Raw genomic sequence first — 144179 nt, 5'->3', positions numbered from 1 at the left:
TAAATATAATGTCAAATATAATGTCAAAGACTGATTAACCATAATATTAATAAGGGCTGAATCTGCTGAGTATTTAACATAGGAAACTGAAAGGAGGGAGGTAATTCCCACTCTTGGTACAAGTCAGCACCATCTTTGCAACTTATAGTCATTGACTCAATATTTACGTCAAGACATGACCTTTCCTCCCTGTAATACTTCTAATAAAATTCAGAAAACTGAATTTTTCGTTTTATTGAATCATCTGTTCTATAGAAGAGTCAAAATATAATTACATTAAATATCATGTGAGTAAGCATCCAACTAAAGTTTTTCCTGTGGGATTTTAGTGCACTCTTTCAGGTCCTCTTAGAACACATATAGTAGAATAGAAGGATAAAATTAACCAAATTATGTGGTAAGAAGAGAAGACCACTCTCTCTAGAGACTGATATGGTGTAAGAGAGAGTATATCCCTGAGATGTTGAGGAAAATATTTATGCTTTTTTTTTTAAGATTTTTTCAAGGCAATGGGTTTAAGTGGCTTGCCCAAGGCTATAAGGCTAGGTAATTATTAAGTGTCTGTTGTCAGATTTGAATCCAGGTACTCCTGACTCTAAGGCCAGTGCTCTATTCATTGTGCCACCTAGCCACCCCCTATTTACGCTTTTTTAAAGCTACTCTATAACTCTTTGTAAAATCCATTTGATGCTAAGTGGAACTGGGGGACTAGACACTGGTAGCTGACCATTGGAGGAAATCTAGCCTTTGGACTTGAAGCAATACCATTAAACAAGAAATACTCCAAAAGATGAATTATAAGGAGGATTATTAAGTTGACATATCCCCAAAATAAGATGCTTCATTATGGGTTGCTCCAACCAAGCAAAAAATGTGTCTGAAAACATAAGATTCACAACTGAAGAAGAGTGTTGATTAAAAATCCAGGAATATTTTTAAAAGTAGTATTTAATTCTACATGTATGTAAATTCAGATTTTGCTTTTTCAGCTTTTGAAAAGTGAATTACCTTTAATAGACCAAACATATCTTTTGATGAATCACCTTTTCTTTTAGGGAATATGTGTGTGTGTGTGGGGGGGGGGGTGTCATACATTTGTTTTGGTTTAAAATGGGCTGAAAAGTTCAAAACATTAACCCTGTTGTTATTACTAAACCATTTTAGTGTCCTCATAATATCTCCTATGAAGATTCATATCATCTCTTTTAAAAAATCCTGCCTGTAGGGCTTTTAAGTGCATTTGAGAATTCAAAAACATGTCACAGTATGAAATAGCAATGTTACTCAACCTTTTGACTAGTCTTCCCTAGAACTGACCATTTTTCAGTCTTGGGAGGGACAACCACTAAGCTACATGCAAAGACTCTCACCATGCCTGAATGTCTTTGTATTTTGCTTTAAAGACACATTTTTAATACTCTGGAGTTAGATAGGAGTTTGCCATCTTTTTATTTTTGTGACAACAATCAATGAAGGGAAAGGTAGTTTCTGACTTGCCTACTAGAATAAATCCCAAAGTGGGACCACATTCTTCCTTGCTATAAGGTTTTGTTCCAAAATTTTCTGGTACATTGCCCTGGGAATGTGGGATTCTTTTTCATGTATACAGTGTGGGTTGATGAAGGAAACCAGGATACTTATATTTCTTGGGAATTGAGGAGGACAATTGCATGGGAATGGACCAAGGATGTTTGAGATTAATAAGACATGATAATATTTTCAACATTTCTACCATAATGTTGGAATTAAACACACTGGTCAAATAAAGTTGAATTTTTAATTAAAAAATACATTAAACCTTCCAGGGTATCACTAGAATTCTGAGAAAACAATCTTGAAGAGTGAAACCTTCAAATATTCATTATATTTTTCTTTTAAAAAAGTAAATAATAAATTACTCATATTACTTTAAAAAAAACCCTTATCTATTCTTCCTTCTGAAATTCTGTGCATTTAAAAAAAGTTACAATGAATCTCATTTTTTTATATCATCATTTCTAACCTACTTTGATCATTAACCAACTTTTTCACTAAAAACCATGAGGGGGAAAATTATGTAACAAATAAGTGACATCCAATTGAATTGAAACAGGGGTAATTTCCAAAAATTACATCTTTTTTTGTATTTTGTGCCCATTACCTCTCTGTCAGGAAATGGTTAACATACTTCATCATAATTACTGTAGAGATATGTTCATTCATTGCATTGATGTATAAGATTTTCAGAGTTGCTTTTCTTCACAAAGTTGTTCTTTGTTTTGTTTTGTTTTAGGTTTTTGCAAGGCAAGTGGGGTTAAGTGGCTTGCCCAAGGCCACAGAGCTAGGTAATTATTAAGTGTCTGAGACTGGATTTGAACCCAGGTACTCCTGACTCCAGGGCCGGTGCTTTATCCACTGCGCCACCTAGCCGCCCTACAAAGTTGTTCTTGTAAAAAATCATCCTTTTGTCATATTGAACTGATAACCATTTTTTCCACTACTTTCATGTTTGAATATTTTCCTCATTTTTTACCAACTATGAGAAGTTGCAAGAGCACTTCCCCATTCCTCCTTTCCACACAAATGTTTCTTTTATTTAATTTAATCTTTCTTTTTCTTATTAATTACTTTGACCTTTGAGTACATTTAAGATTCTGAAGGGACAATTATTTCTTATCTTCATTAGAGTATAAAAACTACAGCATTGTATAACTCCTACTAATGGTGCAATTAAATTTATTTTTCTAGGTTTCTCTGAACTCATGTATTTGAATTTCTAAGTTAATACTCATCTCTGATCTTTTCATCAGAAATACTTATCTTTTATTTCATTAAAGCTATTTTTCCACATAAAATTTAATTGTTTTTCAGGTAAGCTATTTAAGTCCATTTCTTTTGTATTCTGGAATACTATATTCCATTATCTCCCCTCATTTTGAGTACAAGCTGCCAGGTCTTGTATGATCTTATCTTTCCCTGATACTTGGATTGCATCTTTCTAAATTATTTTTTTATTGCTTTCTTAATATGAGAACTATGATCTTTGTTTATTCTTGACACTTTTGTTTTGGAGGTTCTTTTCAAGAGGTCCTTGGTGGATATTCCACCTTAATTTATTCCACTTGTTTTAACATATCTGAGCAATTTTCATTATGATTTCTTGTGATGATACCCAGGTTTCATTTTTAATCATGCTTTTCAAGAAATCCAATGATTTTTAAATTGTCTCTTCTTGACCTGCTTTCCATTCAGTTGTATTATGTATTTAATGATATTTCTAAAACTTGAAGTTTTTTGCCAGAGTCAGATTCTGCCTCCCCTACTGTGCTTTTAGATTATTTTTATGAGTGGTAGGTAATCTTTCTTGACCTCACTCTAGATCTCTTTGATTATTGTTCTGATTTCCACTTCCTGGAGTTATCTGCCTCCACAGTTCTTTAATTGAGGCACAAAATGTTGGATATTTTGAGTCTTATCTATTATAACAGGACACTTTGTTAGGGACTATGAAGCTTGGGTCTGGACTGTCCCATTCTGAATTCCATGGTGCCACTGTTTAACTCTACTTGGTGCTCTTCACAGTCTGCTGCAACTTCTTGCAATTTCTAATGTGCTCCCCCCCCCCCCCAGGAACTTTCTGAGAAGATAATTCTGTTCTTTCTGACTCTGGACAAAACCTTGTTGCCTATAGATGTTATTTCTCTGGTTGAGCCAATTCTAATTTACAGAAGGGATTCCTTTTTCTTTCACGATTTCAATTGCCTTTGGGGTTCTGGCTTAATTGCTGTTCAGGTGTAGTCATCCTACTAGCATTCTATTTTGATGACATTTCTTTTTTAGAATCCAGTTCTCAGATTCTTTTTGGTAGCCTATCTGGTATCACCTTGCCAAAATGTGAAAACTAAAATTTGGGACTTCTTACTGAGAATAGTAATGTAACCATTCTAATTTAGAGTTAACATTATGTCTCAAAATGAAACAAATACATGTTCACATGTACTATATATATGTATATATACACACATATATGTGCATGTATATATACATGTATGTATGCATGTATTTATTTTCCACCCTTTTTACATAGTGCTAAATTTTAATATAAAATTATATAACATGTAATATTAGAGAGAGAGAAAAACTATGCTGCCTGTCCTAGACAAAACAATTAGAGAAATGGAATTTTATCTATAGGGATAACTATATTTATTTATAGGGCTGTTATATGGTGCCTAAGCACTGATCTTTGAATCAGGAAGACCTGAGCTCAGATTCAGTTTCACATGCTTACTAACTGTGTGAAGCTTGATAAGTCACTTAACTCTATATGCCTTTGTTTCCTCATCTCTAAAATGAGCTGGAAAGGAAAATGGCAAACTCTTCCCAGTATCATTTCCAAGAAAACCCGAAATGGTATCACAAAGAGTCAGAAATGATTGAAATAAATGAACAATACATTAGTTGTGCTACATATTAGATATATAGAGATAGATGATGATATAGCTATAGAAATTGATATAGATCTAGATATATAAATTTAGATATAAAGAGAAAAGAAAGGAGGGAGATACAGAGAAAAGGAGGAAGGCAGAGAGACAGAACTAGAAACAACAGAAGTTTAATGAAAGAGAATTCTATGACTTAAAACTGTAAGATCACTGCCTTGTCATGGCATGGGGACTTCTGTAGTTCATTGATAATATTAGCTAGGCTGTGAAGGATTACTTAAGATAGATAGGTCATAATAGAGAGTTCTGAAAAAAAGGTGATCCACTGGAGAAGGAAATTTCCTTCCTCCAGTTTCTTTGATAAGAAATCCCCATAGACAATATTAGAAAGGATTAAAGAGATGACAGAAAAATGAGTCCCTTGGGTCCAAAGACCTCTAAAATGCCACTGAACAAGACTGGAGAATAATTATAGGTAGCTCTAGCACTAATGAAGCATCTGGGGCAAAGTTAAAAAGAAATTTAGTTGTAGATGCATCTAGTGATGAAAGGAAAGGTTGATGCTGTAAAAATCAATGCTGCATAAGAACCTATAATTTAAAATCTATGAACAAAGGCAAAGTGAATATGGTTTTAAGAAAGGAGATGAAAAGATCAAACATTGATATTTTGGACAGCAGTAAGCTTAAGTGGATAGGAGTGAGCGAATTTAATTCAGGTATTTGTTACATATAGTACTGAGGCAAGAATCCCTTAGAAGAAATGGAATAGTACTCATAGACAATAAAAAAAGTGAGAAAAGCAATATAATTTCAAAAGATGACAAAATGATATCACTTCACACCCAAGACAAACTATTCAATGTCACAGTAATACAGATTTATGATACAATCACGGATGCCAAAGAGGTCAAAGTTGATCTATTAAAAACTACACCATCTTCAGAAATAACATTTAAAAAAAAGAAAAGAAAGAAAGAAAAGATGTCATATTCATCACAGGGGACTAGAATGCTAAAATAGAAATCAAAAGATAATTATAATTGGAAGAAGCAAATTTGACCTTGGAGTACAAAACAAAACAGTGGAGAGACTACTTGAGTTTCCAAGATAACTCACAGGTCATAGCAAACATTTTTTTCAACAATCCAAAATGCAAGCTGTATACAGGAACATCAAATAGAATTCAGATTATATATTTTACAGCCAAATATGGAGAAGCTCTATACAGTCAGTCAAAACAAGACCTGGAGCTGACTGTGGCTCAAGTTATAAGCTTCTAATTGCAAAATTCAGACTTGAACACCCTATCCTAGAACAAGAAGATAAAATAGTCCTTGAAAGAATCCATTGGTCTCCCCCCGCCCCTGAAGAGATTCCCAAAATAAACACTTAGTTAAAGAATTTTCAAATAAAGGAGAAAATACTTCAAGTTACCAGAATGAAATAATTTAAATCCCAGGGAGCCACAGGCTTATCATGACTTATCATTAAAGGAACAAGGGGCAGCTAAGTGGTACAATAATTGATATGCAATAATATGCAATAATAATAGTGGTGCAATAATTGGTACTGGAGTCAGGAGTTGCTGAGTTCAAATCCAACCCCAGATATGATCTAGCTGTGTGACCTTGGGCAAGTCACTTAACCCCATTGCCTGGCAAAAACAAAAAGCTCAAAGGATTGGAAAACAGCTCTGAATGATGCCTCTAAACAGATTCTAAAGCAAGAGAACCCACCCAAAGAGCAGTTAATTTTTCACTTCAGGTAATGATATATCACATTGTCAAAAGGGAACTATAGCCTCCAGCAAAAGAGCAGGAAAACAGAGAGAGGCTTTTAGCCACAAGGTAGCCAAGATCCCTACAGAACCCTGCCAGTAGTGAGGGTCACGACTCTAGACTGGAGGGCAAAGTTGCCAACTTAGGTTCCTATAGTCAAAGCTATGGTTTTTCCAGTAGCAATGTTTGACTGTAAGCATTGGACTATAAGGAAAGCTGAGTCTTGCATAATAGTTTTGAATTGTGGTGCTAGAAAATTCTCTTGAGAGTCTTTTGGACGGTAAGATCAAATAAGTTAAATAAATTCAGGACATTTTGGGGCAGAATCAGGATGGTGGTGTGCAGCTAGGAAGCTCTGGGAACTTTTCATAAAACAACTATAAATGAAGCCTCTAAACACTCTAAAGTTACAGAACTCATAAAAAACAAGTTCTTGGGGGGAAGAAGCCGCGGGGGAAATGGTGGACAGGAAAGCGGGAGAGGAGAAGCCGGAGAAGCCGGAGAAGCCGCAGGGAGCAGGAAACGCCGGAGGACCTGAAGAAGAGGCAGAAAAACCTGTGAAAACTAAAACTGTTTCTTCCAGTAATGGAGGGGAAAATTCGAGTCGCAGCGCAGAGAAGCGATCAGCTGAAGAAGAAGCCGAAGACTTTTCATCCAAGCCTGTGCCCGCAAAGATAGCCAAGTTTGCGTTTGCCATAGGCAGTCAGACGGCAAAGAAAGCACCAGTCACATCCATCAAACTTGGAGCAAATAAACCTAAAGAAACTGTTCCAACTCTTGCCCCTAAAACCGTTTCAGTAGCAGCAGTTTTCAATGAAGATGATGATAGTGAACCAGAGGAAATGCCTCCAGAAGCAAAGACGCGGATGAAGAATATTGGAAGGGATACACCAACATCAGCTGGACCAAATTCCTTCAATAAAGGAAAGCATGGATTTTCTGATAACCAGAAGCTGTGGGAACGAAATATAAAATCTCACCTTGGAAATGTCCATGACCAAGATGATGACTAAATGATGTGTTTCAAGATTGGGGTATGGGGTGGGTGTGATGTTAAAAGAACAGTTTCCTTTTTCTATTTTCTTTTGTTAAAGAAAAAAAGAGTGGTATAAGACTATCTTTGGAGCCACTTTAAAAAAAATTGAGTGGTATACTAATAAATGAAAGTTTGAAATTAGAAGTAATTTGTTTTATATACAGATTTCAAGACATTTGCTAATTTTGTAGTTTCATGTGATTAGTTTCAAAAGGTTCAGATAATAAAGAGGTCAGAAATGGTACCTTTTTAAGAATTGCTTATTTTTTTAGTCACAACTATTAGCACATTAAGGAGGAAGCAAAAGGTTTCTGTCTCTTTGACTGTTCAAATTAAGAACAACTACTTAACTCCATCTTTACCTAAACTATCTGGCTCCCAAGAACAGCCTTATAGAGAAGAAATGTTGTACTTGGAGGGAAGTATTACTGGAACATTGATTTGAAAATAATTTAGACAAAATAGAAATATGACAGCTTTTTTTCTGATGGATTTTTTTTAGTCATGAACTAGGCATTGATAACAGCAGCTACAGAAGCTAACAAGAAAAACCCATAATTACTCTTTTGAAATTTTATGTGAAGTGTTTAATATATGATGTGGCCTGATTCATACCTTAACAGGATTTGTCCTAACTTCATTGGTTTTCAAAGGACAAGCAATTCACTGTGAAAGTATTTTAAATGTGTTTCTCTGAGTTAACGTTATTATGCTCCTGTAAGCATTTCCACCAGAACTTGAGGTAAATATAAGGAAGCTGTTTCTTTTAAAAAGTAAGACACCACCAAAAAATGTGATTAAAATATGTACATTGTTCAAATACATTTGGCTTTTTTTAATTTTAAAAGAAATGACACACTAAAAATTCATTAACATTGTATAAAGATGGTAAAGAAGCAATTTTTGTATTTGTCAGAACATTTAAATTACTGATTTAGTGAAAAATTAATCTGAATTTAAGCAACATTAATTTTCTCATTATTAGACTAGTATATAAAATACACTCATTTATGAGCCAATTTCTTTATAGATCACTGGCCCATTTCAGGTACTGAAAATATAAGAGTGCATCTTTAAAATTATTTTATGAAAGATTTGACCACTTATACTTTGAGTCTGTAAGTTCTAAGAGGTTTCTTTTGTATTTTTGTATTGTATATGTAATCTTAAATTTCTTTGAAATATGATGCTGTTGGAACACCTGTTCTAGTATCTTTAAAAGCTTTGTCATAAACAAATGTATAATATTTTCTTGAAAATTCCTTCAATGTTGAATTTGAAGGCAGCTTTAGACTATTCTATTGGTGGTAACTGCCAGTTAAACTCTTAGAATAGGTAATCGTTCCAGAGGAGCTGCCTTTTTCTGTATATTCCTAATACTTTTGTCCAGTTGCATTTATATTTAGAATAAGCCCCACATAAAACAAGGAAAATGTACATAGAATTATTAGTTCTTTCTTATTCGACTTAACTGTATCAAAATTCGTAAATTTATCTTTAGATACTCTAGACAGACTTTCCATTTTTTCCATTTTATTGTTATGTTTAAAGTAAGAATTCTTCCTCTTCTGAATGTTTTCTTGACCTAAATGAAATGATCGCCTAAGGTCAAGTCGGGAGAGAGAGCAATGACTGAGATGAATGTCTTTACTAAAATACCAATAAATTTGCGAAACTCAAAAAAAAAAAAACCAAGTTCTTAAGTCAAGAAATCATGGAGGAACTTCAGTAAAGGACTGTCTCACATGCATAAAAGGAGAGTATGGCCCATAATAGGGCGGGGGGGAGAGTTTGACAGTCAGTGGAAGGTTCTTAGCAGTAGCACAGCTCAGATCTGGCCTCAGCAAGGCAGTGGTGCACTGGACCAGCAGTGAGGGTCTCTCAATCCTAGCTCAGGAGACAAAGATTGAGCCCCAAGAATGCTGGTATAAGAGACAGGACTGACTTGAGCTACCCAATGCAAGGAAAAACCCACTAACACAGGTAACACCATAATTAATGCCATAGGCAGGCAATAAGTCAGGGATCCAACCCTCAGTCCCAGCACACAAAAAGCTTGGACTATGTCCCTTTTGCCTCAAGAGGAGAGCTCATCTATCAAAATGAACCAAAAAACCCCAAGAGAAGTGAAGAGGGACACCAAAATGAGAGGGACACTATAAACCTATCCCAGAAGAGGAAAGCAGTGACGTGAAGCCTCACAGGGGTTTTTGCGTTGGTCCCAAATCCAAGAAGACCATTTGGAAGAACTCAGAAAGGATTTAAAAAAACAAACTCAAAAAGAGAAGAAGAAGAAAAATGGAGAAAAGAAATGAGTCATGAAAGAGAATTAAGAAAAATTGATTAAAGATAACAATACCTTTAAAAGTAAAATTGGCCACATGGAAAAAGAATGTAACTCCTTTAAAAATAAAAAAAAAAACTATTGGAAAAGGAATGTCAACCAAAAAGTAAAACTGACCAACTGGAAAAGGAAAAAAAGTAGAAACTAATGACTTTATGAGACCCCCAAGATTCTATCAAACAGAACCAAAAGACTGAAAAAGTAGAAGAAAGTGTAAAGTACCTCTTGGGAAAAGTGACCAACCTGGAAAATACAGAGATAAATTACAAATTATTGGTCTACCTGAAAGTCATGATAAAAAAAAGAGCCTGAACTATATCATCCAGGAAATTATCATGGAAAACTGTTCTAATATTCTAGAACAAGAAGATATAAAATAGTCCTTGAAAGAATCCATCAATCACCCCCCCCATAGAGATCTCAAAATAAAATTCCAAGCAATATTCCTAGCAAAGTTTCAGCATTCTTATCTAAAAGGGAAAGTGCTGAAAGCTACCAAAAAAGAAGAAATTTAAATTCCAGGGAGCCACAGTCAGAAGATTACACAGGACTTACTAGCTTCAACATTAAAGGATCAGGAAACAACTTTGAATGATGCCCCTAAAAAGATATTAAAACAACAGAACTCAAGAAAGTAACAGTGATGCAACTTTTTAGCAAAATAATTTTATGGAACTTCAGGAAAAGATTTGTCATGTGAGTAAAAGAGGAGTATAGCCTAGGGGAGGCAGAAAAACTGAAATACCAGTAAAAGGACTTTAGCCACAGCACAACTAATGTCCCAGTGCAGATCCATCAACAGTGAAGGTCCCAACCCTGACTAGGAAAGTCAGGTTTTGAGCCCTGGGAAGCTGGTGTGGTATTAAGGTTACCTAGTATAGGGAGCAAACTGGGAACACCAGAAACACCACAGCAGAAATCTGGGGATCAGAAACCTGGCCCCCCGCAAAAAATCTTGGGACTATACATTCAGTACCACAGGAAAAGCATTTAATTGATGACACAATGACAAAAAAAGTGCCAACCAATGACAACTACTATTCTGATAGGGTTCATAAAAACCACCATCTCAGAAGAGAAAAAACAGTGACAAAATGCATATATATATAATGCCTCTAAGGATATCAATTTCAAAAAGACCTCTTAGAAGAGCTCAAAAAGAATTTTAAAAAACAAAGAATGGAAGAAGAAAACTGGAGGGGGGGGAAACAAGTCTTATAGGAGAATTATGAAGAAAAATAATAATTTTAAAAGTAAAATTGACCAACTGGAAAATAAAATTAATCAATTGGAAAAGGAAACAAAAACAACAAAAACAACTTTGAACATTAAAGGATTGGAGGGCCTGAAATATGATATTATGTAAGGAAAATGACCTTGGATTACAGCCAAGAATCAACTACCTTGCAAAACTTGAACATATTCTTTCAGGAGAAAAGATGAATTTTCAATGAAATAGGAGACTTTTTAACTTACCTGATTAAAAAATCAGAACTGAACAGAAAATTTGATGTTCCAATATAAGACTCAAGAGATGCATAAAAGGATAAGGGGAAAGAAAAAAGTTTATCCATAAGACTAAGGAAAAATGTTATTAAGACTTTATTAAATGGAAGATATTGTACAATTGAAAGGAACATAATTAGAAGAAGGGTGTGGATTTGTCCACTGAGACAACTGGAAGGAGGATACTTAGAATATGTGGGTGTAAACTGTTATAAATTGTGGATGTAAATTGATCAAGATTTGGCTTATAAGGCTTATAATTCTATTGGGTCAAATGGAGGGAGTATAATAGGAAAGAGAGTGTGGGTATAAATTGATTATGATATGATCATTTTTATGGCTCTTGAGAATTGTAGTTCTCTCAGGAGAGTTGAAAGGACTCTACTTTGACTAAGGATATAGGTACAAGGCAGGTATAAAATATTTAGGAAATTGGGAAAAAAGATTATGCTGGGAAAAGAGGAGAGAGATATTAGAGGATAATTACCATGTGAAGAGATGAAAAAGATCTAATAGAGGGGAGTAGGAAGAGTGTAAACACTAAGTAAATCTTACTCTCAACAGATTCAATTGAAAGAGGGAATGATAATCATTTCCAATTAGGTTTAGAAATTTATCCTACCAATAGGAAAGTATGAGGGAATGGGGGGAAGGGTAGTATGAGGCAGGTAGCTGTTGAAAACAAACCATTGGTGAGGAGAGATAAGGGGAAAGGAGAAAGAAATATAGGGGAAGATAGGAAGAAGGGAAAGAAAAAAGTTTTTGCATATATAAAAAACATTGCAACAAAGATTAGAAGGAATGTAGGAAAATGGGAAGCAGTTTTCACAGCTAGTATTCCTGGAAAAAAATAATCAGCAGGCAGATTTTGAAAAAGACTGTAAAGACTTGCATGAACTGATGCTGAGTGACGTGAGTAGAACCAGGAGAACATTGTACACATTAGCAGCAACATTATGCAATGATCAACTGTGATGGATGCAGCTCCTCCCAGCAAGTTCAATGATCAAGGAAAATTCTGACTGACTTTTTTTGGTAAATGACATCTATATCTAGAGAAAAAATGAAGTCTGAATGCAGAGCAAAGCACATTATGTTCACTTTTAAAAACTTTTTTATGTTGCTTCTTTCTCTTTCATGATCTCTCCCCCCCTTATAATTCTTCTTTCACTACATGCCTAATATGGAAATATGTTATACACAGCATGTACAACTTATATCAACTACCATGGGGAGAGAAGAGAGAGTGATAAATAATGTGGAACTCAAAAGTATGCAAAAGGATGAATGTTGAAAATCATCTTTTATATCTATTTGGGGAAAAAATAAAGAAGGGAGGGGAAAAGAAATTATTAAGTTTATTAAAATACCAGAGCTGAAACTTAAATACTTTAGCCACATAATAAGAACATGGAACTCAGTGGCAAAGACTTTGATGGTGGAAAGGATCAAAGGGAAAGGGATAGCAGAACAACAGATGGACAATATCATGAAAAGAACAAAGATGTAGTCACAAAGAGTCTGACGTGACTGAGCAACATCAGAAAAAGGTTAGTTAGTTGATTAAAAGTTAAATTGTGACCAGAAAAATTGATCTCTTAGACATGAGCAGACATGGGTTGTTCTGATTTTTGCTTTTCCCCCCATAACATTATAAGGGAGGCAAAAGAATAGATACTGAAATAATAGTTCTTAACACTATAGCAATTTAATGCTTTTATCACAAACTCTCTATTAGACTTTCATACTTAGAGATTATCAATTCAATAAACAGAATTTCTCAGAGGTTTTTAAGAATGTTTGAGGAGATAGCAGGGATAGATGAATACTTTCTATAATGCTAAAGTGCTTTGTATTAAGTTAAATTAATAGCTATATTTAAAGCATATATTTTCTTGTAAAGGCTTTTTTTAAAATTAAAGTAAATATCTCCCATTTAGTGATGAATAGTTAAGAAGTCAAAACCTAAGGACTTTGTTAGATAAACTGAAGTTTGAAGTTAATCCTGTAATCATTTGTAAGACAAGTTAAGAATTGCAAGATGAATATAGATGAAATGACATTTTTGACATTCTTGGGGGTGGGGTGAGAAGATAGATATTTATTTTGATCTATTACCAAAATCCCACTTTCTCTCCTTTTTACCTTTTGTTTACATGGTCAAATAAAACAAACTCCTTTAAAAGTCACTTCCAAAAACATATTTAATCCGTACTCTGAATTTATTGCTTCTCTATCAGGTAACAGATAGCTCATATCACCATGACTCCTGTGGAATGAATCATGATTGATCATTGCATTGATTAGAGTTCTTCAGTCTTTGAAGAACTGCTTTTCTTTAGTGTTGCTATTATATAAGATCTTCTCCTGTTACTATTCACTTCACTTTATATCAGTTCCTACAAATTTTCCCAAGTTTCTTTGAAACTATTCCCTTTGTCATTTTCAGCACAATAATATTCTACCACATTCATATAATATGATCTAGTTAAACATTTTCCAACTGATAGACCTTTCCTTGGTTTCCAGTTTTTTTTGCTACCATAAAAAAGAGATCTATTTTTATGGGTCCTCCCCCACCTTCTTTTGTCTCTCTGGAATATAACACTAGAAACAATACGTGCTTTAGTGACAAATTGCTTTCCAGAATGACTGAATCAGTCCACAGATCTCACAGTAGGGTACATTTGAGTATTTTTCTAAGTTCTGGAAAATATCCCTGATAATTTGATAGTATAGCATTAACAAATCCAGTTTGGTTGTACTGTCATTTTTATTATTTTGGCATGGATTGGCAATGAGCACTGGATATTCCTCCATCTATTTAAGTTTTTCTTTATTTCTATAAGAAAAAAGATATAATTAAATTTGGTTATAATGAATGATTTTGCACAATGTTCTTCTGGTTCTGTTCATTTCACTCAACATCTGTTCTTGCAAGACTTTCCAGGCTTTTCTCAAGTCAGGTCAATCATGGTATCTTACAGAGCAATAGGACCCTATGATATTTAAAAACCAAAATTTGTTCAGTTATTCCTCAATTGATTGTAAGTCATTATAAGGAGTATTTCACAAAATTTCACAAATGCATCTATTAATTATCTTAAAATTTACTAAGGATATCTTTCTCCTTCCTTATTTCTTTTATTTAGATCTATTTTTTATTTTGCTTTGTCTAGGAGCAGAATTGCTACTCCTGTGGGGTTTATATGCCTGTATTTTTGCAAGGCAATGGGCTTAAGTGATTTGCCCAAGGTCATCCAGCTAGGTAATTTTTAAGTGTCTGAGGCTGGATTTGAACTCAGGTACTCCTGACTCCAAGTCCAGTGCTCAATCCACTGTGCCACCTAGCTGCCCACAACCCCTGCTTTTTTTTTAAATTTTTTTTGCTTCAACAGAAGTGTATTATATTTTGCCTCATCTTTAGCTCTTTTTTTCAAAGATGTTTCTTGTAAACAACTTATTGTAAGATTCTGTTTTTTTAATTCACTTTGCTCTCTACTTCTGTTTTATGGAAGCATTCATTTCATTCACATTCACATTTAAGATTACTAATTCCATATTTCCCTTCATCCTATCTTCTCCCTCTGTTAGGGACTGTTGTGTATGGGAGTGCTGTGAACCTTCATTACCTGCTGTCCTTGATCACCAGAGTCTTATTTTACTAAGTGCCATGGGAGTGGGAGTGGATTAGAGACTGGGGGAATATTTAAACACTGGTATTTGGTTCAATTAACAGAGACCTTGGAGACCTTTGAGATCTTGAAGACCATGGTATATATTGTCTTCCTTGTCTCCTGCCCCTCCAAAGCTTACCTGGGGAAAGACTGAGGGAGTCCAGAAAGGGACTCAGCATATGATGTCTGAACTAGGACTCAACATAGGGCACTCGAACAGGAACATGGAAGGCAGAATTATCTGAGTGAAGTTTGGAATAAGTAAACAGCAGATACAAGCAAGACAACCAGTCAACAACCCAGAGAAGAGGACTCTGAAGAAAGTAACAGGTTGATTTGTTACTAGGGGGCTGATTTTAAAGAAAGAGGTGTAAAGCCAAAGTGAGAAGACAAATAAGCATTCAGAATTAAGGAACCAGTGAAAGTGAGAAAACAATTAAGTATTTAACATTGAGGAGTCAGCAGAAAGTGGAGTCTGGAAGGCAATGCCGTAGGGGACAGAGCTTCTTCCTCATCAGGAGTCTGTACTGGTGCCATAAATGGGATGTGGAGGACCTGCTTACTGCTCTTTTTGACTGTGACTGCAGACCTGAATGCACTTTGTGCATTAAGCACAATCCAAACCCCTAAACCTATGGGCAATTTTAGAGACTCCTCCTCATTGCTGAAGACCCTGAGGCAGGCCCTGATGCTGAGATTGAATTTCACTCCAGAAGGCACAAGTTTCACTTCCCGCCTACAGCCAGGAACAACTCAGTGGTTGCTCCAGCAGCAGAGGGCTGTGAATTGAACCCTGATTGTACTACCTGTGTTGAAACTGAAGGTGTCATATGCTATTGAACAGTTTGTTATACTATTGACTACTGTTCACAAAATGCAACAACTCCAGATTGTACTGTTAACAACTCAAGTAATTGCAAATGCTCTCCTTTATTCTCTGCCATTTCTACCTTCTGCAGAGGGAGGGGGGAGGGAGAAGGGAAAGCTTTCTTTTTTGGAACTTTGAAACTCAAACCCATATCTCAAAAAACTTATTCTAGAACTAAAGGGACCCCCATGCCTTCTTCCTGGTTTGAGGAGGGGGGAGTTGGGCAATGACTATGTTTTTCTTAGGCTTTGATTGGGAAGCTTCATGGTTCAGTTAGTTTAGAAAAAAGGGGAAGAAGACTTTATTCTGGGATTTGGAAATGTAGATTTTGATGCCTGTGCCTATGGCTTGTATTTCTGTTGACTGGTCTTAATTGGTGTGTCATATGTATATGTGTATTTAATCATCAATAGGACGTTTTTACATCTCTCCAAAGGAGTGCTATGAACCTTCATCACCTTTGTCCTTGAGCACCAGAGTGTTATTTTACTAAGTGCCATGGGAGTGGGAGTGTATTAGAGACTGGGGGATATTTAAGCACTGGTATTTGATTCAACAAATGGAGACCTTGGAGACATTGGAGACCTTGGTGTATATGTAGAAACTTGTCTTTCCTGCCTCCTGCCCCTCCAGTGCTCACCTGTGGAAAGATTGAGGGAGTCCGGAAATGGACTTAACATATAACATCCAAACTGGGACTCAACATCCCTCTTTGTACTTTTCTCTCTCCTTACTCTTTATTCTTTCTCACTAATACTTTGCTTTAATCTGCTCCATCTTTCATTCTGCCCTCCCTTCTACTTGGCCTCTTCCCTGTTCTCCATTTCCTCATTTGCTTTACTTTTTTTTTAATTTAACTTTACCTCTACTTTCCCCTTTCCTTTTATCAACCTCACCTTCTCCTCCTTCCCCCCCCCCCCCCACTTCTCTGTAGGGTAGGATAATCCTATTTGAGAATGCACATTATTTTTCTTTGAGCCAAATCTGTTGAGAATAAGATTTACCCAGTGCTCACAACCTCCCTAATGTGCTTCTTCATCTAGGATTATTTATCCTATAATGTATTCTTCTGGTATAGTCCTCTTTTTCATGTCTTAATTATTTCACACCTGATTTATACCCACCCCCTCTGTCAAAACATACTCCTATTATATGTCCTGAAAGAAGTATAGCTCTCAAGGGTTGAGTAATTGTTTGCTTGAATGATATATAAAATTACATCATAAGCACTTCATACTGACACCCTCTGTACAAGTACCTTCCCTTCAACTATCCCTTTAGAAATACAATTCTCCTCTAATGCTTCTACCTTCTTATTCCAGCATAATCCTTTTCTTTTCTGATGTCCTAATTGTTTTAGAGTTTCTTGTAACCACTCCCTCTATCAAAGTAATTGCCCTGATAGAAGTAGAGTTCTTTTTTTTCTTTTTGCAAGGCAATGGGATTACGTGGCTTGCCCAAGGCCGCACAGCTAGGCAATTATTAAGTGTTTTAGGTGGTATTTGAACTCAAGTTCTCTTGACTCCAGGGTGGGTGCTCTGGAAAAATGTGCCACCTAGCTGCCCTAGAAGTAGAATTATTAAAGAGCCATAAGCATTTTAGCATCATAATCAATTTAAACACACCTTCTTTTCAAGAACAATCTCTCCAACTGCTCCAATATAAATTTAATTCTCAAAAATTAATAGTTTGATCATATTATAGTCAATTTACATACACACATCTTATTTTCAAGTACCCTCCCTTCCAATGACCAAATTAGAATACAGCCCTGAAGTGGTAAGTTTGATCACATTACAGTCAATTTATACCCATACTCTGTCCATTCAACTGTCCTAAGAGAAATAGAGTTGATAAGAGTTACAAGTATTGTCCTCCCATGTAGGGGAAACTAACTTTTGCTCCCCACCCCTTCCTTTTACTTTTTTATGCTTCTCTTTAGTCTGTTATTTGAAGATCAAATTTTTCTATTCAGGTCTTATCTTTTTATCAGATAAGTTTGAAAGTTCTCTGTTTTGTTGAAAATCCATCTTTTTGGGGGGCAATTAGGTTGCTCAGTGGATAGAGAACCAGTCCTGGAGTCAAGAGGACCTGAGTTCAAATGTGACCTCAGGCACTTAGCTGTGTGTCCTTGAGCAAATCACTTAACCATATTGCCTTGCAAAAACTAAGACAAAAAGAAAGTCCATCTTTTTCCTGGTAAAAAATATGCAAAAATTTGAAGGCTTGTTGACTCTTGATTGTAATCCAAGATCATTTATCCTCTGAAATATCATATTCTAGGTCCTCCAATCCTTTAATGTTGAAGATGGTAAGTAATCCTGTGTAATCTTGACTGGTTCCCTTGGTATTTAAATTGCTTCATTTTTGCCTGCTTGCAGTATTTTCTCCTTTAACTGAGAATCCTGAAATTTTCTGGATTTGGGGGGAGGAAGGATCTCTTTCTTGGGATGATTGGGGGTAGATTCTATCAAGGACTATTTTATCTTGTTTTATGATATCAGAACATTTTTTCATCATAATCTCCTGCATGATATTGTCCAGACTCTTTTTCTGGCATTCAGGTAGATAATGTGGAAATTATCTCTTCTGTATCTATTTTCCAGGTTGTTAATTTTTCCTGAGGCACTTAACATTTTATTCTATGGAATCTTGATGTCTCCCAGAGTAATTCATTTCCACTTGTCCAATTCCCATTTTTAAGGTTTTATTTTATTCAGTTATCTTTTTTTTCCTTTTCCAGTTGATTAACTTTGGTTAACTTTATTTTTCAACTGATCATTTTTTCTTTTAAAATTACTGTTTGCTTCAGTTAATTTTTAATAGTTCTTCTGCATGACTCATTTCTTTTCTTCATTTTTTCTTCTTCCTCTCTTCTTTCATTTTTAAAATCATTTTTAAAATCTCTTTCAAGAGGTCTTTTTGGAATTATGACCAACCCTTTAGAGGCTTCACATGTAGACTTTTTGTCATTGCTTTCCTCTTCTGAGATTGTATTTTTATCATCCCTATCAGAATAGTAGTTATCAGTGGTTGGTACTTTTTTTGTTTTTCTGTTTGTTTTGGATCATTTTGTTATTTGAGCTCTATTTCTGTGGTCTAGGGTATATAGTCCCAAGGTTTCTTTGCTGGGGGCTGGGGTTCTGGTCCCTGACTGGGATTACCAGCGTTCTCAACACTAGGGTAGCCCAATGTAGTACCAGCTTTCCAGGGCTTGAAATCTTGCTTTGCAAGTTGGGTTTGGGATACTCTCTACTGGTGGAGCTACTCAGGGACCTTAGCTGCATTGTGACTAAAAACCTTTCACTGACTTCCCAGTTCTTCTGCTAACACTGGGTTGTGTGCTCCCCTTTAACCCATGTAACAGACCTTTTCCTGAAGTTCCTCCAAGATATCTTGCTAAAAAGTTGTTTCACTGGCTTTTCAGTGGTTTTGTCATTTTAAAATCTGTTTAAAGTCATCAGTAAAAGTTATTTCAGGAAGAGTTTCCCATGTTGTAAAATTCTGTAAGAAAAATCAGTCCAAAATTTTGGAGAAGATATCAAGAAAATAATCATGAAGAAGCAAGCAGAAACAATTTTATTAATAAAGAAAATGAAGAGTCACAGCTTACCTCTATCCAAGCATGCTTTCTAGACCTGTTAAACATCTGTTTGCTTTTGAATTCTATAGTTGATGAACTGAATGATTATCTAAAGAAGATTATTAGGATGCATGGTACCACTGAATTTGTAATTAGGAGATACGTGAATTTGAATTCCACTTCTCTTATGAAAGTAAATGTATTCCCCCACCTGCAAAAAAAGGAATCTCAAGAAAAATTAAGTTTAAAAAAAGGATGCTTCAATCTGTATTCAGACACCATCAGCTCTATCTTTGGGGATGGATCATATTCTTTATCATAAATCCTTCCAGAAATGTCTTAGGTCACAGCATTGCTGAGAATAGTAAATCATTCCACAGCTGATCCTATTGCAATAACAGTGTTATTTTGTACATAGTACATTTCCCATTGCATATGTTCATGTAAGTCTTTCTTATTAAGAGTTTCTTGTTCATCATTTTCTAAACAGAAGAATATTCCAACACAATCACACAATACAATTTGTTCAGTCATTCCCCACTTGATGGAAGTCCCCTCAATTTCCATTTATTACTACCAGAAAAGAGCTGCTATAAATATTCACATATGAAATACCTGTTTTTATCTTTTCTGCAATATAGACCTGACAGTTGCATTGCTAGGTCAAAGGGCAGGAATGTCTTTAAAGCCCTTTAGTTTTAAATTTCTCCTCAACATTGTTGAATCATTTCACACCTCCTTCAACAGAGCATTAACATCTCATTTTACCTCCATCCCCTCTGACATTTGTCATTTTCTCTTTCTGTTCTATTAGTCAATACAATAGGTAAATAAAGTAGCACCTCAGAATTGTTCTAATTTGCATTTCTCCAATCAATAGTGAATTAGGACATTAAAAAATATGACCATAGATAACATAGATAAATCTCATCTGCAAACTTCTCATCTTTTGATCATTTATCAATTGGAGAGTAGCTCTTATTTTTTTTAATTGACTCTATGTTTTAGCAGAGAAACTTGTTTCAATATTTTTCCCTACAGTTATTATTGTTAACTTTATATCCCTCCATTCTATTCCCCCTACTCCCATTCTATATTCTCTCTTCTTGTATCCTATCCCTCCTCAAGTATTTTCTTTCTGATTAACCACTTCCCACAATCTTCCCTCTCTTCTATCACCTACCCCCCATTTCTTCTATCCCATTCCCTTCCTACTTTCCTCTAGGGAAATAAAGATTTCTATACCCGATTAAGTGTGCACATATTTCCTCTCTGAATGAATTTCAGTGAGAGTAAGTCTTACTCGCTTCCCTTCAACTTAATTCGCTCCCACTCCACAGCAAAAGTTTTTTCTTAGATCTTTTATGTGAAATAATTTGACCCACTCTACCTCCCCCTTTTCCTTTCCTCTAAGTACATTCATCTCTCACCCCTCAATTCTTTTTAATATTATCCTTTCATATTCCACTCCTACCTATGCCTTGTCTATATATACTCCTAACTGCTCTAATAAATGAGAAAATTCATATGAATTATGAGTATCATTTTCCCATGCAGGAATATAAGTAGTGCAACACCATTAAGTCCCTTATTATTTCCCTTTCATTTACCTTTTTATGCTTCACTTGAGTCTTACATTTAAAGATCAATTTTTTTTTTACTCAATTCTGATCTTTTCAACAGGAAAATTTGAAACTTCTGCATTGAATGTCCATCTCTTCTCTTTTACTCTACTGGATAGCTGAGTCTTGGTTGTAATCCAAGATCTTTTGCCTTCCAGAATATCATTATTACAAGCTTTACAATCCCTTAACATAAAAGATGCTAAGTCTTGTATTATCCTGACTGTGATTCCATAATAATTGAATTGTTTCTTTCTGGCTGCTTGCAATATTTTCTCCTTGACCTGAGAAATTTGGCTATAATATTCTTGAAACTTTTCATTTTAGGATCCCTGAAAGGTGATGATTGGTGGATTGTTTTTTTTTAGGTTTTGCAAGGCAAATGGGGTTAAGTGGCTTGCCCAAGGCCACACAGCTAGGTAATTATTAAGTGTCTGAGGCTGGATTTGAACCCAGGTACTCCTGACTCCAAAGCAGGTGCTTTATCCACTATTCCACCTAGCCACCCAATTGGTGGATTTTTTTCAATTTCTATTATATTCTCTGATTTTAGGATATCAGGCAGTTTTACTTGATAATTTCTTGAAAGATGACATTGAGGCTCTTTTTTTTTTTGATCATGTATTTCAGAGAGTCCTTATCTCTCCTGGATCTGTTTTCTGGGTCAGCTATTTTTTTCAATGAGATTATTTCACATTTCTTCCAAATTTTTATTCTTTTGGTTTTGTTTTATTGTTTTTTGATTTCTCATAAAGTCATCAATTTCCCTTTGCTTAATTCAATGTTTTAAGAAATTACTTCTTCAGTGAGCTTTTCTGTCTCCTTTTCCATTTGGTCAATTCTGCTTTTTAAAATATTTTTTCTCCTCATTGGGTTTTGGATTTTTAAGTTGTTATTTTCTTCAGTATTTTTTTGTGATTTTCAAAATCATTTTTGAACTCTTACATGGCCTGAGACCAATTCATATTTTTCTTGGAAGCTTTGGATGGAGAAATTTTTACTTTGTTATCTTCTTCTGAGTGTGTATTTTGATCTTCTTTATCTTTATATTTACTATCTATGATTATTTTTTTATTCTATTGTTTGCTCATTTCCCCAGCCTATGACTTGATTCCATTTCTTTGTTAAAATAGGATTCACTTCCAGGTGGAGGATGTACTGTCCCAAGTAATTTAAAGGTATTTGGAGTGGTTTTGGGGAGAGCTTGAGTGAGTTCATACTCTACCATCTTGGCTCCTTCCCTAGCTGTATAACTATTAACAAATAATTTGGGCGGGGGTTGTAACTGTTTTCAGAGACACTTCTAGGGATTCTCAAGTTTTCATTTCTTCTAAGGTCTTATGACCTAAGGAGAGATTTGCATCACTCATCTGGATTGCACTCTGGTATGCAATTGACCACAAGCACTCCTTTCTGCCCTGGAACTGTGAGGAGGGTTCCTTCTCCACTGTGGTGGTAAGCTCTGTTATGCTTTTGCTCCTCTTTCTGGGAATGGGACTCAAGACTGTGACTCAGATATGATTATGGACAAAGCAACAGATTCCTGTCAGTAATAGCAAAGATATCCCTGTAATCTCCTCACCCCCTTACTATTTTGAGGTTGAGAGCTCTGGCAGCTGTAGTTGCTGATTCAGTGGCTCTCAGGGGCTACTCCTGGCCTGTTGGGGTAGGGTCTGTACTGCTGCTAGCTCTATTCCACTCTGACACTGATGGGGCAAACTTTTCCTGTTGACCTTCCAAATTTTCCTTGGCAATCTCTGGCCTGAGAAGTCCGGAAACCACCACCACTGCCACTGATCTCACAAACTTTTGTCTCTCTCTGTGAGTCTGGTACCCTGCTCTCCTCTTTTACTTCAATGCCGCAGACTCTTCCCATGGATATTCCAAGTTGTCTTGGGCTGGAAAATTGTTTCATTTAATCGTTTTGTAGGTTCTGTCACTCTAGATTTTTTTAAAAATCATAATTTAAGCGTATTTGGAGAGGTTTGAGGAAGAGCTTGAGTGAGTCCCCACTCCACCATCTTGTCTCCTCCCCCAGCCATATCTATTGACACATCAATTAACCTTTCTGAGATTATTGTCAAAAAGAACTAGAAACAAGGAGGTTGTCTGTGTTATCTGGCTACTCAATAAGCTGTAGTGGCTCTCTTTTACCTGCAGGATCATATATGGAAAATGCTTATTTGATATACAAAGTCCTTCAAAACCTGAGTCCTATTTTTTCAGGTTGTTGTTATTGTTTTAATTTATTCTCTTTCACACATTCTTAAATCTAACTACACTCAGATATTTACTATCCCTTGCAAAACACTCCATCATCTAATCCCTCTGTTTAACGGATTGTCCTCTATACCTGAAATGGTTTTCTTCCTCATCCTTGTATCCTAGTTTCCCAAATTTCCTTTAAGACATAATGATAATTTTGCCTTTTGCAGCAGTGCCTTCTCTCTATTATTACCTTTCATTGACTAAAAGGCAAATAGCATAGTGAATAGAACTGTATCTGGAATCAGAAAGGCTTCAGTTCAAATCTGACCTCAGAAACTCACTATCTCTGTGTGATCCAGGTCACAACTTCTGTTTGCTGCCTCACTTTCTTCAGTGGTAAAATGAGGGGGAATGATATCATGTAATTGCTTCCTTTCTTTTTTTCCTTTATCGGTGATAAAGGGTAGATGCCTAAAAAGCAGGAAAATCTAAATTCAAATCCAGTTTCAAATATTTACTAGTCATGTGACCCTGGAAAAGTCACTTAACTTCAGTTGCCTCAGTTTTTTCCATCACTATGATTAATAATAGTACCATCCATATCCCAAGGTTATCATGCCTATCATATAATAGGCACCATATCAATGTTAGGTTTTATTATTGTTATTAATACTCTAAATATATATCATACTGTATGTGTATGTGTGTATATTGCTTGCATACAGTGTATATTATACTGTGTATATGTGTATATATATATATATATATATATTTAAAGTATAATATGCACATAGTTGTTTGATTCTTGCATCTCCCATTAGAATGAGAGACAGGATCATTTATTTTGTCTTTCTTTTTATCTTTAGCACTTAAGACAATGTATGGATGCCTTGAAAGTCATTGTTAATTCTTATGAACTTTCTTATTCACTCACTGACCATAATAAATAAAAATTAAGTAATTTAATATCAGATTGTTTCACTTTCATCTTCTATTCATGTTTATTTTTAGACCTACGTGAATTTACTCTATTTCCACATCTGTATCTTTAGAAAATTCCTTTTTCTTCATTAGATTTTTTCTGTAACTTTAGAATTTCATTTTTGAAAATTTTCCCCATTTTTTGAACTGACTCATTATGAATTATTTTAGGTGATGGAATCTTGCTCCTATTTTCTCTGAACCCTATATACTCAAGTGTGCTTGGAACATAAGTGTTTAATAATTTGTTTCTTGATTAACTGGCAGTCAAACTTATTAATAATCTGACATTGAGTAAATATCCCAAAGTTAAGAAGTGCCAGTTCATGCTTTTTTTTGGTTCACATATAGTTATATTAACCTTAAAATTTTTTAGTATAATTATATAAATCATCTCAGAGATCTAAAGAATTATAGAAGTTAATAACTAAAAGGAATCTAATATTTGGCTAATGAATCAGTAAGTATACCTTTGTCCAGATGAAGAAACTGAAATATGAGGTAAAAATGATTTCCTCAGGTCATACAATCAGTAAACAGCAAGGTCAAGATTCGAATGCTTACCCTTTGAATCCAAATCCAGCATTCTTTTCACCATTTCAAACTGATTAGAGGACTTCCTTTCCAAAAGTTTAATTGCTTTTAGTCAAAGACAAAACTTGACTTCTTTTAAGATTCACAGGTAGCTAGAACAAGAAGTGTCTGTTAAATCAGGAAGTATGGTCTTCTGACCTTTTCTTCAAAGCTAAATACAGCAAGTCACAACAGGAACCTAGAGTACTGTAATTCAAATGATAAATGACTTTAGAATAAAGTGAACAGCATCTGGAAAAACAGTTTTAAACTTTGCTAAATGACCACTCCTTATGACTTTGTAGATATAGTTTACACTCGAGTGACTCCAAAATCCTTAAAGCTTTGTTATTGCCAAAGAAAACCATAGAATCAAAAAGATAATTTTTGAAGGTTTCTACAGTAATACTGTGCAATAAATATTAGTCACTGAGTGAGTCTTCATATATGCAATAGCTTTAGTTGTTTGTCAGACATCACCACCACCATCAACAACACACACACACACACACACACACACACACACACACACACACACACCAGATCTAATAAGTAGTAGTTCTCATTTTCAGTTGATTTGATAGCTAGTAAGTCCAAAGATTGAAAGTTTTCTTAAAATTTCAAATTATCCCCAGAAACAGCAATTTGTAAGGTTACTAAAAGAATCATGTCCTTAAAAAAAACCTTTAAGGAAAGAAAGGTAAACTAATATACTCTTGAATTATGAATTAAAGTGAACATCATGCTCATAACAAAAGTAAAGATGATTCCAGGAGATAAAAACCTCTCAACTTCTCACAAGGGACAGCGTCTTTATATCCCATTTAGATTTCTTGTTTTAGAACAAATGGATATACCAGGCATCAAATATGTTGACAATATCTATAGTCACATGAAAAATTGCTCTAAATCTCTACTGCTTAGAGAAATGCATATTAAAGCATCTCTGAGGTACCATCTCACACTTCTCAGATTGGCCAATGTACAATGATCAATGTTGAAAGGGATAGGGGAAATCTGGAGCCATGAACCCAACCTTTCTGGAGAGTAATCTGGAATTATGCCCAAAGGGCAATAAAAAAGTGTAAACTCTTTGATCCAGCAATACCACTACTGGGTCCATATCTTGAAGAGATCATGAAAAAGGGTAAAAACATCTCTTGTACAACAATATTCATAGCAGGTCTGTTTGTAGTGGTAAAGAAGTGGAAATTGATGGGATGTCCATCAATTGAGGAATGGCTAAACAAATTGAAGTATATGTATGTTATGGAACACTATTGTTCTATTAGAAATCAGGAGTGGTAGAATTTCAGGGAACCCTAGAAAAACTTGCATGAACTGATATTGAGTGAGATGAGCAGAACCAGAAGAACATGGTACACCCTAACAGCAATATGGGATGATGATCAACCTTATTGGTCTTGCTCACTCCATCAGTGTAATAACCAGGGACAATTTTAGGGTGTCTGCGATGGAGAATACCAGCTGTATCCAAAAAAGAACTGTGGAGTTTAAACAAAGACCAAAGATTATTATCTTCAATTTTTTTAAAAAGTTGTGTTATGTACTAAATAATTTTGCTATCTCTAATATTTTATTTCTTCCTCAAAGATATGTTTTTCTCAATTTTGATCAATACATATCACGGAAACAATATAAAGCTGATCAAATCACCTTCTGTTGGGGGGAGGAGGAGAGAAGGGAGGGAGGGAGAATAATTGTAAAATTCAAAACCTTACAAAAATGATTGGTAGAAACTACTATTGTATATATTTGAAAAACAAATAAAATATTTATATAATAAAAAAGAAATACCAAAAATGTTGCTAAGATAGTAAACTTGAGGATTACAAATTATGAGAATAATTCATTTTTCCTTTGCAGGTAGCTCAAACTATTTTACATAATTATTTTGCCTCGGTTCTCAAAGAGTGCTGTGGTGGTTACGAATGATGTTGACTTCATTCTCTCTTCCTTTGAACTTGATATCCTCCTTCCATTCTGACTCAGGCTTAATGGATCAAGCCATTGTTTTTATTTGTCCTTTGTTCCCAAAGGGGACCATGACATCAGTGAGGTGTTGCCATGACATGAAAGTAGTTGTGCAAAGTAACAAAACCCCAAACGGAAGATCTGGAATAAATGGAAACAGCTAGAATAACCTGTGAATGCATAAGTGTATCCATAAACAATCAGGAATTTTTCCAGCCGCTTCAAAAGTGCCTGGCATCTACTTATCCAAGAACTATGCATTTATACGTCTCAGAAAAAACTTGTTTCAGTGTATATCTTGAACATTCGATTCACTCCCAAATGGACCTTATATATGATTTGTCATGTCCAGTATAGGATAAAGGGGTATTTAAATAGTTTTATTACAGCCTTGGATGTGTTCTTGAAATATCCTTTGCTTTCACAACAACAATTTGTTAGAAGGTAAGTTCACTGATAGCATGAAAAGAGTACCTTGACTGTATGGGAAAGAGTCAATGCAGTCTTTAAAAGTTGATTCTTTATGGATACTGAGGTTGTCTATATTTGCCGGCTTATAGTCAGCATTGTACTCATTGTATAAAGTGCTACAACTTTGCAACCTCCTGAAAAAATGAGTCTGTTCTAACCAGCCTCACAAGAACAGAGAAGTGGATGCATAATGTCTATTTTTCAGATTATAATAAACAGAGAGAAATCAAATCTATCAATATATACAAATAATCAATATCCTATATGCATATGCACACATCTTTATTCTTTATCATGTACCTAATCTTTTAAAACTCTCTGAAACTAACTTATTGTCCATTATAAATGTTTGTCTCAGAGACTGGACATACATGATAAATATTTCCCTCAGGGAAAGGTATTATAAATGGACAATGAGTTAGATCCAAAATTAGACAAGAGGAAGAATAGGAAATTGTGAAGATCCTTTAATGAATACCAAATACTTAAGATTTTTGTTAGATGTTTCTGAAGAACCAAAAATTAATAGAAGTAGAAAACAATAAGAAATAGAAAAGAATAGAGAAAATTAGGGAAAAGAATAGAAAATAATAGAGAAACCCATGGTGAGTATGATTAGATCTCACATAATGTGTGAAGGGTGAACTTATGATATATGTGACATTTTAAATTTGAGCAAACCTGGGCTTCTTTTAGAACCCACATATCTTTAAAGTTTGGTTTATATGTAATTGATGTTCCATTTTCTCTCTAGTTCCTATCATCCCATCATGGCAACATGGCAATAGGTATCATTCTTTTTTGCTCTCAGGATCTCTACATTTTTTAAAAAAGATCTATTAAGGACCCCTTAAAGAATTTTTGTTAATGTGGTTCATACCTATCATTATTCAGTGTATTGGAATTTAAATGTCTTAATATTGTAGCAAAAATTGTTTTGACCTTACAGTGCCAGCCCCTCCCTAAAATGGACTCATGGTTGCTTAGGGGTCCCCAGATCACACTTTGAAAAACTAGTATGTTAGAAAGAGCACTGATTTTTAGTTAGATTCTTTGTTTTTAAATTCTTCCTAGACTACATGCTACTTTTAACTTTCTTTTATAGATGAGGAAACTGAAACCCAGGTTGATTTGCTTATGATAACATAGCTATTAAGAAGTAGGAAACAAAAAGCAGAGCTTGAACTCAGATCCTCTGATTTCAGACATTTAACTCTTTTGGGTCAGTTCTTTATCCACAAATGAGAGGGATGTATTAATTTCTTTTTTATTTTTTTGCAAAGCAATGGGGTTAAGTGGCTTGTCCGAGGCCACACAGCTAGGTAATTATTAAGTGTCTGAGGCTGAATTTGAACTCAGGTACTCCTGACTGCAAGGCCGGTGCTCTATCCACTGTGCCACCTAGCCACCCCAATGTATTAATTTCTGAAAGCTCTTCCAGTTCTAAATCTTTGAGTAGAGACCTCTCCTGATATAAGCATACATAATTCCCTCCTGTATGTCCATTCTCTGTGTTGTTCATTCTCATTATGGTATCATTGGGAGGCAAGAGCATAGTATATGATTTAGTACATGTTTCAACAGGATTATTCTTTTATCAATCTTATAACAGTTATTGCTTTTGAATTTTTGGTGATTTGGCTTGCTCTCTAATGAACTCATTTCAGCTGATTCTTTATTCTTTTGATGTTCTTGTGCCAATCTCTTCCCTCTTTATGTCTCCTGAAGATTTGTCATCCTGAAGGACAGAAAATTCCTTCTTTCTCTACTTTGTCCCATATCCCTTGATTGCTTGAGATAGCATGCTGACAATAATTTTTTCTTAAAATAAACTGAAAAGGTTAATGCTGATACTATTGAGAATCCCATTTTTAAAACCAGAGACCCTGCATCTGCTCTTGCCTAGACTTTCACCAGTTCCAGACTCATGTATTCTCAATTCTTATCTGGCTTAATCTTTAGCTACTAAATGGTTCAGCTAGCATAATGTAATATATTAATTTACTCTTATTCAAACACAATTCTAGCAGCTTTGAAAAAAGTCATTTTTCATTCTGTATCCCTACTGCTTAGCATAATCCTTGGTACATATTTGTGGATGAATGACTGAGTGAATGAATGAATAAACCAATAGTAAACATATATATATATATATATATATATGCATTTATTTATACAAAATAAGCATTTTCTTTCTTTCTCACCTTTCTGCTTTCTGCATTTTTGTTTTTATTGAAAACAATCCAAATTCATTCACAATTTATAGCTTTTTCTTCTTCTTCTTCTTCCTCCTCCTCCTCCTCCTCCTCCTCCTTCTCCTCTTTCTATTTCTCCTTTTTCTCTTCTTCCTCCTCTTCCCTACTATTGAATACAGGCAAATACAATTCTCTGTTTTCTTTAATGTGCTTCAGAATTGGTTCAGATAAATTTCATTCCTGAATCCTCTTTCAGCACAACCATTACCTCATGAGCACCAACTAATTTTATAAAGTGTCTGTAGTTGAGTGATCTGGCATTTGTTATTTTATTTTTGAAAAGATATTTCCAGTAAATGCAGTCTTCAGTTTACACTTACGAAGTCAAAATACCAAGATGACTCAAAAATCATGTTAAATTACAAGTGAACTTTACAGATTTGATTTGGCAAAGATAGAATATATTCAATGCAATTGTATCCACAATATGCCTGAGTAAGCAATCAGAAATCATTTAGCAAGAAAATGTCAAGGGATAGAATGAGAGTCACTTACGTTAATATCTGAGGTTGCAGCAAACCTATTAGATGATTTTTTTTCTGACGTGGAAAAAGAATTCATCAAGTCACGTGAAAAATACTACTAATATATATCCTCTAAAAAGTATCTCTATAAGGAGGGATCAATGAAAAATCTTGTGATTTTAAAACCAAAGTCAAATCATTCCCATACTCAGAGAACAAAATGATAGATTTGGATCTAGAAGGAACCCCACCATTCCTCCAATTTAATCCAATTTTCCTTGTGAAAAAAAAAAGTGTGGCCTAGCAAGATTAAATGATTTGCCCAAGGCTGCATAAGTACCAAGTGATAGGTAAAGTATTTTTGACTTAATTTTATCAAATCTAAATCCAAATTCTCTTCCTTCTATGATATAATACCTACCAAATTTGGGGGAGAAACGTTCTATGAGATTTTTGCCTGTGATTTATATAAAACTAGGATCAATATATTAAGTTATACTTTATAAACATATTAATTGAAACATACTCTCCCAATGTATGGAGTTTTTTTGCTTTTTTGTTTTTTTGTTTTGGTATTTGAAAGTTCCATTCCATCAACAGTTATGTAGACATTCTCTTTTTTTTAAATTTTATTTATTTAAGGCAACGGGGTTAAGTGATTTACCAAGTTCACACAGCTAGGCAATTATTAAATGTCTGAGGCTGGATTTGAACTCAGGTTATCCCTGACTCCAGAGCTGGTGCTCTATCTACTGCCCCACCTAACTGCTCCAAGACAGCCTCTTAATAAATGTTGATTAATGGGCAGCTAGGTGACACAGTGGATAGAGCACCAACCCTGGAGTCAGAAGGACCTGAGTTCAAATTTGGTATCAGACATATAATAATTGCCTAGCTGTGTGACCTTAGGCAAGTCACTTAACCCATTGCCTTAAATAAAATTAAATTTTTTTAAATAAATGGTGATTAATACAGGTCCTTCAAGTATACCAATTATTGAGGGGAAGTAGCATATACAAAGAGAAAACAAATACAAAATAAACACAAATAGAACTCTAAAAATAGAACTTCTGAGGAAAGAACACTTGGGGAGAAAGGAGAAGACCAAAATAGATTTCTGGATTGAGCTGTAAGAAACTAGAGATCCTACAAACTAGAGATGAGAAGAAAGTATATACTTTTTGTAGGTGGGAAGTTCAAATCCAGTCTCAGATACTTGATAGTCATTACCTGTGTGACCTTGGGCAAGTCACTTAACCCTGTCTCCCATTTAAGGGCCATCTCCATTTGTCCTGATTCATAACTGATCACTGGAACCAGATGACTCCAGAGGGGAAAGTGAGGTTAGTATATTTAGCCCAGAACCCCCTCACTCAAATCCAATTCATGTGTTTGTCATGGCTTCACCTCCCCGATGTCATAGTCTTCTTCAAGAATGAAGGTCAAACATCAGGTGGGAAATGGAATTTCACATAAAGGATAAAGCAAATCGACTAATTTGGCTGCAGCATTCAGTGTGTGAAGGAACATGCACAAGTCAGAAAAAAGTAAGCCAGAGTCAAAGTTAATGTATTTCACATTCCAAATACAATTGTTTTTATTTTATTCCAAAGACAAGGGAGAGCACTTTCTAAAGCAGATGTATGACATAGTCAAAGATTTGATCTAGGACTATTGGTTTAGCAGTTAATGATACCTTAGCAACATTTTAAATGGTTAAGTCTACTCATAAAGGAAAGATTTATGAAGTGCCCACAGGTAAGGTACTGGATTCATGTTACTAACTGGTAAAATAGGAAGATCCCTAAATTCTAGGATCATGCCATCTGAAAAATTAATCAGTGCAAGCTCAATTTTATAAGACCATATATAATCTGTAAATATAGAGAAGGAATGAACTGAGAAATGATAAGAATCAAGCAATTAAATGATGAAGTTAGAATACATATATCTTATGTTTGTTATTAACCCACCTGTCAAAATTTCTTTATCTTAAAAATTAATTTATGCTCAAATGAATTTTCATTAATGAAGTAAGAAAAAAATCCAAGGGGGAAAATTGGCATTTTCTCATGTATAAGAAAATTAAAGTGCTATCATAAAATTTATTTCCTAATTCAAATAGTTTATAGGATTTGATCGTGGTTAAGGCATGTTCTTACTGGATTTTTCTCAAGTGGTCGTAACTAGACTCACTGCATCAAAGGTAGATTTCAGGCCAATATAACAATTAGAATTAATCCAAAAATAAACTCTCTTTTAAAATAGTGAGTTCATTGCTACTGGAGATTTCCAAAAATAAAAAAAAAAAACTAGATAAGGACCACTTGCTGATAATGTGATAAAGAGGAATGAAATTGGACTTGATGACTTCCAGGGTCCCTATCAGCTCTATGATCTGAATTCATCAAAATTGTATTTCTAATTCATGTCATGATTATTTTAAATAACAAATCTTGAAAGATTTCTCCTGTTAACTCATGTAGTTTTAAGGGTTTATATATTTCTATGAGAGAGTTGGGAGGATTATGTCCAACTAACATGTTGTGAGCATATAAATCACCATAAGCTTCTAGGATACGATAGTCTCTTCACTTGTTCAATCTATATGAACTTCAACATGTGCAAATAGATGAATTAGGTTCAGTAATACTAGACAAAATCTAATTGCAAGGAAAAGTTAGTTTGCCAACCAGAATTAATTTGTGAATTCATAATCAACAGATTGTTCTTAAATTTTTTCCTCAATAATTTTCTCCAACAGAAGTTGTGAACAATATGAAATGAAAGACATTGAATTGAACTGAGCTGTTGACATCAAATAATGCTGGTCATGGCAGTCCAAATTTTCACCTTGTGTAGGAATTCTCTCTAACATACAAATGAGAGATGGTCTCCTCTGACAGTTCTGTTGTCTTTCATCAAGCAAGTTACCCTGAAACTCCCTTTACAATTCAAATGTCATAATAAACCCTGACTAAAAATCTATCTAAACTGTCAAGGTAACATTTAGGGGTTTGAAAGATGGTGTAATTAGTCAGTCAATGAACATTTATTAAGCACCTACTATTCAAATATTTATTAAACACTACTATAAGTTCAGCAAAAAACTAGCTTTTATTCAATTGAAACTTTTCTCTCCAAAGTTACAAACTATCTCTTAATTGTCTAGATTTTTTTTCTAGATCTTCATGATAGTCACCCATTAACAATGAAGGTCCAACAGGTCTCTGTCCTGGTCTCTTTTTTCTTCTCCCTCTATATTATTTCACTTGTTCATAAACTCTCATTGGTTCAATAGTTATCTCTATGCTCATGATTCTCAAATATACTTAGCCAATCATAACCTCTCAGTAGACGTCCTTTCTTGCATCTCCAACTGCCTAGTGAATATCTTAAACTGGATATCCTATAGCTATCTTAAATCAACACGTCCAAAACTGTACTCACGATCTTCCTTCCTAAATCTCTCTCCTACCAAATTTTACTATTTCTCTCAAGAGAAGACTACTAGTCTACCAATCTAGGTGTTACCCTTAATTCCTTGCTACCCCTCACTCCTCATAACCAATATGTTGCTAAGGTCTATTGATTTCATCTTTGCAAGATCTCTCAAACATATTTTTTTCTCTCCTTTCCTGTGAATAATACTCTGGTGCAGGCCTTTATCTCCTCCAGAGTGTTGCAATAGCCTGATGATTGGTCTTCCTGCCACAAATCTCTCCCTGCTCCAATTCATTCTCCATTCATCCACCAGAGATTTTCTTAAAGCATAGATCTGACCATATCACTCTACCCCACCTTCTTAATAAACTTCAGTGGCTTCCTATTACCTCCAGGATTGAATACAAAATCTCTTTGAAAGGCAAACCCTTCAAACCCTACTCCTTCTCAATGTTTCCACTCTTCTTACACCTTACAGCAAGCACACACACACACACACACACACACACACACACACAAATACTGTTCAAGCCAGACACATTGGTCTCCTTGCTGAGAGACTCCGTCTTTTAACTCAACATGTTCACTGACTGTCCCTCATGACTATAGAGAATTCTTTCCCTTATTTCCCCTGCCTCCTGATTTCCCTAATTTTCAAGAGTCACTTCAAATCCATTTTGTACAGGATACCTTTCCCATCCTTTTAATTCTAGTACCTTCCCTCTGGATTGCTATTTTTCCTGAATATAGTTTGTACAGTTTGCATTTGGTCTCCCCATCAGACTGTGAGTTCCTTGAATGTAGGCACTTAAATATTGACATACCAATTCAGTAACTTTTCAATAGAAGGAAATAAAAGTAGTTTTGAAATGACTTGTCCTTTCTTTGAAATGAATTTTTACTTTATTTTCAAATTTGCATTCCTTCCTCCCTCTCCACACCACAAGTTAAAAAATTAGCAAAACTCACATTGCAAACATGTAGAGATAGAAAAAAAAAACATTGGTTCTCATTCTGTACTTTAAGTCCATCATATCTCTATCAGGAAATGGGTAAGGTCGGATGTCTTGACCTGTTCTTGAAGCAATATAAGTTCCACATGTTATTTCTTTCTTATCTAGATGTTCTTTTAGCATTTCTTACTATTCATCTCACACCAAGACAGCTTGGTTAGTACCATACAGTGCATCATATCTCCTACCTTTATATTTATATTCAAATCCTTATGTCATCTAAATTATTGCAATTTTTTATCATCTTACTTGTCCTTTTCAAATGATATTCCTTTTGATATTGTAGGTATATTTCTATTCTTCATCTACAATTTTTATTGGTTTGAGATGACTCTTCTTTAACCCTTTTTATTTTCTTATACTTATCCTCAAATTAGCAGCAAGAGATCTAGCCTCATTATTATTAAATCATTAATCATTAAATCATTAAAAGATATTTTTATTGGAGCATCTAAGTCAATCTACAAGTGTTTAAATAACTAGTATATGCCAAGCACCTGGCAAGATACTAAGTCTGTAACAAGATCAAGATGAAACAGTTCTTATTCTTTAGGAGCTTATATTCTATTGCAAGATATAATAAATATATCTATAAGTATATACAAAACTTATACAAACAGTATAAGGAGGCACTAATAACTGAGATCTGAGCTAGATTGAAGAACACCACATGTTCTAAGAGGGCAGACTGGATAGATTACTATAAATTCAGCAAGAAACTTGCTTTTATTCCATTGAAACTTTTCTCTCCAAAGTTCTAGGCCTGGAGGCAGAAAAGCTCATATCTTTTGAGTTCAAATCTGGTCTCAGATGTTTATTTTCTGGGTAAATCACCTAATCTTTTTTGACTCATTTTCCTCATCTCTAAATTGAACTATGGATGGAAATAGCAAACCATTCAAATATCTCTGCCAAGAGAACTCCAAATAGAGTGATAAAGAGTTAGATATGCCTGAAATGACTGAACAACAGCAAAAATGTGTTCTAAGAGGCAGAAGAGAGGAGTTAGTAAGTTCCTTTTTAATTTTTTAACACAATGGGGTTAAGTGACTTGCCCAAAGTCACACAACTAGGCAGTTATCAAGTGTCTAAGACTGGATTTGAGTTCAGGTCCTCTTGACTCCAGGGCTGGTGCTCTATCCACTGTGCCACCTAGCTGCTCCTGAGTTAGTACATTTCAAGCAAAAGAGATAGGCTGCTAAGAGGCACAAAAATAGGAGATATAATGAATATGTCTGAGGCCACTATGTTTAGATTCCTTACTATTTAAAGGTGAAAAATGTTTTATAAACCTAGAGGAACTTGGTCAAAACTGTTTTAGAATATTCTCTGGCATATCTGTGGAAAATGAATTGGAAAAAAGATTTAAGTCACAGAGATCTATTAGGAGACTTGTGCAATAGTCTTGGTGAGGTCTAATTAAGACTTAAAATAGGTTAGTGACATGTAAGTAGAGAGAAAGGAATGAATTTGAAAGATATCCAGGAGGTATAATTGACAAGACCCAACAATAAGTATATGTATGAGTTGATCCAGACTAACAAATTGAAGATGACTCTTAGGTTGAAAACCAGGGTGACTGGAAAAATGGTTTGTGCATCTAACAGATAAAGGAAAATTATGACTAGGAGAAAGCTTTAAAAAAGAAATAAGTTCATGCTTGGACCTGTGGAGTTTATAACTTGTGGGACATCTAGATGAAGCTGTCCAGCAGTTTGAGATTATACTAGTGAAATTCAGGTGATCTTCTGTATAGAGATAGCAGTTAAATCCCTGAGAGCAAATGAGAACCTTGACATCAAAAGTGTAGAGCAGAGGACACAGGATGGAGCTTGGTCACAGAAGAGGGTTTGGGAACTTAGACTGATGAATGATGAAACAGAAGACTCACGTGAAAGCAGTGGCACAAAAATCCAAGGAGGCAAGGATCTCTAGAAAGAGTGGTGAGTGACAATGTCAAATGTTGTAGAGTGGGTTCAAAAGTGAGGAGAACTGAGAGAAAGGTATTCAATTTAATAGTAAAGAGACCATTTGTGACCTTGGAAAGCACATCTAGATTGGTAGGCAGCAACCCAATCTACCAAAGTGTTCTGTTCTTTGTTCTCTCCTGTGTGTGTGTGCGTGTCTCTGTGTGTGTGTGTGTGTGTGTGTGTGTGGTATGTGTGAAATGCTAAAGAAAAAACTACTTGCTTAGCAACTAAATAAAATTCCATTTTCCTCTAAAAAGATTCCCAAATTATGTCAGGTTAATTACAATAATTTTATTAAAGAATGTGTCAGATTTTATGCTAAGCTAGATTTTTGATTCTTTTACAGTGCTGTCTCTAATCACTATTGTCTCTGTACTTTTTAGTATACATAAAACCTTCTATTTCCTTGTTCCTAAGAAGGATTATAGTATAGGTTTCTTTCTGGAGCATTTTTGGTTTTCACCTACTCCTCCCATTAAGGTTTATGCTAAAATGAAACAAATTTAATAATTTTCCCTTCCCCACTTTCCACTGCCTTTGAAGACATTACCAGCATATTGAATGATATACCATATTGTTCCAGGGAAACTGATTAGCATGAACTATAGGAGTATTTCCTAATGATAACACTTTTTTTCCCCAGGGCGTTTATATTTTTTGTACCTGTGTATATTCCCCATTCCAGTCAAACTGGCCAATTTAATCTTATGTGCATATACTATGCTACCTATCATCTCCATGCCTTTGTACAGATCAGCCTTCATACTTGTACTCCTCAACTCCATTACTTCCTTTCCAAAATTTAATTCAAGTACTTCTTCTTCCATGAGTCCTTTCCTGATCTTCCTTTTTTCTCTGTTTTTACCCCTTGAAATTATTTTGTATGTACTTTTTTTTTACTTATCTGCATGCATGTTATATCTTTACACTTGAATTCAAGCTCCACAAGGGCAAGGATTTTTTTCATTTTTGCTTTTGTGCTCCTAGTTCCTAGGACAGTGCTTTGCTAGGACAATTTACACTTACATGTGGTGACTTTTTTTTTCAAATTTTCTCATTTGGTTAATGTTCATTCATTTGGTATACAATTTACCTGCAAAATAGCAAAGCAAGCAGTTCAAATTAAATTAATTGTTTTTTAATCAGAAAAAAGTCATTTGGAATCATAAAAACAGACTAATCAATTGAGGGTTTAAATTATTTTCATTTTTCAAACACATATGTAACTAAAATAGCTATAAAAGATATAATTATCTATATTTATCACTCTCAGTACTATCTTTAGATTGAAATGTCTAGACTGCATATAGGGCAATCAGATGGTGCTGTGTATGGAGTCAGGAACTCTCCCTGAGTTCAAATCCAGTCTCAAACATCCACTAGCCTTGTGATTTTGGGCAAGTCAATTAATTTAATTATATCAATAATTATGTCAATTATGCCTGCCTTCTGATTTTTTAAAAATGGAAATTTCAATATAGCTGTTACTTAATAATTTCTAAAAAGTAGTATAACAATTACATTTGTTATGAACTAAAGCTGAAATTAATTTTAGTCAAATATTTATCCAAGAATAAAAGCTTATAAAAAACCAAAGTTTTTTTTGAGAATACTTTTTTTGAGTGTATTGAGAAGTATTGGTGGAAGGAAGAGTCATTAGTTGACTATCAGTTTCCACAGGTAATCTCAAATTTTTGTCTCCCAACACACACAAATACACAAACACACACACACACATTCTGTAGTTTCTATTACCTTTACAAAATACTTATTTAATGACTGCTATGATCATTTTTTAAGCATTCTGTCTGACAAGTTGTTAAAGGCATAAGAAGATTTTAGTTTTTATTTTCTTAATAGTCTTTTATTTCCAGTGTAAATTTCAGATTAAGAAAAGTATTTCTCATACAAGAAAAAAATAAACTTTTTACAAATGTAAAGCTTTCTTAAAAAGCAGGCTTATGTTGAAAATAAAAGCTCTGTCTTTTAAAAAATCCTCATTCAAAAGTAATTGTATCAATTCAATTATCACAGGGTTTTCTAAAAGAATATAGCACTCAATGGTATGTATCTGAAAGGTAGCATAGCATAAATAACTCTAAGGAATAGAAAAGCAAAAAAGAAATTTAATTAAAACTATCAAGAAGATCATAAGTAGAATTTCAGAATGAATTTTAAAAATTAAACTTTAGCCCTATATTTAACTATGCCATTGGTACCACTCACTGACTTTTAGAAATAAAATGAAGATCATTCCTCAACAAAATGTGCAAAATTTTATTCAGAAAATAAGCTGCACTTTCAATATAACTGATCCTAACAATGGTTTTCATTTATATTAATTGAACCCATTGCCTGACAAAGGTCACAGCATCAGCATAAAATTGGATCAATTATTATTTTCTAGCATCTGGAGGGGTGTTCTTTAAGAGAATGACAGCCCATAAAAACAGGTCCTTAAATTGCAAAGATCCATGTACCTTACTTGTCATTCAATATAATTTATCATTAAGTAAAAAAAAATCATAGGAAATTTTTCAACAGCCATTAATATTGATAAATTAGGAATTGGTTTCTTTGGAACAAAACCTTATCTTTATTTTTATAAAGGATAGGATTCTTCTCTAATTATTATACTTCAATTGAAAAAGAAAACGATGATTGAAATATATATATATATATTTTTTCCTGAAATACAAATTAGCTTTAAACCATAGAATAGGAAAAAAAACCTTGTCCTTTAATGCCATATAGTTTTATTGTAAAATTCTTTACTTAGTTTTTTTTCAGAGATAATAATTGCTAAGAAAAAAATGGAAGATAGTGATAACAATTCAAGTTCTAACATCCTAACAATAAATCAAGGACAGCTGGTAAAATAGTGGAGAGAGAGACTTTGCCTGGAATCAGAAATATCTAAGTATAAATTTGGTCTCACAAATTTACTAGCTGTGTGATCCTGGGCAAGTCACTTATTCTCAATTTCCTTATTTATAAAGTGGGGATAATAATAGCACCTACCTCTAAGGGTTGTTGCGAGGATCAAATGTTATAATATTTGTAAAATGTGCCTATCCCAGTGCTGGTAAAATAGTAGCACAATATCAAAGCTAGTGCCCATCCATCTGTGTATGAAATCTCCACGGTGATTTTATTGACATGAATAATCTTGAATGAGGAAAAACCTATAATAAAGTATCTCTGGAAACGAAAAAGTCCTATACTCTTTCTGATAATTGTTTCCCTAAGGTATCTTTTACAGGTCAGTGCAAATCAGTATCTTTTTGTTACGATTTATAGACCACCAAATGATTTTAAAGTGTTTTAAGAGATCATTTGATATCAAAATAGAGGTTTTTCAAAAACTCAAGTTTTCATCATATACTGCATAGGGATTTAAATTAAGTTAAATACCCATGAAGCATGGGTATTTAAACAGTTTTTCCATAATTAACATAAGAAAAAGCAGGATATGAAAATACAGATTCATCAGTTATGTTTAAAAAAACACACTAAAGGAGGTATACAATATTTCACCATCCCTCTATTCAAAAAGCCTTATAATATAAGAATACAAAATAACAAAGCAAATAGTATAACATAAAGTTTTGGGGCACATAGACTTTTTGGGTACAAACTAAATGTAGTGTATCTATTTCCAACATTGCCAGCATAATACAGTCCTAGGGATTCTCTAGTCATCTTATATACTTATCCCCTCCTCAAAATTTATTTAATTTATTTATGAAAAAGAGCACAGATAATCTTCTGTTCAAGAATCTGGAAATGCCTTTATAATAGACTCGTAAGCTGGGGGAGGAGTTTGGGTTGAAAGTCCAATACGAAGACTATTATTAGACCAATGAAAGTCAGGACGGCCTAAACTGTGTGTGGTATTGATGAGTGGAGAAGTATTGGTGGAAGGAAGAGTCATTAGTTGACTATCAGTTTCCACAGGTAATGGAGGACATTGTAAGAAAGGGTGGAAAGTAGAGGCTCGGAAACTTGATTTTCTAGGAAAAGAGTTGCCTTGCTCCAGGGAAGCTTGCCGTTGGAAGGTGAGGCTGGCTAAGCTGAGGTTGCTGCGACGTTCACAGCCACTGTGTCGGTAAAATCCAGTCCTGTTGTGGGAATAAGGTCTGGAACGACGATTTGAACTCCATCGGGAGATGGGGGCACTGGCTCTTCGTCTGGACAGACAAACAAGCACTGCCCAGATGATCCCTCCAATGACAAGCCCAATAGCCATGGATACAGTGAAGGACATTATAAGATCATCTAAAAGAAAGAAAGCAAAATTTCAGCTAAAGAAAACAACAAAATACAAGACTGCATATTATTCAAATGAATTTGAGAATTCATTATTCAATATTAAATTAGAGAACTGGGAAAATTTAGTAAATAATGAACAAAGAAGTTCCAAGTATTAAAAGAAGATAATGCATAATATAGTTTTTAATAGACCTCAATATATTATTGCTTGAATTATTTTGGTGATCTGAAAGAACTTAAAAGTAGACATTTCTCACAAGAATACAATAAATTTTAGAGGCTTTTCAAAGGATTTAGTTGCAAGAGTCAAAGGATTTTCTTTGTAAAATAATCCCCAAATAGACCAAATTGGAGGAGGTATATGGGGGATGTAGAAATGATTTATTCAGGAATACTTTCTTGCACTAGATACCAGAAGTATACAACTTCTAGTTGAAGAGGGTATTTCCACAGTAATAAATTTACAAAGATTGTCATTAAAATCTTGCCTGAAATACTTCAGTTCAGTGGGATTTTTTTCTTTGCTTGTTTTTTACCTCACTGGGATTATGTATTCTTGACATGTCTCAATTAATTGTGTGACTATAAAAATATCTTCTGTTATTGAAAATGATCTACCTAAGACTTTCTCTTCCTTTTTTTATCATCTTAGCTAGGATACCCTGAGATGTATATATTCCATTCTCATAAATATTTTTAAGAGATTACCAAAATGAATTGGTAATTGCTAATGTCTTACTGGTCACTTTTTAATGGTAACTGTATCTATCACCTGGGATTTTTCCCCATTATTTTGGAAACTACACATTTTTTAGACAGCTTGAAAAGTGAGATAAAAATGCCTTTAAAGACTTCTTTGAGGTGAGTTCCAGGTGTATTTTCAAGCTCATCTTAAGTGCATAGCAGATTCTCAGGTGGTAGAAGACAACTAATTTTGATCCATTAAGGAAGAGAATAAATCATCCATACAATCATTCATCTGTTTGTTCATTAATTGTTTTGGTTATTTGTTCATTTCTTCTGGATTTGTAATTTCATTGGTATTGGTAGTAGATATATAGAAATAGTCCCCATGGCCTAGAGTCAGGAAGACTTAAGTTCAAATTTGGTCTGAGATACTTACTATGTGACCCTGGGGGAAGTCACTTATCCCTGTTTACCTCAGTTTCCTCATATATAAAGAAAACCCCAAATGGGGTCACAGAGAGTTGGAAATGACTAAACAACAACAGCAACAAATATAGAAAACTCCTACTTATACAGATATGCAGAACAGAAACTCTTCTATAACTTATGTCCTTAGAAAGTTGTCTGTAGCACTAAGAAGCTGTGTACCTTGCCTTTGGCTGCACACCCATTAAGTATCAGAGGCAAGATATGAAGGCAGGTTTTCTTTATAACAGTTAATCAGTTTTTAAGCAGAACTCAGCATGGATCTTCTAGAGATTTATTCTTGTATTATTTAGGTCTTTCTTTTTCATATATATATATGATAAATATAAATTTATCAATATAATGTATATAAATATATCAAATATAAATATACGTTTCATATATAAAATATATTTATATATGACCTATGATTTAATTGATTTAGGAAATTCACAGAAATTAAATTCCTTTCTACCAAAATAATGTCTTAAGAAATATTAGTCTTAAGAAAGTTGCTTGAGGCACTGAAAGATATAATGATTTGGGTCACAGTCATACAAATTTTGAATCATAAATAGGACTTGGAATCAAGTCTTTGTAACTCTGAAGTGGATTCTGATTTACTATAGGATGCTACCTCAGTGGTTTGCTAGTCAAAGAAAAAAATTCTAATGAATTACAACCAATGGCTATTTAATGAGCACCTTCAAATTACAAGAGACTATGCTAATTTTTGTGAAAGTCAAGAAGTTATTTTTATATATCTAAAAGCATACACTTGTTCATATTACAGGATTGTCAGAAAGGATGAAGTAAATTGAATCATTAAAAATATATATATTTTTAAATCCATGTGCTGCAAATTGCATGTGTTTTAGTTTTTTTCAATGTATTGATCAGTATGTTTATTTTATCCTCTTTTTTGTCTTTATTATGAGATGATTTGGGAGGGGAAGGGTGGTGATTCTGGGAATAGCTATGATAGTGTAAAAACAGAAGATATCAATAAAAACTCATTTAAATTTTTTAAAAAATTGTAATGTTTTAAATAACCCGCCTCTCCCTCCATCACCCATAGAAAAAAAGGCTAACCTTTGATCTTTCAGTCAAACATTGAAAATTCCTTCATAAAAGAATAAAGAAAAGGGAATAAAAAATATTTAAACATTAGAAAAAATTGATTCTAAGAATAATCTAAAAATTTCATTATTGTTTATTAAAAATGAAATTTAGTTAAAAATAGTCTAATGTATTATTTAATAGAAAATAGCCTACATATGATACAGAATCAATGTCACATAGAAAAATTGCTCTAGGTTTGAGTTTCAACAGGTGCACTTGTTAAGAGTTAGTAACTAACTAATATTTTTGAATATTATCCCTTTATAATACCTCCCAATGAAATTGTTAAAAATATAGAACTTACTAAGCAAAAAGAAGAATTTTTAAATTGTGCTTTTATTGTTATCTTAAAGACAAGAAAATCTAAAATACAAACATGTCTGGATATATTTGATTTCAGATGCTTTGCAAAGAATTATGACATGGTTTCAGGAATAAAAATTGGGAGACATCTCCCTCTAGTGGACAAAAGATATTTGCTATCTATATTCAAAAATGGCTAATTTTGAGGATTTTTAAATATTAAGTTTTTCTTTTTACTTAGTTTAAATTTCCCCTCTTCTAGAATTTACCAGGAAAACTAATAGTTAGGGGATCAACTGAAGAGAGTACTGGAACTGAAATCAAAGAAATTAAACTTGAGTTATAATCTGGCCTCCAACTGAGCAAGTCACTTTATCCTGTTCTCCTCAGTTCTGTATCTGTAAAATGAGCTGAAGAAGGAAACAGAAAGCCTCTCCAAGTCTTGCAGCAGAGAAAATCCAAATGAATACATGAAGAATTGGACCTAACAGGACAGATGCCAACAAAATAATAATTCTCAATATTCAGAAAACTCATCGATTTACAGTGCTTTCTAAATCATCAAAGATTATATTCAGCATTGTTTTATTGTTCTGTAATATGTTACCAGCCTTTGAATAAATGGAATAAACCTCATAGTCAATAAAATGGGCAAGAAAAGCACCTCTGTAGTTTAATCTAAAAAATGACAGAATGATATCTGTTTGAATCCAAGGCAATTTATCAATATCACAGTTACACAATTCTATGCTCTAACCACTGACTGAAGAGGCCCAAGATAAATAGTTCTATAAAGACCTACAATATCTTCTAGAAACAACACCCCTCCCCCAAAATAGATGCCACATTCTTCATAGTGCAGTGGAATGCTAAAATAGAAAATTAAAAGATAATCAGAATAACAGAAAAGTTTGACTTGGGAATATAAAATTAAGCAGGGCAGAGCTCATAGAGTTTTTGTCAAGATAACTCGCTAGACATAGCACTCTTTTTTTTAACAACTCAATAGATAATGCCTTTGGGGCATCAATAGATGGTCAATATAGAAATCAGACTGATTTTATATTTTGCTATCAAAGGTGGAAAAGTTCTTTAAAGTCAATTAAAACAAGAACTGGAATTGGCTGTGGCTCAGATTATGAACTTCTAATTGCAAGATTCAGACTTAAATTGTAGAAAGTAGAGAAAACCATCAGAATATATAGGTATAGGAGTGGCTAGGTGGCACAGTGCATAAAGCACCGGCCCTGGAGTCAGGAGTACCTGAGTTCAAATTCGATCTCAGACACTTAATAATTACCTAGCTGTGTGGCCTTGGGCAAGCCACTTAACCCTATTTGCCTTGAAAAAAAACCCTAAAAAAAACAAACAAAAAGAATATATAGGTATAACCTAAATAATACTCCTTATGAATATGATATTGAAGTGACTAATTGGTTTAAGAGATTGGATTTGATAATCTGAAGAACTATGGAAACAGATTTATAATACTGGACAAGAATGAGCAACAAAAAATAACCCAAAGAAAAAGAAGAGCAAGAAAGTAAAAAAGTTTGATAAGGCTTTACAAAGAGCTGAGGAAAGAAGGAAAGCAAAAGAGAAAGAGAAAGCTATAGCCAATCGAATGTAGGATTCCAGAGAATAGTGAAGAGAGATAAGATTTTCTTAAATGAGCAATGTGATTAAGTAGAAGAAAGTAATAGCATGGGAAATACAAGAGATCTTGTCAAGAAAATTAGAGTTAGCAAGGATTGATTTCTTGAAAAAATGGGCATGATAAAAGATAAAAATGACAGGGACCTAATAAACATAGAAGAGATTAAGAAAACGTGACCAAAAAAAAAAAAGAACCATACAAGAAAGATCTTAACATCATCAATAAGTGTACACAATTGTGTGATTAGTGACCCAGTCAGACATCTTGGAAAATGACTGTCAAGTGGTCCTAAGGAAGCATAGTTAATAGTAAAGCTAGTAGAGGTAATGAAATTCCAGCTGAACTATTAAAAACTATTAAAAATGATTATATTTCTTAAGTGCTGCACTTAATATTTCAGATAATTTGGAACAGTCAGTATAGATCACTGGACTAAAAAAGATAAGTTTGTATCCCAATCCCCCCCAAAAAAGGAAAATGCCAAGGAATGTTCAAATTACTGAACAATGGTGCTCTTTTCACACACCAACAAGATTATATTTAAGATTCTGTAAGCTAAGTCCAGCAATATGTGTAGTGAGAATTATCAGAGGAGTAGGTTGGTTTTCAGAGATGTAAAGGAACTAGAAAAGCAATTGCCAACACTCACTGGATTAGGGAGAAAGTAAGGGAGTTCCAGAAAAATCACTACTTCGGCCTTATTAACTATACTAAAACCTTTGACTGCATGGATCAGAAGAAAATATGACATGTCCTTAAAGATATAGGAGTAGTAGATCATCTTACTTGTCTTCTAAGGAACCATTATTTAAGTCAAGGAATGTCATTTAGAGCCAAACATGGAGCAATTCATTAATTTAAGATTGGAAAGGGGGTATGCTGGAACTGAATATTATTGCCTTATTTATTTAACTTAGATGCAGAGCACATCATATGAAATGCCAGATTGGATGAATCAAATACCAGAATAAAAATTTCCAGGAGAAAAAACAACAATTTCAGATACGCAGAAGATAACTCTCTGATGTGGTGAAATGAAGAGAATTAAGAAGTCTCTTGATGAGGATGAAAGAGGAGAGTGTGGAAGTGGACTTGAAACTTAATAAAAAGATCTAAGATCTTGGTAAATGATCCCATCATTTCTTGGCAAATTGAGAGAGAAGAAATGGAAACAGAGTCAGATTTTACATTCTTAGGCTCAAAGATCACTGCAGAACATGACTGCAGTCATGAAATTTAAACAAAATTCGTACTCCTTGGAAGGAAAGCTGTGGCACAACTGGACAATATACTAAAAAACAGAGATATCACTTTGCTGACAAAGGACTTTATAGTCAAAACAATTATTTTCTAGTAGCAATATTTGGCTGTGAGAGTTGGACTATCAAGAAAGCTTAGTGCCATAGTGTCAATGCTTTTGAATGCAGTGCTAAAAACTTTTGAGAGTTCCTTGAACAGCTTCCTAGCCGCCCCATTTTTAATACAAGTAGGTAACTATGAGTTTGAAACATTTCAAATAATCACTTTCTCATTTATTAACAGATTTTCCTGAATTGTTCTTTCTTTTTAATCTTTTTTTTAAATAAGGACTCTATGAGTGAGAAAATGAGAAGAAATGCAGTGGGAAGTATAGGTAATATAATCATAGAAGAAATCCAAAACAACTTAATATTTAAAGAAAATAGTGAATGCCCAATAAACATTTATTGAATCTAATTTTGTTATGATTTCTTAAAACACACATGTAATTTTTTTGATGAATCTATGACTTCACGGATATAGAAAAGCCTTTTAAAAGAACTCCTTTTACCTTTTATACATCTACTCTGTAATTTATAATTTTAAAGTGTTATCTGGGGCTCTGAAGGGCCAAGGACCATGAAGACAGTTTGCATTCAAAGATGAGAGTTTAACCCAAATCATCTTAATTCTTAGTCTACTGAGTCTCTCAACTATATACCTGCCATCAAGAATAACACTCTGGGGCGGCTAGGTGGCACAGTGGATAAAGCACCGGCCCTGGAGTCTGGAGTACCTGGGTTCAAATCTCAGACACTTAATAATTACCTAGCTGTGTGGCCCTGGGCAAGCCACTTAACCTCGTTTGCCTTGTAAAAAAAAAAAAAAAAAAAAGAACAACACTCTATATGGTAGTTTGTATAATCTAAAAAGAATGAATGTAGTGGACTGTATAAATTTCCAACATTTGATTAGAGAACCTTGTGTTATTATAGCTCTTTATTTCTCAAAGGGAAATTCTGTTCTGACATCATTCAAATTGGTATTGGGATTTAAGTTTAATGGAGCATTTGTTTCTGTAAATTGTTGACTCATCAACAATGGTCTTGATTCATCAAGACCTTAAGGATTGATGGGTGACTCAGCAACTTTAATCATGGAAAAGCTTCAGGTATTTTTAGTTACATTGGAATATAGCATCCTCAGAGAAAAACTACAGAAATGTTGAATATAAATACAAGCATTTCAAATGAACTGATCATATCTGACAAATCATTTTACTTCCAATGGTAGTCAATGAAAACAATATTCTGGTATGCTGAGCATGTTATTTCCTTGTTTATTCCTGCCCTATGGAAGGAATTCTGGCTCATATCCTCCTAGGATATGATTAGCTAACTGTCCATGCCAGAGAAACATAAAGAAATTGAGATAAGATAGAAATAAAAAAAAGTGACTTTTGGGAAAAAAATGTATTATACTGGAGAGGAAATGTGCAGATGGTACTTTTTCTCAGGAAAGCTTGTAATTATTAAATAAGACAATGTAGTCAGGCCAACATTATTATGAATTTGAGTTAATATTTTTCCTCAAGTAAACTAATCTTAGAGGTCCTGGATAAAATATTTGACTATGAATTCATGAAATTTCTTTTTCATTCATTCATAGAGACTTTTGTACTTATTAGGTGCTTAAATATTTATTGGATGGAATTCACCATACACACACATAAATCTATCAGTTTATCTATTTAGAGATATATATCCATATTTGACTAAGATTAACTAAGAGATGAACAATTTCCTAAAGACAGAATGGAAATACTGCAGCTATCATTTTTCCCTCTAAAATTATTTCTAGCTTATACTCTTTTTTTTTACATAGAAAATCTGCAAGGGCTTTGTTTTGGCTTTCTTTTTATCCTTTGAACTAGTACAGTGTCTGGTACTGAACAGACACTTTATAAATGCTTGTCAATACCACTTAAATAATTTAATAGCATAAACCACAAAATATTGTAACAGCATAATGAATAGGAGGTAAGACTATAAAATGACTATTTTTAAACAAGCCTATCAAAATGTATATTAGCAATGGCAGAGTGAAGAGAGCATATAGTCAGTGATCTTAAAAAAATGGGAGAAGTGTAGAGATTGGTTAATGTACTGCTTTTCCAAAAAAGGGAATTAGTTAGGTTCTCAAACTATATTCTAATGATCTAGAAAATCTTTTGTAGTTCAGTTGTTTTAGTAATATCTGAATCTTCGTGGCACCATTTGTGGTTTTCTTGACAAAAGCTAATGGAATGGTTTGCTGTTTTCTTCTCCAGCTCATTTTACAGATGATGAACTGACACAAATAAGGTTAAGTGATTTGCCCAGGGTCAGAGAATTTAGTAAGTGTCTGAGGTCAGATTTGAACTCAGGAAAATGAGTCTTCCTGATTTCAGACCAGACACTCTATCCACAGTGCCCCTTATCCCTGGAAAAAACAAAAAAACAAAAACTTTAGAATGCACTCTTAAAAATGGATGATCTATTGATACTTGGAAAAGGAAATGGTTATTGCAATGAGCTAATAAGTGCTTATCAGGAAAAAAATCATGTCATGCTAGCCTCACTTCCTTTTTTTGATAGGATTACTAAATGAGTAGTTCAGAAAAATATGGTAATTCTGGATTCCAGTTGAGTATCAACAAAGTTTTTTTTAATGATGTTTCTATAAGTAAGAAAGAGAGATGAGGACAAAATAATATAAATAGCTAAATTTAGAAACTGGCTAACAATCAGAGTATTGATTACTTGATAGATTTTAATCACTGAATAAGGTCTCAAGCAAAATAAACACTGCAGAGTTTTGCTCTTGCTCTTGTATTGTACAGCATTTATATCAGTGATTTACATGAAAACATTACTTGGAATAATAAATATGAAGATGATACAAATATGAGGTAGAGAATTACTAGGTGATTGAATGATTCAATTATGTCCAAAAACATAAAGATAGTCTGGTTCAAAAATGAAATTTGACTAAAGATGGTAAGATGAATTTCTTGTTTTATAAAAATAACTTCATAAATAACTTGCACAGTCGTAAAAGTGTTAGGAAAATTACTTAAGTCTGATGATGGATACATTGAGGCTTCAGGTATCAAAAAAATTTTATTCAGTATTTCACAGTATGAAATCATTCTCATTAATAGAGAAAACAGAAGCAAAATACAAATTCAGAAGTTCTGATGTCTTTACCTGATTATTTTATATCTTCCTTTCTTTTTTTTAAGCTTTTAGAGGAAATTGGAGTTTAGTGTCTTGCCCAGCATCACATATCTAACAAATGTCTGAGGCCAAATTTAAACTCTAGTCTTGTTTTTTTTTTATTCACTGCACCACCCAGTTTCCCCCAGTGGTTATGTTTCTATTGTTTCTTCAAACCTACAAAGATAACTATTTTGAAAAGCAACAAAATGTGCAAATATATATATATATATGTATGTATATATATGTATATTATATATATTGTATATATATATATATATATACATATATATATATATATATATCCCATGTTGCTTTAAAGAATTCTCAGTATTTTATAATCACAATTCAGGTATCAAGCACTTATTAATGTTACAGAATGTCAGTTGAAGGAAGCTCAGATGTTTTCTAGTTCAACCTAAACTTAAACATGAATATTTTCTATAACCCAAAAAGTGGCTATTATTCTTTTACTTGAAAGTCTTGATGTTGGGAAACTTTCCAAGGCAGCCAACTGCCTTTCAATATTTTTCATTGTGGGGAAGTTCATTTCCTTAAAAAAGTCAAAATTGACCACTTTGTAACTTTTGCTCATTTCTCCTAATTCTTCCCTTTAGTGTTTACCTGAACAATTCAATAATATTTTTTTTCCAAATGATAATCCTTCAAATATTTGAAGATAGTTATATTTCATTCCCCATCTCCATCTTCTTCATTTTCTTCTGAACCTAATGTTATATAAGTGACCTCACCAGGGAAAAGAGCAGGAGAACTACTATATACCTCATTTTTGAATATTTTTGGGATGACAATGAGGTTAGGTGACTTGCCCAAGGTCACACAACTAGGTAATTATTAAATGTCTGAGGATGGATTTGAGCTCAAGTCTTACTAAGGTTGACACAGTTTATAAGTGTTAAAAATTGCATTTAGGCTATTGGTGATTCCCTGTTGTAACTAATTTGCAGAGACCATCCTAAAATAATTGCAACTAATATATAACAATTGAGGATGAACTAGTAAAAAAAAATTATGAGGAGTTTGTAAATAACCTCAGAATCAGTATTTATGCTGATAGCTGGTGACTTCACTGCAAATGTAGAAAATGTGAGAATAAGTATGGCACATGTAGAAAGAATGTGAGAAGCCAACAACCTAAGTATTTCACAGAAATCTCATACCTATACAGTTTGAACACTGATTTTTTTTTAAAAAAAAGGTAGACAATAGACATGTAAGCTCCAAATAATACCAATAAAAATGTCATAGATTATATTTTAGCAGGCAGAAAAAAACATCTTATTATGGATGTAGGAGTTAAATCTGAGTCAGATGTGTGTGCGTCAGACCATTGACTCATCAGAGTTAAGAGTAAAATTAGTTTAAATTTTTTTAAAAGGTGGAAATATGAGAAAAAGATATGACATAGAAGTGAAATGACAGATCTAAATCATTTAAACAGGTAATTAATTACTCAAAGTCACTTTACTGCTAGGCATACGCCCCAAGGTTATTGACAAAAAGAAAGGGCTCATATTCTCCAAAATATTTAAAGCTGTACTTTTTGGTGATGATAAACTGGAACAAAGAAGATGCTTATCAACTGGAAAATAGCCTAAAAATTGTTATATTTGAATGCAATGGAATACTCTAGTATTATAAGAAACAAGCAAGAGAAACAAGGAAACACATAAATGGACATGAAATGAAACAAACAGAACTAGGGAGACAATATACACAATGCCTGCAATAGCATTAAAGGATAGAACAACAGAAAACAATCAAAGTGAATGTTATAGAATTAGAAAGGAAAAACTTGACCTCAGAGAAAGTATGAGAAGACATCTCTCTCCAATTCATTATAAAGGCTAAAGTTCATGAGCATATATTTGTAGTTTTTCTGAAGTCTGTACAGATTCTGAAATCTATAGATTTTTCACTTTTGATTTGTTTTATTTTTTCTTATTTCTTATTTTTCTTCCTTTGAAAAAATTCTTTGTAATAAGAATTTATACTTTGGAAAGGAAGAATAGGAGAGATATGTGGATAGGACTAGCCCTTTGAAGAGCAAATTTACAGATGGCATATTATTAAGGTTTTTTTTAATTATACAGATTTTATTTTGACACAATTTTTCCCCTAATCTTACTTCCCACCCCCCGACCCCCCAACTGAAGGCAATTGGCCAGTATACATTGATCCAAATCTTATTTATAAGGAAGAAACATAAAATATAAGAGATAGCAAGATCAGACAATAAGATATCAGTTTTTTTTTTCCTAAATTAAAGGTAATAGTCCTTGGTCTTTGTTCAAACTCCACAGTTTTTTCTCTGTATACAGATGGTACTCTCCAATGCAGACAGCCCCAAATTGTCCCTGACTGCTGCATTGATGGAATGAGGAAGTCCATCAAGGTTGATCATCGCCTCCATGTTGCTGTTATGGTGTGCAATGCATTTCTGGTTCTGCTCATCTCACTCAATATCAGTTCATGCAAATCCCTCCAGGCTTCCCTGAAATCCCATCCCACCTGGTTTCTAATAGAACAATAGTATTCCATGACATACATATGCTACAGTTTGCTAAGTCATTCCCCAACTGAAGGACATTTACTTGATTTCCAATTCTTTGCCACCACAAACAGGGCTGCTATGAATATTTTTGTACAAGTGATGTTTTTATCCTTTTTCATCATCTCTTTAGAATATAGACCCAGTAGTGGTATTGCTGGATCAAAGGGTATGTACAATTTTGTTGTCCTTTGGGCAAAGTTCCAAATTGCTCTCCAGAAAGTTTGGATGAGTTCACAGCTCCATCGACAATGCATTAGTGTCCCAGATTTCCCAAAACCATTCCAACAATGACCATTATCCTTTCTGGTCATACTGGAAAATCTGAGAGGTGTGAGGTGGTACCTCAGAGAAGCTTTAATTTGCATTTCTCTAGTAATTAATGATTTAGAGCATTTTTTCATATGGCTATGGATTGCCTTGATCTCCTCATCTGTAAATTGCCTTTGCATATCCTTTGACCATTTGTCAATTGGGGAATGGCATTTTTAAAAAAAAATTGACTCAGTTCTCTGTATATTTTAGAAATGAGTCCTTTGTCAGAAACATTAGTTGTAAAGATTGTTTTCCAGTTTACTACATTTCTTTTGATCTTGGTTACAGTGGTTTTGTCTGTGCAAAAGCTTTTTAAATTTAATGTAATCAAAATCATCTACTTTATTTTTTAGTAATGTTCTCCAACTCTTCCTTAGTAATAAACTGCTTCCCTTTCCATAGATCTTACAGGTAAACTAGTCCTTGATCTTCTAGTTTGCTTATAATATTATTATTTTTTATGTCTAAATCCTGTATCTATTTTGATCTTATCTTGGTATAAGGTGTGAGAAGTTGATCTAATCTAAGTTTCTTCCATACTAACTTCCAATTTTCCCAACAGTTTTTTATCAAAGAGAGAGTAGCTGGACTCTTTGGGTTTATCTAACAAATTACTATAATCATTTCCTGCTATTGCACCTAGTCTATTCCACTGATCCACCAGTCTATTTCTTAGCCAATACCAGACAGTTTTGATCACTGATGCTTTATAATATAATTTTAGATGATGTAGGGCTAAGCCACCTTCTTTTGCACCCTTTTTTAATCGAACCCTTGGATATTCTTGACATTTTATTTGTCCATATGAATTTACTTATAACTTTTTCTAGATCATTAAAGTAATTTTTTTTGGAAATTTGATTGGTAGGGCACTAAATAGGTAGTTTCCTTTTGGTAGAATTGTCATTTTTATTATATTAGCTTGGTCTATCCATGACAGTTGATGTTTGTACAGTTATTTAAATCTGATTTTATTTGTATGAGAAGTGTTTTGTGATTGTTTTGAAAAAGTTTCTGAGTCTGCCTTGGCAAATAGACTCCCAAGTATTTTATGGTCTCTGAGGTTACTTTGAATGGGATTTCTCTTTTTTAGCTCTTCCTGCTCTATCTTGCTGGTCATATATGGAAAAATTGAGGATCTATGAGGGTTTATTTTATATCCTGCACCTTTGCTAAAGTTGCTAATTGTTTCCAGTAGTTTTTTGAATGATTTCTTGGGATTCTCTAAGGTATACCATCATGTCATCTGCAAAGACTGAGGGTTTTGTCTCTTCCTTCCCAATTCTAATTCCTTCAATTTCTTTTTTTCTCTAATTGCTGAAGCTAACATTTCTTATACGATATTGAATAGTAATGGTGATAATGGGCATCCTTGTTTCACCCCGATCTTATTGGGGATGCCTCTAGCCTCTCCCTATTGAATATAATGCTTGTTGATGGTTTCAGATAGATACTGCTTATTATTCTAAGGAATAGTTCATTTATTCCTACACTCTCTAGTGTTTTTAGTAGGAATGGGCACTGTATTTTGTAAAAATATTTTTCAGTATCTATTGACATAATCATATAATTTCTGATAGGTCCATTTTCCTAATATTGAACCAACACTGAATCCATGGGATAACTCATACTTGGTAAAAATGTATTATCCTAGTGATAACTTGTTGTAATCATTTTACTAAGATTTTATTTGAGATTTTTGCATCCATATTCATTAGAGAAATAGGTCTTGCGAATGCATTCTTTCATCAGGCCCTGCAGACTTTTCCTTAGGGAGTTCAATGATGGCTTGTTGAATTTCTTTTTCTGAGATAGGGTTGTTTAGGTATTTAATTTCCTCTTCATTTAACCTGGGCAACTTATATTTCTATAACTATTTGTCCATTTCACTTAGATTGTCAAATTTATTGGTATAGAGTTGGGCAAAATTATTCTGAATTATTATTTTACTTTCCTCCTCATTGGTGGTGAGTTCACCCTTTTCATTTGTGATACTAGCAATTTGGTTTTCTTCTTTCTTTTTGTTTTAATCAAATTGACCAGAGATTTATCAATTTTTTTGGTTTTTTCATAAAACCAACTCTTGGTTTTATTTATTAATTCAAGAAGTCTTTTTATGCTTTTGCTTTTAATTTCCCTTTAATTTTTAGAATTTATAATTTGGTATTTAATTGGGGGCTTTTAATTTGTTCTTTCTCTATTTTTTTGTTACATATTTAGTTAATTGATTTCCTCTTTCTCTAATTTATTCATGTAAATGTTTAAAAATATAATATATCCCCTGAGAGCTGCTTTGAGTGAATTCCATAGGTTTTGGTATGTTGTTTCATTATTATCATTATCTGGGATAAAATGGTTAATTCTTTCTATAATTTGTTTTTTGGTACACTCATTCTTTAAAATGAGGTTATTCAGTTTCCAATTGGTTCTGGTTCTATATATCCTTGACCCAATATTACATATGAATTTTATTGCATTGTGAACTGAGAAAGATATATTCACTATTTCTGCCTTTCTGCAGTTAATCATTAGGTTTTTATGTACATGGTCAATTTTTGTATAAGTGCCATGTACTGCAGAGAAAAAGGTATATTCCCTTCTATCCCCATTCAATTTCCTCCATAAGTCTATTATATCTAGGTTTTCTAACAATCTATTTACCTCCTTAACTTCTTTCTTGATTATTTTATGATTTGATTTATCTAAATCAGAGAGCAGGAGGTTGAGGTCTGCCACTAGTAGAGTTTTGCTCTCTATGTCTTTCTGTGGTTCTTTCAGCTTCTCCTCTAAGAATTTGGATGTTATCCCATTGAGTGCATACATTCAGTATTGAAATCACTTTATTATCTATGGTACCTTTTAGGAGGATATAGTTTCCTTCCTTATCTCTTTTAATGCTATCTGTTTTTGCAATTGCTTTTTCTGAGATAAGGATTGATACCCCTGCTTTTTTTTTTTACTTCAACTGAAGCAAAATATATTTTGCTCCAACCTTTTACCTTTACTCTATATGTATCTTGCTTCAAATGAGTTTCTTGTAAGTAGCATATTGTAGGATTCTGGCTTTTAATCCACTCTGCTATTTGCTTATGTTTAAAGGGAGAGTTCATCCCATTCACATTCAATGTTATAATTACTAACTGATTATTGCCCTCCATGCTATCTTCCCTCTATTTGTATTTCCCCCTTTTCCCCCTTTACCCCTTTATCTGTATCACCCAGTATTTTCTTTCTGATTACTAACCCCTTCCAGTGTGTTTGCCCTCCTAGATCCACCTTCTCCCCTTTCTTTCCTCTTTCCCTTTTCCCTTCCCTTCCTTCTGTTAGTTCCCCTTTTTTATTCCTTCCCTGTCTCCATTCCCCCCTCCCCTTTTCCCCTTTAAATATTTGAAAGGTAATTTTTTTTTACTGAGTGTCTGTGTGTATAAGTTAACTTTAAACCAAGTCTGATTAGAGAAAGATTCAGGTGTTTCTCATCTCCTCCCTTCTTTCCCTCTATTACCATGGGTCTTTTGAACCTCTTAATGTAATGAGATTTACCCCATTTAATCCCCTCCCTCCTCCCATATCCTTTCTGTCCCCCTTTGTAAAGAGGAAATGTTTTTAATTCATTCTATCTGAGTCATAGAAAATTCTGAGTATCCATCACTTCTGGCTAAGTATACTCTCTCTAATAGAATTACAATTCTTGAGAGTTATTAGAGTCTTTCTCCCAAGTAGGGATATAACTAGTTTCATCCCATTGTGTAGCATTCTCATTGATAAGTCATGAATGTCCATCATCTGACAGAGTTACAATTCTCAATAGTTCTGAGACTCTTTATTCCCATGCTGGGATATAGCCAGTTTCATCTTATTGGATAGAAGTTTTTTTCCTTTACACCCCCCCCCTTTTTTACTTTTTGTTGTCTCTTGAACCTCCTGTTTGATGTCTAAATTTTCTATTTAGCTTTGTTTTTTTTATCAGGAATTGTTGGACATCTTCCATTTTGTTAAATGTCCATCTTTTTCCCTGAAAGAGAAGGCTCAGTTTTGTGGGATAGTGGATTCTTGGCTGAATTCCAAGCTCCCTTGCTCTTCAGAGTATCTCCTTCCAGGTCCTTTGATCCCTTAACGTTGATGCAGCATAATCCATACTGTGGCTCCTTGGTATTAAAATTGTTTCTTTCTGGAGGCTTGCAGAATTTTCTCTTGTATCTGATAGCTTTGGAATTTGACCACAACATTCCTTGGTGTTTTCATTTTAGGATCTCTTTCCGGAGGGGAGCAATGCATTCTTTCAATAACTATTTTGTCCTCTGGTTTCATGATATCAGGGCAGTCTTCCATCACTAAATCTTGTAATATTGTCTAGGCTTTTTTTTCTCTTCAATGTTTTCAGGGAGACCTATAATTCTCAGGTTGTCCCTTCTGAATCTAATCTCAAGATCAGTGATTTTGCTGATGAGGTATTTCACATTTTTTCCTATTTTTTCAATTTTTTGGTTTTGATTAACAGGCTCTTGCTCACTCATGAAGTCATTAGTTTCCACAGACTCCATTCTTTTTTTTAGAGAAGAGTTTTCTTCATTTACCTTTTGCAACTCCTTTCCCAATTGGTAAATTCTATCTTTGAAAGAGCTTTCCATCTGACCAATTGAGGTTTTAAGAGAATTATTTTCTTTTTGCATTTCCCCAAATGAGGATCTGAATTATCCTCATTTTGTATTTCTCCATTTGAAGATCTGAGAGAATTGTTCTCATTTTGTATTTGTCCAATTGTATTTTCCAATGATTTGTTTTCTTGTTGCAAGGTGTTAATCTTCTCTTAGATTTCTTTCCCCAAATTTTCCAATTGATTTTCAATCTCCTTCCTTATTTATTCAAGGAAGTCTTTCTGTGCTGGAGACCAGATCATAGTCTCCTTAGAGGTTCTAGGTCTCTCTGAGTTAGGGTCTTTTCCAAGAATTTTTCTATGGACCCTCCTTCTCACTGGCCTTTCTTCATTTTACTAAGACCTTGAGTTGGGGAGGGTCGGGTTCATGGAGGTTTGGTATTGGGATCCCTAGAGACTTTACTCACTGAGTGTAATATCTCCAGCTGGCCAGTAGAGGGTGCTAGAGGATTTGCTCACTGTGTGTGTAATATCTCCGGCTGGCCAGTAGGGGATGCTGATGGCTTTCTCTGGAGTGTCTTTGACCTTGATTGAGGCCCTCTCCCTGGGCCTGGAGGGAGTGATTGAAGCTATTAAATACTTTTGTCTTTGACCAATAGTGGGCTATACCCTGGGGTGAGGTGATCACTCTCCTTTTTGTCAGCTGAGGTGGTTCTGCTGCTCACACACCTGCGCCTGGGTCAGAGGTAGTCTATAATTATTTTTGTTCTAGGAAGAGGCTTCAGCTGCAATGGAGGCCTGGACTCTTGAGTTCCTCCTGACGAGATTTGCCCAGGAATGATGTCTGCATCTCTCCTGCACCAGAATTCTCCTTCTAGCCCTGACGGCAAGCTCCTGAAGGTCAGTGCCAACACCAATGCCTCTGCTCCCTAGTTGACCCAAGCCCCTGGTAGACCAGGTTCTAGCCCACCTGCTGATCAAGCTGGTCCAGTTCTCGGGCCCTCAGGCTCCTGCACTCAACCCTGCCCCTAATTCATGGTTAATCCAGGCTCCCAGGCTCTCCCCACTTCTGTGCTCCAGGCAGAGTCTGCCCTCTGCGCTCAGACTCACCGGCAATTGCAGAAGACACATCCTGAAGTAGATGTTCTTTCTCCTGGTTTTTCTTTCTGGGTTTTGTCGATTGGATTTCTGTTAAGAGGTTTTTTTTTTTTCCATATCATATATGGGGAAAGATCAGGAGATTTTAGAACTGTGCCTGTCTTTTCTCTGCCATCTTGGTGGGAAATTCATACTATTAAGTTTTTTTTTTTTTTTAGATTTTTCAAGGCAATGGGGTTAAGTGGCTTGTTTAAGGCCACATGGCTAGGTAATTATTAAGTGTCTGAGGTCAGATTTGAACCCAGGTACTCCTGACTCCAAGGCCGGTGCTGTATCCACTGCGCCACCTAGCTGCCCCCTTACTATTAAGTTTTAACTGCATTAATATTTTCCTTCAATCATCAAGCCCTGATTTGTAACATATGCCAATTTCGAGATGGAGCTACACTGAAAATTTAATAATCAACTCTTGTGACTCTAGCACAGATAATTCAAACAGAAGAGAAATGTTATGAGTGTCATGATGAAGGATAATTATAAAAAATTTTAATCTGGAGAAAAGCCTTGTTGATGTGGTATGAAAAAAGTCTTTTCTCAGATTTCAAACTTTATTTGCTATTAGACAATACACATTGAAAAGAAAACAATAATAGCTAGGTTTTAAATAACAATTCAGGTTTGAAAAGTGTTTTCATAGGTTAACTCATTTGATCTTTTTTAACCTTATTAATCAATGTATGTGAGAAAATCTTTGGTGGGAATTCAAACCTTATTAATATCAATAAATTCACAAAGTAGAAAAATCACATCAGTGAGATTTATGATTAATTTTGAACTTTCTAAATGTCAAGTAATTATTGAGGAAAGCTAATCAATGTAACAGATCCAGTCTATTAATTGATCATCATTGCTTTTAAGATATTAGAGAAGTGAAATTGGAAAGCAAAGAGAAAAGGTAGCAATTTGAATTAAAACTAAGATTCTGTCAAAAACATTTACCCTTTAAAGTTCCTAATATAATTTCCAATTAAGTTCAGTAATGAAAGGGAGCAGTTGTGTAATTTATATACAAAATCTGGATGATTCCAACTTCATAATGTGATCTCTATTCAAAAATTCTTAGACTCATTTTGACTCCCATCAAAGCCTGACTTTATATTTCCAATTTAATTTGTATCTATTCCCATCCCCAGTAGAATTTAAGTTCTTTAAAGTTATTGTGTTTTTGTCTTCTTTTATCTCCCTTGCTCAATTTAAACTCAGCTCAATGAAGTTGTTTTGCTTTGATCTTTGTGACACCAGTGCAGAGTACAATTTGTTATACAAAATAAGTACTTAATAAATGTGTTTTTAATTTAATTGCATTCACTTCTGAGCATCACCTTTTTAAAGCGTACTGGCAAACTATCCAGATGTGCCAGAACAGTGAAGACACTCAAGATTAAGCCATATAAGGATGTAAGGATTGTCTTACTGCTAGACTGGCTAACTATCCCCTAGCCAACAAAAGTGACTCATTATTTGATCACTGATTGACCCACCTATGTACCAAAAAGTTCCTCTAAATTAGGTCACTCCTAAGTACTTAATAGTAATTTGTCTACTATATTTAAGCAATAAACATAAGGCTTTACTGACCATAATCATTTTAGCAAACTTCATATAATTAAGGCATACAAATTTAGCAAACCATTCTATTTAAAATACCTTTCTTATTAATAAGAGTGAGAGTTCACAGTTCAGACCACCTATTACTACATGCACAAAATGAGCTCCCCCTTCCACACATTCCTTGTGAATAATCTGAACGACAACAGTCAAATGCAAGGGAAGAAATCCAGGGGTCTGGTCTATCAGACAGGATGCATCCTACTATATTTCTGAACCACCAGCTATGATCCCTGTGGAACTGTAGATATGGGAAGCAACATGCTTATGAGAAATGAACTCTTCAAGAAGGATCATCAGAAAACACCAGGGGAGAGGGATATTTAACCTATAGAAGAGAAAATTTAAAGGGATCATAATAGACTCTTAGGTATTTGAAGCATCTACCTGAGGAAAAGGGATTAATGGTGTTATATTCTGCCTTTCCCTAATAAACAGAAAGTTTTAGGGAGATACATTACTCCCAACATCATGAAAAGCTTCTTACTAGAACTACCACCAAATTATATAATGGACTTCCCCTAAAGGTCTTCAAGGAAAGGGAATCTTGGTCAGGTAATGGGTTAGGCTAAATGCCCTCTGCTATACTTTCAAACTCTGATATTCCAAATAGAATCCTCCAGGTAAAAGTGAGTAATTTCATTCCACCAAAATATAATTAATGAAGAAGAAATTCAATGGATACCATTCTCCTTTAACAATAATAGAGCTGATTGTGGAATCACATTTCTTTTCTTTAATTGTTTGTTAAAAGTTGGTGAAGATAGGAAGTACATTTGGAAGAAGCCTGCTAAATTATATCCAATGTTCAAAACATTGATTTCTATACTAGCATCTAAAACTAGTAGTTTTAATTAGTATTCTCAACTAATTGTATTTGTAATTCTTCTTTGTACCCCCAAAATGACAGGATAACATACTTTATTGAATAGAGTTCTGTATCAGTGGAATAGACTAGCTGCAATAGCAGGAAATGATTATAGTAATCTGCTGTTTGATAAACCCAGAGTCCAGCTATTAGGATTAAAAACTCCCTCTTTGATAAAAACTGTTGGGAAAATTGGAAGTTGGTATGGAACAAACTTAGATCAGACCAACACCTCATACTTTATACCAAGATAAGATCAAAATGGATACAGGATCTAGACATAAAAAACAATATTATAAGCAAACTAGAAGATAAAGGAATAATTTACCTGTCAGATCCATGGAAAGGGAAGCAATTTATTACCAGGGAAGAGATGGGGAACATCATTAAAAACAAACTAGATAATTTTGATTACATTAAACTAAAAGGCTTTTGCACAGAAAAAACCATTGTAACCAAGATCAAAAGAAATGTAGTAAATTGGGAAACAATTTTTATGACTATTGTTTCTGACAAAGGACTCATTTCTAAAATATACAGAGAACTGAGTCAATTTTTTTTTTTTAAAAAAGACAAGCCATTCCCCAAATGACAAATGGTCAAAGGATATGCAAAGGCAATTTACAGATGAGAAATCAAAACAATCCATAGTCATGAAAATTTGCTCTAAATCACTAATTATTAGAGAAATGCAAATTACAACATCTCTGAGGTACCACTTCACACCTCTCCCTCTCGGACTGGCCAATATGAATAGAAAGGACAATGATCAATGTTGGAAGGGATGTGGGAAATCTGGGACACTAATGCATTGCTGGTGGAGCTGTGAACTCATCCAACCTTTCTGGAGAGCAATTTGGAATTATGCCCAAAAGAAAACAAAAATGTACATACCCTTTGATCCAGCAATACCACCACTGGGTCTATACCCAGAAGAGATTATGAAAAAGGATAAAAAATCACCTGTATGAAAATGTTCATAGCAGCTCTCTTTGTGGTAGCAAATTAATGGAAACTGATGGAATGCCCATCAATTGGGGAATGGTTTAACAAAATGTGGTATATGTATGTGAAGGAACACTATTGTTCTATTCAAAACCAGGAGGGATGAGAATTCAGGGAAGCCTGGGAGGATTTGCATGAACTGATGCTGAGTGAGATGAGCAGAACCAGAAGAACATTGTACACCCTAACAGCGACATAGGAGTGATAATCAACCTTAATGGACTTGTTCATATCAACAGGGCAACAATCAGGCACAATTTTGGGATATCTGCAATGGAGAATGTCATCTGTATCCTGAGAAAGAATTGTGGCATTTGAACAAAGACCAAAGACTTTCTATGTACCTTTAGTTTCATTTTAAAAAATTTTCTTATATATTCTGCTGTATCTCATACTATATATTTCTTCCTTAAGGATATGATTTCTCTCTCATCACATTCAACTTAGATCAATGCATACCATGGGTATGATGTAAAGATTATCAAACTGCCTTCTGTGGGGGGTGGGGGGAGGGAAGCAAGATTGCAGCAAATGTAAAAGAAAATAAAACCTATCTAAAATTAAAAAAGGAAGGATAAGACAACATAGTTTAAAATTAAAGGGAATTGAATTTGTCTTATTAATTCAAAAGTCATTTATTTTATTTCAATGTATTCCCTATTGAAAGGAATACTTGAAAATGAAGCAGTAGCATTTCACACACATACACACACATGCATACTGAGTATCTATTTTACTTCTCTATAGATAAGATGACATAGGTAAAGTACCTTGTAAATAATAAAGCATTACACGAGTGCTAGCAATTTATTATTATTGTGTGGCCTATTTCTCTATGTTATTTTACATTCAGAATAGAAACATGAAAATAAAAGATTAATAAATCTAAACAGTTTTTATTTTTAGATTACAAAACACTTTTGTGGTAATTGATCCCACATTGTCCATGGCTGATAATGCTTCTATACCCTATGTAGGACTATCTAACTATAATTTATTGCTGAGGAAGTTCTATTTGGTGCTATAGGGATCCCCTTCTGAAGTGGATTCCATCCTTAGTCCTATCTAAGTATGAGGTCAGAGTAATCATTAAATAGATATAAACGTAAATGTATTTAATGAATTTTCTATATTATAGAACTCTAATAGGACTTTTGAGGGACAAAAGAGAGAAGAAAGAATGGGAAGGAGGTGATTAGGATGCACATTGCAATAAAGTAGGCATGGCTGCAATGATATGTGTAATCTAAAAAACTTTGATTGCTAAATATTTTCTAAATATGAGAAAATGAGTTATTAGTATCTAGTAACATTTATGGAAGAAAATTCCTCAGTAAAATTTCCATTATAAATTTTTAAAACTAAAATATATCTATATAATCTTAGAGGTAAGAGGGAGTTGCTGTAATCTACTGAGGGAGTTGCTGTAATCTACTGAGCAAAGGAAGAGGGGTAATGACAAGATAGGATTTATGCTTTAGGAAAATCTCTTTGGCATGTGGAAGATGGATTGAGGTGGAAAATGCTTGAGGTAGGGAGACCAATTAAAGACAATCATAACAGTGCTGGTAAGAGATTGAATTAAGGTAGCATCCATGAGAGAAGATGGAAAAGTACAGAAGCAAGAGATGTTATAGAAGTAGATATGATAAAATTTGATGACTGATTAGAGATCAAATAATGGTTAGTAGTAGTAACAGTTGACTGGAATAAGAATAATCAAAGGGGGGGTGAATATCAGAAAGCAGGAAAATTAGGTTGGAAACAGACTGTGGCAGATCTTGAATATCAGAATAAAGAAATTATATCTCCACCTGTAAATCTGTAAAGGATTTGAACAGGAGTATGATCAAAACAGACTGCTGCATTAAGAAGATTTTTTCCTGGAAGCAATGTATGCATTATTTCAATTGGTATTTCTATTTTTGTGTCCAGAAGTTCTAGGCAGTTTTCTAGTATTTCTTCTTGCATTTTGTGTTAGCTTTTTTTAAGTTTCATGTTCTTCTGGATCTATAATTCTTAGATTGTCTCTATATAACCTGTTTTCAAAATCAGAATTTATTGATTGGATAGAAAATGTCTTTTATTATTTTTTTTGCTTCTCTTCTAGATTTTTCTTCCCTCCTGCAAATTTTCATTACCAATCAATTGTTTTCTCTTTTCTCTTTTGCTAAATTAGTGAAAATTGAAATCACAGATTCATGTTTTTCAATTCTGCCACTATTTTTGCTGTAAAGATCACAATTTTCCCTATAATTTTATCTCTTTAAAATCACTCTATAAACTATTTGTTGTCATTCTATATCCTCCTCAAATTCCACAGTTTTCTTTCTTATCAACTGTTAGATCATTTTCCATTTCCATTTCCATTATTTTGCAGTATTTATTAAGAGAAATCTGAATTTGTTTACTAGATTTGGAAGTTCTATTTCCTTCTGTTGTTCATGATTTCCCTAATGATTTAGAAATTTTTGTTCAAGGTCCTTAAGTTTTCTTCTTCCTAACATCTTTAGTCAGTCTCCCCTCCCTTATTTTTCCCTAGTACTCACTCTCTAATTCCCTCCCTTAGGACTGGATCTTAAAGATTCTTATTCATTTTCTATGCTTCCTGGGCAATTCATTGTTCACCAATTTAACTCTCAACCCCAATTAACTTTTAATGGCACAGTACTGACATCAGTTGAATGCTGGACTCTTTCCCTTAGTCTTAGTCGTGCATCAGGCAGAACCCCCCCCCAATCCTATATTCATAGTTTCTTGTCCTATTTCCTTCTATTCCTCAGTTTTTTCTAGCCAGGCTGTTCAGAGCACTGCCACATTGGTGTCACTGTATATGATTTTTGAGGCTAGTTCCCTATCCATTATTCCATAATACCTCTCATTTAGGAGAAGCTGCCTACTTTCTGTGACTATCTCCTTACATATGGAAGGTAGGAATATGGGATGTGACCAAAAAATATTCAAAAAGCAACCAGGTAGGGGAAAAAAGATATCTTTAGGAATATAGTGGTGAGCATCTTTTGATGACCCGATGGGAACCTGTTAAGTACTGCCTCTTCAAGTTTTTAAAGAAACATTATCCTGTGACCTTCTAATAGTTGACACTTGACTCTTTAGTCAAGAGAAGCTTCTGGTCCTGCCTCTGACACATGCTGACTGCATGACCTTGGACAAAATGATTAAACTCTCAATACCATGGTCAACTCCTGTAGACTATAACTTAAAGAGAAGTTGAAGATTGGCACTGTTAGAAGAGATTTCCTTACTGTCATTTCCTATAGGAATGATATCACAAAATCAAACAAAGATAAATAGAATAAGATAATTATCTTATACCAACTCTCAAATAGTATTCACTATTTTCAGATCTTGGGACAGTCTGATGACATGGCCAGTGCTGATTAAGATATATTTAGGAAAATAAATACACATTCTGTTAATACCTAGATGCCTCTCTCACATACAAATAGAATATACAAATATGCCTTGGATAAAAATACTCAAGGAAGGGCAGCTAGGTGGCTCAGTGGATAAAGTACAGGCCCTGGGGTCAGGAGTACCTGGGTTCAAATACGGTCTCAGACACTTAATAATTACCTATGCGGCCTTGGGCAAGCTACTTAACCCCATTTGCCTTGCAAAATCCTAAAAAAAATACTCAAGGAACATATATAATTGCAGCCATGCCTACTTTATTGCAAGGTGCATCCTAATCACTTCGTTCTCATTCTTTCTTCTCTCTTTTGTCCCTCATAAGTCTTATTATATTTCTATAATATAGAAAGTTCTTTCAATACATTTATGTTTATATCTATGTAATTATTACTCTGACCTCATACTTAGATGGAGCTACGTATGGGATCCACTTCAGAAGGGGATCCCTATAGCACCAAATGGGACTTCCCCAGCAATAGATTATAGTTAGATAGTCCTACATAAAGTATAAAAGTATTATCAGCCATGGATAATATAGCATCAATTATCATGAGCATTACAGTTTCTGAGTCAGTGAACCAAAAGTAGATATAATATGAGAAACTACAGAGATCAATATACAAGAGAAAAGATAGACTTTGGGTATCTTAGGCCAAGGGTTCATTATCAGCTAACCAGATATAGCTTTAATTCCATAAAAAGAGCATAATTTGAACTTTCCAGTTTCTTATGACATTGTACATGTTTTCATGAACTCATACATGAGATCAATATTGCCTTCTAGTTTTCTCTCAATTTGCTTTATCTGAATATCCATGCCACATTGTCTTTCTCTGAACTCCATTGGTTCAAAATCTGTTACTATTTAAACAGAACATATAAAAATGCTTCTCTTTCACTGACATTATCCTACCTTTTGATAAGAATTAAAAATCTGCTAGGTTTTGCCAGAATTTCTTAAGTATTTCTTCTTTTTTCTGCCAACTAAATAATGCAGTGGGTAAAGCTCTGGCCTGAGTTCCAGAAGATCTGAATTCAAATTTAACCTTAGAGGGAGCTGAACCGAGATGGTAGAGTAAAGACAATAAATTCCACAAGTTTTCCCTCAGACCAATCCAAATACCTTTAAAAATGACTCCAATCAGATTCTAGAGTGGTAGAACCCACAAAAAGACTGAATGGAGCAATTTTCCAACCCAAGACAACTTGGAAGATGCACAGAAAATGTCTGTTACACCAGAATTAGAAACAACTGACTGGCAGCGCAGTCTGGCCATGCCAGAGTGAACTGGCTCCAGGCATCCAGAAACAGCCCACAGGGTGCCTGGGTCCTTGGAAACACCTGGGTCCATGGCAGCAGTGGTGGTTTCCAGACTTCTCAGCACAAGGATTGCCAAGGGCAATTGGGAAGGGCAGTGGGAACACTGCCATACTAGGGTGAGAATAGAGCCCAGTCCAGCACAGGCCTCCATACAGACTCAGCCCAGGGACCCAGGACCAGCCACCCAACAGAGACCCATCTGGCTACTGCTTCCAGAGCACTCATCCCATGGACAGTTAGGGGGTTGGGGGAGATTGCAGAGGTCTCTTTGCTATCCTTGAAGCAAGACTCTTGTTTTTGCCCATACTCAAAGGAGCAGGGCCTCTCCTCTCAGTTGTAGGTCAGAGGGGAGTGCATCTGGTCACCCACAGACCAGAGCACAGGTCAGTACAGCAATGAGAGTCTCTCATAAGACCATGAAGGAATTGAAGTCCCTGGGGGTGCAGTGTTCCTGTAAACAACTGCAAAAACACTTAAAACCTTGAGATAGTGTGTCCACTCTAGAAGCAGAACTCCACCCTAACAAAGAGTTAAAATAAAGTCATGGCCTGGGGAAATGAGCAAATAATAGAAAGGGGGAAAAAATCTGACCATAGACAATTATTTTGATCCCATGGAAGATCAAAATACACATTCAGAAGATAATAAAGTCAAAGCATCCAAGAAAAACATGAATTGGCCTTAGATTATGAAAGAGCTCAAAAAAAGATTTGGAAAATCAAGTAAGGGAGGTAGAGCAAAAATTAGGAAGAGAAAAGAGAGAGATATGAGAAAATCATAAATACCAAATTAGCAGTTTAGAGAAGGAATTACAAAAAAATATAGAATAAAAATAACATTTTAAAAACCATTTGGATCAAATGAAAAAAAAAGCAGTCTAAAAGGCTATTGAGGAGAAGAATGCCTTAAAAAGCAGAAGTGACCAGATGGAAAAAGGAGATAAGAAAACTTTGAAGAAAACAATTCCTCCAAATTTATAATGAAGCTAAGGGAAGCTGATGACTTTGTGAGAAATAAAGAAACAATAAAACAAAACCAAAAGAATAGAAAAACTAGAAGAAATGTGATACATCTCATTAGAAAAACAACTGACCTGGAAAACAGATCCAGAAAGATAATTTAAAAATTAATGGACTACCTAGAAGTCATGACCAAAAACAGACCTTAGAATTCCTTTTTCAAGAAATTCTTCAGAAAAACTGTCTGGATATCTTGGAAGTAGAAAGTAAAATAGAAATTGAAAGAATCTACCAATTACCTCAAATTTAGCCTTAGATTCTTACTATCAGGGTGACCATGGACAAGTCTGTTAAACTTTGCCTATTTCAGTTTCCTCAACTGTAAAATGGCAGTCAAAACAGCACCTGATTTTTGTAAGAATAAAATGATAAAGTTTATAAAAGATAGTATCTGCCAAAAGAAATGTTTATTCATTCCCTTCACCAGCTTAACTCTTCCCTTTCTCCCTCAGTCACTTCTTGAGAATTTATAAGGCAGGTGTCAATATATCAGCAATTGTTCTATTACTTTTCACATCATAAATATGCTAGTACATCCTAGAATTGTATGCCTGATAAAGCACATTCTCTCCCATTAACTTCAGCAGAGCTGGTGTCACCCCTGCAGTTCAGTTGACATTTTTTATCATATTAACATTCTGCCTAACTTAACCTTTAGTCTGTGTTTCAGACCTCCTATCTCCTTACCTTGCTACTCTATTACTGGACCTTGAATTCTATATGCTTCTCTCTCTTAGGTGTTCACTGATATTATTAAGCAAGTAGTTTCTTCCTCCTAAACTAAATCTCTCTCATTGCTCCCACTATAGTTAGTCAGTCAACAAATATTTATTAAGCACCATGTACCAGGTATTTTGCTAAGATACAGAAATGAAAGGAAAGCAAAAAATGGTGCTGTTCTCAAGGTTTCACAGTTAAATAAGTGAAGCAAATGAAATAATGGTACATACCAGCTATAAATATATAGTACGAATAGAAAAGCATCTGAGGGAATGTGCTAGCAGTAAGGAAAGGGAGGGAGGCTATCAATAAAAGGTATCACCAGAAGAAGATAGGGAAGTTAGAATACAGAGCTATGGAGAGAGCATTCCAGGCATGGGGGACACAATGAAAAGTGTGGTATAATTCTCCATCTGAGTAAGGCTCTACTGCTCTCTCTCAGCTCTAGTGAATACTTTGGGCTCAGTTCTTATTATCTTTGTCAGGCCTAGAGGCCATTCTGAGGTTAAATCTCTCTCCTACTTAGCTGGGATCCTAGTTCTCTTCCCTTCTGTCTAAGCCTGGCTAATCAGAGATTTTCCCCTCATACTCTAATCAGGTCAGCATCCCTAAACTCTAGACCTAGTTACCTTACATTTTGCTTTGTTTTGTTCTTGTTTGTTTCTTTGTTTTTATATCTCCAGTATTAAGCACAATGCATGCCGTTTAGTAAGTATTTAATAATCACTTGCTGACTTCTTTTTCCCCACTGAATATGTAGACTTTATTGATGGTACATACCATAGATTTTCTGCTTCTCACTACTAAAAGGTAGCTTTGGGGCAAAGACAGTGAATAAGGCAAGGAATCCCTATTACAAGGGAAAAAAGTTAAAGTTAAGGGCTCTCTTATGGTAGAACTCCTCTTTTAACTGGGGATGAAGATACCTATCTTTATTTCTTGGAGGTTATAGACCATGAGGTCTTCTGTTTGGTTGTCAACAACTACATTCATCACTATGCCAGGAAATGAGCTTGATAAAATGGTCATTGCCTACAGGATACAACATAGTCCTCTGCGTAGTTCAAAATGACTTTCAAGAGTTCTTCTGATGCCTGATTCACCACCTTTTTTGGCAGGTTTCTCCAGGTCACAGGTCAGATCCACAACAGATACAACAGGAGTAAGAACTTCCCATTTAGCTAGGCTATGAATTTACCAATGGCCTCAGCAGTACCAATGAAAGCAAGGATGATATTTTAGCCAGCACCATACCTATGATGCAAAAACTTGTCAGAGGGGTCAACCACTGACTTATGCATTGCAGTAATGGCATGGAATGTGAGTCCTTCCACAATGCCATAGTAATTATAAATAGCTTTGACCAGGGTGACCAAGAAGTGGATAGTATAGGAAGCATTACTGACAAAGCTATTTTATTTCTCATTGATTCACTTCTATCACAAATGAAGGGGCATCAGCAAAAGAGGAAGAGATAATGACACACTTAGCTTCACCCTTCATGTAAGTCCCATCTTTTTCCATAGTGGCAAATAAACCAATGGACTCTCCCATTTTTTGACTTCAGCATTTCTCCATTTATTATTGGTGGGATCATGCTTCTGGAGTATAGCACAGACTTTTCCATTGACCACCAGCTTTCTATTCTCAACCTTGACAGTGTGCCTGAACTCACCATGGGTAGAATCATACTGGAATATATAAGCCTTATAATTGAGATCAGTGAAGGGATCATTGATGGCTATTTTGTTCACATTGTCTAAAGTGAATGCAATCTGGTCACCAGGCATCCAATATGGCCAAATCCATTGACTCCAACCTTTATTATTCTTTCCTAGAGATGTGACTGCAGCAATGGACCTGACAGCAGACTTGGAAGAAGAGCTGAGAGTCTAACTTCTCATAAGAGATTATAGGACAGAGGGTGGGAAGAAGAAGCCTTATCTATCACTTACTCCTTCTCTCTGATCATTTTGGCCTAGAACCTCAACTAAAGTAGTATCATCAGACACAAGGAAATGTATGCTTTTTCTAGTTCTTTTGAAGATCACCTAAGAGGACTCTCACTTTAACTTTGGAATACCGTATCCATGTTGCTAAACTTTGCTCCATTTCTGAATGTCTTCTAAGTTCAAGAAACATCTTATAAATACAGAATGCAATCAACCTGGGCCTCTTTTTGATGATGTTGAAATTATGACAAGTTCTCCTCTCCTTGATAAATAGAAAAGGAAATCCCAATGTCCCTAAGCTATAGAAACCCAGATTTATTTCACTGGAACCTGGCTCATGTGTATATCCTGAATTAAAATATGTCCTTCCTTTTTTTGTTTTTGTTGTTTCACAATCACCATCATATTTGGAAGGCTCTCACCCCTCCCTTTCACCTGCCTGGAAGATCCCTAGCCTCTTTCAAATTTTGGCTGAAGTCCTACTTTCTGCAAGTGACCTTTCCAAGTTACCCCAACCCATTGAACTCCCAATTTTATGCTAGTGCTTTCCCCTCTAAAATTACATCCTATTTTTGCTTTGTATTTTTAAAACTTTGGTGTTACAGTGTATAGAAAGTTGATCCTGTAATCAAAAAGACTGGAGTTCATATTCAATTTCAGACTCTTAAAACTATGCTATTCAACTCATTTAACCTATCTGCCTCAGTTTCCTTAACTGTAATATGAGATTAATCATAGAATTTACCTTCCAGAGTTGTTATGAGGATCAAATGAGATATCTGTAAAGTACTTAATACAATGTCTGGCATATAGATGGTGTTTAATAAATGTCTATTTCCTTTTCCCTATTAGTACATTGAATATTGTACCCCACTCCCCCCCTTATACTGTGAGTTCTATGAGTTTAAGAGTCATGCTTTTAAATCTTTCTCTTTACTGACAGTCTTTAGCATTGACACATAATGACAAATAATATGCCTGACAAATTATATGCTTAAAATCATTATTGACTGATGACTGACTTCAGCTGATATGGCTGACCACATTCAGATTCCTCCAGACCGTTGTAGTAGACTGCGGAGTATACTGTTTAAGAATAATAGTAATATGGCTCTTGAAAGTTTGCAAAGCACTTTCTGTGTCATCTCATTTGATTCATTAAATCCACTTTAAGAAGAACCTTCTCAGATCACCCTGGCTGGAAGTATTGTCTCCTTACTCTGAATTATAATAATACATAATTTCATGTCTATTCTTCCTTTTTTTATGTTTCCAGACATGATTTCATTTATACAGAGGACTCCAAAGATGTACCCTCTCTCCCAACCCAAATTTAGATAAGTAACTTCTCTGCAAGATATAATCTTAGGGAGTCTTCTAGGGTAGCACCAATAGACCGATTTCCCCCAGAATTGCTATTTAATTGGTATGTATCAGGGCCAACTTGAAATTAGACCTTCTAGGTGCTAAAACTGATCTTCTTCTGCAAGGTTAGCTATCATTTATTAACCATGAGACATTATTTACTTTCATTTTTAAAATTATTTACCTTTTTTAAATTTAGAATTGTTCACTTTGGAATAGATCACAGAATTACTTTAAAAAACCTGTTTAAATATATCTTGGAGATTTGCATATGTATTTAATAAATGCAGTCTCTTCATAAATGAAAGTAGCAAGCTACATTGTATCAGAGATAGCCTCTTTAGGAAAGAAGTTTCATGGAATAGACTTCATACTTTAAGGTTGGCTATTGATCATTAGTGTACTTATTGGAATTGGGGCAGCTAAGCGACACAGTGGATGAAGCACTTGCCTTGGATTCAGGAAGTTCGAATCCAACATCTGACACCTACTACTTACTAATTGTGTGACTTTGGGCAAGTCACTCAATCCCTGACTGCCTCACATCCTGGGTAATTTCTAGTAGTCCTGATTCATATCTGGTCACTGGACCAGTTGGCTCTGGAGGAGAAAGTAAGGCTGGTGACTTAGCACAGCACTCACTCAAATCCAGTTCATGTGCTTGTCATGGCATCACCTCCCTGATGTTGTGGTCTTCTTCAGAAATGAAGGACAAACAGTATTTTTGGAATTTGCTAGCCATATACTTAACTCCTTACTATATTGACAAACATAATTTACTTTAATTTTATAGTATTTTTTTCTTGGATCAAAAATTCATCAGTGCAAAGAATTGAGGATGTTTGTCTGTCCTTCTCAAAGAGGACCACAACATCAGAAAGGTGATTCCTTGGCAAATATATGAATTGGATTTGAGTGAGGAGTGTGATGTACTAAATAAGCAGCCTCACCTTCTTCTCCAGAGGCATCTAAGATCCAGTGGCCAGATTTGAATCAGGATGACTGGAAATGGTCCTGGATGAGAGGCAATAGGGTTAAGTGATTTTCCCAAGGTCACATAGAAATATGTGTTAAGTATCTGAAATCAGATTCAAATTACCATCCATCAGACTCTAAGATCAGTGCTCTATTCACTGAATCACCTAGCTTCCCAGTACAAAGAATAGCTAGGTGAGAAAACCATCTCTACCAATGCAGTTCAAAATCTTCTCTGCAATTTAAAGTCTGGTTGTTTCCTAGAGCCCAGAGAGGTTTGTTTTATGTAGGGTCTAGATGGATCAGGACCAATGTCTTCCTGCCTTTGAGACTGTCTTTCTATCTACTAACACCATACATATATAAAATGAATATAGTACATTCTGAATATCTATTGCTTTAACTACTCATCTTTTAAAAATTATGAACTTTTTAAGTCTTTTATATCTTTGAATGGTGTCTTTTTTAAATCCTGAACTTAAGGAACAGCAAATAAAATGAGAATTGCCATAGACAAAGCATAGCATAAAAAGATAAATAGACATGTGACCTCACACATACACAATCCAATGTTTTCTCTATTCAAGTACACAACAAATTCTTTTCAAAGAGCCCTGATTGTATTTCCTACTAACTTTACTGTTCTTTTCTATAAATTTTTAAATGTCCTTTTTCCTGAATTTTTTTCATTTTGATAACTCCATTGCTTACTCCCAATTCTCCCTATCCCATTGAAATAAAAATAAAAACACAGAAAATATACATGGTCCATCAGAATAAATCTCCACATTCCTCCATAAAAATGATTGAGAAAAATGTCTGTGATATTGGACCACTAGGGGGCGATTGAAGGAACAGAACTGCCTTTGCCTGCAATTCACTATTGCTAGAGAGAATCAAAAAGTACATTTTACTCTTCAGGTCAGTTGGTAAATATATAAGTAATGTCTCAAAAAAATCTCATAGGAATTAGAACTGGAGGAAGCCTCCAAAATCATGTACTGCCAGGAGTTCTTAGTTTTTTTTTCTGTGTTATAAACTCTTTGATGTTCTGATGAAGCCTAGATCATTTCCCAGAATAATTTTTAATTGAATAAAATATACAGGATTTCAAAAGAAACAAATCATACTGAAATATTTATCAAAATATATTTTAAACCAAATTCCTGGACCCTAGTTTCAAAAAATGCGATTCTAGTTCAACTTCATCACTTGTTTCATTTAAACACAGTTCTAGAAAATCCTCTGATTTAAGGATTAGCTAGGTGAGAAATTGCTTCTTTATTTCTAAAACTCTATGATTTCAAGTACTTCATAGTAGTCACAGCTTTGTCTATTTTTTCTCCCTCTATTTCTGTAGTCTCCTCACTTCCCTGCCTCTTTGGAAGTAAGTGTATACCTTGCCTGAAATAATTTCCATCATTAACAAACTTGCTCTCTTTCCCGTACTCATCAATTTGTATTTTTTCAAATCTCTGCTGAAAACATTTGTCTCTTGTTTATTTTTCAAATTTTCTTTTTCCTTTGATATTATTTTTAACTTTTAACAAATAGTGATGTAGTCTTATACCTTATATTGTTGAGCTACATTTTTACATTTGGTTTCATATCTCTATAACATATTTCAGCAATATTCATATTTAAGATATTAATGCATATTTAGGACATATATAAAACAACTAACTTAAAATCAATTTTTTTCTTTCAAGATGGATAGATATGCAAGAAAATAGTAAGAACAAAGCAAACAAAAGACCTCTTCTAAAGAACTTTTAATCCTATGAAATCAGGACACAAATTCAATAGCTACAATTGGAAACAAACTTTGTTTCCAAAAAATTATAATACTTTTCCATTTCTGAGTCATCTCTATGACCACTCCCTTTCTCTTACCACCCCAATATTAATTTTTACCTTTTTCTTGAACTCTATGTTCTCAGCAAATCACCTTATTCCTGTGTCTGGATTCTTTTCCAAATGAGTCTAAAATGAGGTTATCTGTAATTTTTGTTCCTGCTATTTCCATAAATCCAAACTATGCTAACTTTGCCCAGATTCTAGGAACCTAAATATTGAAAGATTATGAATGATGTAATACATTAACCAGAACCTTTTTTTCTGTACTAATTCAAAATAAAAACAAAGGAAAAAAACCTTACCCCAGAAATTTTCAGGCCATGGGCTCCCTAACAAAGTTGCATTATTAGCCATCATATCCACAAGAAACAGAGGAGAGGGAGGGGGAGAAGGAAAACTGAGAGATCCAAAAGGAGCCCTTTGATTCTATGCTTTGTGGTTCAACCCAGGAACAAATACCTTGCCTCTGCCACTCAGATACTTTTGTTTGCATAAAAGGAAATAAGAGTATCATGTTTCCTGCTTTTATACTCAAATTAGCAATGTTTGTCTTATCTTGGAATGCCACATGGTTACTGAGACAAAAACAGTTTCCTTCTCGTCATTTCCTCAGTGCAGGAGTACATGGATTTAGGATTAAATTACTAAATCCCTCCTCTCAGATGTTTTCAAACCTTGAGTTGAAGAAAGGGGTTATTTGTTTTAATTTCTTTCCCTCATTTATTATGCACAGGAAGATTCTACACAGTTAATTACTGAACTTCAGGTAAAATGTGTTTATGAAGAAAGTTCTTAAGGTTCTGAGGTTTCAGTCATGTTCAACTCTTTGTAACCCCATTTGGAGTTTTCTTGGCAAAGATAGAATAGTTTGCCATTTCCTTCTCTGGTTCATTTACAGATCAGGAACTGAGGCAAACAAGGTGAAGTGACTTACCCAAGGTCACACAGCTAACAAGTATCTAAGGACAAATTTAGAACTTCAAGTCCATTGCTCAATCTACTATACCAACCGTCATCATTATAATATAATATATATATATATATATACATATATACATATATAAAACACTTTAAGGTTTGCAAAGTGCTTTATAGACATGATCTCATGATCTCATTTTATCCTCACACAATAATCCAGGGAGGTAGTTGCAACTAGGTGGCACAGCAGTTAGAGAAAGGGACCTGGAGTCCAGAAAACATATGTTCCTGAATCTGCCTTCAGACACTTGCTATATGATCCTGTGCAACTCACTTAACTCTGTTGTCTTGTTTCTTCATCTGTAAAATGAGCTAGAGAAGGAAACAACAAAAGCAGTATTTCTGCAAAAGAGTCTGACATGACTGAAAAGACTAAACAAAGGTGGAATTATTATCCTAATTTTACAAATGAGGAAGAAGAAGCAGTCAGAAGTGACTTACCCAGAGAAAGACGGCTGGTATTTCAAGAAGGATTTGAACTCACGACTTCCTGATTCCAGATCCATTGCTTTATCCCATCTCATTTAGCTGTCTCCTACAATGATAATAGTTAATTTGACAAAAAAGAAAAAAGTAAGATATATATGTATTACAAATAGTCATTTTATATATACTTAATGGATTTAAGTTCTATTTCAGGACTTATAAATTATCTTTAGTAAATTGAAGAAGCAAAAATAAAAAAGAACTTAATATTTATGTATATTACTTTATTGAGGAGAGGAGGTAGAAAGAACAAACGTCTCAATTCCTGGAAGAATTCTCTATACCCATTCCGGTCATCACCTTCTCTGAAAGTTACAGTCTTTGAGAATTGGCTGGGGTCATACATGCTTACAATCACACAGCCAATGTGCTAAAAGTAAACCTTAATCCAGTTCTTCCTCATTCTTAAGTCAGCTCATTACCTAGTATTATGATTCTGCCTTAAATACAAATAATAATAATATTTCAATTAACTTTATAACTGTCTCTCTAAAAGAATCAGTCATATTTATTCCATCAATTACTTCCTTTTTGCATTGTACTATTCATTACTATTTTTGATAGATTAAAGATATTTTTAAATGTATTGTCAGCATATTGCATGAATTACTTACTGAATGCTAATATTCACCTTTTTTCTTACTAAAAATGGTTGAATTAATGTTCCTATGAGGTAATAATGGGGAATATCAAAAGGATTTGTATTTACTGATTCAAGGTTTCTCTGTGTAATGGATAATCCAGGGTGGTAGGTCAAGCAGTATTAACTCTTATAGTTGGTCACTGAAGTGACCATTATTTTCAAAGTTCCTCATATATTCCTGAGTAGTTTGTGAACTGGAAAACTGAAGGAATTCACAAATTTCATCCTATAATAATTCTTTGAAACTCCATTTCTCTTTGGGTTTGTCTATCCAAATCCATTAAATTTAGAGGTGGAAAATTATCTTAAATAGATGTTTATTATTTGCTGAATAAAAAAAGCTATACATAACTGATAAATTAAAATATTATACCAAATGCTGGGTAGCACAGTGAAGAGAGCATTGAATCTGGCATCAGAAAGATGAGCATTTGAATACTTATTATGTGATCCTGGGCAAGGCAGTTCACCTCTTTCAGATTCATTTTATTTAGCATAATGTCTTTTCAACATAAATATTTATATAGCATAATAATCTAGGGGTGGCTAGGTTGTACAGTGGATAGAGCAGTGGTCCTGGAGTCAGGAACACCTGAGTTCAAATCTGGTCTCAGACATTTAATAATTACCTAGTTGTGTGGCCTTGGGCAAGCCACTTAACCCCATTGCCTTGCAAAAAAAAAAAAAGCTAAAAAATTTTAAAAAAAAAAGAATCTTTGGTCTTCATAATATCTACTTATATGTAAACATTCATATATTTTCATGAAATACATATAAATGTATAATATTTCTATTGAAACAATCTTGAAAACTCTCCATTCAAAATTAATTTTGTATAATTTTAAACAATTTATTTTTATCAAAATAAATAATACAAATAGAAAGAAGATTGAAATTGGACACAGAAAAACCCAGATCCCTGCTCCCATATCTTCCTAGCTATGTGGCCTTAGGCAAGTTACTTTAGTTCTATGGTATTCATTTCCTTTATCTGTGAAATGAAGGGGCTGGACCCATATATATCACAAGTTAGCTTCCAACTCTATGATTCTGTAATTTCAACACAATCTGCTTATGTTAGTTGGTATATCCCTACTGATTAACTATGAGAAAAATTATATAGACTTTACTACTGATATAGATATCGATGCTGCCATATATCATTATATAGATTGCATTTTTCCTCAAACCAATTAGATTTTTTACTTTTAATAAATTATCTCTTGTAAAAAAAACAGCAATCTTTCCAGCTAAGGTTGTGTTTTAGGCTGGGATTTCCTTTCATTGTTTCATGCTTTAGTCACTTCACATTTTCCCTGTTAATTTATAGTTTTGCAGATGGCCAAAGCCTAATCAAAATTCTGACAAATAAAACTTTCCAGCAGGAATGTTTGGTAGAATTACTCTATGTATCACCAAGGTAAAATATACGACTTGGGGGTGGAGGAACAGAGGGCAAGGGGGGGTTGTCTTGTTTCTACAATGCAAATTTCACAGATGTTAACAATGAATAATCATCATTGGCAGAGATCCAGCTGTGTGTCTATGTGTATGTACACTAAGGAAAGCATGTATTTATATGAATCCTGTGACTTATAAACCTACACAGGAAGATAGGTATTAACATTGCCAAAATGTACAATTGGTTTTTCCTCTATTTGTCACTATGCAATAGAACGTTTAGGTCTACTGTTCCCTACTTCTACCAAAATATATTGTTCCTTAACTTCCCTCATTCCCATGAAATATTTCCAACACTTTGAAAAGGGAAACTCATAGACTAGAGACTCAGAGTGAACAGAGTAAAAAAGGTACAAAGTAGAATTCATAGCAAGTCAGATCTTTAAGGCACCATGGAAAGTAACTTATTCAATTCTTTCATTTCCCCAGTGAGGGAAGTGAGATGTAGAAAATTTAAAACAACTAACCCAAAGACAGATACTGAACTAGAATCCAGGTAATAGGCTCATAGATTCAGTTGGAAGGGACATCAGAAATCTTTAAATCTTATAGATAAGGAAACTCAGACTCAGGGAAGTTGTGACTTGTCTAGGTTTGCACAACTAATAAATGTTCCAGGGAGAATTGAACCCAGCTCTTCCTGGCTCCAAATCCAGCAAGTTATCTTATTACTATACTACTTCTATTAGTAGTCAGATAGAAAGACAAGATTTTTTTCCCTTTATATTATAGGTCACATTAATAAAAAAGTAAAACAAACTACACATAATTACATTTCACTGAGAGTATTTTGGTATTAAAATACTGGTTTCTTTTTTATATTGTTAATGACTTTTTATTTCATTTTCATCTTGCTAAATTTTTATTTTATTTTTTATTTATGGAATAGAAACATTTCCATAATATAACAAAATTAAAAAGATGACTGCACATGAAACTGTAAATTTATTATGTTCAACTTGCAGTGACTTTTAAATAAATAATAGTTATCATGTAAATTCCTTTCTTTTTCCTCTCCTGTGCCTCTTCCCTAGATATGGTTACCATTAGACAGTTTCTTAAATACATTCTATTGACACACAAAACAGTTAGCAAAGGGGAAAGTTGGGGTCCTGAAAAAGAAAAGAAAAAATTGTAAAGAAAAAATCAATTTGTAGAGTATAAGATATTGCTGCTCTTATAGTTGTGTATTTTGATGCCGAAAGGAACAGAGAAATAGCTGACTTATTAAAAAAAAACTCTTAAAATGTGTGTATGAAGATAGTTTTCCAAAGGGATTTGAGTAAATTTTTGAGGAGAAATACATAGTAGAGCAAATATAAAGACATAAATCTCTTGTGAAAGATAAAATGAGTCCTTGTTTGCATATAAATACGAGTTCAAAGAAATAGTTTCAAAAACAAAAAAAATGAGATAAGGACTATGTTTAAAATGTAGTACTGCAGGGAACATGGGCCTTTGGCATTGGTATATAAATGGTTTATGCCTAAAGGGAAGTGAAACTTAAAAAGCTTATTAATCATCTGAATATTTGGAGACTGAGGTATAGGTTTTTTTTTTAAATGATTAATTTCATAAGAAAGAATTGTCAAGAGAGACTTTTTAAGGGAAAGACTCACAATTGAAGGTCGGAAGCCTCATTTTTAAGCCATTGATAAGTATGGGAGACAGAGTTAGAGGCTGGTGTTGTGAAGACATTTAATAACCTGAAAAAGAAAACAAAAGGAAAGAGGCTAGTACAGGGACTAATTAACTGACAGAAAGCTTTTACCATGTGATTCCTAAGATTGGAGAGAATCCTCATTAAACAAGAATTTCAGTTCCAAATATTATTCCTCAGAGTCCCCTGTGCTTAAGAGGATTGAAATTTCTCAAAGGTACATGTTCTCTTTGCTAGTCCTCTCAGAAGTAAAATAGAAAAGGAGAAAGGAAGAAAGCAGGTACTGCAGCAATTTTACTGTATAAACAAAGCTGGCTAGACTAATTTGCTTAGCCTTAAGAATCAATTCAAGCTTTTCACTGTGCACTCTGGGGCAGAATTTGAATTTAGATTTTCCTGAATTCAAACCCAACACGATCAACTGTGCCAAAATAACTATAAGAATAGTAAATACTGAATCATCCTTCCCTAAAGTTTGGAAATACTCTCCCACAAATACAGCATAATCCAGGGAAAAGTAGATTCAATCTTAGCATATGTGGCAAAAGGGGAATTTATGGTTCCTAGTTGGATGATCATTCTTTTCTCTCTTATCAGTCTTCATGACATTTTCCTGAGGTGTAGCTCTTTATTGGGTTCTCAGATTTGAAGACTGTAGAAACTTGAAGTTGCCTTTCTTCAAAGTGCATAGTTTATACTCATTTTCCCATATAGCGACTGTCATTAGAGTCTACTGTTCCAGGGATACACATATAATGAAAAGGATATCTAAATATTTTGACCTTTCAAACTTTACAAGGTCTCCTTCCATTGAGAGTACTCCTCAAGGGTTTAACCAGAAATGCTCTACCTCTGGAATACTGAATTCTGAAATATGCTCCTGTTTTATCCATAACTCACCAACTGTGACTCATTTTCAATTCCAAAATATCTTTAGTGTAATGTCAACTCATTTCATTTAGCTAGAGGCTTTTTATCACTTCACTAAAAATGATTAGGGTCTTTTTCCATAACTAACATATTTTTTGTTTGATTAATTTATTTGATGAGGTTTATAGGAATTGTTTATATTCATATTATACCTTGAATTAATTACATAAATCTGTTATGACATTTTAAAATGTCATCACATTTTAAAAATATAAAGACTATAACCCCTTGCTAATTACCTTAATTGATGATATGACTAATAAACATGCTTTTTAAAATTATACTCTCTGTGCCTTGTTTTCCTTCACTGTAAATAAGGAATTTTGACTTCTTTTTTCTTTTATACTTGATATTTTATTTTATTTTTCCAATTACATGTTATGAAAGATTTTCAACATTCATCCACATGCATATACATTTTTTGTTAGGTTTTTGCAAGGCAATGGGGTTAAATGGCTTGCCAAGGCCACACAGCTAGGTAATTATTAAGTGTCTGAAGCCGGATTTGAACTCAGGTACTCCTGACTCCAGGGCCAGTGCTCTATCCACTGCACCACCTAGCTGCCCCATATGCTTTTTTATGTTACATAATTTCTTTTCATTCTCCCTTCCCACCCACGCCCCTCAGTGACAAACAGTCAGAAGAATACCGTATATACACATTTGTGTTTAGTATGTTTAAAGATTAGTCATTTTTGGTATGAGGAATTACAATTAAGGGGGGGGGGAGAAAACCATGAAATAGGAAAGAAATACATAGAGAAATTTTAAAAAAGTGAATATAGTGTTCATTCAGATTCTGAAGGGTTTTTTTATTTGTCTATTTGTTTTGTTTTGTTTTCTTCCTCTGGATGGGGATAACGTTGTCCATAGCTACTCTCTCAGGGTTATCCTAGCTTTCTGAACTACTGAGAGGATCTGCATCCATCTGGTTTGATCAACTCACAATGTTCTTGTTAATGTGGACAATAGTCTCTTGGTTCTCCCTTTGCTCAGTTCCTGCAATTCATTCCTTCTCTAGAGTCTGACCATTTATGGTTTCTTATAGAACAATAGTATTCCATAATATTTATATACCATAACTTGTTCAGTTAGTTATTCCACAATTGCTGGGCATCCCCTCATTTTCCAATTCTTTGCCACTACAAAAAGTTGCTATGAATATTTCATTACATGAAAATTTCCCACTTTTATGATTTCTTCTGGATATAGGTCTAGCATTAGAATTGCTAGATCAAATGGTATGATCAGTTTTATTGCTCTTTTAGAATAGTTCCAAATTGCTCTCCAGATTGGTTGAATCAGTTCACAACTCCAACAATAATGAATTACTGTACCAGTCCTCACACAACCTCTCCAACATTGATTGTTTTCCCTTTTTATCATCCAAGTCAATCTGATGAGTGTGAAGTGATACCTCATAGTTGTTTTAATTTGCATTTATCTAATCAATAATAATTTGGAACACTTTTTCAAATGATTATATATATAGTTTTAATTTCTTCATTTGAAAACTGTCCATATCGATTGATCATTTGTCCATTGGGAACACTATATATATATATACATATATATATATATATTAAATATATTCTATCCCTAATATGCTATGGTTTTATAATATGATTTAAAAACATTCCTCTCTCCAAAGTTTTCCTCTCTTTTTACTTCCAAGGTGATAACTAGCTAATCTATATAATTAATTTTGCTAATGTTGATCAACCTCTCCTTCCTTATAATATAATTACTTTAACAATGGTATTTTAAAGGGAGTTTTGAAGTAGTTCATGATGACTTCCTAGAAGAAGTAAGGAGAATATAATTTATTGGCCAATTTCTATGTCATGAAAATATTAATTTTTTTCTAAATACTAATCTGATTTTCTCATATTCTTTGATATTATGGTTCTAACTCAGGAAATGTTTTAGCTCTCTTCCATCCCAGAAGATCAGTGATACTACTTCCCATTTTTCTTGGTTCTGACATACAATAGCAAAAGATATCTACCTACAGATAGAAAATATTAAGTGATGATTTCTTTACTCTTTAATACCTGAAAGTCTACTGGATCAATTTCTCAAGGTGGATAAATATGTTATGGTAGTAATCTCAAACTTCTTCTGTATAAGCCATGCTTGAACTGTATTCTCCCCCTTGTTTCTGATGCCATTGATGAGGCTAGTTTTGTATTCAAAATGATTTGGCAAAAATTAATGTTTTTTTAAATTAGTTGACTATTCATCTCGTTAAGTTATCTATCTTTAAAATATTTTAATAGTAATGACTTTCTGCAAAAAATAAGACAATGAATGTACCATATATCCGAAGATATTATTTTCACACAAATTGAATTTTGTTTTGTGTTTTAGCTTAAACAAAAGAATTTGATAGTGGAAAAGTATGAACAGAGAAAAGAAGCCAGAGACACAATTGTAGGAAATAGCTTTCAGCGAGCCTAAAGCAGAGCATGTTCATGATCAGCAAATTTGCATCACATTTTGCACAATGGGTTATTTCTTCAAGATTGAAAATAATGTTTTTGTTTTGTTGTACCTTGAAAGAATCTATTCGAATTCTAACAAAAAGTAAACAAAATTTGTATTTTTCCCATGGCAATTATTCTCTTCTTAAATGCCATTCATTGGAAGAAAATTCAACCAAAAAAAGTAGTATTATCTTACAATAGAAGAGACTGGTATGAAGGCAGAATGTTTGGGTTTGAATTCCCATCTCTACCATTTGCTTACTTATGTGACTGTGGTCAAGTTACTTCTTTGAACTTCTGTTTCCTCAATTGTCAAATAAGGGAACTGAATTAGATGACCTTTTACCTCTAAGACTAGAAACATAATTCATACTGAGACACAATTCTCCCCAAACTATGAACTATTTCTTTGAAGGGCAAAATAGGAAGTATATTTCAATTAACTAACTCTCAAGGTGGTAGTGAAGAAAGTGCTACCCCATTCATATGTTACCTTTTATTTTCATTTTTAGCAAAGCATATTTCTTTCTTGTAGCCAAAAGAAAGCTCTTTTAAGCTTTAGAATAAAACACTTCATTAACAGTAATTCAAATTAAATTAAAGAAATTAATATTTCTTTAAACAATTTGACTTTCTTCTAACTTTTTTAGTCACCATTTTCCTCCTATTTTTAGGGAAGAATTAAGATTTAAAGATGGAAAGCAATTTATTGCTTAAAGAGTTATATTTAAGATTAATTAATTCCCCCCCCCCATCACATTTCCTCTTTCTTGATGCACACCCTAGCTGAAGAATTCCTGGGTAGGACATAGCAAAAAATAGAAATATCCTTGAAAGTTGTAGATAATGAGCAGATCTGTATTTATTGTCTTAATTTTTTTAACACTAGAAAGACCAGGTAAGAAAATTAATGGAAGATAGTTTTGTACTCTAGAAATAATTTTACTTTCATAATTTTATTTTAAACACATTTAATATTTAAATATGTTGTGTAAATCTTATTTAAGTGCTAAACATTATAAAATATTTATAAAATTATGTTTAAATTTTATAATTTCATTTTTGTCTAAGATGCACTTTAAATCCAAGTATTAACAAGTAGATATTGAAATAATACTTTAAAATAATTTTTTTTTTATCCTACTATCTCTAGTACATACAAAAATACTACCAAAGCTTCCCCCACCCCATCTCAACCATAGAGAGTTATAGTAAATAATGGCTACCTGTAACTCCAAAATCCTCAGTCACAAGTTTTCCACTCTCCATTCAAACTTTTTTCACCCATTGCTTGAATTTAATCTGAAACAGCTCTTGCTAAAAATGATTACCAATCATTCAAAAACATTTATTAATCACTAACTATAGACATTAGACATGTTTCAGAAAGCTGTATGCATATCCAAGTTTAGTTAAATAGGATCTCATTTTCATTATCCAGGGAAAGGTTTCTATTTTTTTTTAGGTTTATGCAAGGCAATGGGGTTAAGTGGCTTGCCTAAGGCCACCCAGCTAGGTAATTATTAAGTGTCTGAGGTCGGATTTGAACTCAGGTACTCCTGACTCCAGGGCCAGTGCTTCATCCACTGCGCCACCTAGCTACCCCAAGGTTTCTATTTCTTAATGACAAATCTTTTTGTAAAGTGAGGACACCTTTTACATTCTTAATAATTATCCCAAATGAGATTTCTTTGATAAGTATAAAACTTAGTATCTTAAAATAGGAATTCACCATTCTCTATACATCTTTAGAGCAGACAGGTATGAAACAGACTTTTAGTTTGGCATATTGTTTTTGAATTTTTTGATCCTTTTGAAAAGATTTCTAGGAATTAAGAGGTCACTATTTGATTCTTAAAGTTTTCTTTTTATTTCTTTGGTTCACTAAACACAGAGCTAGGATGTCAATGTGAAGGTGATACTTGAAGGTGTGGAAAGGATAACATCAAGTTTATTACACTTTTAGAGGCTAAACATATAAATACTGATGCATGCAAAGAGTAAGAATTGACGTAAGATAATAAGTGAAATAAAGTGCTAATTAGAAGGTGTGGAAGGAAAACCCTTTATATTTCACATTAAAGTTAATTAAGGCAATTGAAACCAAAAGTGGTAAATTTTAGTCTGAGAATTTGTAAATGGAGTCAAAGTAAATTAAAGTAGGGAAGATTTGCTGTTATGTTATAAAGTCATTGAAAAAAGCATTTGAGGGAAAAAAAACTTTCCCAACATTAATTATCATAATAACTCTCATCTAGAGTTCATAAAACTTTATCTCCCTACTCTTATCCCACTGATATAAATGTGAGGAAAAGTCAGAAAGGATGAAGTGTAGAGGAAGTATTCCTATATCAAGGAGGGGGGAAACAAAATATAACAATTCATTCTAAAAGAGATTGAATAATTTTTAATTATTGAATTGTAAAAGCAATTATAAATTCCCTCCTTGCCCATACAACACCATGGGCCAGTAAAATCATAGAGTACACTTGACTCTGGATGCCATAGATGGAGTGTTGCTCACATATTTTCTCCAGCTTCCCTGTTTCAGGGAAAAGACAGCCTTCTTTTTTTTTTTTTTGCCAAAGCAGACTTTTTTGAGCCCATTTCCTTGTTTTCCTTGGGACATCAATTCTTTAGTTTTTCCCCCTTTTGACTTCTTCCAGTGTTGCCTGCTATAAATGGCAAAGAGAGCTATCACTCATTTTACTCTGACCCATATTTTTGTGATCTGGGTCATTCCACCTCTGGAATAAGTCTTTCTCTTCAATCACACCCTTATCCCCTCCCTTTGGAAACTGGTTTTCTTTCAAATTCAGTCATAGGCAATAGAATATGTTTCAATTCCACTCTTTTTTTATTTATAGACTTAGAAATTTGTTTTTCCCATTACATGTAAATGCAACTTTTAGCATTTGTTTTTAAAACTTTGAGTTTCAAATTCTCTCCTTTATCCCCAGTCTCTTCCCCCTCAAAGAAAAAACCCAGAAAATTGATATGGGTTATAAATGCATAATCATATAAAACATTTCCAAAATAGTGATGCTGTGACTTCTAATTGTTGTAACTTCTAACCCTAATAATTATAAAAAAATTAAGTTGAGTTACCAGTATCATCTTTACCTGTAGAAATACAAACAATTCAACATCACTAAGTCCTTTATTATTTCCCTTTCCCTTCTTCCTTTTTTATGCTTGAGTATTGTATTTGAAGTTCAAAATTTCAACGAATTTCATTGCCTGAAAGAGTTTGCTCAATTTTACTAGCATTCTTGATTGTAATTTGAATTCTTTTACCTTATGGAATATTATATTGCAAAACTTACAATCCTTTAACATAGAAACTGCTAAATCTTGTGTTATCTTGACTATGGCTCTATGATGCTTGAATTGTTTCTTTCTGACTGCTTACCATATTTTCTCCTTGACCTGGGAGCTCAGGAATTTGACTATAATATTTCTTGGAGTTTTCATTTTGGGATCTGTCAGAAGGTGATCTGTGTGTTCTTTCAATTTCTTTTTTCTCTCTGGTTCTAGAATATCAGGGCAGTTTTCTTAAGTAATTTCTTTAAAAATATTGTCTAGGGTTTTTTTTTATCATGGCTGGCATTTTTTAAATTTTAAAATTTTAAATTACCTCTCCTGGATCTATTTTCCAGATCAGTTGTTCTTCCAATGAGATATTTTACATTGTCTTCTATTTTTCATTATTTTGATTGTTTATTGTATTTTTATTTTTCTTAATCATGAGTTTCAATTTGCTTAGTTCTAATTTTTAATGAATTATTTTCTCCTGTGAGTTTTTGCATTTCCTTTTCCATTTAACCAATTCTACTTTTTAAAGGACTTTTTTCCTACAGAGAATTTTTGTGCCTCTGTTTCCATTTTTCCAATTCTGCTTTTGAAGTTATTCTTCTCCTCACTGTTTTTTTAACCTCTTTTACCATTTACTGAATCTGTGTTTTAAGGTTTTGTTTTCTTCAGTATTTTTTGTGTCTTCTTTATCCAGCTGCTGACTCATTTTCATGATTTTTTTTACATAATTCTCATTTATGATCCCAACTTTTCTTCTACCTCTTTTAATTGATTTTCAAAATCCTTTTTGAGCACTTGCTGTTTTTCTTGGAGGGTTTTGGATATAGTAGTATTAATTTTGTTATCTTCTTCTGGTTTTTTTTATATTTCTTCTCACCAGATTAATTTGCTATGTCAGATTTCTTTTTTTTGTTATTTGTTCATTTTCCCAGCCTATGAATTGATTTAAATTCTTTGTTAAAATAAGGCTCTGTTTCCAGGGTGGAGAGTTTGTCCCAAGCTCCTAGAGATTTTTTGTAGCTGTTGTGAGAGATCTGAAAGCTCTCTGGAGGACCTGTTGACCTGCAAGTTTTCAGTTCTTCCAAGGTGGTAATGATCTACAGAGAAATGTTTACTACTCTCCTAGCCTGTGCTGTGGTCTATGAGTGACCACAAGCACCCTTTTTTGCCCTGGAACTGTAATGAGCGTCTGCACTTCCCTGTGACAGCAAGCTTTCATGAACTAGTGCCCCTTCTCTTCCTGGAACTGTAACCAAAAACTGTGATCCAGATCTGGGAATGAGTAAAGCTACAGAGCCCTTCCTCAGTGCTAGCAAACAGACTACTATAATCTCCTTTTGACCAGTTGGATTGAGGGTTGTGGAAGCAGCTTTTGCTGTCACTTATTCAGTAGCTCCCAAGACTGCTCCTAGTGGGTCAGGGTCTGCACTGAGTGCAACTTGAGTTGGACTGTGTCTCACTTTCACCCAGGTGTTAGAGGCCTTTTCTTCAAAGTTGTCTTTGGCATCTATGGGTTGAGATATCTGGAAACAACCACTGAAGCCAATAATTCAGTTTCTCAGAGGTCTGCTCCTCATTTATCTCTCACCCTAGTGCAACAGACCTTTCCTGCCAACCTTCTAAGTTGTCTTGGGCTGGAAAATTGTTTCACTCCATCTGTGACTTCTAATGTCTTTACTCTGCCATCTTGGCACTATCTCCTAATTAAATTCTTATTTACTAACAAAACTTCTTTGTAAATCTGGTTCTGAAACCAATGGACCCCAACTCAGAATAGTGATTTTTTAAATAATTGGAATAAATCCTGAATTTCAATTAAAGTTAATGAAAATGATGATATAATTCTTTCCCATCTAAATTCATAGATCAATGTATGCCATGGAAACAATTAAAGACTAACAGACTGCCTTCTGTGCTTCTGTGGGGGGGGCAAGATTAGGTGAACAATTTTAAAATTCAAAATAAATAAAATTGTCCTTTAAAAACAATTTGAGTCCCAACTTTTCTCCTTCCCTTTTCCCACTCTTCTTTCCTGAAATAGTAAGCAATTTCATGTAAGTTATGTAGGTGCATTTATGCAAAGCATTTTTCCATATAAATCATAATGTGAAAGAAGACAGGGACCAAAAAAAAATCTCAGCACAAAAAAGTGAAAAAGAGTATGCTTGGATCTGCATTCAGACTCCATTAATTATTTCTCTGAAGATTGATAACATTTTTCATCATAAGTCCTTCAAAATTGTCATAGATCTTTGTTTTAATCAGAATGGCTGTCATTCACAGCTGATCATTGCATAGCATTACTTTCCCTGAGTATACTAATCTGATTGTGTTCATTTCACTTTGTGATAGTTCATGTAAGTCCTTCCAGATTTTTCTGAAAGTAGCCTACTTGTCATTTCTTATAGCACAATTTATTCCATCATATGTACAAAGCAATCTCTACTTGATGAATAGGCTCTCAATTTCCAATTCTTTGCCGCTACAAAAAGAGTTGCTTTAATTATTTTTGTGCCAATAGGTCCTCCCTCCACCATTATTTTTCATCTTTGGGATACAGACCTAGCAGTGGCATTGCTGGGTCAAAAGTTATATATTGCTCTCCTGAAAGGTTGGATCAGTTCACAACTCTACCCACAATGCATTGGTGTCCCAAGTTTTGTACATCCAACATTTACTGTTTTCCTTTTCTGTTATATTAATCAATCTGATAGGTATGAGGTGGTGCCTCAGAATTATTTTAATTTGCATTTGTTTAATCAATAGTGATTTACAGAATATTTTCAAATGACTATAGATTGTTTTGAATTTTTCACCTGAAAACTGCCTGTTCATATCCTTTGATGATTTATCAGTTGGAGAATGACTTGTATTCTTATAAATTTGACTTAGTTCTCTCCATATTTTTAAAATGAAACCTTTAAGGGTGGTTAGGTGGCACAGTGGATAGAGCACCGGCTTTGGAGTCAGGAGTACCTGAGTTCAAATCTGACCTCAGACACTTAATTAGGTAATTATCTAGCTATGTGGCCTTGGGCAAGCCACTTTACCCAATTGCCTTGCAAAAACCTAAAACAAAATGAATCCCTTTGTCAGAGAACCTGCTGCAAACTTTCCCCCCTAGCTTTCTATTTTCATTCTACTCTTAATTACATTGGTTTTGTTTGTACAAAATCTATTTTATTTTAATATAATAAAAAAATTGACTTTAAAATTTGTAATGCTCTCTACCACTTATTTGGTCATAAATTCTTCCCTTCTTTATAGATCTGAAAGATAAACTATTTCTTGTTTATTGAATCATTCTTTAAGTCTAAACCATGTACCCATTTTGATTTTATCTTGATACATAGTGTCAGGTTTTTGCCTAGTTTTTGTCCTACTGTATTTCCGGTTTCCCCTGTCGTTTTTATCAAATAGTGACTTCTTGTGGTTTTGGTTTAGCAAACACTAGACAACTATATTCATTTATTAGTGTGTATTGTTATTTAATCTATTACACTAATCCACCATTATATTTTTTAGTTAGTATCAGATTGTTTTAATGATTGCCACTTTATTATGTACTTTTGAGATCTGATATGTTAAGCCACCTTCCTCCACTTTTTTCCTGGATTTCTTTGATATTCTCTATCTTTTTCCCAAGATGAATTTTGTTATTATTATTATTATTTTTTTGTTATTATTTATTTTCTTTCAAATATTTTTGCTAGTTTTAGTGGTATGGCTCTAAATAAGCAAATTAATTTAGGTAGAATTGTCATTTTTAACATATTGACTTGGCATACCCATGAGTGCTATTTTTCCATTTGTTTAGATCTGACTTCATTTTTGTAAAAACCAGTTTTGTAATCATATTTATATAGGTTTACCATGGCAAGTAGAATCCCAAGTGTTTTATATTGTCTATAGTTGTTTTACCTCTTGTTGCTGCATTTTTCTGGCAATATAAAATAGGAATGCCAATGATTTATGTGGGTTTATTTTATATCATGCAACTTTGCTTAAGTTGTTCATTATTTCAAGCAGTTTTTAGTTGATTCCCTAGTATTCTTCAAGTACATCATCCTATCATCTTGAATAGCTTTATTTTTCAATTTATTTTTCTTCTCTTATTGCTATAGCAAATATTTCAAATACAATATTGAATAATGGTGGTGTTAATGGGCCTCCCTTCTTCATTCCTGATTTTTTGGGGGGAATGCTAAGTTATCTCCATTCCTTATAATGTTTGACTAATGGTTTTTGATGATACTATTATCATTTTAAGAAAAATTTCATGTATTCCTATGCTTTCTGGTGTTTTTAATAGGTATAGATGCTGTATTTTGTCAAAACTTTTTTCTTTATCTATTGAAATAGTCATACAATTTCTGTTAGTTTTGTTATTGATATGATCAATTATGCTTCTAGTCTTCCTCATATTAAATTAGTCTTTATTCTCTCTCTCCTTTCACCCTATATCATATCATGAGTGTTTTGCTTCCAACCACTATTTTCCCTCAATCTTGCCTTCCTTCTTTTGTTCCCTTCCCCTCCTACTTCCCTATTGTTTAGGACAGATTTCTATACTCAATTGAATATGTATGCTGTTCTCTTTTTTGACCAATCCCAATGACAGTAAAGTTCAAGTGTTGCCGTATCCCAGTCTTTCCCTCCATATGTAATAAGTCTTTTATACTACTTCATTTGAGATATTTTATTCTCCATTCTACTTCTCCTTTCCTTCTCCTGGCAATCCTCATTCTCATATAGAATAAAATAGGTACAGAAATCTTTTTATATTATTCCATCAAAGTTGACTTACACCCACAACCTCTGTCTGTGTATATTTCTTCTAACTACATGTATCATGTATCAGGTTACATGTATCATCTTTCCCTCATGAGATGCTAACAATTTAACCCTACTGAATCGCTTACTTTTTTTCTTTCTTGGTTGCCTTATGCTTCTCTTGTATCTTGTATTTGAAAATCACATTTTCTGTTCAGCTCTAGCTATTAAATCCTCTATTTCACTGAATAACCATTCTTCCCCTGAAGAATTATCTCAGTTTTGATGGACAGGTGATCTTAGTTGGAATCGTACCTCCTTTGCGTTTCAGATACCAAACCCTCCAATCCTTTAATATAGAAATTGCTGAATCTTGCATAATCCTAGCTTTGAGCCCATGATATTTGAATTTTTTTTCTGGCTGCTTGCAATATTTTCTCCTTGACATGGGTGTTCTGGAATTTGGCTTTAATATTCCTAGAAATTTTCACTTTAGAATCTCTTTCAGGAAGTGAATGATGGATTTTTCCATTTCTTTTTTACCCCCAGGCACTAGGGTGCCTGGACAGTTTCAGCAATAATTTCTTGAAATATAATGTCTTGCCTCTGCTTTTTTATCATAACTTTCATGCAGTTTTTAAATTATCTCTCCTGGATCTGTTTGTCAGGTCATTTGTTTTTCCAATGAGATATTTAACATTTTCTTCTAATTTTTCTTCTTTTGATTTGATTTTATTGTTTGTTGATACCCTATGGAGTCATAAGCCTCCATTTACCCAATTCAAATTTTAAGGAATTATTTTCTTCAAGGAGGTTTTTTTACTGCCTTTTACATTTAGTCAATTCTACTTTTTAAGGAGTTGTTTTCTTTAGTAAATTTTGTAAATCTGTTTCAATTTTTTCTGTTTCCTTTACAAGATGTTAACTCTTTTTCATGATTATCTTGTATTATTTTCATTTTTTTACTCTTTTTTGAATTTTAATAATTTTTTATTTCTTCTAGTAGTTCTTTTTGGGCTTTAGATCAATTAAAGTTTTTTCTTTTACACAAAGAGATTTTACACATAGGCATTTTGACATTAGTGACATCTTCAGAACTTGTGTTTTCATCTTCTCTATCACTAATAGTAACTTTCAATGGTCAGGGGTTTTGTTTGTTTGCTTGTTGCTTATTTTTCTAGCTTATTTTTTTATTTTATTTTTATTTTATTTTATTTTTCTAGCTTATTTTGAAAGTTGAGTTCTACTCCTGGGATAGAAGAGATACTGTCCCAATGTTTTTGCATTGGGGCATTGAAGCCTCTTATTCCTTTTTCCCTCTTTTGTACTCTTCTTACTTTATTTTAGTTTAGAAAAGCTTCTTTCTCCCTTACAACCTAGAGTGTGAAGTGTAGAGATGTATTCTTTGAATTTCTTCACTTGCAGAAGAAAGATCAGTAGGAACACATATCATGTAATGATTATGACAGAAACACAAACAAGGTATGCTTAATATAAGTTATTTCATACTTTTACAGTAGTTGAAATTTTCAATGTTATTTTTTTTACTTCCTTAAGGATGTCAATATCACAACTCTAGAATCTGGTTAAAACCTGTATAATTATCATCTCTAAATCATTTAACAGCACTATTTAAATTATTTTCATTTGTGTCAATAACTCCACAGCCACAGTTATTCTCAGTTATCTTTCAGTATTATACCAGCTTCCAATTTATTGCATAATTAGCCTTACCCACCAAACTACTTTATTTTCTAATTATTTATTTACTTTTCTTTATTGACCTTTCTCTTGTGTTGCCAAGAAGGTTCTCCTTATCTTTTGTTGATTACCTCTTCAGATTTTAATTCTTTCAGAATCTTTTAACCTTTTAAATCTTCCCTAGCCTTTTCATATTCTATTTCATTTTCCTTGGTCTTTATTTCCAAACCTGGAAAGATAATTGAGACCAGTATGAGGTCTGGAGATTTCTTCAAATTTTCCCAAATTTCTCTTGCTCATAAACAAAGTCTAACTTACATCATCAGTCCAAACCCCCCTCAAGATTTTTTGATTTCTAATTTCTCTTTCCTTTCATATCCTTCTTTCCTATTGCTCTCCTAAAGACCAGAAGTAGAATATTTCTTTGTAAAAAAATCTTGATAGTAGATGATTATTAACAGATATAAGCTACCCAAAAAGCCATTTCAATGAACAAAATCCTTGAAAGAACAATATTATTCTGCAAGTAGGAATACATATGTATATACATAGCCAGAGCTTTCTTTAAAGCATAAGTTGATTGCCCTGGCCATATAGAGAGTAATCTTCCAAATCCTACTTGGATTAGTGTCATATGAAAACCTTGAATCATCACCAAAAAAATATTACCCAGACTATTTACATATCTATCCATTAAGATTTCCTGTGGCTATTAGGCATGCTCAGTTCTAATAGGACACATGATTCCAAGTATTTAAATCTATTCTAAAAGCACACTTGAGTAAGTAAGCAAAAGGTGAAAACAATTTATACAATAATAATATCAGAAAAAACAAATAACTTTGAGTTTGTAATTTGTCAACAAAATTACCAAGCGCAATTACTGAATATTCATAATAAAATATATTGTTCACCTGCTGATAGAGTGATGGACGCAATGTGCAGATTAAAATATATCTTTTTGAACATTACCAATGGAAGAATTTGTTTTGTTTGATTATCCATGTTTGTAAATATTTATGTTTTTCTTGTTTTCTCAATTGGGAAAGAAGATGTTCGGTTGAAAATGAAACAAAAATTTTTTAAATGTAATTTAATTCAAACAAATTTAAATTTTAAAATTTAAAATGTTATTTCAAAATTCATTTACAATTAAAATTAAAACATTGATAAACACACTATAAAGACAAAAATGTAACTTCAAGGAGCTTACATGCAATGTGGTCTACCTACCACATTGACATCATAGTAGAAGATAATGTAGAAAAATACAATTATCCCTTCCAAATTGTGACTTTCTCCATCATGATTTTGAAATATCACAGGCTGTCATAGGAAATTAAGTGGAAATTTTTATAAGTCTTGCAGATGTCACAGAAGACACATGGAGGCCAAGAAACAGCACAGAAAAAGTTTATAAATACAGAAATACATAAAATATGTATAGTATTCTAGAATAACAACCCAAATTTTACAATTAAGATACTGTGAACATTCTATAAAAAGAGAGAGAAAAATTTAGGATGGTTTTTCTCTGGAATTAAAGGAGGATCAAATAATTTTACTAAGATTTTCTTGATCATGGGGGTGTCTTGGGTAACACTAACCAATGTAGAAGGGATAATTCTAGTCACTTTACTAAACTAGTTTTCTTCCCTACTGAATAAAATTGAGTACCTAATTATGATTATTAAAAACTTGACACTAAAGTTTCTTTCACCTCCAAATATATGATCTTTAAAATAAAGCCTATATGACTTACAAAATACCATTGAGATAACACTTTATTTTTGTCAAAGTACTGTCATCTACATTTTCTATCTTGATTCTCACCTTTTCCCTCTGAGTTAGGGTCAGTATTGTTATGACCTTTTTAAATGTTGAACAAAGTTCTCCCAACATACTTCAATAAAAATAGTATTTATTGTTTTGAAACTCAGATTTTTTTTCTCCAACACATGGCAGAATTCTTTGTACTTTGAATTTTTCATTTCAAGTGATCCTTATTGCCCTCAATCACTTGTGCAAGACTCATTTTGATTCTGGCATCTCTTAAAAAAGACTTAAAAAGACATTCTTTCATCAACAAAGTATTAATAGCTAATTTAAGATGCTAATGGAAGTAAATTATATTTATGTATTATTAGACATTTCTGATTTATTCTGACACTAATGTGTGTGGACTTGGACAAACTATTTCATTTCTCTCAGACTCTTCATTTGTAAAAACCTGAGTTGGGATAGAGAAATTGATGTTTCACATCATGTAAAATTCTGTTACCAGAAGGTGGCAGCAAATAACTGTACATAAACTACTGTTTGGGATTTTATAAACCGAATGGGCACAAAATTCCTGTTATTTAGTCTTAACTAATTGTGATCCTTGTCATAGCAATCTGCTGCCTTATTATTTAGCCTGATTCTCTCTCTCTCTCTCTCTCTCTGTCTCTCTGTCTCTGTCTCTGTCTCTGTCTCTCTCTCTCTCTTTCTCTTTTTCTCTTTGTCATAGTTTCCCCTTCCTTCATTCCTTCTTCCTTCCTTTGTTCCTTCCTTCCTTCCAAATGTTATGTTATTTGGAACAGAACACTTTATGATCTTCAGATAGTTTAAAAATATAATGAATTGTCTCCATACTTAAAGATGAAAAGGGGACTTAGGAAATCATTGTTTCTAGGTCATATACTAGTTTCAAAAACATAGGCTCCCAAGAAATTCGGAGCACAACTATAAAAAAAAGGACATTTTCTATCTTTAGAATGTTTAAAACCATTTTTGTACATTTATCCTTTCCTTAGATAAAAATTCATATAAATAGAGTTAAAGGGACCCATCTTCTTATATAGAGGAAGAAACTGGAAGGTTTTCAGTAAAGGAAAGTGACTTGCCCAAAATCATATATGTTAGGAGGGGCCAAGATTCCAGCTCGGGTTTTCAAATATCTAATCTAGGATTTCTTCCAATGTATCATGGAATATGAGAGTACAGTTTAAAGATATAGTATGGAATTTGATACTAAATAATAATCAGCATATATTGATTCCTTTCCATTAAAGTTGTACATACGTGTTTATGATACTAGAAGAATATCAAGAATGCTTCTTTTTCTTGGAAGCTGCCAACTACAGGGCAACCTTTTTCACATTTACTAATGAGGCTGAAATATGCTGGTTTCCTTATTCAAACCTGAGATATAGAAGCCTTAATGTCTTGGCTCTATCTAAAAAAAAGAAAACAGTGAAAAATAAGAAAATTCTTTTTTAACCTAGAAGAAAGGTTATAGATATAAGCATACTATTAATGTTGAAAAAGGAATAAGGGATTCTAGACTGTGTCTAAGAAAGATAAAAACAAAATATTCACTTATCCTAAAACTCAGCTTGATTTCAAGTCATTGTCAATATTAGATTATTCCCATATGGGACTACTGAAAGCTTCTGGTGTTGGCCCCTCTGGCAATATGGTTAGCTATATTGAACTATGATACATCTGACAGGAATGTCCTGGAGTCAGCTTGCCTCATTTTGTGAGAACAAAATGCAAAAATTTTGGTCTGAATATTTATTTATACCTCAGAAAATAGCAAACACTACAAATCAGAATTTGATTTACTTTTTTTGTTGATTATCTAGACTTAAGAAAAGTATAGGGTACTAAACAACGCAAATCAAACTTAAAAGGATAGCATGTATATATTCCCACCTCTCCAAGAAAACTATTTGAATACTTACCCACACATCTTTGTAACTAGCCCAGAACTATATTGCAATGATACTTCAACAGTATATCCCCTATAATTTGAAACTTTTTATCATTATGACAACCTATTATGGATTTTTATCTTCTATGAATGAATCTAAACCTATTTGTATTTTCAGTCTGTAGCATCTTTTTGGGTAGAGTTCCATGAGTTTATTTCTTGCTTTATAAAGTGGTACTTCTTTTGATTTGTTTTAAATCAACTTTTTAAGATAAATATATCTTTTTTTAAAGTCCCTTTAAATGAAAATCAGCAAGGTTTTTTATCAGTTTGTTCTAAATATCAATAAATAAAATATAATAAAATATAAATATATATAAATTTTTGCATAAACATAAATATATAAAATGGGTGATGTGAGAATATATACATATAGAGAGAAAGGGAGAGAGATATTTTTAAAATATAAACACATATACATATGTGTGTATATATATTTGTACATGAATATATACATATATTAACCTGAGGAATGTATTATTAATAATTAATGATTTGGGGAGATTTAGAGTTCTCCTTTTCTCTATTTTAAAGACCTTAGTCTCTGAAAGTTGAGGTTTACCTTCTCCTTTATTGGAGAATCTTATAAGTAATCTTTAGTCTAAGGTAAATTCCATTCAATTAAACTTGGGGAGAGATAGAACCTTTTGTTTAAATTGCCCAAGGTTGGTAGTGGTCTGGTTATTTATAGAGATAGTCTCTGTCCAAAGGCAACATGATGTCACTCAGTCCCTCACTGTAATATTCATTCTTTCATTAATTGTTAACCAATCAGGGTTGATTCCTACCTCTAGGGAATACCTACTTTTTGAAGGATATAACAACTATGAACCCACCACTATATTTGTCTTTGCTGGCCTTCTTAATAAAATGATTAAATTTCCCAGGAATTATGTCTCTCAAACCTTTTTAATTAACACAAGCTGGTATTTGTAGAGAACTATAGAGTATTTACAAAACACTTTAATATCTCATTTGATATTTATAACAATTCTGTGAGGTACATGCTATAATTATTATTATTATTATTATTAATATTATTCCTAATTTACAGATAAGGAAACTAAGGCTGAAAGATCAGACCACTGTGCCAGATTATTGGGAAAAGACAACAGATAAAAAAGTTTTGCACTATTAAAATTTTTCCATTAATATTTTAAATATAGACAATGAGCAAAATGATAAATTTAGTCCTGATTTGCAGCTTCCTGAAATTTGAGACTCCCATTGAAAACTTAGCAGTATCATTTTGCTTGCTGCCTCTAGCAATTCTTGGTTTTACAGGTCATTCATCAAGGCCTCAGCTCCTAACTCATCCATATTCAGCCTCTAGTAAATACAGAAATGAACTCTTGTTCCCAGACTACTGGTAGGTGAGCACTTGTACAAGGTCATAACCACTTCCAGAGATCAGAGGCCTATATTCAAAGATTAATATATCAAGAGGCTTATACTTACAGCCTCTCTCTCTCTCTCTCTCTCTCTCCCATCCCCCCAAGCTATCAGTCAGAAAAATAAAGAACAAGAGACTATTTTGACGAGTTAATACATTTTGAAGAATGCACCCCAATTCAGTTGAGCAACTATTTTGTCAGACCAATTAAATACTAGATATCTACTTTCCTCTTACATGTCATTGTTTAGCTAGAGATCAGCTAGGTGACATAATGAATAGAATACCAGGTCTAGAATCAGAAAGAACTGAGTTCAAATATGACCTCAGATATTTACTACCTGCATGATTCTGGGCAAGTCACTTAACTCTGCATGCTGTTCTTTCCTCATCTGTCAAACAAGCTGGAGATTCAAATGGCAAACTACTCCAGTATCTGTCAAGAAAACCCTAAATGGGGTATTGAAGAATTAGAAATGACTGATACAATTGAATAGCAAAGTATTTTCTGAAACTGGGTTACTCAGGTTTTCTATATGGAATGGCAGCATATAGAATACATAGTACACCCCAGGGGATGGAGCATTGAAGACCTTTGCTGCTTCACTTCTTTGGAGGAAATCAAAGTCATATGAGCCATAATATCCAGGACACTGTACTGAATATTTAACAAACCAAGGCATTTTATAAAAGAAAGATCCCTTTCATCAAAAGTAGATTGCCTAAGACTGAAGCCAGAAATAGTGAGGTCCAGTTATGGGGTCTCCCTTAATGTTAAAGGTTGAAGGATAAAGTAAAATTACTTAAAAGGACATAATAAAAAGTCCCTAATCTAATTTTTGTTCCTCCATCTTTACTTCTGCCAGAGTGAAAAATAGAAAAAAATGATTTTTTAAAAATTTGATGCTCTTTCTCCTCCCATCCTAGGAATGGATTTTTAAGGGCATCAAAGTTTTCCTATGTGATGACCTTGAAAAGTAGATTTTTCTGCCTCTCTGTAGTTTTGAAGTAGCCTTTTCCCCAAATTCCACCATAACACTTTCTCAAAACTAGACTTCTCAAGCATAAAAGAAGATAGCAAACTTCTTATTTCCTGCATGTAGTTGCCACTCATCCTCAATGCCTTTCAGGTTGCATCAGTAACCCTGAAAGCTATAATCTAATAAATGCTAACTCTTAAGATTCTTGTATCTTTTGAGTATCCCTCAAGTTCTAAGCCTATCCTTAAGTATTGTGGAGGGCTCTGCTGGCAGAACTTTCAGAGAGCTAACTCTAGATAGGCAAAAGACTTTCATCCAAGTCCAAAACACTAGAGTGACAGAAGTTTCTAGAAGCTCTAGAACACATCATTTCTGTCTCTTCCTCTTCTTAAGAATAGGACTTCCTGTTCAGCAACAGTGATGGAAGTGAAGGCCCACAACAGGATTGCCTCAGACAGTATCTTCACCTGTTTGGCTGATTTATATTCTTCCATATTTAAGTGGAAAGTATTTAACTTGCTTCCACATAGTACTCTCAGACACAGCATGTGCATGCATAGATCTCTAGTTCAAAGACTTAATCTTCTAGCTGATCCCTTGTGGACCTTGACTGCCCATTTCCCCAATAATTAGAATTCTGACTTGTTAAACTGAGATATAACCCTTGCCATGTACTGCATTCCCTTGTGACTCTATTTCTTTATTTCCTCCTTTCAGTTGAGACCTTATTAGGTTTTCCTAGCCTTTCAGTTCTGAAAAAATTTTTTTTTCATCCAAGTGCTGAATACTTTGATATAAACTTGGACCAGAATATAAATTTCACAAGGGATTAATTATTGTTGCAGTTTGTGTTAGTTTCTTCTCAACTATCCTATAAATGAACCTAAAGCAAATAAGCAGCAAACAAAACTTGCAGCAAACTTTTTCAGCATAACATATTCCTATATCAAAAGAGTGAGAGCTTTCATTCTGTATCCTGTTTCCCTCTAATAGGTCCTTGATTTTAATCATTAATTAATAAATCTAGACACATTTTATTAAGTGCCTATCATGTGCCAGAAACTGTATTAGGCACTGGGGATAGATACAAAGAAAAGAAATAGTAATTAACTTATATACTATCCGAGTAAACAACATTTATGAAATAAATATACTTTAATTTGATAAAGGAGACATTATTAGCTGGGAAAATAAGAAGGTGTCATCTGAGCTGGGTTTTGAAGAAGTGATTCTATCACTTCTGGGATCAAAGCTAAATGATCTGTTTGAGATTTTGAAAACTATCATAATCCAGTCCCCATATACCTTTCCAGTTTTCTTACACCTTATTCCCCAACACCTTCTATCCAATCTAGTAACACCAGCCCCCTTGTGGACAGACACTCCATTTCTTTGCTCTGGGCATTTTCTCCTGCTGTCCCCATGCTGGGAATGATATCTCTCCTCTCTGTTCCCTGGATTCCTTTAAATCTCAACTAAAATACCATTTTCTTCAGAAAACCTTTCCCAATCCCTCTTAGTTCTAATGCTTTGATTATGTTTTTACTTCTTTCCTATTTATCATATATATATATATATATATATATATGTGTGTGTGTGTGTATATATATATATATATATATATATATATATATATATATAAATAGCTTGCTTGCTTGTTGCTTTCCTCATTATACTGTGAGTTCCTCTTGCCTATTTTTTTATATCCCATGCTTAGCAAATATCTGCACATAGAAGGCCCATAACAAATGTTTATTAACTGACTGAATTCAAAATAGATGGATATGAGGAGGGAGTACATAGTAGTGATGAGGGATAGACTTGAATATAGGAAGGATAGTTTGCAATGTGAAAAATAGAAGGGAGGCCCAGTTTAGTTGAGCCAAAGAATATTTGAAGGGAAATAATGAGTCATGTATAATAAGCCTGGAAATTCAGGTTGGGGACAGGTTGCACTCTCCTGTACCCAGCAGCAATACAACAGTTGTTGGGAACAACATTTAAGTTTATACATTCATTTGTCACCTAGCTTATTATCAGATTTTATAGAAATTATGCCAATACAATGATTTACATGAATTATACCTAGGATATTAAGTGAGAAATATCATTAAAAAAGCATCGTACATTGCCAGAAGTTAATCTAAATCCTTCCTGATAATACTTAAACCCATTCATGTTTAATGAAGAGAGAGAATTAACACTCCATATTCTTTTTTTAATTCATTTTTTTTCATGAGATCAGGAACTGAAAAGAACCTTGCAGATAAAATAGACAACAAATCCTCTCATTTTATATTTGAGGGGGGGAACAGAAGCTAAAAAGATTATATTTTTTCAAGTTCATGCAGGGAGTAAAAACAATAAGATTCAGATAGAGGTTATCAGCCTCCTCCAAACTCTTGTAGTCACTCGGAAAGGGAAAGGACTTTTTTTTTTGTATCTCCATAGCTTAGCACAGGTATATAGAAGGCACTAAATAACTGTTTATTTGTTGGTTGATTCATTGATAGTACCAAACTGCTTCTTTCCCAAGAACTAAACAAGTTAATACACTAACTGACCAATATCTGTTATTCTACTCATTACAGTTAGTAGAAATAATACTAAGCATAAATAAGTAGGCTTATTTATTTAGCTATTGAAATAAGAGAAATTTGGTTTGAACATAGAATATTTGGTACATCTTTACCACAAATACTATCTTTTATAAAAGACTGGTATGAATTAAGTAAATATTAGTTTCATTTAAACAGGAGGGGCTCTAGACAGGCTATTTGAGTTCAATTGCAAACTTAGATAATACTGGCTACAAGACCTTGGGCAAGTCACTCAACATTTCAGAGATCTTGGCAACTCTCTAGGACTATAAGATGCAGAGAAGGTGCTGAACCTAAATTAGTAAAGGGACTTTCCTATCTGGAAATTTCAAGATCAAATTGCAATTTCAGTCTCTATCCTTTGCCTCTCCCTAATCTCTATTTGAATGACAGTCAAAAATAATCATTTAAAAGAGCATAGTAGATTTTCACTATTATAAGACTTAGAACTTTTTTTTAAAGTCAAGGTCCTCATCTAGGTAGCAATAATAAAAAAATAAACAAAAAATAAACACACAAACAAAACAAACAAATAAATAAAATAGCTAACATTTATATAGTTGTGAGGCCCTACTTAAACTTTTCTTTGGTTTCCTTATCTGTAAATGGGAATAATCTTAACTCCTGTCTTGTAAGATTGCTAAGAGGATCAAATGAAATAATTACGAAGCTTTTTTTACAAATATTATTTCATTTGACTCTCACAACAAGATAGGTTTTATTGTTATCCTCTTTACAAATGATGAAATTGAGGCAAATAGAGAACCAGGGTCACACAGATAGTGTCTGATCCTAGACTTGAACTTGGGCCTCCTTGGCTCAAAGTCCAGTACTAATATAGATGAAATTAATAAGATTTATATAGAATAGTGTAATTCTAAAGCACCATGCAAATGCTGGTTGCTATACTTCACATGTACCATTATAGCATTCTACCCCATTTCCCTTTCATTTCCCTTTGTGTGTATGTATATGTTTCATGCTCAGGTGCATTTTTATGGGCATGTGTCTACCCATATGTAGAGGAAAGGGTAATTTTAAAAGATAATCAAAATAATTGCTATCATATTCAAATGACAGGATTTTAGAATTTAGAACTGGAGAGAACATTAAAGATAAGGGAGAAGATGAACTGTAGCAAAAAGAACACTGAATTTGGAGACAGACAGTCTGGATTTGATTTGGGTTTTTGTGACTTAATAGCTGTGTAATCTTGAGTAGGTTTCTGTTTTCTTATTTGTGATAAGAGAGCTCTAACTTAGATCCCAGACAAGGTCCCTTCCCCCTCTTAATGAATCCTCCTGTATCATCCATTCCTTCTTATTTGGCAGATGAAAATATTAAGGCAAAAAGAGGTGCAATGATTTATCTAGACGATAATGGGTGATTTGAATTTATGTCTTTTTCTCTTTTTTATCACACCATGCACTCATAGTATGTTTCAAGAACTCTTCATACTTCAGCTTTGGGTTATTGTCCAGATTTAAAAACATGGAACAGAAAACTATACAGACTTCCATTATTAATTACTTGTGCTTTGTTATCTCCAAAGGAAATTCACTATTTCTCAAGTTTAAGACCTAAAAGCCGTCTAAATTAAGTCAGTCTATTCATTTCTTCTAGGTAATTAAGAGATTTGATGTAAAATGCTTCCTACTGACTAATTTCAGGACAAAGCAAATAAGAGAGAATAAAAGCATGCCATCAAACAATATTATTTACTCCATTTTATTAGATAAATAGATCTTGAGAGCAGGATGTAATGATAATAATCTAAAAAGAAGATAATCCACCCACTTTTATCTCATGTCATACCCTTATTCAATACATATCAGTGACTCATTATTACTTACAGGTCAAATATAAAATCCTCTGGTTTTTAAAACCCTACACAACTTGTCCCCTTCCTACATTTCCATTCTCACACCTGACTTCCCTTCATATTCTCTATGATCCATTTCCTGACTCTAGATATGTCTGGAATTCTCTGTCTCCTCATGTCTCCCTCCTGGTTTCCCTGGCCTTCTTTAGTCCAAGTAAAATCCCACTTCCTGAAAATAAGCCTTTATCAATCCCCCTTATTGTTAGTGTTTCCCTTTGTTAGTTATCTCCAATTTATGCTATCTATAACTTATTTGTTCATAATTTATTGTATTTTGTCTATCCCATTAAATTGTGAGCTTCTTGAAAAAAGGGACTATTGTTGGTTTTCTTTATATCCTCAATAGTTACAGTAGAGGTAGAGTGCCAGGTACTTGTTAACATGACATTCTGTCTTTACACAGACACAACAAAAGGAAAACGAGTTTGACCCTAATTTAAAAATGAAGAGGAGAATACTAGGGATTGCCTCTGGAAATGTAAAGCTCCTGCTGTGAAAACTTCTCCCTGAAATAAAAACTCATCTTTTAAATATCAGTATTCTACCCTAATTTCTGTAAGCTATTAATCATGAATCACCATAGTCTCCAAAAATTAAAATGATTATTATTCAAAATGTAATGGAAGAGTACATAAAATATGCAACAAAGAATAATATTGGCAAGTTGCAATGTATAATAAATAAGAAAATACAAAGTCTTAAAAGGTGACATCAGAATCTTCATGTTCAAAAAAAGATGGATTAGTCACATAGAGAGAGTAATATCTTATGGATTGCTGTGTGCCCTATTGGAATCCTCTCATTATCTAAAGAAAGTGAGGAATATTTCTAAACTTTATGCTCCTTTGGGAATAATTCAGTTTTATTTTGTTTTTCAGCTCTGATCTCTCTCTCTCTCTCTCTCTCTCTCTCTCTCTCTCTCTCTCTCTCTCTCTCTCATATAAACATGTATAGTGAAGCAAAACAAATTCCTTCATTAGACACCAAATCCTCCCTTCTCCACAAAAAATGACCTTATCTTTACTTTGATCCTCTGGACCTCTATAGGGATATGGATTGCATGAATCATCATGAGTCTTCTAGAATTGTGATTAGTCATTATTTTGATCAGTTTCCAAGTCTTTTAAAGTTATAGTTATAATTGTATAAATGGTTCTTCTAGTTCTGCACACTTCACTTTGCATTAGTTCATGCAAATATTCTCTGATTTCTCTAAAATTTCCCCTTCATATTTAATTGCAATATAATAATATTCCATCAAATTTAAATATCATAAAATTTTCAGCCATTCTTCAATTGATAGACATTTTCATAGCTTCTATTTTTTCTACAATGAAAAGAGCAGCTATTAATATTTTTGTACATCTTAGATCCTTTTCCTCTTTCTTTAATCAGATGCAGTGATAATATCACTGGGCTAAAGGATATGCATAGTTTAATAGCTTTTTGGGTATAGTTCCAATTGGCTTTCAAGACTGACTGCCTCCACACATAGTGCATTCATATACCTCTTTTCCCTAGTCCTGCCAGTATATGTCAGTTTTCTTTTTTCTTTTTGGATACCTTTGCCAATCTATTGGATATGAGATGGTGCCTCAGAGTCATTTTAATTTGCATTTTTCTAATTATCACTAAATTATAATATTTTACATATAGTAATTGATGCTAGTATTTCTTCTTCTGAAAACTGCCTATTCTTTCTTTGACCATTTTTCAATTGAAGAATTATTCCAATTCTTATGCATTTAAATCAGTAACATATATACATGCATATATGTGTATGCATATACACACATATACACAGTACATATGTGTGTATATATATATATATAAATTATAAATGACTTTTGTAATACAACTTGAGGCAAAGTACTTGTATCTGACCTGCTTTCTTATTTTTTCATTAGTTCCATTGATTTTTTATGTTTTTTTTTCTCCAGATGAACTTTTTATAGTTGTGGTTCTATAAAGCAATTATTCATCAGGTTTATTGGTATGGCTCTAACTAATTTAGGATTATCATTTTTATTATATTAGTTATATATGTGTGTATAATTCATATTTATTATATTAGTTCATCCTTCTCATGAACAATAAATGTATCCAATTATTTAAATTTGTATTTATTTGTGTGAAGGACATTTTGGATTTTGTTGTTGTTCACAGAGTTCTTATGTGTACTTTAGCAGTTGAAATCTCAAATGAATCTTTTCTTTCTTTTTCTGTTGGAATTTGTAGTACTATGCCAAAGAGATGATAAGTTATATGGGTTTATTTTATATCTTGCAACTTAGCTGAATTTGCTAATTGCTTCAATTAGTTGTTTAGCTGACTCTCCAGAATTCTCTAAGTAAATCACAATATCATCTGCAAAAACTAATGATTGTGTTTCCTCATTGCCTGTGTTTATTATTGCCACATAAATTTCTTTTTATGATTTATTGCTAAAACTAACATTTTGAATACTACATTTAATAGTAATTTTAATAATGGAAATCTTTGTTTTATACCCAAACTAACTAGAAAAATCTCTTGCTTATCTTCATTACAGATAATGTTATCTCTTGGTTGCTTTTTTAAAAATAAGTATTAGTTATATTAAGGGAAGATCAATTAATTCCTATGCTTTTGGGCACCTTTAACAAGAATGAATATTGTATTTTACCAAAAGATTTTCTGTGTATTTTCCCTGACATCATTTTCATCAACCTAGCTGTTCCATGAACAAGATACTCCCAAGACAAACTTCTTAGCTCTGGGCTTTTTCTATGGTTATCTCCTATGTTTCAAACACTCTCCCACCTCATCTCTATTTATTGAATTCCCTAGCTTTTTAAAAATATCTACACCTAATACACATCTTCTACAAGATGCCTTCCTTAATGCCTCTTAATTCCAGTTCCATTCCTCTGTTAATTATTTCCTATTTATCCTATTATATACTTTACTTTGTATTTGCTTGTATATTGTCTCTCTCCTTTTGAAGTGTAAACTCCTTTAGGGCCAGAACTATCTTCTTTATGGCTAGATTTATTTTAGTTTGAGAGAAGAATGTTGAGATCTCCCACTAATATAGTTTTGTTGTCTAAGTCTTCCTCCTTTAGCTTCTCCTCTTAAGAATTTTTATGTCATACTATTTGTTGCATATAAGATTAATAGTGATAATACTTAGGGGACAGAGCCAGGATGGCAGTGTGAAGGCAGGAATTCCTGGAAACATGTTCCCCAAAAAACTTCAAAAGCCATCAAATTATGACTCCAGTCAAAATTTAAAGGGGAAGAATCCACAGAAAGACTGGGTGATACAATTTCCCAGTCTGAGACAACTTAGAAATTCCACAGGAAAGGTCTGTTTCACTGGAACTGAGAGTTGGAAAGAGCTGCAGCACATCTGGGCTGGAGCAAACCAGCTCCAGCCTTCCAGGAACAACCCATTGGGTGCCTGGGTCCTTGGGGGTGCCTATGTCCATGGCAGAGGGCAGTTTCCAGACTTCTTGACCCAGGAATTACCAGAGACAGCTTGAAGGGGTGATGAGAAAACTCATGGAGAAGAGTGCTGGCCTCAGAGCAGCCCTGTGTTGAGAATCTGTAGCAGGAATCAGCAAAGTCACTCAGCATTTCCAGAGTTTCCAGGACCTCAGATGGTAAGGGGGTTGGAGGAGACTGCATAGGTCTCTCTGCTATCCCTGTGGCAGGACTCTGCTGTATGCCCACACTCAGATCCAGGTTGCAGTTTGGGTCCCAATACTATCATAGCCAAGCAGGCATTCTCCTCACAACTCCAGGGCAGAGGGGAGGGCCTGTGGTCATCCATATACCAGAGCACAAGCAAAAGAGCAGTTAGAGCCTCTCATAAGACCTCAGAGGAATTAAAGTCCCTGTGTGTGTCCCCAAAATTCCCCCAAAGCCTTGGAAGTACAGTAAATCAGCCATAGACTGAGGAAATGAGTAAACAACAGAAAAGAAGAAGAATCTGACCATAGAAAATTACTTTGGTAGCATGGAAGATCAAAATACGCACTCAGAAGATGACAAAGTTGAAGCTTTTATATCCAAAAGCCTCCAAGTCAAATAGAAAATAGACTCAGGCAACAGAAGAGCTCAAAAAAAGACTTTGAAAAGCAGTTAAGAGAGGTAGAGGAAAAACTGGGAGGAGAAATGAGAGTGATGCAGATAAATCATGAAAACCAAGTCAGCAGCTTGGTGAAAGAAATGCAACAAATATTGAAGAAATAGCATGTTAAAAACCAGTTTAGGCCAAATGGGAAAAGCAACTCAAAAGGCAATGAGAAGAATGCCTTAAAAAGCAGAATTGGCCAGCTGGAAAAAGAGATTAGGAAAGGTCTCTGAAGGAAATAACTTCAAATGAAGAATGGAACTAAAGGAAAATGATGACTTTGCAAGAAATCAGGAAGCAATAAAACAATACCAAAAGAACCAAAATTCAGAAGAAAATGTGAAACATCTCATTTGAAAAACAACTCCCTCAAAAACCAATCCAGGAGGAGGTAATTTAAAAATTATTGGGCTACCTGAAAGTCAAGACCAGGAAAAGAGCCTAGACATTGATTTTTCAAGAAATAATACAACAAAATTGCCCTGAGATCCTAGAAACAGAGAGTAGAATAGAAATTGATCACCTCCTGAAAAAGATCTCAAGAGAAAAACTCCCAGGAATATTATAGTTAAATTCCAAAACTTCCAAGTGAAAGAGGAAATACTAAAAACTGCCAGAAAAAAAAACAATTCAACTATTATGGCTCTATAATCAGGATTACACAGGATCTGGCATCTATATTGAGGGCTCATAGGACTTAGAATATGATATTCTTGGAGGCAAAAGAGCTTGTTTACAAAAATGAACATCCTCTTTCAGGGGTAAAGATGGACTTTCAATGAAACAAGGGACTTTCCAAACTTTCCTATTGAAATAACCAGAGCTGAATAGAAAGTTTGATCTCCAAGTACAAGACTCAGGTGAAGCATAGTTGGGGTAAATGAGAAGGACTAATTATGAAGAACTTAATGATGTTGAATTGTTTGTATTCCTGCATGGGAAGAAGATACTGATAACTCGTATAAACCTTTTCATGTATAAGAGCACTTAGAAGGAGCATATAAAGACAAGGCATAGTAGGGTGTTGAATATAATTATAAAATATAAAGATGGAGTCAATGACTGATAAAGGGAAGTACTGAGAAGAAGGGGCTAATATATTTCACATAAAAGAGTCAAGAAAAAGCTTTTGAAATGGAGTGGAATGGGGGGAAGGGGGGGTGATGAGTGAGCCTTCATTCTCATCAGAAATGGCTCAGAGAGGAAATAACATACACAATTAATAGGGTATAGAAAACTATCTTACCCTAGAGAAAAATGAGAGGAAAGGGATGGGATAAGGGAGGAATGTGGGGAGGGGAAGGGGGAATAGATGATAGAAGAGAGGGAAGATCATGGGAGAAGCTACTCAGATACAACACACTTCTGAACAGGGACAGGCTGAAAGGAGAGAAAGAATAGAATAAATGGAAGTGGGGAGGAATAGTGTGGAGGTAAATACAGCTAGTAATAGCAACTATGGGGAAAATATTGAAACAACTTCTCTGGTAGACTTATGATAAAGAAGGTAACTCATCCCAGAGACAGAGCCATTGGAATTTGAACACAGACAGAAGTACACTTTTTTCCCCTCTCTATTCTTGAGGTTTTGCTATCTTTTTATGGGGGGGGGTTAAGTTTACTCTCACAATAAGATTATTGTAATAATATAAAGTAAATAACCAAATTGTCACTCAGAAAAACATAGTGATAAAACTTCATTGACTTTTAGGAAATGTAGTTTCCTTCCTAATCCCTTTTAATTTGATTTATTTTTGCTTTTGCAATTTCTGAGAAAAGACTTGCTATCCCTGCAATTTTTAATTCAGTTGAGGCATAATATATTATGTTCCAATTTTTTACCTTTACCTTGTGTGTGTCTTTCTTCAAATATGTTTTTTGTAAGCAATATATTGTAGGATTCTGATTTTTTTTTTTAGATTTTTGCAAGGCATTGAGGTTAAGTGGCTTGCCCAAAACCACACAGCTAAGTAATTATTGAGTGTCTGGGGTCAGATTTGAACTCAGGTACTCCTAACTCAAGGGCCGGTGCTCTATCCACTGTACCACCTAGCTACCCTTTAGGATTCTGATTTTTAATCCACTCTACTATCAATTTTTGTTTTATAGAGGAGTTTATCCCATTCACATGTACAGTTATAATTATTAACTCTATATTTCCACCATCTTTCTTTTCCCACAGTTTGCACTTTTCTCTCTCTTTTCCCATTATTCCTCCTCAGCAGTGTTTTGCTTTTAATTGCTGCTTCCCTCAAACTACACTCCATTTTTATAAATTCATTTCCCTTTTCTCTTTCCTTTTATTCCCTTTTTTTACTTTTCTTCCCCCTCCCTTATATAACCCTTCATCCTTTTCCTTTCCCCTTCTCCTCCCTTCTCAGCTTTCTTGTAGGGTAAGTTAAGTTTCTAAAACCATTTGGAAATGTTATTTCCTCATAGAGTCAAATCTATTGAAAGTAAGATTTATTCAGTTCTTATAGCCTTCCTTCTTTCCCTCTACTGTTAGGTTCTTTGTGCCTCTTCATCTTGACTCCACCAAGAAGTCCTGGATGGAACTATCTTTTGCCTCTTTTTTTTTTGCATCTCCAGCACTTAATAATATGCATGATATATATACATATATATATATATATATACATATATATATATATATATACATATATATGGCACTTAATGTATCATAATAATCATTGATCAATCATAAGAATTTTTATTTTTACAATTACTGTGGTCAATTATTTTTATAGTTTTCCTAATATTGAATCAACTCTAAATTCCTGATATAAATTCAACTTGGTAATAGTGTATAATCTTTGTGTTTTTGCTGAACTCTCCTTGCTAATATTTTATTTGCAACAATATTAATGTAAATACTTATTTTATTTTTTTAAGTATCCTGGTTTAGGTAGTAAGACTATGACTGAATGTTAGAGGGAATTTCACAGGATTTCTTTTTCTGTTCTTTTTTTTTTTCAGTTTGTACACTATTGGAATAAGTCATTCTTTAAGTGTTTGAAAGAATTTACTTGTATATCCATCTGATTCTGAGATTGTTTTTATTCTTTGAATTGCATATCTTTCTTGTTCAATTTCTTTGTCTAAGATAGCTATATAAGTATTTTATTTCTTCTTCCATTAATCCAGGTAATTCACATTTTTGTAAATATTTATGTACAATTCATTTAGATTATCTTTGCATATATTTGGGGAAACCATTCTTATTAATTTCTTTTATTTTTATTTTTCATTATAAATTCACATTTTTCATTTTTATATTGATCATTGATTTTAATTTTTTATCATTTTCTATTAAAATCAGGTATTTCATTAATAACACATGGAATCCCATTATTTCACTAATGCTCCATTTTTTTTCCTCTTGTGACAATTTTTTGGGGGTAAGTTATTTTTGGTTTTTAATTTTGATCTTTTTCCTTCTGGAGTATTCTTTTTCAAATTATCAGTACATTTGTAGTGGTGACGGCTAAAACTTGTGTGATCTTGCCTGACTTCTTGATACTTGAATTCTTTATTTCTGTCTGTCTGTAATAACATTTCATTAACCAGAAAATATTTCTCAGCATTTTCATTTGTTTGTTTTTTCCCCCAGGAGATAACTAGTAGATTCTTTCCATTTCTGCTTTGCCTTGAGGTTTAACAGATCTAAGAAATTTCTAGGACCATGGTCGTGGTTTTCAAGTGTCCAATGACATATTAGTGCCAGGTTCTACTAACTTCTACAGGGAGGGCAGAGAAAATCTGGACTAAGTTTCTGTCTTCTTGAATCCTTCTACTGCTTTCCTGAGATAGTGAGTAATTATACTTAAGGCAAGGAACCTGCAAGATTTCACTGCTCCCAAATTGATAAGATCTAGAGTGAAGTCAATTCACTGCCATCCTGACATGAGCTCTTGTGAGTTCCTGACCCATGTTTAAGTCCAATCATTACTTCTGTCAGCATGTTCCTGTCTGGAAGTTTGAATAGAGTACTGTCGGACTCAAAGCACCATAAGCCCAATGGGCAACTCAGTTGGTTCTGATTAAATGAACTGCAAACTCTCCTTAGTCTGCTTTTCCCATCCAAGTTATTCTTCTTTAGGATACAGGCAGATTTGGAGTCTGGAAGACAGTTTTGGCTCTGCTCCTGGGATCAGAGCTACATAGCTATTGCATCTTTCTCCCTCTGTATACAAATAAACCTCATGATTATGACTGCCCCTCTTTGCCACCCCTAGGTACAGATCCCCTCCTTAATCTATCCTGAACCTGTGAGCTGGAACTGGGTAATGAGTAACAGAGTTACCAGATGGCACCATTTCTGTATCCTGTGCTAGTTTAGGGATCTCCAGGGACCTCTTCCTACTCTAATGCTTCCTGTTCTGCTATCTAGCCTCAGTCCTCTTTTAACCCTCCTTTGGTGATGGGATACTCTGCCCAGTTCTCAGGGTCAGATCCTGTCCCTAATGCCTGTAGGCTTCCCTATCAATATCTCTAAACCAAATGGGGGAGGAAAAAATAACTCTCTGCCATTTTTTCTCTTGAATTTCCCATTCAAAATTTCATTTCTTTAAAAGATCCTTGTGAAGCAGGTGTATGGTTGGTGCGTTTGGGTATGTGTATGTATGTGTATATGTTGGGAGCATGGTTTTATATTTCTTTGTGCTTTCCTCCATCTTGATGACTCCTCTACCAATCTTTATTTTTACAGAACTGCTGACTCAGTTGTTCTATAGTAATGGCAGTCATAAACTGCAAATATATAAAATAAATACAAAGACTATAAGAATGCTAGACTATATGATGCCCCCATGGAAAACTGACCTCTATTTAAAATATATTACTAACACAATAGTGTCAAAAATAATTTATAGAAAATGTGGCATATTTCAAGAAGAGTTATACCAAAATATTTTCTTAACCACTTGATAAACAGGAACAATATCTAATTGTATTGATATATATATAACTGAATAGCACATTAATTTGTTACTTCATTTTATGGAAACTTTCTTCAATACTAGCAAAATGTAATTTGAACTTTGTAAGGATAAAATTCCTAAAGTTTGAGAAGTTAGATCTGATAAAAGGAAAAAAGTAAATTTTCAAGTAACAGAGATTTTAAAGTAACAGAATTAGAAGTTAGAAAACTTATAAAAATATTTTTTAGAATAAATGAACCTCAAAACATACTTGTAAAAACCAAATAATAAGTATTCAGCACTGGATTATCTTTAGATACAGATTATGAAATAATTTAATTCCAAAAGTGAATCAAAAATGTGTTGTTGGTCAACATATATATGATTGAAAATAAAGTTATATCAACAAAAGAGTATTTAGCAAATGTCTAAGTCAACCTGATGGTAGTGTATTTCTGTAGTCCCAGCAAGTGGGGTGGAGTTGGGAGAAGATGGATTTGGTTTAAGGATATTAGCTGGCAGTGGGTCAATCCAATGAGAATAGAAGGTTACCAAGCTGCTTAAGCAGAGGCAACTGTGATATGAATGTGAATTGCCCAGAGTAATGGAAGAAGAAATTCCATACTTATTATTTTTATGATTGTGTCTTTGAATGGACATTGTTGTTCCAGCCTATGTGTGATAGAGAGACCTGTTTTTCAAAAAAAAAAGAAGGAATGAAAGCAGGAAAGAAGGAAGAAAGAGAGAGAGGAGAAAGCAAGAGCTGGAAGGAGGGAAGAAGGAACAGAGGGAGGGAGGGAAGAGGATGGAAGGAAGAAAGAAAAAAGATGACTGAATATGTTCATAGAAACAGAAATATTTATCATAGGAATCCAAGATCAAGTCATTTCATAAGAAATTTCAAAAAGAACCCAGACTCTGATGGATAGAGATTTTGGAGTTAAGTGTAAATTGTACTATATATTACTATGGGCTGCAAAAATTTTAGTACTTACAGGACAACTAGAAGGCTAGGATGAGATGACTGGAATTTTGCACCAGAAGCACACTTTCTTTTATTAACATATGACAAATTTCTCTACTATAACTTTATACCCTAAAATAAAATTAAATATACAACAAATAAGCTATACTAGAAATGAAACATCCTTATAGACAGAACTATTTCTCAAAAGCTACTCAAACATCGATATACAAATAAATAAAAATATATAAATATTACCATGCCAGGAACTCATAATCTATAAGCTAAATGGGATGAAAAACTTTTAAAAATATGGATTCCCAGCAGGATAACTTAAAATCATGTGGAAATAGGGAAATAGGACAAGGTTCAAGTCATCTTGCCATTCTGGCTGCTGCTTGAGTCATTCAGAAGATACTTTCAGTAAATCTGCCAAAGATAAACTTACATCCCAATGCTCTTATCCAATTACATAGGGTAGCCATTTCATCCATTTGTGCAATATTCCCAGAACACTGAATATAAAATTATGATGGCAGGTCACTGATTTATCCCAGAATCATTTCTATCAGTATTCTACAGCAAAAGATGAGAGCAAAATGCACAATAGCATAAAGAAGAGTTTGACAAGGAGAGATAAGGAACAATAGCATTCTAAGAGGAGAGATCAGCATAAAACAAAGTCACATGTTCAGGGCTTTTTTAGAGAAAATTATCCTTTCTTCCTAGTGTAATTCTTATCAATTTAAAATGAAAAAAAAAAGCATGAAAATTAGCTATAAAATAAAAGTCTACAAATGCAAGATTATAAGATCATAAAGTTAGACAAGAAGGGACCTTGGAGATCATTTGGTTCCTCTCTCTCTCTCTCTCTCTCTCAGTCTCTCTCTCTCTCTCTCTCTCTCTCTCTCTCTCTCTCTCTCTCTCTCTCCATGCAAGGAAACTAAAGTCCAGAAGTTGAAGTGATTTGTCCCCAATATTACAATTATAGAAGTAGTGAATGGTAGGGACAGGGTCTCAGTTTCCAACTACAGATCCAGCACACATTCCTCTGTGCCCATCTAAGACATATTGACGAATTAGTTAACCTCTAACCCTAGCAACTCTTTTTTTTTGCAAGGTAAATGGGGTTAAGTGGCTTGCCCAAGGCCACACAGCTAGGTAATTATCAAGTGTCTGAGACCGGATTTAAACCCAGGTACTCCTGACTCCAGGGCCAGTGCTTTATCCACTGCACCACCTAGCTGCCCAATAGCAACTCTTAAATGTTGTCAACATCTGTCTTGCCAGGATGATCCACAGGTAATAGACAGTATACAAAACAGATCAGAGAACAAAAAAATTTATAATCTAAATGTACAATTAGTATATATTCAATTCTACTGACATAAGTGACTTCTTTGGCTAATCTGCCTATCTAGCCTACCTTCCACAGGTAATTTCCTCAACCTATATAGGCACTTCTAAATTGTAGATCCAATAACCACAATAACTAGATGGACTTTCTTGATTCTGACTCTTCTTGGACAAGTCTATCTATTCATGCTTGCATTCAAGTATGAATATATTGAATTATATCCTACTTGTCATGTGACTGAAATTTCACTCATAAGGGTTGCTTTTATTGGATTAAAGAATTTGAATCCAGTAGACCATATGCAGCATTACCTGTGAGATACATTGTTATCATTGTTAATCATTAACATAATAGTGTACACTAGTTTTTCTATGTTAAAGCTCTGAAATATAGGAAAGGGAGCAAAGGAACTAAGGGGAAGATAATAGAACAAGACTTGAAAGTCTAGGTTCTCAAATGTTTTGCCAGAAGAGCAAAAATTTTGTTACATTTTTAGCACGTTATGGTCCTAAACACATTCTGAGTCTATTTTCCAAAGATTAATCTAGCTAAGGAAAGCTTCTTGGTGATGAATCTTTTTTTTGACCATGGAAACCAAAACCCATAAAGCTAACATATATATATATATATACATATATATATATATATATATATAGAGAGAGAGAGAGAGAGAGAGAGAGAGTATATATATATATCACATTTGTATATATACACATGTTTATGTATACACACACACATAGATAGATACACCTTACAGACATATGCATACATACATGCAAATATATATATATATATATATATATATATATATATATGCATTTATTTCTAATGGCCCTCAATTCTGTGTATTTTCCTTCTTAAATGACAAGTTATGGTAGAAAGGCAGAAGAGAGAGTAACAAGAATCATCATTTTGGAATGATCCACAAACCTTTATTGACTGTGGGTACTCCAAATCTATGTGGAACAAATAGGAAGTGCAGTGGATAGAGCATGAAGCCTGAAGTCAGAAAGATCTGAATTCAAATCTCACCTCAGGCACTTACTCTCTGGTTGACCCTGGGCAAGTCACTTAATCCCTATTTGTCTCAGTTCTCCATCTGTAAAAGGGCAACCCAGTAGAGAAGGAAATGGCAAATTTCTCTAGTATCTTTGTCATGCAGAGACAGATACAACTAAATGACTGAAAAACCACAACATTATACAAGTGAACTCTTTGTCCCTTGGCCAGTGGATTGGCATATTGATGGAAGAGCTAAGTTGCATCAGTCTTGACATTTTTTGTATTAAACAATGAAGTGGTTATTAATTGGAAACGTGTCTCATAGGTATTCCTTGGAGAGGGGCGGAAAGAAGTGACAAAGTAAGCTTTATTATACAAGCAAAGATGACAAGAAACATTATTTTGTGATGTATTTGATCATCACATATTGCATTAATGTGAGCAGGCTGCAACATAATACCAATGAGGAATTCTGAATAACAAAATAAAAACTTATCAAAGAACTGAATAATTGGAAGAGAAAAATTGTTTGGTCATGTAGCAACACTTAAGTGATGAGGACAAGAGAACAGCCAGAATGCTTCAATGATGACTTTGCATGATTGGAAAAACTGAGAAAGGCCTTTAACACATTGGATGGATCCCCATAGGGAATTTAGGTGAAGGAATGGATAATACTTCATAAATTGGCATGGATGAGTTACAATTTGCATCATTGGTAAGAATTTACAAATCAATGAGATCACAGACTCATTCAAGTATTTTAGTATGAATTTTCTTTTGTTGGTGTATAGTATAAATGAGTCAATACAATTCTTTTTTTAACAGTCTTTTTTTTAGATAAGGGAATGAAGAGAATAGATACCTGAAGAAGTGATAAGGGTGTAAAAAAGTTAGACTCAGCACCAAATTCAAATTTTACTTATCTCAAAACTTTTTCTATTGTTGAGCATTTTATTTTACAAATAGGAAATAAATGTTGGGTTTGGTTGGTAAAAGGCAGAATAGTTGTAAACTTTTCAACACAGACAATTAGTCTTTGAGTTTGTCAGGATTGGCAGAATTAAATAATCCTGCTTGGTTTGTAAACTATGATTTGGAGATTTATTTTCCTCATCCCTCTCTCCACTAAATCATTTTCCTCTCAGTATCTTAAAGTCATAGAAAGTCACAGCTATAGGAGAGAACCTTAGTGATCATTCCATCTACAACTCTCATTTTGTAACTTGGAAAAATAAGATCCAGTGAAGGCAAGTGATTAATGCTCAAGCTTAATGCCAGACCTGGGATATAAATCCAGATTTTCTGGCTCAAAGTTCAGATTCTGTGTCCTATAGTAGAGTAGCCAGGCCTATGATTTCCATTGCATATAGACTCTGTGTAAACAAGCTCCCCTCTTCCTATTTAGCTCAGAAACTATTCTGAAGCTTTAGTCTTAGAGAATGGTCTGGAGCAATGAAAAGTTAAAAGATTTAGCCAAGGTCCCACAGGAAATTATATGCCATTCAGGTTTTGTATGACCTTCTTGATTTGAAAGCCAATCCTCTTAGCACTTCTGCATCAAATATATTTTCTATTCCCTTAAAAGTCCATACTTTGGCCTCAAGTATATCAGCAAAGTGGGTCATTCCTGTATTGGGAAATTAACCAAAGGATGACTAATGAGACAAAGGGTTTTGGAATGTGCAGCTTCTCACCTTCAGTTTTCGTGTTTACTGTTTGACCTGGGTCACAAAACAGATGGTTAAATTAGTGACAGCTAACTTCCATCAGTACAATCCATGCGCAGCCTTATTTTGAAGCCTACTTAAATCGTCGGGGGGAGTGGGGGTGCCCCGAGGGCCCACCTCGGGGCCCCCCCAGCTTCCCTGCAGGAGGCTCGGCTCGGAGGGGTTGAGCAGTCAGCACAGCAGGCCAAAACCCGGCAGAGGCAGCATCTCCCGCTGACATTTCCGCCCCTCCCTCCACCCCAGCAGGCAGGTCCGGAGTGGATGGGAGGGCACAGGGAGAGGGTGGAGGGCACACCCCGGGGAAGCTGCTGCTGAGAGGCACCGCCAGGGTGCAGGCGAGGTGGTGCGTGTCTCTGCTAGGAGGGAAAGCCCTTGCGTAGCTGGCCTGGCATGTCCCCGCCCCCCGGTCCTCCAAGGGGCCGGTGCATCCTTCCCATCGCACAGGCTAGTTAGGGCGTCCGAGCTGAGCCAGCGGAGGAAGGGTGGCAAGCAGAGGGACCGCAGAGCGCCCTGGCCGGGCACTGCCTGGTCTGGAGCAAGAGCGCGAGAGGGAGGTGAGAGAGCAAGCCCTGGGCTGGGGCTGGGCCGGCGCGGAGAGGCCACCCAGCGGCCCGGGGATCCGATGGCTAAAGGGAGGGAACGCGAACGGAGCCGGGCTGGGATTGTTGTAGCCGGTAACCAGGGCGGCCGAGGCTGCCCGTCAGCACGGGAGCCCTGTAAAGAGAGGGGGAGAGGAAAGAAGGGGGTGGGGGCAGCAGCATTGAGATCGGGGGCAAGCCGGCTCTTGGGCATTTCCCGCAGAGCCCGGGAGAAGCAAGCCAAGGAGATTTTTTCAGCCGCTGCTCTTGGCAACGGTGGAACAAGGCGAGCCGAGCGGCGCCAGGAATAAGGTAAAAAGGGAGCAAGGGCAAGGACGCCCTCCTGGCAACTTTGCGCCTTGCACTCCAGGGTCCTCCTGCCTTGCCGAGCTAGGGGCGACGGGGAAGGAGGAGGCTGGACTGGCTGCGATCTCGTACCAGGAGGTTTCTGCGAATTTCTCTCTCTCTCTCTATATTGTCATTTCCGCCCGCGGCACATCCTCAAGCCCATGTTCCGATGGTGCAGAAAGAAGCAAAAGCCACCCCCCACCCCCCAGCATCCCCTGTCATTGTGCTGGTGGCTGTTACTATCAGATCGGAGCTGCTGGGCGTCAGGCAGAATCTTGGAGCCTCCCTTCCTCCGCCTCCCAAGCTACTATTTTAGGAAGGGTTGGGGAAGGGGAAATAGGTAGCAAAGCGGGAGCGGTGTGTGCGGGGCCGGCCCCGCACATTGGCCTGCCTGTCACCGGATCCGTAGGCTGCACCAGAGGGCAAAAGAACTTTGAGCCAGCCAGCCTGCTGGAAGACTCGTTTTCTGACTCAGATTTTGCCATCACTGCCCAGGCTCTGGGGTTGGAATGGCGATTCCCTGAGGGTCGCAACACTCACTGCAAAGGACAGTCAGATAAGGCGAAGACGGCAGAAAACAGCAGCCAAAGACGGGAGAGAACTTAGAGGAAAGCTCTCCTGTGGACTAGGTTGGTGGAGCAGACTTTTCAGAGGATGTGATGGACTTAGGCCCTCTTTTGTAGGTAATTTGGACAGGCTTCTCCGGAGTAGCAGCTCTCCATAGGCCATCCTTGCATTTTTTTTAAATATAATTTTATTTATCAGATTGGGTTGATTGGTTTTCTTTTTTCTGAGACTGTTCTAAAGCTCCTACAAAAAAATGGAAGGAGGGGAATGCTTTCCACACCCTCTCTCTGCTTTAAAAATATCAATACTCACCTCAGGGCATTTTCACAGGAAGGTCAAGTCACACCAAGACATAGTGTAACCATGGGCAATGAAACAAGGGTCGTCGATCTGCAGAAAAGCTGCATGATGTGTGAAGTAGATGTGAGTCATGAACATTCTTGGATCGGGCGTTTTGAAAGAAATGTAGGAGACGTATTGCTTAGGATAGCGTGACACCTAGGGAGCAGCAGGCTGTTCCTCCCCTCTTCTTCACCACCTGTTCCTTGCTTTGAGGTAGATTTAGAACTAATGTTAACTTAAACTATGTAAACTCAAAATGTGTTCATGTTAAAGGGCAGGAGCCATTTTCAGGCTGTTCCTGAATAGTGCTGCTGCAATTCTTTAAAACTTATACTCACTGGCTATTGCATTCACCTCACTTGTATCCTTTCCAAAGAAGAATTTTTCACAAAATTGGTTACCCCTGTTCATCATTTTCTCACCCTCAACTAAAGATTCTTCCATACTTGGTTCTCAATGTTACTTTTCTATATGAACAGATAAAGAAGTGCCTCAAGTCTTAGAAATCTTTGAAAAATTCTTGCCACAATAGCCTTCAATCTGATGATCATTTGCCAGACAGCTTCTTGGAATGGAGATGGACTATAACTGAAAGAGGCTGTGTAAGAAATACATAAGTAGGCAAAGTCATTCCATTTTTCTTCCACTCCAGTTTTAGCTATGGTTAGTCCTACCCTAGAGATTCATACTATATGGTAAGCACATAGGACATGGTATCTAAGGAAATCCTGTCTATTTTTTTTTGGGGGGGGTGCTAGTTTTTTTCTTGTAATCTTTCATTTGGTATAGTCCAAAAAAATCTGAAACAAACATAAGACATTTGGTTTTTTTTTGGGGGGGTGGTTCTTAGTTCTTAGCTATGTTTATAAAAAATGCACTCTTGGTTAGTATATGAAAGAAAGGTAACTGATAATCTTTTTATTGGAGAACTGCTAACCCTCTTCATCAAACTGAATCATGACCTACATTTCTTTTTTTACATTAATCAACTGAGTATGCTGTCTTTTGGTTAGAGGACATGTATATCAGATGTTCATTATGCATTCATCTTTCTGTCCTTGCTGGGTAGGGAAAGAATTCAGAACATTGCCACCCACCCCCTGGGTACCCAACACTTTTTTTTTGTACTGATGATGCAGAAGCTGAATAACGAAATACTTTGCTTCTCTTCTTCCTTCCTTCCGTATGCCTTTTGGCTATGTTACAGGTTACTAATTACATCCTTTACCAGTGGGTGTATTGGGGGAAAATGAGGAAGTAAAACTCAAATCAAACTTTACTTTTACGTTTATGAATTCAACCAGACCTTAATGAGTGAAGAAATTGAAATTATTGCTTAAAATTTTTAGATTAAAAAAATGAACAGATTTCATTACCTTGGTTGATTTTTGTCCTTCCTTCCCAAAGAGGACCAAAATGACATCATTATGTTAGTCAAGTTACAGTGTGTCCTACTGTGGCCTACTGAACAGACCAATATGAGTTTGAAAAGCTCTACCACAGGTAGTGTACAAATAGTCCACATGAACATTTGGTGTGGATTCTCTAAATTTGTACATCATTACCTATTTTATTAATGAGTACTATTTGTGTAGTTTATATAAAATTATATTGATCTATAAAGTCTATTTTTTTCTGATCTGAATCTTTGCATCTTAACATATTAGTTCATTTGTCATTGGTTAGAACTCAGTCAGCCTATCTCTCTCTTGTGGTATGATCTAAAGTACTCAGTTGCTTCCTGGTTCTTAATACCCCAGGTTTTTTTTTAATTGTACAAAGTTATATTTCAAAGTATCTTAGTAATGTGGCAACTAGGAGATTAATGCCCATTCTGAGAAGTAAAGAAAGGCAAAGTTATTGTGGTGTTCAAGCAGAAGATGGAGCTTAAGGGTTCTCTGGTCCTGAGACTCTGGAATCATCTTAAAATCATCTTAAAATCATCTTAAAATCATCTTAAAACCCTGCTTTCTTACCTGTTAGATCTTTATTCCTGTTACCATAACTGAGAAGAATCATCATTTGGTAATCAGTTCTCTCATGCCATAGTGAAAAGAGGACTGAATTAGAACTTCTGATTCTCCAGTTCATCATCTATGTGATCTTACACAAAACACTTCCATCGATAAGCATTTTGTAAATTCCGATAATGGGTCCTGTACTGTTTCAGGTGCTAGGAATATAAAGATGGATGCTAAATAATAATTCAAGGAGCTTACATTCTGTCACATACACATTTAAAGTAGGCATGAAGTAGCCTTAGGGATGATGGCCTCAGCAAATAGAACAGAGAGAGGGGGGCACCAGAAAAGGTTCACGAAAGAAAATGATTTTTGAGTTGAGCCTTGAAGGAAACTAGGAAGCACTCTAGGCTTGTTGGATAGCCATTGCAGCGGCAGTGATTTGTGAATAAGGGATGGAATCTTAAAGGTGAGGAATAGAAAAAAAGGCTGATATGACTATATTGTAGAGCATTTAGAGGGAAGGAATGTTTAATAAGTGCAAAGAGTCAAATGGGATACAGTAGAATTTACAGTTGATACTACAGGTCATAGAAAGTCATGAGAGTCTATTGAGTGGATGGGCGGGGAGGATACTGTAGTCAGAATATCACTTTAGGAAAACCACTTTTGCAACTGTTCAGAAAAAGAATCATAGTGTAGGGACTTGTGACAGGGAGACTAATTGCATTAGTTGGGGGGGAGAATTAGGGAGAACCATTGCAAAAGGCCCTAAACTAAGGTGTGTCTGTGTGAGTGGAAAAGAGCAGACCCAATGGAGCAAGGTTGAGGAAATATAACTAATGAGATAAGGTAACTAATTAGATGTGTGAATTGAGAGAGAGTGAGAAATTGAAGATGATACTAAGGTTGTGAACCTATGTGACTAAAATGATGGTAGATATCTTCAAGCTCATTAGGTGAGTTCTCTGGGCCTTGGTTTTCTTCTTAATAAAATGAAAATGTACTGTGTGACCTTTGGATTATAGGGGTTGGAACAGCTCTAGCATACTGTGATTCTGTATAAATGAAATACATTTTGAACAAGCTGCATCTCTAAAGATAAATAAAATTCATCCCAAAGTAGAATAAAAGTTTTCATTCAACATTTCAAAAGTTAATTTGGTTATATAATACTTTGATTCTTGAAATATTTTGATAAATCCATAAAAATCTTTCAGCTCAATGGGGCTGGGGGGGGGGTGAGATGTGTGATAATTGCCTTCCTTAAGTATTAGCAACAAATTGATTTTTTCTTCTTTCTAAGCCCAAGTTCCCATTGAGTATCCTACTAAATTCCAATTGAGGATGTCACGTATTCCCTTGGGTCTCAGCATTCTGAGGCCTGAGTTGCTCAAGCTTAAAGTAGAAGCATAACCTAGTTCCCTTAAATTCAATTGTTTGACTCCTTGTTCACTTTATCTTTCCCTCCTCCTCCCATCAGAGGAGTTATTTCCCAGAAACCAATTTTAGTTTTACAATCAAAGTTTCTTTTTTTTTCAAAATTTCAAAAAATATACAGTAATGGCAATGAGAATGATAATACAAGAAGTTTTGACACTTATTTTCCCAGAAATAATTTGGAATTGAGGCAGATTCTTTATTGCTACGTGGAAATAAGAATCACATTCCAAGTCTCCTTCTGCTTCCCCACCATCTGCATGAACCATACCAGAGGAATCTTATTCTGATCCTGTAGCTAATAGAAAATTTATTTCTGTGCCTTGAGAATAGACTCTCTCAATCATGCCTAGGACCTTGTTATTCCACATCACTTCTTGATTTTATATGGAATTATATATGGAATAAGGATTTTGTCATTACTTGGTTGTTTCAATCATGTCAGTATCTTCATTACTGACCCCTTTTGGAGTTTTCTTGGCAAAGATGCTGCTTTAGTTAGCCATTTCTTTCTTTAGTGAATTAAAACAAACAGAGATTAAATGACTTCCAAAAAATGTTACACGGATATTAATATACAGTATTGATACACAGATCTCAATACACAGTACTGATGCCAGATTTGAACTCTGTCAATGCCAGGTTGTCTGTGTCATTGTCTCTGAATGTCAGGTCCTTCCGACTCTAGGCCGCCTAGCTGTAAGTAAAACAGAGTTCAAGTGATATCCAAGGTCGCACAGCTAGTAAGTATCTGAGATTGGATTTGAACTCAGGTCTTCCTGATCCTAAGTCCAGTGCTCTATCCACTGAGCAACCCAACTGCTTCTAAATTAGGTATCTATCCAAGTGAAATATGCTGCTTCCAAAGGTAATAGATTCTTACATACTTGAGATCTTTAAGCAAAGATTGGATAACTACTTGTGAGATATGTAGTAGAGGAAATTCTTCATGTATAGTTTGGAATAGCTGACATTTGAAATCCTTTCAAAATTTTTGATTCTCTGATACACATGAAAACCTGAGAAGGGATGCCTTTTGATGAAGAAGATCATGGGTATTATTTTCATTCTATTACTTTTCTTATATCATCTATTCATTCTAATTCTTCAACTTATTTTATTCACTAATTTCTCCTATTCTCTTCAACTTATTAAAAATAAGAACCCAGTTCAGTATTATTGCTACATTTTAATTATTTTTATTATTTCCATGACATAATATGTTCTCAGTAGCGTGAAAGGTGCTCTGAGTACACAATTCTTCAATATATTCCTTGATCTGTGAGCTCAGTGATATGGACACACCTAACTGGTATAGATTACCACCCATCTTGCTTGTTCAGTATTATAAAAATCTTGTCTATGCAACAAATCCTTCCTAGAGCAACTAACCAAATATACTAGAGGCCTTTCTCTGGAAGTCTTATAGTGTATTTCATTAAAACATTGAGCATAGACACATTTGTTGTTATACTTCATTTTCATACAGTGAATGGCTCACATTATTTTCTAGGTGTACATGACTGTCTATCTTTTGCTCTATCAGACATCCAAGTCATCACTGGTAATGTTCTGTAACCTTACACATGTTATATTCCCTGCCATTACTTTATTGATCATCTCCAATTTTGATTCCTCCAATTTTGTAGTATTCTGCCATTCACTGACATCTATCACAGCAAATATTACTGTATGAAAGATAGACTTTGGGGACAGAGAAGACTGAGATTGTCAAAAGCATCATGTAATAATAGAAATAATTATAATAACAGAATAACAATAAATTTTATGGCTTTACATTTTATGGTTTTGCAAAATAGCCTAAAGACTGCCACACAGACTGAATTAATTTTTTCCTGAAAAATGGAGAGAAGTTGTTCCCAAGACTTGATTGGCCCAACAGATTTAGGCTTGAACTGTTGATGTGGCTTCCTGTCTACCAAGGGCATAAAAAGGTCAGTCTATGGCGAATCGATGCCCTTCAGATCTGACAGATGCTTCACTGCTGTGTAAAACAACATGCTCTCTGACCAGATGTAGTTCCATATGGAGACAAGGTGGGAGGGTATGTTTGCCTAGACATCTCATATGTCCTTTTCTAGACCATGGCAAAGTCATTTTCTTTTTGTTAACTGCCTATAATAGATAGTCCAAGATATCCCCTTATGTTTCCATCTGAAACTTTAACCACTGGATTGGCCTGAGTTAGTGCTGGCTCACAACACTGTCAAGGATTATACATTTAGATATTCACACCTAAAGATTTTATTCTTTTTTTCTGAGTAGAGATTTTCAGTATCGCATGAAAGTCAAATGGTTTCTAGGTCTTGTGTCTTTATAGATAAGACTTAACATGATGATTCCATCATACTCTACCATCAAATATGTTGATCGATGCATTCTAGTATTCACAGGTTTCTTAAGTTGTAGACATCTCACATTATGGTTAAATGCTAAAGGTATATTATATCATGAGGAACATAGCTTGATAGCTGTATGGGACAAAAGAAGAAATTGAAATCCAGGGAAGTTAAGTGATTTTACAAATGACACATGAGTAGTGTGGTCTATCAGAGGCAAGATATTAACTTAGATCTTCTGATTTCAGAGTCAATGATTTTTCCATCGTAGCACTTGGCCTGATAGCATACAGAGCTGTTAGAGTGCTATAGCTCTATATTGATCTTTCAATGAAGAAAAATGGATGTTAAAATATGTTCTTCATATGTAAGAAAAATGTATATATGTGTATATGTTAATGCTATAATGTATACATGTATATACATATGTATATATATATGCACATGTTGATTCTATAATGAATAATTTTTTCATTTTTGAAAATGTAAAAATTCCAATCCCATTTTTAGTCAGTCAAAAAAAATCTAAGGATCTGGGATGAGAACTGTAAAAATAATTTCCCTTCAGAAATGTGTGATATATCAGGTTAGAAATTTCTAATCAAAACATAGGTCATGCTAAGGAAAAAGAGTTTAACAAAATTTGCAGTTTCGGTGATACACATTTCTTAGCATCTTCATCAAGATGAGTTATATCCTACCCCTCTATTAGTGACTGAAGAATGATTCTCTTACTAGCTTAATTAGAGAATATATCAATATAATATTTGATCTCAGAACTCTTATGGAATAGAGCTAAATTGACAAAAGTTGAAGATTCTGTTGGGGTGGATTATGGAATATGTTTGTTCTATATCAGATGAAATACCTTGGTAATACAGGATGAAAAACACTGTTATTACTATAGAACCATCCTGAGAATATTTTAGTCTACTCTTCTTAGACTCTTCAATCTTAGGTTTAAAAGAAAAAAAATACTCTCCTCTGGGAGAAACTTAGACAACATCTTCCTTTGCTAGTTTAAGCTGGTTTCTTATTAGTGAGATGTCTAGATGTACCAGGTATGCTCATTTTCAGAATTTATTCCTACATATCTGTGCTTAGTATTTTTTACATAATTTGTATTACTAGTGATTTTTATTGCACTGAGCAATGTTCATCCACCATTGTTATGCTCGATTCCCTAGTACAAATGATAAACACACTGGTTCCAGATTTAAAATTTTAAAAATGTTTTTATGACATAATGAAAGATAGAAGAAATAAAAAAAATTGGAAAGCTAGGGGAAAATAGAGGAAATTAAGACTGTTTTCATACTGCTAAGTTGCCATTAAAGTATATTTGATACATACATTTTTTTTAATATTTTGGGAAGGAAACAATTGCATAATTTTCCTCATGGAAATCCTATGATCTCCATATGGAATATGAGAGCTCCAAAGAACACTGTTAGGAAAGGAAATGGCAGAATTAAGAGAGATTTTTGGTTTGTCTCTAATGCTTTTATTACTAGGATTTGGGGGCATGCAAAAAACAGTCATGCTGACAGACTAAGAGTCTTTCACACAAAATTTAAGGAATCTTTTGCAGTTTTATGACATTATTAAACTTTCAGTTAGATAGAAAGTTAGAGTTAGATAGTTATAGATATAGCCATATAGATTGTGCACACACACATATATACACATATACAAATATATAGGAAATTACCATCTGTGACCCCAATCATGCATTGAATTAACAAATATTCATTTTATGTCTATTGTGTGTGAAGGACTGTGCCAAGCCCTAGACCAAAGCTATATCAAAGGATCCTTCATTTCATGGAACAAACCATCTGGGGGAGGGTGGGGGTGATAAGACACAAGGATAGACAACAAAAATAATGGCATTTTCAGGTTTGCAAAGAACTTATAAACATTATCTTATTTAATCATCACAATAGACATGGAAGTTATATAGCTCTCATTAGAGTAATTTTAGATATTTGTTGTATTTTATTTTATTCATTATTTATTATATTTCATATTAATATTACATAATTGTTATATAATATCATACAACATTCTCAACATCCTTGAGAAACTAAGGGACATGACCATGGTCACACTACTAGAGGAAGAGGTTTTTTTTTTAAATATAAGTATATGTATGTGTGTATGTATATACATGTACACACATACATATGTTTACCCACATATTTGTGTCTAATGATAGCCATCTCTAGGGCAGGGAGGAAGGGAAGAAAAAACCCCACAACAACAAAGAAATTTATAGGATAACTTTATTATATATTTAAAAGGAATAACAAGTTATTCATTATAGATTTGCAGTTTCATGTGCAATCATTGTTTTTTTATTATACTGATATACAAATGCTTGTTTTATTTCATGAATTGGAAATTAAATAAATAAAAAAATTTTAAAAAGAAGTAATATTTGAATCCATTTTTCTCTTGAGTCCAGGTCCAGCATTTTTTTTTCATAAATCATGAATTAGAAAGTAAGAAACTTGGATTCCTCCTAGCTCTACTCTTATCTTGTTCTGCTAAACCAAAAGTGTTAGATTCAAATCCAGGTCTTTCCTTAATCAAAGGGAAAGTTATTACATAAGTTCATTAGCAAGGTGCAAAACAAATGCACTTGACATCAAGAGGGAAGTCTCTAACTACTAAGGGGTTTGATTAAGAATGCTTCATGGAAAAGACTGCATGTCAGTTAAGTTTTTGAGGATGGTTAAGAATTAAATGGCTGAAAAACAGGTTAAGGACATGCTCTTATTTTCTGATAATTTAATAATGAAGAGAGGAAAGCATTTTAAAGTTTATATATATATACACAATATAGAAACATACATACATAGAAATATTTGTACACATATATTCCTTACTGCAAACTTATAAGGTAGATAGTGCAAATATTTCCATTTTTACAGATAATAAAAGTGAGACACAGAGGTGTGAAGTGGTTTACTCATAACAACATGCCTAGTGAGTCAAAACTGTGATCTAAACCCAGGTTTCCTGATTTCTTATCATTCACTTTTATGTGTGCAAAGCTGACTGTGGTACTTAAGATAATAAAAAATTGAAGAGACATTGAGTTATAACAATGTTTATCTTAGTTGATAAAAGGACATATTTTTCTTTTTCATATCAACTGTTTTGAAAATTAAACATAAACTTTGGAGTGAAGCAATTCTGTTCAGTTTTAGTTTTCAAATATCTACAGTGGGTTAAAAAATGACAAAATAGCATGCCAAATAGCAATATTCCCCAGGACATTGTGGTCACATTAATAAGAACTTGAAGAACAATGCAAAAGTAGTGTTTGCAAAAGTAGATTTATAGCTATTTGTTTAATAAGAGTTCCAATAATCACTATTCAGTAGAGTTTCTATATCAGTAACATTTAACTGTAATAAACTTTCTTAAATATTGAGCATGTGTTTTTAAATGTTAGAATAACTGATTTTCTATATTTTAAATCATTTTAAAGGATCATTTAAATTATTTTCTAAAAGCTGTCTTTTCCCTCCTAACAGGCAAATTCAGAGAAGGACTTCTGAAAAGAAGTGACTTAAACCTTGATAGGATAGCCTTCTACTCAGCTGCTGCCCAGCGATGGACCCATTTACAACCTCTCAGGTCTGAAAAGAAAAGAATGTTGTCTAGATGGGAAAAGCATAGAATCTTCAGCCGTTGAGATTTGTGGTTTTCTGGGAGGATTCTCTTGACTGGAAGGTGCCTACCACAGAAACATCATGGCCACTTCCTCGAGAATGCTGTCAAGATCTCCTCGAGACATTGCTAATGTAATGCAAAAACTTCAAGGTAAGTGCCAGAGGCCAAGTCTGTTTTGATTTACTGATAGATACAAACATCTATTTCCCCCCATTTAAAAATGTTCATATAGATGTGTGTGTGTGTGTGTGTGTGTGTGTGTGTATATATATATATGTATATATTCTTTTGTGAAGCTGTACCCGTAACTGGTAGAAAAATATCTTAGAGATTTCTAGTGGAAAGATAACAGAAGTGTTCATGATGACTTTTCAAAATCAATACAGGATATTTCTTTTAGCTGTCTTTGATTTAGCAAGTATTCTGCCTACCCTAGAGGAGAATGAGATAGATCCTGTTTGTGTTTTTCTTATGCCAGAAATGTATGCACTTCTGTCTTCATTAGAGATATTTTAATGTGAATTCATATTCTTCAGACAAAAACCCTGGATCATAGCTATATAAATGACAACTCTGTCCTCCAGAGACTGAGATAAGCAGAACTGTAAGAATAGGCCAGTAAGGAGCCATATGAATGACTGTTAGTTCACCAGGGGCTTGTGTCACACACAAATAATGAGCCTGTGAGTGAATCAGCTTAGAATAATACTATCCTAGATGATATGGGGATTGCTCATTATCTGCTTTTTCTTATATATTATTACTTCAGGGGAAAGCAAACAAACAAAGCATAGCATCAATGCTGGCTTATAGCCAAAAATATATCAAGTATATATTTATCCTCCTGTAGGAATATGAAAGTTTGATGTCTCCTTTGTCACTGGTTTCTAAATCTAGAAATCATTGTGATTCGGGGTCATTTTAGGGAAGGTCATGTTCTGTCTGAGAGCAGATATTAAGAATGTTTTCCAGCTGTGGCTAAAAAAGAAATGCTATCTTTGTTTCCTTTTGAAGGGAGTTTCTTAATTTTTGATAAATTTGATTCCTTATACTATAAGCTATGGATTGCTAGATAAACTACTAAAATTATAGGATTAATTGGAGGTATCTAGGTTATATAATGAATGGAATGTTCAACTTGGATTGAGGAAAACCTGAATTCAAATACAGCTTTAGTCATTTATTAACTTGATGACCCTAGGCAAGTCACTTCACTACTGTTTGCCTCCGTGTCCTTATTTATTAAACTGGGGGAGTAATAGTGCTATTTTTCAGGGTTTTATGAGGTTTAGGGAGATAACACAGAACAGTAAATGCTATATAAATTTTGACTTTGTTATTATTGGGTAGCTGGGTAACACAGTGTGCCTGCAATGAGGAATTCAAATCCAGCCTTGGACACGTAGTAGCTGTATGACCCTGGACAAGTCATTTAACCCTTTGCCTTAACTTCCTTATCTATGAAATGAACTGGAGAAGGAAATGGTAAACAACTCCAATGACTTTGCCAAAAAAATACCCAAACGGGGTCATCAAGAGTCTGAAACAGTGGGGCAGCTAGGTGGCACAGTGGATAGAGCACCAGCCCTGGAGTCAGGAGTAACTGAGTTCAAATCCGACCTCAGACATTTAATAATTACTTACCTAGTGTGTGACCTTGAAGAAGTCATAACCCCATTGCCTTGGAAAAAAACCAACCCAAATAAAATAAAAAAATAAAAAATGTCTGAAACAACTGAACACATACCATTATTGTTATGATTAATATTGTTGCATAATCATCATTGAGAGTTGACTAATAGTTGTTATCTCTGTTGGGAATCACTTCCAATTGTCTGGGCAACCTTGACTTTCAAAAAAAGGAAATTCACAATTAAGTTCATGTAGAAGTTTGTATGAGGTGAGGAGGTAGTCTTAAATATCACAGAGAACATTAGATCTGAAGAAGAGTAAGATCCAAATTCCTCATGCTCTCCATATCTCAGTTTCCTTACTTGTAAAATGGAGATAATGATACTTTCCAACTCTCATAGAGTTGTTTTGAAGGAAGTATTTTGCAAACCAAAAATTATATGAATGTAGTTTATTATTAAGTGGCAGTTATGTCTGAATACTACTTTGTAATTGCAATACTACATTCTCAAAAGCCATGGTTAATGTACTAGTAAGTTTTATTCAAAGTACCACACAATTTTGGTTGTTATGTTATTGCTTATTAAAAGTATATAGTATTCTCAAATTATCTCAGATCTTGAATTCATCGAGAATTCAACCAAAATGGTTATTGTTTTATTTGAGGAGAAAATGCACATATGTGAGTCTTTGGACTTTCCTAAGATTAAAGAGGATTTTTATAGCTGGAAAAGACTATCAAGATAAAAATGAAAATAGTTTGGCACTAAACAATCCTATATATGAATATGGAGATGTAATTAGAAGCAAGAGAGGAACAACACTGGTAAAAGTGGATAGTATCAATGCAAGTCTGGTCCAGTGAAATTTGGGTAAAATTGATTAATGTTTATTTACTGATGTAATTCAAAGCACACTCATTACCCTTTTATCTATGTGCATTATTATTATTTACTTCAGTACCTAGGTAATCTTAATTCAAAGCAGATGGTGAGTATGGAGACTGAAAATCTTGGGGAGCAGTGAGGAGGAATATGTCTGAAGTAGTTCAAGTTATGTTCCCTCCCTTTTATCTGTTGAAATTATCATTACCTCTGGTCCTAAGGTAAAATGATAATACTTATTTAAGTACATATAAAAGTAGTATATTTACTCTACTTACACATATCATTTATCATATTGTCCTATATAAATCCACAGTATTTTACTATGTGAGGTTAAGGTGTACCTTGATGGTACCTGAGAATTTGCCCCCTTTTTAGCATAAGAAGCATTTATGACATGCAAAAAAAAAGAGTTCAATGATAAATTCCAAAAAAAGAATCCATAAAATTATAGGAAAACAAATAATTCTTTTGTCCTTATAGAACTGAATCCCAGCCTTGATGGTCTACCTCCTACATAGATTAGTGATAGACAAGTGTCTTTTGTAGAGACCATTTTTGTAGATGAAAGCCTATAAAAGGCCAGCAAAGTATGGTTAATTGCTGTAATTATTCATATAGATCAAATAAAATTATTGAGGACAAATCAGATTCTTCCCTCCCAAGTAGATTAAAATGGCACTTCTTAATTATCAAACCTGTCAATACTTTGTGGGCACATAAGTCTCAGAAAGAGGGATATTTTTGTTTGTTTTGCGTTGTTTTACTTTTAAATGTCAAAGATCACAATGGGATCCATGAGTTGATAATGAAGAAGATAGCTTTTTCTAATGTAATTTAGCCTTCCAGTCACTCATTTGATTATATTCATTGCTACTGAGTTTGGATATTTCTATTTAAATTCTGTATCTAGTATTAAGAATCAAAGAAAAAAATGCATCCTTTTGACATCATGATTTAGCTTCTTCAATAGCAGTGGTTCAGTATTTCATCTTTGCTGAGATTTGTTGTAGTTTGAACACAGTCTTTGAAACTGGTATTCTAAATTATGGATGAATATTCCGTCTACAGTGCAGATTCTCATTAGTCTTAGGAAGAATGATTGTTTCAGTCATCCAAGTCAGTTATAATCTCTATAAAAGCACAAAGATGGAAAACAGGCTTATATAATAATACTACTGCAGCTTACTAAAAAATGAGTTCTAACTATGATGGAACAGGATAGGTTATTCAGGTGAGGCTTGTAAAATCAACTTTATGGATAACTCTTGGTAGTGTCTTTTCTTCCCTGTAGTGTTTTCAATTTTGTGATGGCAAGAACCATGTCTAGTATATCTTTGAATTTCTCAAATTTCACCTATTACACAGTCAATGAATAGCAGTTGATATTTGAAGTCCATGATTTAAACTTCTTAAGACTTTATAAATTAATGAATCATTACTGGTTACTTTATGATTAATACCCTTAAGTATTTGAAAGTGAATGGTAAAATATCAGAAATGATTCACAATTACAAGTTGCAATTTATATTGGGGTTGAATTTAATAGAAACTATGAAGTCCTTATTGGTATTTGAAACATTGATCATGTACCATTTAGCCCAGAATGTGAACCATAAGAAACCTAAAAGAAGAAACAAAGTTTATCTTTTTTTCCACAAGATCAGAGATTTTATTTTGTTTTGTTTTGTTTTGTTTTTGATGATTTGTGAACTTCTTCAAATTTTACGAGTCATCTTAAAGTGCTATTGCTTATAAGACAATTATTCCCCTAGGAATTTATAACTCTTTGAAAGTGAACCACAGATTGATTAGCCAAGATCAAAAGTAAAATAGAATAAATATTTTAGAATTTTTAACGATTTTTTTAAGATTTTGTTTTCTTCTGGACACATCATCAGAAAGGAAAATGTGCCATTTGACGAAATTGCATCCTTAAAGATACATAAGAGTCCAACTCTCTGACTTTCTATTTCTTAATTGATGATAAGAATGATATTAAATAATCCATGTATTTTGTCTTTGGTGAAATTTCCACTTTCTTTGCTAACTTTTGCCCTGTTAGCTGAAAATCTGTTGTTTGGTAATTTCTCTCTTGAAATGAGATAAAGAACTGGGTTTAAAACCATCACTATTGCTTGGACCTGTATGTAGAACACTATTAGTCATAGTTTCCAAATTAGGAAAATTGAAATAAAATTAGGCAGTCCAAAAAGAGAGGGAAAAGAAGATAATCAGTTTAGAAGAAAGTAGAGTCATTATGGTTGATTTATCTCTCTTACTCTTTTCTTTAACCTGACCTTTTTATTCTTGCTTTTGAGAGTGTTTCTAAACCATTGCATTTCAGGTAATTACAGAGTCTGTCTCTTACTCACACCCCTCTCTTGAGGTGTACTTTTAATAGTTGTTGCCTTAAACCTCTATGCATGTTTTTCCCTTACCCTAAGTTTTGCAGCATTTTATTTTCTTCATAGGTTATTATTAAATCTGCTCCCTAGCTTTATACCTTCCTATCCATTCTGTTTGCTGGCCAACTATTGCCAGGTAGATCCATTTAAAGTATTATTTTAATTTTTGATGCATCTATGTTAAAAAATCTAATGGTTCTGAAATAAAATCCAAACTGTTTATTTTGGCATTCAAGACTTTCTAATTCAAACATGCTTCTTTGCTTCAGCTAAACTGAATATTTCCTTAAATCTTTCTTTAATATTCTTGTCTCTGCATCTTTATTAAGGTAATATTTTCTACCTGAAATTCCTTCTTGGACATGTTTACTTATAAAAACTATATGCTTTCTTAAATTCTAATAGCATTTTATACTGCTCCTAGAGCGGTTTTGGGTAGTGTTTTGTTTTGACTCATACATTTATCATCCCTACCAGACATTAAATTCTTTGAGAACAAATTTCATTTCTGAATTCCCAAGAGCACCTAACTCTTCCTTCTACACACTATGTATAGGATAATATTTTATTAATTGCTTCATTAATATATAAATCATGCATTGCATGCTCATTTATCTATTATATTTCTACAGAAATTAGTTTTAAAATGTAAAATTTGAGGGATATTTAAAGGTAGCTAGTTTAAAAATTACTCAGTAGCCCCATTTTCTATGACCCAGAAAATAATTTTATGAATTGTATGTAAAATTTTTAGATGAATTGTTTTGGGAAAGTTCTGTGATAGGGTAGCTTTTAAAAAATTGCTTCAGCTCTTTTGGGTATCAACACAGAAAACAAAGACAGAATGAAAAGGTTATCCAGTAGTTGCTTGTTGGTAGAGTTCCAAAGTACTAAAAAGTACTGATCTGAGTGTATTGTTCTTTTTGATCTTGAAATAACATTTCTCTGAACTAGAATTTGATTTCTATATGCCACTCTCTCAGATTTCTTTTTATCTCCAGTGTGGGTTACATGAGTCATCACAGACTAAAAATAGAGCCATCTGATTTGTTTACAATTCACTCATTGCCCCATCTTCTCTGATCCTGAGAAATTGCTGACAATGAGGAAAAATAGTCATCGTCAAGTTTAGTACAACAGTGCAAAAATTATTGAATCAAACACACATACAAGTATACACACATGCATAAACATGTATCCACACAAACTTTATAAATATTTTTTAGGCAAAGCAAAATCTGGTTGTTATTTTTTTCCTTTTTTGTGAGGAGAGGTTGGAGTGGAATGGAGAAATAGAAATTCTTAGTTCTCCATCTAATCTATCTCTCTTTATTGGTATCGATTTCATATTGCCTGAGTAGAAAACATTTCATTGGATTATTCGTTATGCATTCAAATGTGTATGCAAGTGTACACATGCATAGACTTACGTGTGTACACAATATATAGGTATATATGCAAAGAGAGACAGAAAGAGGGAATTAACAATTGTATCGTGTGATTTACTTACATAACTACATTGTTTTAGAGCAGGAGTTTTATCTTTTTTGTGCAATAGATCATTTGGTCAGTTTCATGATGTTGATGAATACCTTCTCCAAATAATGTTTTTAATATATAAAGTAAAAAAAATAGGATAATAAAAATCAATTGTATTGAAATATAGCTATCTGCATTTTTTAAAAAATGGTAATAGACTCCACATTAAAAATGTCAAGGAGAGATTGACAGAATACTTCTAAACATACAAATTCCTATGACCAAGATTCAGAAAAAAGCATTGAAAATCTCACACCAATCATAAATTCTAGATGATATTTCTGATCAGAGCTACCATCTGAGAACAGGAAATAAAAGGGACTTTTAAAAGATTTTAAACATTTGTGGCAAAAAGAAAAGAAGATCTTTTAATTATTATTAAGGTTTATTTTTTTCTTCAAAAGGTAAAAATTAGGTCATCATAAATCCATGGACAAAGTCTAACATTGATTTACCTGGAAGAGAGGAATGCTATTTCTTCTTCTGGTGCAGGGAGGAGTATAGCATTACTATGCCTCAACTCTAGGAAACTTGAATTATATAGAATGATTCGAGAGTTTGAATAACCCTAGTACTAGAAAAGCACAGAGATATGTTTTCCATATCAGTTTGGACAGACTGAAATTCTACTAAAATAATTTGGGTAAACAGCGATCATGTATGATTGGTTACAAACTCACAACTGTAGTTGCCCACTTAAGTGTGGAATAAGTCTGGGTTTAGTGGAGAATCTGAGAGAGATCTAAAATAGTAGTTTTTCTGTTCACAACTCAGCAGTTGATTGGGTATGAGCTGTAGCAGCAGAGAGGGATAATTAAGATAATTATCTCCTCTGTATTTGGATTCAGTCAGCATTTTTAAAAGGTAGTGACCACTCCATACAGCTGCCAAAGTGCTTCTCCTAAAGCTCAGATCTGACCATGTCATGTCCTTCAATATCTATGTAGTAAAATCCAGGGGCTTCTTTTTTTTTTTAAATATAAGTGTCTCTCTAAAACAAAAACAAAAACAATTTTTTCACAACCTGGTCCCTTCTTAGTTTTCCATTATTCTTATATACTACTCTATGGGCTAATCATACTGGCTTCCTTAGCATATCCTGGAACTATGTTCAGTGTCTGGAGCCTCTTTACCATACAGTAGCTTACCACCTCCATGCCCCACCTGCCTTGACATAGCCCTCCAAAAGGTCCACCCTTTTCCCTCCCTTGGAGTCTCGGTTTTCGCGAAGCCTTCATGGTTTGGCTTTGTTTTTTAATTCCTCTGGACTTCAATTCCGGTCTCCCCCTTCCCCCTTTCTTGCTTTCAGCTCCCTTTTGTATGTTTTCCCTTATTAGACTATAAGTCCTTAGAGGATGAAAGCTGTCTTTCTTTTTGCTTTTACTTATGTCCTCAATCATTACCACAGTTGCAGACACATAGTATACCCTTAATATATGCTGATTTCCTTCTTTTCCTTCTGCCTTCCTTCCTCCTTACCTTTCTTCCTCCTTTCCTTCCTTCCTTCCTTCTTTCCTTCCTTCCTTCCTTCCTTCCTTCCTTCCTTCCTTCCTTCCTTCCTTCCTTCCTTCCTTCCTCCCTCCCTCCCTCTCTCCCATAATAATGGGAACATTAAATCAAGAGAGCAATGTACACATTAGCAACAGCATTGTGAGATGACCAACCCTGATGGATGCAGATGCTCTCAGCAGTTCAGAGAGCTAGGAGAATCCTATTAGATGGGCTATGGACAATGCTATCACAGAAGAAAAGCAAAACAAAACAAAATCCTTCAGAATTTGAAGACCACTACATTCACTTTTTTTTAAAAAACATCTCTTTTGCATCTTTCCCTTAATCCTATTTCCTCATACCATAAATGACTAATCTATAAACATGCTTAACACAAATGTGTACGGACAATGAACACGACTGTTCACTGTTGAGGGGAGGGAGTGGGGAAGGGAAGGTGGAAGGAAATTTTGTAGCTTAAAAATATACATAGGTATATGGATGAATGCTGAAAAACTTTCAGAACATGTATTTGAAAAAATAAAATATCAATCAAAAAAATTGGGAACACTAGTGACATATCCTCTCCCAACAAATCACAGACTCTTCTTTCTCTAGTTCCTTTATAGCAGGGCAGCTAGGTGGCACAGTGGATAGAGCACTGGCATTGGGATCAGGAGGACCAGAGTTTGAATCTGGCCTCATATGACTAACACTAACTAGCTGTGTGAGCCTGGGCAAGTCACTTAACTCTCATTACCTTGAATCCAAAGCCATCTCCAGTCATACTGATTTATATCTGGTCATTAAACCCAAATGATTCTGTAAAAGAAAGTAAGACTGGTCACTTGGCACAGCCCCCCCCCCAATCCAATTCATGTGCTTCTCATGGCATCACCTCCCATTGTCATGGTCTTCTTTGAGAATGAAAGACAAACATTATTATTAATTATTATTATTATTATTTATAGCTCATCACTCACTTATTTAGCTTGAGGGATGCAGAAGTGATAGGTACAACTGTTCCATTGTATGTTTATTTTAAAATGAGGTAAAAATTGCATTTTGATGCCAGATTTCCATTGCCAAAGGGGACATTTAATTAACTATTAATTAAACATAAAAATTTAATCAATGGTATAAGTTATTTAGAATAGAAAAAGCCAAATGTATTCATTTATGCTTTCACAACTAACATGGATAAATTAATTATTCCATAATACAGTGGAATAAATCATGGATTTCAGTTTTGTTTCTAGTAAGAAAATTATTTTAAAAGCATGGAAAAGAATATAATCTGATGTGCTTCATTGGGCCAGTAAAGGTCTATATTGGAGAAAGATGTTCACTGAATGCAATGGAATCTGAAGAGGATTTTTAAATGGTTCTTATTAGTAACTTTGGTAGAGACCTTTTAAACATTCAATATTCATGATGTCTTTTAAAAATTTTAAAACAAACAAATTTTTCCTCTACTGATATTGATCATTCTAGTTTGGTAAATACTCTTGTATTTCACTCCCCACCTCCCCAGTCTTTGATATTGAGAAATATGTAGATGTACCCATAGTTCTAGAGTTGAGAGGGACCTTAAAGGCGTTAAAAAAATTGGAGGGCCCCTTAGAGGATTTCAAGTCTGAAGTATACCTGAATCAGTATCCTCTATGATATTCCTGGCAAATGATCATCCAACATATTAAAATAATGTAAGAGGGAATTCGACATGACCTGAGACAGCTATTCTTTTGACAACTCTAATTGTTGGAGTTTTTTTCCTGAAGCTAAAACCTGGTTCTTTCAAAGTTTTACCTTCTGGGACCATAAAGAACAAGATCTTTCATGTATGTGGCAATACTTCAAATATTTATTTATTTAGATTTTTGCAAGGCAATGGGGTTAAGTGACTTGCCCAAGGCCACACAGCTAGGTAAAATATTAAGTGTCTGAGGTCGGATTTGAACTCAGGTCCTCTTAACTCCAGGGCCTGTGTTTTATTCATTGGGCCACCTAGCTGCCCCCAGACTTCAACTATTTAGACAGTTACAGTATCCATTCTAAATCTATTCTCTGGGCTCAATGCAATACCTCTTTTAATGAGACATAAAATCCCATTAGCTCTTTTGACTATGACACTTTGATGACTTATGTTTATTATAGTCCACTAAATTCATCAGGTCCTTTTTGTACAACTATACCTAGCTCTATCCTTCTTACTTGGGTTTTTTAGTTGAGATTCTTAACCCAAATGTAGCATTTTACTTTTCTACCTATTAAATTCTATCTTGTTTGATATGATTTATTATTCTAACCTGCTGAGATTGTTAGGGATCTCTGTCATCTAAACCCTGGATGAGAAAATTGAGACTCAGAAATGTATGTAATTTGCTCATGGTCATACAAGTAGTAGGTTTTAGAACCAGGATTTAATCACAGATTCTTTGACTCAATAATAGTTTTTATTTGCTCCTTCTACCAGCCACTTATAGGTGGTATCAGCTTAATATGCCTGGCAAATGGTCATTCAGCCTCTTGAAAAATTATAAACAAAAAATTCAGTGTGTTCATAGGCAGCCTATTTTTGATATCTCTCTAATTGTTGGAGATTTTTGTTATCATACAGTTCTTTAATTATTTATATCATTTAATATCTGTTTATATTACTGGCTGACTTTTTAATTTCTAGAAGCATTCTAGAGTCTATATGAGTTTTCTTCTTTCTGTCTTCTTCTTTCTCCTCCTCTTCTTCCTTTTCTTCCTTCTTTTCTCTTTCTTTCCCCTCCTCTTCCTTTTCTTCTCCCTCCTTTTCATTTTTTCCTTTGCTTTTTCTCTTCTTTTCCTACTCCCACTTTTCTTCTCCTTCTTCTCCTCCATTACTATTATCTTTTCATTTAACTAGTTATAATTTATTTTCATAACTATGACCAATTTAAAGTGTTGGTTGGATAAGAATGGGGTATTTGACTACAGAGTGACCTCTTTAGCTAAATATATATACATCCTTCCCTCAAGATTTCACTTTGCTATATTACCCTGACTAAAATTCCAAGAACTTGAATTCCACTTGTGTTAATTGGGAGGGATAACCTTAGAGGTTATCCTGTTCAAATCTCAGATGAATCCCTTCTGCAAGATACCTGAGAAGACAAACTCCCATGTGAAGACTTCTAGTTGGTTGGTTTTTGTCCTTTGTTATTGAAGAAGACTAAAATGACATCACAATGTTTGAGACAAATTACAGTGTGTTCAACTGTGGTTGATCAGACCAATATGAGCTCAGAATGTTCTACCACAGGTTGGGCACAAACAGTCCATGTGAACACTCGGGGTGGGTACTCTAAACTTAAGTATGAAATGTTTCCTTTGAGCTGCTTCCATTCTGCCTTCCTCATAGAATGCAGCACCCTCACTGATGAGGGCACATTATGCTGGGTGGTCTTGTGCCAGTGTCTCCCAAACTGTACAATCAATTCTAAATTTCTTCAATGAGACTTTCAGGGTATCTAGGTATTGCGTCTTCTGGCCCCCTTGTGAGCACTTGCCCTGTGTGAGTTCTCCATAAAAGTTTTTTGGGCAAGCATACATCTGGCATTCTAACACTGTGTTCAGTTCATCATAGTTGCACTCTCCGTAGTAATATTGGAATTCTAGGCAGTTTAGTTCAAGAAAGGGCTTCAGGGTCTGGTATCTTCTCCTGTCAGGTTGTCTTCAGAATTTTCTGAAGGCAGTTTAAATAGAAGGGATTCAGTTTCCTGACATGGCTCTGGTAGACTCTCCAGGTTTCACAGGCATATAGCAATGAGGTCAACACAATGGCTCTGTAGACTGGCTCTGATGGCTCTGATAGATAGTTTAATACCTCTTCTCTCCCACACTTTCTTTTGGAACCTCCTAAATACTGAACTAACTCTGGCAATGCGAGTATCAATCTCATTGTCAATGTGTACCTCTTTGGAAAGGACAATGCCAAGGTAAGTGAACTTGTCTACAGTACTCAGAACTTCTCCATTTGCTGTAATCAGTAGTTCCACATATGGATGGTGTGGTACAACTTCTAAAAGTTCTATAGTTTATGTTTGTGTGTGTGTGTGTGTGTGTGTGTGTATCTGTTAATTGAATAATGAGGTTATATTCCTTGAAGTTGTTTCCTCTGGTAACTCTCCATTTCTCAGTCTATATTGTTTGTCTTCAGTGTGCGCCTTTCTCTGTTCTCTGTTAGATTTATTGCCATGATATGGTCAGTGGTGGCAATTGGGCTAGGTAGTACTAATGTTATACCCAGATTACTCCTCTCTTTCTCCTTCCTATCCACTGGTATAGGCACAAGATTCTATCTCCTCCTGAGCCTAGAGTTCTTCAGTGCCAGTCTTCGCCCCTTTGGATTGACTGAAATGATGCTAGATTTATAAATCTCCCAAAATGATTAATATTTTAGTTTGCAAATTAATTCTTTACTTTTTGACCCAATAAGAGATATTTACACAGGAACCATTGTGTTTATACATAGAAAACTTCATCATTTTCTTCACTGATTATATTACATTAATTGATGTGAGAATATTGAGCTATGGTCCTATGAGGGCATTTAGAAAGCATTCAATTCAACACCTCATCTCACAAATGAGAAAACTGAGACCACGGAGGTATATTGATTTGCCTAAGGTAATACAACCAGGAAGTAGCAGAAATGAGATGTGAACCACGTCAAAAATTAAAAACCCGTATTATTAGTACTGTTTCATGCTTAAACTATTTTACGTATGGTTTGAGAACTTTACTATTTATATTATGTTCTCTATGGGGAAAATGCTTTCCATGTTTCAAATAATTGGCTTACAAGATCATATTTGGAACACAAACCTTGCTTAAATTGAAAACTGCCTATACATAATATTTTGTGCAAGGGAAATCATATAAATATAAATATATATATATATATAAATACATAGAAAGATATCTATCTATATATGTGTATATGTATACATACAATTTAAATCTATATGTATGTGCAGAAATATGTGTTTGTCTATATTCAAAATCTGACTGAAGAATTCAAGTTTCATTGAATTGATCTGATGAGAGGCTAAAGAGTACTCTGAACCTTCATATTTCTTGTTTTGAATTGTTTTTTCTGTGTCGTGTAATTAGTCATGCTGCAATCTGTCTGTAGCAGATGAGTTTCATGGCACCTAAAATTTTTAAGTGAAGTTTAAGGCATTTGACATTTATTATTAGTAATAATTATATCAAAAAGTCTATCAAGTATATTGTTCTTGCTTTTACTAATTAAAGCAACATGGAGAGACCAACTGAGTAAACATTACCATGTATGAAGGTGTTACAGGCATTTAATAGAGAAAAAATTTGGTGATATCATGCTATTGTTTTATATAATTGTTTTTATGTTGCTTCTTTAGATATATATTTATTGCAAATCAGACATTTTAGTAACATTAATGAACTTTAATCACAGTATAATTGTAGGTATTTTTAGAGGAATGAAATGGCCTTTTTAAATTCTCTATAATTGTCAAAATCTTACCTGGTCATAAAATTATGTTTATTTTCTATGATGTGCATTTTTAAATCTGCTACAACTAAGTCTCTTAATCCATATTTTGTGATAACTACTTATTTTGATAATATGCATCAAATCATACTTGAAAGAAGGTAGGACATAACAATAATAAAATCATAATAATAGATGAATGGCTTAGATTTATTTGATTTTGTTTTTGACTGAACCTGTGATTTCAATAGTGGAGGGAAGTCACTTGCTTTACCAATGCAGATCAGCATAACATTTTTATAACAGTTTTTAAAAATTCCACATTCTCTCTTTTAGTCCTTTGAAAAATTCAAGTAAAATAGATAGATAGATAGACAGATAGGTAGGTAGGTAGGTAGATAGATAGATAGATGAATACAGCTTTATTTTCATCCCTTTGTAGGTAAAAAAGCCAGTGCATAGGGAATGAATTACTTTGTTCTCACAAATGACAAACTCCATGCTTTGAACTTTAGTCAAAAGATACGGTTTCAAGTTCCGTAACTGATGCTTTACACTAATTTTTGGATCTTAGGTAAATCACTTAAGCTCCTGGAGCCTCAGAACTTCATTTGTAAGAAAAGGATCCATGATATCTTTCCTGCATACTGCATAGGGCTCGTTGAATAATTAAATGAAATAACTTAGATGAAACACTTTGACAATTATAATTCCCCCATATAAATGTGAAATATCATCATCAGCTTCATCAGCATGGTCATTGATCCTTCATTCCAGACAATTTGTAGTCTTTACCTACTATAATGGTCATAGAATTTGAAGCAGTCTTTGAACTCACATAGCTCAGTTTTCTTTAAAGGTAAGGAAAGGGAGGTCCGGAGATGTGTCAAACAGGTAGTAAGTAGTTGAGATAAAGTTCAAACCCATGTCTTCTGATTTCAGAACCAATTCTTTTCTCATCATGCCTTTTTACCATAGAATCCTGCCTAATTCAAAATGGCAGATAATTGAAAAAAAAACATATACATGTGACTTTGGATTGTATCTTTGTCCATCTATTTGAATGTGTGTGTGTGTGTGTGTGTGTGTGTGTGTGTGTTAAATATGCTAAGAATTCGTTTTTATCAAAATAATAAGATTGTGTTTTGAAAAATGTTTTAGGGAATCCTATTTCCCTATTTCCCATTGTGTTCTGTCATACTCTATCCAGCAAGTAGACTATTGTCAGAATTCTTTATTTTTAACTCTTCTGGAAACTCTAGTGTTTGTGACCTTATTTGGGTTTTATGGTGCTCTTTTTGTATGCAAATTACAAAAGGAGTTAAGAGGGCAACAAAAATTTTTAACACATAGACAAGGATAATGTCTTCTGGCCATGTATTTCCATACATACTGTGCATCCTGTTTGAAATGCTTTCTGTCCTTTACCTCCCAAGATCCTCAGTTTACTTTGTCTCATCTATAAATTTTACCTTCTATAAGAAGTATTTCCAACTTCTTCTTAATTCTAATAACATCCTTCTGAGTCCATCTTCAATTTATCTTGCACATCATAGTTAACAATAATAATTAAGAATAATAGTTTCATGGCGCTATGTACTATGTTCCTGCTACATTTTACAAATATCTCAATCCTCATAGCAACCTTGGGAAGTAGTTATTATAATCATTCTCCTTTTACAGATAAGGAAACTGAGGCAAACAGGGTAAGTAACTTGACCAAGGTCACACAGGTCATCATTGTCTGAGACTGAAATTGAATTTAACTTTCTTTCTCCAGGTTTGGTACTCTTTCTGCTCTGCCACCTAGTTATTTACATGTTATCTTATCCATTAGAATTTGAGTTCCTTGAAGGCAGGGATTGTTTTATTTCTCTTTGTATATTTGAAAACTCTTCTTAGCATAGTCCCTTTAATATAATAAATACTTTGTAACTACTTGTTGATTGCTTAAGAGTTAACGAAATATTGAAGTAATTTTTTTGGAATGAAGGAAAATGGGAGGCAGAGCCAAGATGGCAGCATGAAAGCAAGAATTCTGGAAACCCATTCCCCAAAAACCTCCAAAAGCCATCAAATTATGACTCTAGCCAAAATTTAGAGGGACAGAACCCATAGAAAGATCAAGTGGTACAATTTCCCAGTTCAAGACAACTTAGAAGTTCTGTAGGAAAGGTCTGTTTTACTGGGACTGGGGTTTGAAAAAAGGCACAGCCACAGTGCATCACAGCTGGATGGGTGCTTAGATCCCTGGCGGCAACTGTGTCCATGGCAGAGGGGGTGGTTTCCAGAACTTCTGGCCCCAGGATCACTGGAAACAGC

General features: G+C 34.2%; 2 protein-coding genes and 1 pseudogene across 2 annotated transcripts in view; 2 read left to right on the top strand and 1 right to left on the bottom strand.

Moving 5' to 3' along the window:
* The first annotated feature begins 6665 nt into the window (after positions 1–6665).
* On the top strand, positions 6666–7299 carry LOC141489960 (PEST proteolytic signal-containing nuclear protein pseudogene; annotated as a pseudogene).
* Positions 7300–39925: 32626 nt separating this feature from the next.
* On the bottom strand, positions 39926–74463 carry MYCT1 (MYC target 1). The gene is made up of 2 exons (XM_074187859.1): positions 74286–74463; positions 39926–40495 (listed from the first exon to the last, which is right to left on the bottom strand). The coding sequence occupies exons 1-2, from the start codon at positions 74338–74340 to the stop codon at positions 39990–39992; spliced, it is 561 nt and encodes a 186-aa protein (XP_074043960.1). The 5' UTR covers positions 74341–74463; the 3' UTR covers positions 39926–39989.
* Positions 74464–117527: 43064 nt separating this feature from the next.
* The window catches only part of SYNE1 (spectrin repeat containing nuclear envelope protein 1), a 598518-nt gene continuing 571866 nt past the window's right edge, over positions 117528–144179 (top strand). The window contains exons 1-2 of the mRNA XM_074187858.1: positions 117528–117671; positions 128259–128547. Coding sequence (XP_074043959.1) covers positions 128478–128547 — 70 coding nt within the window. The 5' untranslated portion in view covers positions 117528–117671; positions 128259–128477. The remainder of the gene's footprint in view (positions 117672–128258; positions 128548–144179) is intronic.

The sequence above is a fragment of the Macrotis lagotis genome, chromosome 5 (assembly GCF_037893015.1).
Source record: "Macrotis lagotis isolate mMagLag1 chromosome 5, bilby.v1.9.chrom.fasta, whole genome shotgun sequence".
NCBI lineage: Eukaryota > Metazoa > Chordata > Mammalia > Peramelemorphia > Peramelidae > Macrotis > Macrotis lagotis.
The sequence above is the reverse complement of the archived record's forward strand: the minus strand, read 5'-3'. Positions and strand labels throughout refer to the sequence as shown.

Excerpts from the sequence above, each read along its gene's own strand:
- MYCT1 (XM_074187859.1), bottom strand. The coding sequence starts at position 74,340 with ATGATGGCTAATAATGCAACTTTGTTAGGGAGCCCATGGCCTGAAAAT. Across the intron at positions 40,496-74,285 it reads ATGGCCTGAAAATTTCTGGG|ATGATCTTATAATGTCCTTC; the intron begins GTAAGGTTTTTT and ends TCTTTCTTTTAG.